At 50.5% G+C, this 108486-nt stretch overlaps 4 protein-coding genes across 4 annotated transcripts; 1 reads left to right on the forward strand and 3 right to left on the reverse strand.

Moving 5' to 3' along the window:
* The first annotated feature begins 18072 nt into the window (after nucleotides 1–18072).
* Nucleotides 18073–48379, forward strand: PSPN (persephin). Its single transcript, XM_055003872.1, has 3 exons — nucleotides 18073–18101; nucleotides 35387–35439; nucleotides 47961–48379. The coding sequence occupies exons 1-3, from the start codon at nucleotides 18073–18075 to the stop codon at nucleotides 48377–48379; spliced, it is 501 nt and encodes a 166-aa protein (XP_054859847.1).
* A 2260-nt stretch (nucleotides 48380–50639) lies between these two features.
* On the reverse strand, nucleotides 50640–55400 carry ALKBH7 (alkB homolog 7). Its single transcript, XM_055003652.1, has 4 exons — nucleotides 55231–55400; nucleotides 53796–53969; nucleotides 52322–52446; nucleotides 50640–51039 (listed from the first exon to the last, which is right to left on the reverse strand). The coding sequence occupies exons 1-4, from the start codon at nucleotides 55384–55386 to the stop codon at nucleotides 50910–50912; spliced, it is 585 nt and encodes a 194-aa protein (XP_054859627.1). The 5' UTR covers nucleotides 55387–55400; the 3' UTR covers nucleotides 50640–50909.
* A 3504-nt stretch (nucleotides 55401–58904) lies between these two features.
* On the reverse strand, nucleotides 58905–82237 carry LOC129346332 (afadin- and alpha-actinin-binding protein-like). Its single transcript, XM_055003680.1, has 14 exons — nucleotides 82216–82237; nucleotides 77977–78058; nucleotides 77325–77500; nucleotides 75209–75418; nucleotides 73481–73591; nucleotides 73061–73196; nucleotides 71740–71815; nucleotides 70496–70646; nucleotides 69959–70043; nucleotides 67439–67587; nucleotides 64897–65070; nucleotides 63640–63757; nucleotides 61428–61617; nucleotides 58905–59431 (listed from the first exon to the last, which is right to left on the reverse strand). The coding sequence occupies exons 2-14, from the start codon at nucleotides 78023–78025 to the stop codon at nucleotides 59305–59307; spliced, it is 1752 nt and encodes a 583-aa protein (XP_054859655.1). The 5' UTR covers nucleotides 78026–78058; nucleotides 82216–82237; the 3' UTR covers nucleotides 58905–59304.
* Nucleotides 82238–84277: 2040 nt separating this feature from the next.
* CLPP (caseinolytic mitochondrial matrix peptidase proteolytic subunit) lies at nucleotides 84278–96815 on the reverse strand. The gene is made up of 7 exons (XM_055003587.1): nucleotides 96752–96815; nucleotides 94123–94221; nucleotides 92607–92678; nucleotides 91235–91331; nucleotides 86245–86432; nucleotides 85316–85421; nucleotides 84278–84758 (listed from the first exon to the last, which is right to left on the reverse strand). Exons 1-7 carry the CDS (start codon nucleotides 96767–96769, stop codon nucleotides 84589–84591), a joined length of 750 nt encoding a protein of 249 aa, XP_054859562.1. The 5' UTR covers nucleotides 96770–96815; the 3' UTR covers nucleotides 84278–84588.
* Between the last annotated feature and the right edge of the window lie 11671 nt (nucleotides 96816–108486).

Below are 108486 nucleotides of genomic sequence, written 5' to 3' on the forward strand. Positions count from 1 at the left end.
CCCCCTCCCTCAGCCTGCCTTTTATATTACCTTTCTGTTCCTCCTATCTTTTGCTTTTTCCGGTCTTCCTCCCTTCCGCCAACCACTACACTGCCTCCTACTGTGGGTTGGTATCCTCAGCAATGTGGATTGTGTGTGTGTGTGGGGGGGGGGGGTCACTTAGCAACTCAAAACGGCCACTGCAATCTCTCGGTGTAGCTTCCCAAGATCTCAGCAACATTCTTTTCTTACAGGTAAACATAGTTTCTATGATTTTAGGGTCAATCTTTCAGTGTTTTCTTTTTTCCTAAAACCTAAGGCTTCCCCCAAGGCTTGTAGAAAAATGCCTGTATATTGTGTGGATTTTTGATATACACAGTTGCATATTTCGGTGTTCCAGAGGGGGGCGAGTTGCAGAAATAGGAGGGGGGTTGAGCCTTATCCAAACACATGCAAGAAAGGGAACTTCTTGCCCCGCCAACCTTCTTTCCTTGGAACGTGCCCTGTTGGGACTTTAGTTCTGTTGCCCACACACACCTGTGCCCGTTTTGACCACCTGTCCTGGAAGTTTGGATGGAAGTGTACAAATGGGCTATGATCTTGGCCAAGCTTTTGAGCAATCCTTGTCCAGTGTGTTTGTCTTATCTCGGAGGCCAAGAAACTCCTGAGTGTCTGTCTCTACAGCTGTGTCCAAATGTAGCTTTGTAAGCATCAGTTGCCACCGCCCTTCTGTTGTGTCATCTCTGTTCCAAGAATTCCTACTTTGGGCCATGAGGGGCTGTGCTGTAGCCCTCGTTTACTCTTCTGACCTTTACAATCCATCATTCAGTTAGTTGTCTCTAGAATGCCAGGCGCGCTATGATTAATTTGCTAAAAATGCTCTGTGTGTTGCCTCTCGAGCATTCTAGCACATCTGTAGGTCGGGCGGGTGGGGGGGCAGGGGAGGAATGACAGTGCGCCTGGGTAATACTCCCCCCCCTCCTACTACCATCACCTTCTATGGTGAATGGCTGCAGGGCAAGGAGATGACTTCACCCAAAACAGTTGAGAAGGGGGGACAGGAGCACCACCACGGGCTGCTGGTTCTTGATCTCTACATGTAGAGTCCTAGGTGCCCACGCCTAAATTATGCATGACTGGCTGTTTTAGGTGGCGCTGTTCTGGTATTCCCCCCGCCAAAAAAGTGCACAATGGGTGTGTATATTCACAAAGGAATTGCACTCAAAGGATCTGCAAAGGACCTCCCTAATATTCAACATGAAAGCCCTTATTTGCATAAGCCACTTGAGCTTCTGTAAGAAAAGTGAGGTCAAGCCTTCCTAAGTCAGTGAGCAACCTGAACCACACTCATCAAGTGCAAGACAGAGGATTAGAGGGGCTAGAAGTCCCAAGAGACTCACACGGTACTTCTTTTCCTTAAGAACAGCATTTTACATTTACTAGCAATAAAGCCAATTGTGGGGAAAATGCAGCAAGCTGTAGAAAACTGAGCTGGCTGTGCTCCACAGTGGACTAAATCAGCCCCAAATGGACCCAATTTGGGCCAAATCAGGCTGCTGCAGAGCCGAGGAGAACAGAGGGGTGGAAAGGCTGGTCGGATCGGCCGGCTGAGGGCCCAGGAGTGTGGGGAGGGGGGGGCGGAAAGGGCTCTGGGGTGCTCCTGCATCTGCAGCCTCCTGATCCGAGGCCTGGGGGCTGGGAGCTCGGGGGCGGAAAGAGTGGCAGAGCTCTCCTGCGCTCTTCTGCCACCTAATCCAACCCAGATTGAGGACATATTCGGAGGCGGGAGAACAGGGAGAACGGAGAGGGCATTTCTGTGCTTTTCTGCCACCCGAACCAGCCCTGATTAAGGCCACATCAGGAAGCTGAAGACCCGGGGGCCGGGGGGAAAGGGCGGCGGAGCACTCCTGCGCCCTTCTGCCACCCAATGCAGCACAGATTCAGGCTGTATTGGAGGCTGCAGACCCGGGGGGGGCCGGGGGTAAAGCGCCGTGGAGCACTTCTGTATTCTTCTGCCACCCAATGCAGCCCAGATTCAGGCCGCATTGGGAGGCTGAAGACCTGGGAGACGGGGGGGAAAGGGCAGCGGAGCGCTCCTGCGCTCTTGGGCCACCCAATATAGCAAAGATTCAGGCCATATTTGGAGGCTGAAGGCACGGGAGCAGGGGAGAAAAGGCAGTGGAGCGCTCCTGCGCTCTTCTGCCACACAATGCAGCCAAGATTCAGGCAGTATTGGGAGGCTGCAGACCCGGGGGCCGGGGGGGAAAGGGCAGCGGAGCACTCCTGCGCCCTTCTACCACCCAATGAAGCCCAGATTCAGGGCATATTCAGAGGCTGAAGACCCGGGGGCCGGGGGGAAAGGGCAGCAGAGTGTTCCTGCGCTCTTCTGCCACCTAATCCAGCACAGATTCAGGCTGTATTGGAGGCTGCAGACCCGTGGGCAGGGCGGAAAGGGCAGCGGAGCACTCCTGCGCCCTTCTGCCACCCAATGAAGCCCAGATTCAGGGCATATTCAGAGGCTGAAGACCCGGAGGCCGGGGGGAAAGGGCAGCGGAGTGTTCCTGCGCTCTTCTGCCACCTAATCCAGCACAGATTCAGGCAGTATTGGGAGGCTGCAGACCCGGGGGCCGGGGGGAAAGGGCAGCGGAGCACTCCTGCGCCCTTCTACCACCCAATGAAGCCCAGATATAGGGCATATTCAGAGGCTGAAGACCCGGAGGCCGGGGGGAAAGGGCAGTGGAGCGCTCCTGCGCTTTAGGGGCACCCAATGCAGCCCAGATTCAGGCCGTATTGGGAGGCTGAAGACCCGGGGGCCGGGGGGAAAGGGCAGCGGAGCACTCCTGCGCCCTTCTGCCACCCAATGCAGCACAGATTCAGGCTGTATTGGAGGCTGCAGACCCGGGGGGGGGGCCGGGGGTAAAGCGCCGTGGAGCACTTCTGTATTCTTCTGCCACCCAATGCAGCCCAGATTCAGGCCGCATTGGGAGGCTGAAGACCTGGGAGACGGGGGGGGAAAGGGCAGCGGAGCGCTCCTGCGCTCTTGGGCCACCCAATATAGCAAAGATTCAGGCCATATTTGGAGGCTGAAGGCACGGGAGCAGGGGAGAAAAGGCAGTGGAGTGCTCCTGCGCTCTTCTGCCACACAATGCAGCCAAGATTCAGGCAGTATTGGGAGGCTGCAGACCCGGGGGCCGGGGGGGAAAGGGCAGCGGAGCACTCCTGCGCCCTTCTACCACCCAATGAAGCCCAGATTCAGGGCATATTCAGAGGCTGAAGACCCGGGGGCCGGGGGGAAAGGGCAGCGGAGCGCTCCTGCGCTTTAGGGGCACCCAATGCAGCCCAGATTCAGGCCGTATTGGGAGGCTGAAGACCCGGAGGCCGGGGGGAAAAGGACAGCGGAGCACTTCTGTGTTCTTCTGCCACCCAATGCAGACCACGTTCAGGCCATATTGGGAGGCTGAAGACCTGGGGGCCGGGAGGAAAGGGCAGTGGAGCGTTCCTGCGCTCTTCTGCCACCTAATCCACCACAGATTCAGGCCGTATTTTGAGGCTGAAGACCCGGGGTCCGGAGGGAAAGGGCAGCGGACCGTTCCTGCGCTCTTCTGTCACCCAATGCAGCCCAGATTCAGGCCGTATTGGGAGGCTGAAGAACCGGGGGCCGGGGTAAAGGATAGTGGAGCGCTTCTGTGCTCTTGGGCCACCCAATGCAGCCCAGATTCAGGCCGTATTGGGAGGCTGAAGACCCGGGGGCCGGGGGGAAAGGGCAGTGGAGCACTTCTGTGTTATTCTGCCACCCAATGAAGCCCAGATTGAGGCCGTATTGGGAGGCTGAAGACCCGGGGGCCGGGGGGAAAGGGCAGTGGAGCGCTCCTGCGCTCTTGGGCCACACAATGCGGCCCAGATTTAGGCCGTATTGGGAGGCTGAAGACCCGGAGGCCGGGGGGAAAGGACAGATGAGCACTTCTGTGTTATTCTGCCACCCAATGAAGCCCAGATTGAGGCCGTATTGGGAGGCTGAAGACCCGGGGGCCGGGGGGAAAGGGCAGTGGAGCACTTCTGTGTTATTCTGCCACCCAATGCAGCCCAGATTCAGGCCGTATTGGGAGGCTGAAGACCCGGGGGCCGGGGGGGAAAGGGCAGCACAGCACTTCTGTGTTCTTCTGCCACCCAATGCAGCCCAGATTCAGGCCGTATTCGGAGGCTGAAGACCCGGGGGCCGGGGGGAAAGGGCAGCGGAGCGCTCCTGTGCTCTTGGGCCACAAAATGCAGTCCAGATTCAGGCCGTATTGGGAGGCTGACGACCCGGGGTCCGGGGGGAAAGGGCAGCGGAGCACTTCTGTGTCCTTCTGCCACCCAATGCAGCCCAGATTCAGGCCGTATTGGGAGGCTGAAGACCCGGGGGCCGGGGAGAAAGGGCAGCGGAGCACTTCTGTGTTCTTCTGCCACCCAATGCAGCCCAGATTCAGGCCGTATTGGGAGGCTGAAGACCCGGGGTCCGGGGGGAAAGGGCAGCGGAGCGCACCTGCGCTCTTGGGCCACACAATGTAGTCCAGATTCAGGCCGTATTCGGAGGCTGCAGATCCGGGGCCTGGGGGAAAGGCAGCGGAGGACTTCTGTGTTCTTTTGCCACCCAATGCAGCCCAGATTCAAGCCGTATTCGGAGGCTGAAGACCCGGGAGCCGGGGGGAAAGGACAGCGGATCACTTCTGTGTACTTCTGCCACCCAATGCAGCCCAGATTCAGGCCGTATTGGAAGGCTGAAGACCCCGGGGGCCGGGGGGAAAGGGCAGCGGAGCACTTCCGTTTTGTTCTGCCACCCAATGCAGCCCAGATTCAGGCCATATTGGAAGGCTGAAGACCCCGGGGGCCGGGGGGAAAGGGCAGCGGAGCACTTCCGTTTTCTTCTGCCACCCAATGCAGCCCAGATTCAGGCCGTATTGGGAGGCTGAAGACCCGGGGGCTGGGGGGAAAGGGCAGTGGAGCAATTCTGTGTTCTTCTGCCACCCAATGCAGCCCAGATTCAGGCCGTATTGGGAGGCTGAAAACCCGGAGGCCAGGGGGTGGGGAAAGGGCAGTGGAGCACTTCTGTGTTCCTCTGCCACCCAATGCAGCCCAGATTCAGGCCGTATTGGGAGGCTGCGGACCCGGGGGCCGGGGGGAAAGGGCAGCTGAGCAATTCTGTGTTCTTTTGCCACCCAATGCAGCCCAGGTTCAGGCCATATTGGGAGGCTGCAGACCCGGAGGCCGAGGGGAAAGGGCAGCGGACCGTTCCTGCACTCTACTGCCACCCAATGAAGCCCAGATTCAGCCCGAATTGGGAGGCTGAAGACCCGAGGTATAGGGGGAATGGGCAGCGGAGCGCTCCTGCGCTCTTGGGCCACACAATGTAACCCAGATTCAGGCCGTATTGGGAGGCTGAAGACCAAGGGGGCCGGGGGGAAATGGCAGCGGAGCTTTCCTGCGCTCTTCTGCCACCCTATGCAGCCCAGATTCAGGCCGTCTTGGGAGGCTGAAGACCCGGGGGCCAGGGGAAAAGGGCAGCAGAGCACTTCTGTATTCTTCTGCCACCCAATGCAGCCCAGATTCAGGCCATATTGGGAGGCTGAAGACCCGGGGGCCGGGGGGAAAGGGCTCCTGCGCTCTTGGGCCATAAAATGCAGCCCAGATTCAGGCCGTATTGGGAGGCTGAAGACCCGGAGGCCGGGGGGAAAGGACAGCGGAGCACTTCTGTGTTCTCATGCCACCCAATGCAGCCCAGATTCAGGCCGTATTGGGAGGCTGAAGACCTGGGGGCCGGGAGGAAAGGACAGCGGAGCACTTCTGTTTTCTTCTGCCACCAAATGCTGCCCAGATTCAGGCCGTATTGGGAGGCTGCAGATCCGGGTCCCGGGGGGAAAGGGCAGCGGAGCACTTCTGTGTTCTTCTGCCACCCAATGCAGCCCAGATTCAAGCCGTATTCGGAGGCTGAAGACCTGGGGGCCGGGAGGAAAGGACAGCGGAGCACTTCTGTGTTCTTCGGCCACCCAATGCAGCCCACATTCGGGCCGTATTGGGAGGCTGCAGATCCGGGGCCCGGGGGGAAAGGGCAGCGGAGAGATTCTGTGTTCTTCTTCCACCCAATGCAGCCCAGATTCAAGCCCTATTCGGAGGCTGAAGACCCTTGGGGCCAGGTGGAAAGCGCCTTGGAACGCTCCTGCGCCCTTCTGCCACCCAATGCAGCACAGATTCAGGACATATTCAGAGGCTGAAGACCCGGGGGCCGGGGGGAAAGGGCCGTAGAGCACTTCTGTGTTCTTCTGCCCCCCCAGTGCAGCCCAGATTCAGGCCGTATTGGGAGGCTGAAGACCCTTGGGGTCGGGTGGAAAGCGCCTTGGAACGCTCCTGCGCCCTTCTGCCACCCAATGCAGCACAGATTCAGGACATATTCAGAGGCTGAAGACCCGGGGGCCGGGGGGGGAAAGGGCAGCGGAGCATTCCTGCGCTCTTCTGCCACCTAATCCAGCACAGATTCAGGCCGTATTGGGAGGCTGAAGACCCGGGGGGCCGAGGGGAAAAGGGCAGTAGAGCACTTCTGTGTTCTTCTGCCACAAATGCTGCGCAGATTCAGGCCCTATTGGGAGGCTGCAGACCCGGGGGCCGGGGGGGAAAGGTCTGTGGAGCACTTCTGTGTTCTTCTGCCCCCCAGTGCAGCCCAGATTCAGGCCGTATTGGGAGGCTGAAGACCCGGGGGCCGAGGGGGGGAAAGGGGAGCGGAGCGTTCCTGCGCTCTTCTGTCACCTAATCCAGCACAGATTCAGGCCGTATTGGGAGGCTGAAGACCCGGGGTCCGGAGGGAAAGGGGAGCGGAGCATTCCTGTGCTCTTCTGTCACCTAATCCAGCACAGATTCAGGCCGTATTGGGAGGCTTAAGACCCGGGGTCCGGGGGGAAAGGGCAGCGGAGCGCACCTGCGCTCTTGGGCCACACAATGTAGTCCAGATTCAGGCCGTATTCGGAGGCTGCAGATCCGGGGCCTGGGGGAAAGGCAGCGGAGGACTTCTGTGTTCTTTTGCCACCCAATGCAGCCCAGATTCAAGCCGTATTCGGAGGCTGAAGACCCGGGGTCCGGGGGGAAAGGGCAGCGGAGCGCACCTGCGCTCTTGGGCCACACAATGTAGTCCAGATTCAGGCCGTATTCGGAGGCTGCAGATCCGGGGCCTGGGGGAAAGGCAGCGGAGGACTTCTGTGTTCTTTTGCCACCCAATGCAGCCCAGATTCAAGCCGTATTCGGAGGCTGAAGACCCGGGAGCCGGGGGGAAAGGACAGAGGATCACTTCTGTGTACTTCTGCCACCCAATGCAGCCCAGGTTCAGGCCGTATTGGAAGGCTGAAGACCCCGGGGGCCGGGGGGGAAAGGGCAGCGGAGCACTTCCGTTTTGTTCTGCCACCCAATGCAGCCCAGATTCAGGCCGTATTGGAAGGCTGAAGACCCCGGGGGCCGGGGGGAAAGGGCAGCGGAGCACTTCCGTTTTCTTCTGCCACCCAATGCAGCCCAGATTCAGGCCGTATTGGGAGGCTGAAGACCCGGGGGCTGGGGGGAAAGGGCAGTGGAGCAATTCTGTGTTCTTCTGCCACCCAATGCAGCCCAGATTCAGGCCGTATTGGGAGGCTGAAAACCCGGAGGCCAGGGGGTGGGGAAAGGGCAGTGGAGCACTTCTGTGTTCCTCTGCCACCCAATGCAGCCCAGATTCAGGCCGTATTGGGAGGCTGCGGACCCGGGGGCCGGGGGGAAAGGGCAGCTGAGCAATTCTGTGTTCTTTTGCCACCCAATGCAGCCCAGGTTCAGGCCATATTGGGAGGCTGCAGACCCGGAGGCCGAGGGGAAAGGGCAGCGGACCGTTCCTGCACTCTACTGCCACCCAATGAAGCCCAGATTCAGCCCGAATTGGGAGGCTGAAGACCCGAGGTATAGGGGGAATGGGCAGCGGAGCGCTCCTGCGCTCTTGGGCCACACAATGTAGCCCAGATTCAGGCCGTATTGGGAGGCTGAAGACCAAGGGGGCCGGGGGGAAATGGCAGCGGAGCTTTCCTGCGCTCTTCTGCCACCCTATGCAGCCCAGATTCAGGCCGTCTTGGGAGGCTGAAGACCCGGGGTCTGGGGGGAAAGGGCAGCGGAACAATTCTGTGTTCTTCTGCCACCCAAGGCAGCCCAGATTCAGGCCGCATTGGGAGGCTGAAGACCCGGGGGCCAGGGGAAAAGGGCAGCAGAGCACTTCTGTATTCTTCTGCCACCCAATGCAGCCCAGATTCAGGCCATATTGGGAGGCTGAAGACCCGGGGGCCGGGGGGGAAAGGGCTCCTGCGCTCTTGGGCCATAAAATGCAGCCCAGATTCAGGCCGTATTGGGAGGCTGAAGACCCGGAGGCCGGGGGGAAAGGACAGCGGAGCACTTCTGTGTTCTCATGCCACCCAATGCAGCCCAGATTCAGGCCGTATTGGGAGGCTGAAGACCTGGGGGCCGGGAGGAAAGGACAGCGGAGCACTTCTGTTTTCTTCTGCCACCAAATGCTGCCCAGATTCAGGCCGTATTGGGAGGCTGCAGATCCGGGTCCCGGGGGGGAAAGGGCAGCGGAGAACTTCTGTGTTCTTCTGCCACCCAATGCAGCCCAGATTCAAGCCGTATTCGGAGGCTGAAGACCTGGGGGCCGGGAGGAAAGGACAGCGGAGCACTTCTGTGTTCTTCGGCCACCCAATGCAGCCCACATTCGGGCCGTATTGGGAGGCTGCAGATCCGGGGCCCGGGGGGGAAAGGGCAGCGGAGAGCTTCTGTGTTCTTCTTCCACCCAATGCAGCCCAGATTCAAGCCCTATTCGGAGGCTGAAGACCCTTGGGGCCGGGTGGAAAGCGCCTTGGAACGCTCCTGCGCCCTTCTGCCACCCAATGCAGCACAGATTCAGGACATATTCAGAGGCTGAAGACCCGGGGGCCGGGGGGAAAGGGCCGTAGAGCACTTCTGTGTTCTTCTGCCCCCCCAGTGCAGCCCAGATTCAGGCCGTATTGGGAGGCTGAAGACCCTTGGGGTCGGGTGGAAAGCGCCTTGGAACGCTCCTGCGCCCTTCTGCCACCCAATGCAGCACAGATTCAGGACATATTCAGAGGCTGAAGACCCGGGGGCCGGGGGGGAAAGGGCAGCGGAGCATTCCTGCGCTCTTCTGCCACCTAATCCAGCACAGATTCAGGCCGTATTGGGAGGCTGAAGACCCGGGGGGCCGAGGGGAAAAGGGCAGTAGAGCACTTCTGTGTTCTTCTGCCACAAATGCTGCGCAGATTCAGGCCCTATTGGGAGGCTGCAGACCCGGGGGCCGGGGGGGAAAGGTCTGTGGAGCACTTCTGTGTTCTTCTGCCCCCCAGTGCAGCCCAGATTCAGGCCGTATTGGGAGGCTGAAGACCCGGGGGCCGAGGGGGGGAAAGGGGAGCGGAGCGTTCCTGCGCTCTTCTGTCACCTAATCCAGCACAGATTCAGGCCGTATTGGGAGGCTGAAGACCCGGGGTCCGGAGGGAAAGGGGAGCGGAGCATTCCTGCGCTCTTCTGTCACCTAATCCAGCACAGATTCAGGCCGTATTGGGAGGCTTAAGACCCGGGGGCCGGGGGGAAAAGGGCAGCGGAGCATTTCTGTGTTCTTCTGCCACCCAATGCAGCCCAGATTCAGGCCGTATTGGGAGGCTGAAGACCCGGGGGCCGGGGGGAAAGGGCCGTAGAGCACTTCTGTGTTCTTCTGCCACCCAATTCAGCCCAGATTCAGGCCGTATTGGGAGGCTGAATACCCTTGGGGCCGGGTGGAAAGGGCAGCGGAGCACTCCTGCGCCCTTCTGCCACCCAATGCAGCACAGATCCAGGCCATATTCGGAGGCTGAAGACCTGGGGGCAGGGCGGAAAGGGAAGTGGAGCGCTCCTGCGATCTTGGGCCACCCAATGCAGCCCAGATTCAGGCCGTATTGGGAGGCTGAAGACCCTGGGGCCGGGGAGGGGGGAAGGGCAGCGGAGCGCTCCTGCGCTCTTCTGCCACCCAATGCAGTCCAGATTCAGGCCATATTGGGAGGCTGAAGACCCGGGGGCCGGGGGCAAAGGGTCGTAGAGCACTTCTGTGTTCTTCTGCCACCCAATTCAGCCCAGATTCAGGCCGTATTGGGAGGCTGAATACCCGGGGGCCGGGGGAAAGGGCAGCGGAGCACTCCTGCGCCCTTCTGCCACCCAATGCAGCACAGATTCAGGACATATTCAGAGGCTGAAGACCCGGGGGCCGGGGGGAAAGGGCCGTAGAGCACTTCTGTGTTCTTCTGCCCCCCAGTGCAGCCCAGATTAAGGCCGTATTGGGAGGCTGAAGACCCTTGGGGCCGGGTGGAAAGCGCCTTGGAACGCTCCTGTGCTTTTCTGCCACCCAATGCAGCCCAGATTCAGGCCATATTCGGAGGCTGAAGACCTGGGGGCAGGGCGGAAAGGGAAGTGGAGCGCTCCTGCGATCTTGGGCCACCCAATGCAGCCCAGATTCAGGCCGTATTGGGAGGCTGAAGACCCTGGGGCCGGGGGGAAAGGGCAGCGGAGCATTTCTGTGTTCTTCTGCCACCCAATTCAGCCCAGATTCAGGCCGTATTTGGAGGGTGAAGACGCTTGGGGCCGGGTGGAAAGCGCCTTGGAACGCTCCTGCGCCCTTCTGCCACCCAATGCAGCACAGATTCAGGACATATTCAGAGGCTGAAGACCCGGGGGCCGGGGGGAAAGGGCCGTAGAGCACTTCTGTGTTCTTCTGCCCCCCCAGTGCAGCCCAGATTCAGGCCGTATTGGGAGGCTGAAGACCCTTGGGGTCGGGTGGAAAGCGCCTTGGAACGCTCCTGCGCTTTTCTGCCACCCAATGCAGCCCAGATTCAGGCCATATTCGGACGCTGAAGACCTGGGGGCAGGGCGGAAAGGGAAGTGGAGCGCTCCTGCGCTCTTCTGTCACCTAATCCAGCAAAGATTCAGGCCGTATTGGGAGGCTGAAGACCCGGGGTCCGGAGGGAAAGGGCAGCGGAGCGTTCCTCCGCTCTTCTGCCACCTAATCCAGCACAGATTCAGGCCGTATTTTGAGGCTGAAGACCCGGGGTCCGGAGGGAAAGGGCAGCGGAGCGTTCCTCCACTCTTCTGCCACCTAATCCAGCACAGATTCAGGCCATATTGGGAGGCTGAAGACCCGGGGGGGGGGGGCCGAGGGGAAAAGGGCAGTGGAGCACTTCTGTGTTCTTCTGCCACCAAATGCTGCCCAGATTCAGGCCGTATTGGGAGGCTGAAGACCCGCGGTCAGGGGGGAAAGGCAGTGGAGCACTTCTGTTTTCTTCTTCCACCAAATGCTGCCCAGATTCAGGCCATATTGGGAGGCTGAAGACCCGGGGGCCGGGGGGAAAGGGCAGCGGAGCATTTCTGTGTTCTTCTGCCACCCAATGCAGCCCAGATTCAGGCCGTATTGGGAGGCTGAAGACCCGGGGGCCGGAGGCAAAGGGTCGTAGAGCACTTCTGTGTTCTTCTGCCACCCAATGCAGCCCAGATTCAGGCCGTATTGGGAGGCTGAAGACCCGGGGGCCGGGGGCAAAGGGTCGTAGAGCACTTCTGTGTTCTTCTGCCACCCAGTTCAGCCCAGATTCAGGCCGTATTGAGAGGCTGAATACCCGGGGGCCGGGGGGAAAGGGCAGCGGAGCACTCCTGCGCCCTTCTGCCACCCAATGCAGCACAGATTCAGGACATATTCAGAGGCTGAAGACCCGGGGGCCGGGGGGAAAGGGCCGTAGAGCACTTATGTGATCTTCTGCCCCCCCAGTGCAGCCCAGATTCAGGCCGTATTGGGAGGCTGAAGACCCTTGGGGCCGGGTGGAAAGCGCCTTGGAACGCTCCTGCGCTTTTCTGCCACCCAATGCAGCCCAGATTCAGGCCATATTCAGAGGCTGAAGACCAGGGGGCAGGGCGGAAAGGGAAGTGGAGCGCTCCTGCGATCTTGGGCCACCCAATGCAGCCCAGATTCAGGCCGTATTGGGAGGCTGAAGACCCTGGGGCCGGGGAGGGGGGAAGGGCAGTGGAGCGCTCCTGCGCTCTTCTGCCACCCAATGCAGTCCAGATTCAGGCCATATTGGGAGGCTGAAGACCCGGGGGCCGGGGAGGGGGGAAGGGCAGTGGAGCGTTCCTGCGCTCTTCTGTCACCTAATCCAGCACAGATTCAGGCCGTATTGGGAGGCTGAAGACCCGGGGTCTGCAGGGAAAGGGCAGCGGAGCGTTCGTCCGCTCTTCTGCCACCTAATCCAGCACAGACTCAGGCCGTATTTTGAGGCTGAAGACCCGGGGTCCGGAGGGAAAGGGCAGCGGAGCGTTCCTCCGCTCTTCTGCCACCTAATCCAGCACAGATTCAGGCCGTATTGGGAGGCTGAAGACCCTGGGGGCCGAGGGGAAAAGGGCACTGGAGCACTTCTGTGTTCTTCTGCCACCAAATGCTGCCCAGATTCAGGCCTTATTGGGAGGCTGAAGACCCGAGGTCAGGGGGGAAAGGCAGTGGAGCACTTCTGTTTTCTTCTTCCACCAAATGCTGCCCAGATTCAGGCCATATTGGGAGGCTGAAGACCCGGGGGCGGGGGGGAAAGGGCAGCGGAGCATTTCTGAGTTCTTCTGCCACCCAATGCAGCCCAGATTCAGGCCGTATTGGAGGCTGAAGACCCGGGGGCCGGGGGGAAAGGGCCATAGAGCACTTCTGTGTTCTTCTGCCCCCCAGTGCAGCCCAGATTCAGGCCGTATTGGGTGGCTGAAGACCCTTGGGGCCGGGTGGAAAGCGCCTTGGAACGCTCCTGCGCCCTTCTGCCACCCAATGCAGCACAGATTCAGGACATATTCAGAGGCTGAAGACCCGGGGGCCGGGGGGAAAGGGCCGTAGAGCACTTCTGTGTTCTTCTGCCCCCCCAGTGCAGCCCAGATTCAGGCCGTATTGGGAGGCTGAAGACCCTTGGGGCCGGGTGGAAAGCGCCTTGGAACGCTCCTGCGCCCTTCTGCCACCCAATGCAGCACAGATTCAGGACATATTCAGAGGCTGAAGACCCGGGGGCCGGGGGGAAAGGGCCGTAGAGCACTTCTGTGTTCTTCTGCCCCCCCAGTGCAGCCCAGATTCAGGCCGTATTGGGAGGCTGAAGACCCTTGGGGCCGGGTGGAAAGCGCCTTGGAACGCTCCTGCGCCCTTGTGCCACCCAATGCAGCACAGATTCAGGACATATTCAGAGGCTGAAGACCCGGGGGCCGGGGGGAAAGGGCCGTAGAGCACTTCTGTGTTCTTCTGCCCCCCCAGTGCAGCCCAGATTCAGGCCATATTGGGAGGCTGAAGACCCTTGGGGTCGGGTGGAAAGCGCCTTGGAACGCTCCTGCGCTTTTCTGCCACCCAATGCAGCCCAGATTCAGGCCATATTTGGAGGCTGAAGAACAGGGGGCAGGGCGGAAAGGGAAGTGGAGCGCTCCTCCGCTCTTCTGCCACCTAATCCAGCACAGATTCAGGCTATATTGGGAGGCTGAAGACCCGGGGGCTGGGGGGAAAGGGCAGCGGAGCATTTCTGTGTTCTTCTGCCACCCAATGCAGCCCAGATTCAGGCCGTATTGGGAGGCTGAATATCCGGGGGGCAGGGGGAAAGGGCAGCGGAGCACTCCTGCGCCCTTCTGCCACCCAATGCAGCACAGATTCAGGACATATTCAGAGGCTGAAGACCCGGGGGCCGGGGGGAAAGGGCCATAGAGCACTTCTGTGTTCTTCTGCCCCCCAGTGCAGCCCAGATTCAGGCCGTATTGGGAGGCTGAAGACCCTTGGGGCCGGGTGGAAAGCGCCTTGGAACGCTCCTGCGCCCTTCTGCCACCCAATGCAGCACAGATTCAGGACATATTCAGAGGCTGAAGACCCGGGGGCCGGGGGGAAAGGGCCATAGAGCACTTCTGTGTTCTTCTGCCCCCCCAGTGCAGCCCAGATTCAGGCCCTATTGGGAGGCTGAAGACCCTTGGGGCCGGGTGGAAAGCGCCTTGGAACGCTCCTGCGCCCTTCTGCCACCCAATGCAGCCCAGATTCAGGCCGTATTGGGAGGCTGAAGACCCGGGGGCCGGGGGGGGGGAAAGGGCAGTGGAGCACTCCTGCGCTTTTCTGCCACCCAATGCAGCCCAGATTCAGGCCATATTCGGAGGCTGAAGACCAGGGGGCAGGGCAGAAAGGGAAGTGGAGCGCTCCTGCGCTCTTCTGTCACCTAATCCAGCACAGATTCAGGCTATATTGGGAGGCTGAAGACCCGGGGTCCGGAGGGAAAGGGCAGCGTAGCGTTCCTCCGCTCTTCTGCCACCTAATCCAGCACAGATTCAGGCCGTATTTTGAGGCTGAAGACCCTTGGGGCCGGGTGGAAAGCGCCTTGGAACGCTCCTGCGCTTTTCTGCCACCCAATGCAGCCCAGATTCAGGCCATATTCGGAGGCTGAAGACCTGGGGGCAGGGCGGAAAGGGAAGTGGAGCACTCCTGCGATCTTGGGCCACCCAATGCAGCCCAGATTCAGGCCGTATTGGGAGGCTGAAGACCCTGGGGCCGGGGGGGGGGGAAGGGCAGTGGAGCGCTCCTGCGCTCTTCTGCCACCCAATGCAGTCCAGATTCAGGCCGTATTCAGAGACTAAAGATCTGGGGGCAGGGCAGAAAGTGCAGTGGAGCGCTTCTGCGTTCTTCTACCTCGCAAAGCAGCCCAGATTCAGGCCGCATTGGGAGGCTGAAGACCCGGGGGGCGGGGGGAACGGGTACTGGAGCACTTCTGTGTTCTTAGGCCCCCCAATGCAGCCTAGATTCAGGCCGTATTGGGAGGCTGAAGACCCGGGGGGCCGGGGGGGAAAGGGCAGCGGAGCATTCCTGCGCTCTTCTGCCACCTAATCCAGCACAGATTCAAGCCGTATTGGGAGGCTGAAGACCCGGGGGGGGGGGGGCCGAGGGGAAAAGGGCAGTGGAGCACTTCTGTGTTCTTCTGCCACCAAATGCTGCCCAGATTTAGGCCGTATTGGGAGGCTGAAGACCCGAGGTCAGGGGGGAAAAGGGCAGTGGAGCACTTCTGTTTTCTTCTTCCACCAAATGCTGCCCAGATTCAGGCCGTATTGGGAGGCTGAAGACCCGAGGTCAGGGGAGAAAGGCAGTGGAGCACTTCTGTTTTCTTCTGCCACCCAATGCAGCCCAGATTCAGGCCATATTGGGAGGCTGAAGACCCGGGGGCCGGGGGGAAAGGGCAGCGGAGCATTTCTGTGTTCTTCTGCCGCCCAATGCAGCCCAGATTCAGGCCGTATTGGGAGGCTGAAGACCCGGGAGCCGGGGGGGGGAAAGGGCCGTAGAGCACTTCTGTGTTCTTCTGCCACCCAATTCAGCCCAGATTCAGGCCGTATTGGGAGGCTGAAGACCCTTGGGGCCGGGTGGAAAGCGCCTTGGAACGCTCCTGCGCCCTTCTGCCACCCAATGCAGCACAGATTCAGGACATATTCAGAGGCTGAAGACCCGGGGGCCGGGGGGAAAGGGCCGTAGAGCACTTCTGTGTTCTTCTGCCCCCCCAGTGCAGCCCAGATTCAGGCCGTATTGGGAGGCTGAAGACCCTTGGGGTCGGGTGGAAAGCGCCTTGGAACGCTCCTGCGCTTTTCTGCCACCCAATGCAGCCCAGATTCAGGCCATATTCGGAGGCTGAAGACCAGGGGGCAGGGCAGAAAGGGAAGTGGAGCGCTCCTGCGCTCTTCTGTCACCTAATCCAGCACAGATTCAGGCTATATTGGGAGGCTGAAGACCCGGGGTCCGGAGGGAAAGGGCAGCGGAGCGTTCCTCCGCTCTTCTGCCACCTAATCCAGCACAGATTCAGGCCGTATTTTGAGGCTGAAGACCCGGGGTCCGGAGGGAAAGGGCAGCGGAGCGTTCCTCCGCTCTTCTGCCACCTAATCCAGCACAGATTCAGGCCGTATTTTGAGGCTGAAGACCCGGGGTCCGGAGGGAAAGGGCAGCGGAGCGTTCCTCCGCTCTTCTGCCACCTAATCCAGCACAGATTCAGGCCGTATTGGGAGGCTGAATACCCGGGGGGCCGAGGGGAAAAGGGCAGTGGAGCACTTCTGTGTTCTTCTGCCACCAAATACTGCCCAGATTCAGGCCGTATTGGGAGGCTGAAGACCCGAGGTCAGGGGGGAAAGGCAGTGGAGCACTTCTGTTTTCTTCTTCCACCAAATGCTGCCCAGATTCAGGCCATATTGGGAGGCTGAAGACCCGGGGGCCGGGGGGAAAGGGCAGCGGAGCATTTCTGTGTTCTTCTGCCACCCAATGCAGCCCAGATTCAGGCCGTATTGGGAGGCTGAATACCCGGGGGCCGGGGGGAAAGGGCAGCGGAGCACTCCTGCGCCCTTCTGCCACCCAATGCAGCACAGATTCAGGACATATTCAGAGGCTGAAGACCCGGGGGCCGGGGGGAAAGGGCCGTAGAGCACTTCTGTGTTCTTCTGCCCCCCCAGTGCAGCCCAGATTCAGGCCGTATTGGGAGGCTGAAGACCCTTGGGGCCGGGTGGAAAGCGCCTTGGAACGCTCCTGCGCCCTTCTGCCACCCAATGCAGCCCAGATTCAGGCCGTATTGGGAGGCTGAAGACCCGGGGGCCGGGGGGGGGGGGAAAGGGCAGTGGAGCACTCCTGCGCTCTTCTGCCACCCAATGCAGCCCAGATTCAGGCCGTATTCAGAGACTAAAGATCTGGGGGCAGGGCAGAAAGTGCAGTGGAGCACTTCTGCGTTCTTCTACCTCGCAAAGCAGCCCAGATTCAGGCCGTATTGGGAGGCTGAAGACCCGGGGGGAGGGGGGAACGGGTACTGGAGCACTTCTGTGTTCTTAGGCCCCCCAATGCAGCCTAGATTCAGGCCGTATTGGGAGGCTGAAGACCCGGGCGGCCGGGGGGAAAGGGCAGCGGAGCGTTCCTGCGCTCTTCTGCCACCTAATCCACCACAGATTCAGGCCGTATTTTGAGGCTGAAGACCCGGGGGCCGAGGGGGGGAAAGGGGAGTGGAGCACTCCTTTGTTCTTCTGCCACCGAATGCAGCCCAGATTCAGGCCGTATTGGGAGGCTGAAGACTCGAGGTCCGGGGGGGAAAGGACAGTGGAGCACTTCTGTTTTCTTCTGCCACCAAATGCTGCCCAGATTCGGGCCGTATTGGGAGGCTGAAGACCCGAGGGCCGTGGGGGGGAAAGGGCAGTGGAGCGCTCCCGCGCTCTTCTGCCACCCAATGCAGCCCAGATTCAGGCCGTAATCGGAGGCTGTACGCCCGGGGGCAGGGCTGTAAGGGCAGTGGAGCGCTCCTGCGCTCTTCTGCCTCGCAATGCAGCCCAGATTCAGGCCGTATTGGTCGGCTGAAGACCCAGGGTCCGGGGGGAAAGGGTAGTGGTGCACTTCTGTGTTCTTCTGCCACCCAATGCAGCCCAGATTCAGGCCGTATTCGGAGGCTTAAGACTCAGGAGCATGGGGGCAGGGCAGAAACGGCGGTGGCGTACTCCTGTGCTCTTTTGCCACCCGATCTAGCCCAGATTCAGGCCATATTGGGAGGCTGAAGACCCAGGGGCCGGGGGGAAAGGGCAGTGGAGCGCTCCTGCGCTCTTGGGCCACCCAATGCAGCCCAGATTCAGGCCGTATTCGGAGGATGAAGACCCGGGAGCATGGGGGCGGGGTGCAATGGAGCTCACCTGTATCTTCAGCTGCCCAATCCACCCCATCCAGGTGACCTAAGGCTCAGGTGCATGGGTGCGGTGGGCCGAAAGAGACAAAGTCGGCCTACTGTGGTGCACAGGAGTACGGAGAGGCAGCAGGGAGCACATCAGGGAGGCGCATTCCCTTGCCTTTCCCCATCAGCCAGGTAAGCGGGGCCAGGGTTGGATGGAGGGGAACAGGACTGACTACTCTACCTTAGGTGGCAGGAAGCCCTGCCACGGTCCTTGGCTGCTCCACCACGCTGGGCCTTCCCATCACCGGCAGCCACCTGCTCGGGGCCTCCTCGGCAAGCCATGTTGCCTGTTGCTGCCCTTTCACCCCCGTGGGGGGGCATGCGAGTGCTCCTGCGTGAGGATAAAAGGTGAGTCATCACCAGTATGTCTTGCCTTTTATACAGGAAGATTTGACGCCAATGCTGGATTAAATGAGTAAATAAAAAAGATGTATGTTTGGGAGACACCTGCTTCTCCGAGCTGCAGGACTATTAGTGTCCCTAGTAGCTCGCCTGTACCGCAGTCTCCTTGCAGCCCAGGTTTTGATATGTGGCAGCAGGGAAAGTTGCACAAAAGACACCTGCTGGAAGGAGACCCAGATGCTGGCTTCCATGATTGTGAATGCCGCGTCCAGAATTTTAGAAAATACAGAGAAGTGATCCCTGACAAGATGCTTAGTGCCCACCAGTAGTTTTTCTGCTGTCCATTTGATTCCTGAATGTTGTGGGGGGGATCCAAAGGGTATTGAATGAGTGAAAACTAAGAAGTTTTGTGTTCCTCCCCACCTGTCATGTATGCCAGCATACCTGCCATTCTTGTATTCTGCATTTTGTACTGGCCATTGCCGTTTGCCAGAGTTATATTCTGTATACTGTGTAGGTCATCTGAGAGTGTCTCAACTGCTAACATAAAATGCAGGAGAGCCAGTGGGGCCTCTCTGTTATCTATTGAAAATATGTACTTTCACTTTTTACAGCACGTGTCCTTGAAGGCAAGCTGCTAGCATTTAACATTGGATATTTTCCTTTGTACTTCATTTAGTCTAAACTATATCCGTTCCCATGTAACTTCTATGGGGTTTTGCACCAGAATGTCAATGGACCCCAAAGGGTGGGAAGTTTCCCTATAGTTAGTAATGCCTTTGTTTGAATTGTCACTTCTGCCAATTGCTACCTTTGTGTGAACATCCTGTACTGTATGGATCTCAATAACGTTACTTCAACTGGAACTCTTGCGTGTTAACTGTGGCGGGCTTGAGGGACCTAACTGCCAGGGACTGACACCACCTGCTGCCTGCTCAAGCAGGTGGATCACAGCATTTTGCTTGGCTGTAGATGAAGACCCACTGATGTCTCTTGGCTTGGCAGTCTCTCCCTGTGGCCATGCCCAAAGCAAACTCTCTTCTTTTTTTGGAAACTGACACCACAGGGCTCATTTCCCAAAACCAAAGTCCCCATCTCCTCCCCCCTCCCCCCCCCCGCACATATGGCATGCATTTTGTGACAGGCCCTCCACTATCGCAGCCATATTAGGGTTGCACCCACTACATTTTCTTAAAATTCTCACAGTGTTTTCAGGCTCAGCAATATAAGGGATTGTGATGCAGAAAATGGCTCCGGTTTGAGGATAACTTTGCAAAAGAAGCATAATCACACTGTAGCATGGTTGGGCCCTGACCTGGATAGCCCAGGTGAGCCTGATCTTGTCAGATTTCAGAAGCTAAGCAGGGTCAGCCTTGGATAGGAGACCTCCAACAAAGACCAGGGTTTCAGGTCTTGCAATGGCAAACCACCTGTTAGGCTATTTTGCTCCTTACTGACTTGGGGACCGGTTAACCAGTAATTTTCTCAGAGTCCTGTGAGATTTTCTCAGGGTTCCATTGTAAATGCAAAAACCTTAAAGGCAGTAATATTTCCTGAGGCAGTCTAGCTTTTCCTGGCTGGACCGTGACTCACTGTTCCTTCAATAAATTTCCTTCTAAGATGTGCCGCCAGTGTGCAGCTAACAACAGATTTAAGACTCCTCGGTCAAAAAAAAATAAATCACAGTCGGTGGAGGGTGCAGTAGAAAAACAGTAGGAAGGCAAACATTGAAGTACTAGTTGCAAAGATGCTTTTTGCAACAGGAAGAACCCAGAGGCACTGACATGCACACACACTCATGGAGCAGGTTAGCCTAAGATCCATGCTCTGCCCACCTCCCCTGACGTTTCTGACAGAGTTAATGGCTGGTGCAGCAGGCACTCTGAGCATCGAGGGTGCAAACCCATCTTCCCTCTCTTTTGGAGTTCCAAAGATAATGAAGTTTCATTTTTCCTTTTGAAAGAAGCCAAAGATATGGGGGTGGGTAGACTGTGAAATGGTGAGGTTAAGGGAAAGGCATGGATTTCCAACAAAAGATTTTTAATTGAGTGAAAAGAATATTTAAAGATTCACAGGGGAAACAATGCATGACCCCAAATATAAAGGCAGTAAAAGAGAAAGAGTGCCACACTGAGGGTTTTTGTTGTTGTGTACTTTCCGTTGGAAGGGAAGGCGGCATGGTATAGCCCGATCTTGTCAGATGGTGGAAGCTAAGCAGAATCAGTACCTAGATGGAGGACAACTGAGGCAGGCTCTGCAGAGAAAGGCAATGGCAAATTGCCTCTGCTTCTTGCTTGCCTTCGCCATAAGTCAGTTGCAACTTGATGGCACATAGGTACATATACTTGCTGTCAATTCAGTTATATGTATGTATTTCAATGGCATTCAGTAGGAACTTGCAGGATTTTCAAGGTAAGTTGTCAACATTTTCTACCCTACCAGAAAAATTGTTCCTTGGATACAGTTGCCTACGTAATTTCACTCGGCATGTCAGTTTCTGGGCAATTAGAACCTCCCAACTTTCCACAACCATTTTCTCCTGTTAGGTGACTTGCCATTTCCCCATAATCCTTCAAGATTCTTGCAGACCAACATGGCTACTCCTATGAAACTACTCCATAATCTAGAGAAGGGAAATTTTGCCACCAGAAAATGGTTAAATCTATCTAGATCAGCATTATCATGACAAAACTACACAGCAGTAACAATTCAAGGTCAATTGGTCTTTATGGTGCTACTAGACCTGAATCTTGCTCTTCTACAACAGTCCAGCTCGGCTACCCACTTGGAACAATGCAAGGTCATGGAACATCCTGATAGCTCACTCCCCATTCTTGGCAATTCTCTTTCAAAAAACATCAGATAGTGTCACCACCACCACCACCCCCAGAAACACAATGGCTTAATTGACATTTGGTAGCCACAACTGAAACCCCGTTGACATTTCCCATTTCCAGAGATCTATAGACAACTAGCATGGGAGACAGGAGCCCTTCTCAGCAACATTGGAGGTGTGCAGCTGTTGACTGAGCCTGACAGTTGAGGAGCAAAATGTAATGCCTTCATTGTGTTTCAGACCACGGAAGGGACTTTGGATCAATTTTCCTTTCCCCCAACCTGAATTGTGGACTATTAAAAACCAGGATCTTCTCTATTGAATTGTCTACAGTTGATGCTTATGCTGCAGATATTAGAAGAGAGTGATCTCTGGAATGGGGCCCCTTAATAGCCTCTTGGCCCCGATCTGGATAGCCCAGGTGAGCCTGATCTCATCAGATCCTGGAAGCTAAGCAAGGTCGGCCTTGGTTAGTTAGTAATTGGATGGGAGACCTCCAGTGAAGACCAGGGTTGCAACTCTGTTAGTCTCTTGCCATGAAAAACTCCACCAGGGGTCACCATACATCAGTTATGACTTGAGGGCAGTCTCTACCACCAATTGCTTCTGGAGAAACTCTGTATGATTTAAAAACAGGTTGACCCTCCACTGAGCTGCCACAGAGTTTGTATTCTGGTTCCTGCCATTTGGCTGAGTGCATTTGACATATAACTGGCTACTGGTACTAGACAGGTAGCCTGACTGGGGGGTTTGGTACATGTGGTTCTAGATCCCCACCTAGCTTCAATGGTGGCTGCATTCTCCCCTTCCTCCTCCCATACCTTCTAGTTTTGCTTCCCACTCTTCCAGTGCCTTGTCCTCATCCATCACTAGCTCAGAAATATCAGGCAAGCCTGAGTGTGATTTATCCTTGGCCAAATCCTTTATACCCTCTACTCCCCGCCGCCTGAAGCAGCCCCAGCATTCTTCCCATTCTTCCTTGCATGCCACCACCCGCTGTGGTCTCTGTTGGCAGACAAGGAGACCTTCAGATCTCCCAGCTAAAAATAGCTACTTAAGATACCACCTGAAGCCTCCCTTTGGGACCAAGCCAAGCTTTTCACATTTGGACAATGTCAATTGCTACCCTTGCTAGCTTGGCAGTTCCCAGGATGCTTTGGAAGGGAAGTGAGAGAACAATTGTCAGCATGTTTGTAGTTGTTCATGCAGCGTTAGCTTACGTAAGCCCCTACTGGGTCTTGCAAAGAGGACAGTAACAATATGAACAGCCACTGAATTGCCTATTATAAACTGAAATTGAAGAGGATTTCACACAGAGAGCCTAGAGCCTTCCTAAGGAAATATTTTATTTATTTATTTAATTCAATTTATACCCCGCCCTCCCCACAGAACATCTCCGTTTTACAGGCCCTGTGAAACTGTAACAGGTCCCGCAGGGCCCGGATCTCCAGCGGGAGAGCATTCCACCAGGCCGGGGCCAGGGCAGAAAAGGCCCTGGCCCTGGCTGAGGCCAGGCAAAGGTCCTTCGGGCCGGGGACCACCAGGAGTTGCTTGTCTGCAGAGCGCAACACCCTGCAGGGGACGTAATGGAAGAGGCGGTCCCGCAGGTATGCAGGTCCCAGTCCGTGAAGGGCTTTAAACACCAAGGGTTAACACCTTGAACCAGATCTGGAACTCCACTGGGAGCCAGTGCAGCTGGCACAGCACAGGATGAACGTGCGCTCGGATTGGCATTCCAGTAAGGACGTGTGCTGCTGCATTCTGGACCAGCTGTAACTTCCGGGTCATGCCAGTCTATGAAGCTGTCTTATAATAACTCAGACTCTTCAAAGTCAGTATTGGCTCCTTAGACTGGCAACCAGCTCTCAAGGCAGAGGCACACATCACCTACCACCTGATCCTTTTAACTGGATTGAGCCTGGGGCCTTCTGTGACACAGCTGCCTCGCAGTTGGTGGTGCAATCGGTATTTATAAAAACATCATAATGTGAATGGTGTTCTTTTGGGGGCACTAGGTACAGGAGTAAATTGGATAGATGAACTGCAAAAATTAAATTTGTCTCTGGACAGGTACCATGTCAAGAAGAACAGTTCTGACCTAAACTTCTCTCTGGTGTGTTAATTTTGTAGGCGCTGGGATTTTTTTGTAACATTATGACATGTAATTATCTTCACGCATTCTGACAAAATCCACTCCTGAGATGTCTGTAGGATACTAGCCTTCTGCAGCCATCAGCTAAGACATAGCCACATTATCAAAACCTACCTTAAAACAAGGACAAAAATTCTTGTGAACATTCCTTTTTTAAAAACGGAACTTGTTCATGCTCAGATGAAATCCCAGCATTTTCTCAGAGAGTAAGACCAATTTCACACTTGTCTCTTAAAGGCCTTTTCAGACTCTCCTCTGAGCAGGTATGAAAAGTCAGGCCCTTCGAAACATACTGGTCAGTTTCTGGAGCTCTTGGTGTCCCTGCAGGAAGGCGGCTTGGCAATTGTGTTTCAACCACCCCTGCTTTGCAATGTGCCACTCTAGGTTTTGGCCTCAAGAGGAGGCAGGCTGCAAAACTGCTCCTTGACCCATCATCCTTTCTCCAGCCTGGTGCTGATTTCTGTTGGGTGGGAATACTAAGTCCCTAGGGATGCTCAAGTGAACCTCATTTCACATGTCCCCCCTCCAACTTTCCATGCAGTCGCTCGCACAGTCACACTTCAATTTACTCCACAAGAATGCATTCAATCTCAGTTCCTCCTCAACTGTATTCCAGTTTCCCATGTACCCGTTCATTGAAATGCAGATCTTGACAGTTTCTCACACCTTAAAGAAATGCAAATTGGCAAGTCAAAGGAGACTACAGTACTTGTTCTCACAGCACAAAACAGAGCTGAATTGGTGCTCTGCCCTCCGGAAACACTTGCAAATGCAATCACACAAAGAGAGTGGCATTCACATGCACCAAGCAAGAACAGCCTGTGTCAGGGCTTGCAGTGGCTGCCACTGGGTGGGGCGCTGGTCTGTCCAGCCCTGATGTCAAAGGGGTGCCAGGGATGCTGCAGGACCCTGCTCTGTGGAAGGAGGGGCAGTATACCTCACCCAGACTTCCTCTCAGTCCACTCGCTGGCCTGCTCAACCTGTGCCACTCACCCCCTTTGATCTCTGCCATCTCCTCCTTCATCAGCTCTCCTCACCTCCGCTCTCGCTCCAACTCCACTCCATCATTTCTACTCAATCCACCCCGCCCTCTGGGTGGGCTTCTCTTTTATCCCTTCAGCCTAGCCATGCTCCACCTGCCAACCACACCCTCCTGCTGCCTTCTAACTATGGCCCTAGCTGGCCTAGGCAGCTGCACCTGTGCTCATTTGGCTGGAAGCCCTGGGCTGATCCACCTGCACCTCGTTGGCTGGCTGTCCAGCCTCCCTGGCTGAGCTGATGTCTGAAGGCAGGCACAGCTGAGCCTCCTTGGCTGGCTGTCCATCTCCTCCCACAGAATGCCTCAGGCTCCACCTGGAGCTGCTTAGCTCCTAGCATCCCCTGGGCTAGGTTACTGCTTTCCAGCTGGGCTGCAGGCTGGGGCGTGGCTCTGAGCTGCAGAGGCTGCTTCTCCTCCCTGGCTGGTAAGGCTTCAGCTTGGCCACTGCTGGCTGCCTGTCCCCCCTGTCTTGGCCCTCCCTGTCTGCTCTAGCCCTTTCTGATTTGCCCCCATCCTCCCTCCCTGGCCCCCTGGACTCCCACTGGAGGGTGGGACTAGCTGGCCTCCACCTGCCCCTTCTAACCCTCTGAGGCTTGGGTGTCTCTTCCCTTCCCCCTGTGGCCAGCTGGTGCTGGGTCTGGCTGTCTGCTGAGGCAACTGGGCCACTGTCTCCCGGGGTCTCCTGTCCTCTTCTCCAGGTAAGTCCAGGGGCTGGGCTGTAGACCCTGGACAGCCTGCACATGAATTGAGAACCACACATACAATCTGCGCTTGAGTGTCCCCATTCTTAGAAATAAGGTGAGGCAAAAGAATGGCACTACAAAAACATGTACAATGCAGGAGAGTGGCGCTGGGGGAAGAGAGGAGTAATGAGGAGTAGAAAACAGGAGTTATAGGGGAAAGGAATTATTATTTTGAGTTTGGCCTCCTTTGTTTCCTCAGGCAGGCTTCATGCACTGTTTATGGGATTCCCAGATTCATCTGGCCAAGCCACTGTTTGGAACAAGATGGATATTTAGCCTGAACCTCTGGTCTTAATAAAAGATTTGTTTCTATCAACAGGAATTAACCATGAAAGCTGCCTGAAGAACTGCTGCTTTCAGTGCCCTCTGTGGGGGTTTCCCCCTCCGACACTCATCTCCCTCCCCTGTCCAGTGTAAGAGGCTACAGATGTAAGTATTTCTTCCACTCCTAACCGATTACACATTCACAGGACTTTGTTGAGCTATAGAGAGGGCAGGGCCTCTAACTGTTAACAATATGAACAATTCTGAACAAATGCTTTGACCGGTGGCAAAGGGCAGCTCTAGGTGATACCTTTTTGCCCTGGCACAGACTGCAGTCACATCATATCCACTCTGGGGAACTGCTTTTTTTTAAAAAGGAGAGCTCAAACAAGTTCAAAACATCCCCATCTTGCCTTCCCTCAATACTGTGTTGTTGCATGAAAATTGTGTGAGGGGAGTTTTTTCACTGATTTTGCAGGTAAACATAGCACGGCAAAATCAGCAAAATAACTCCCCCCACCCCACCCCCACGTGCTATTTTGGCGCAGGAAAAAGGCTTGGAGCAGGGAGGCCGGGGCACTCCCTCCCCTTGAGTTGCCATTCGGAGCTTGTTTGGGCTCTCTCTCCCTTTCTTAAAGAAGCAGTTGTCTTCAGTTGGTGTGTGACTGCAGGGATCAGGTTAAAACCAGTGTGTGCCTGTGTGGAACCACATCGTCTCTTAGTAGGAACAAACTGAATTCTGTATCCAGACAAAACGGAGGTGATGCTGGTTGGGAAGGCTGATATTCTAGAGGGATTGAATCTACTTGTTCTAGACGAAGTGAAGTCAGCTTTCTCAAAGCAGATCAAGAGTTTGGGGTGCTCATAGGCCCTGCCTTGCTCTTTGAAAAGCAGGTTGGCATGGCTGCCTGGAGTGCCTTGTATCAACTGTATCTGGTGTGCCCACTCTCTTGCTGCCTAGACTCTGCTGATCTGGCCATGCTCATTCATGCTTCTATAACCTCATGGATGCATTACTGCAGAAAGCTCAACATGGGGCTGCCCCTGAAGACAACCTGGGAACTACAACAGGGCCAGAATGCAGCAGCTTGGCTATGTTCAGGGGCTAGCAGCCAGGAACTTGTGTTACCCATTTTGAAACAGCTATATTGGATGTCAGTTTTTTTCTGAGTTCAGTTCAGGCTGCTAATCACCAAAATCCCGTCACAATCTGGGATCCACGTATTTGAAAGACCGTATCCTTCCCTACCTCCCAGTGTGCCACCTACAATCCACAGGCAGCCATTTGCTGGCCATCTCACTGCTTAGGGCGGCCCGTCTGGCATCAACCAGAGCCTGGGCCGTTTGGATCATGGCTCCTGCTCTGTGGAATAGGCTCCTACCTTGGAGATATTCAGGAGGGGCTGCAAGGCTTGCTTATTTGTCAGGGCTATTGAGGGGGTGAAAAGGGCAAGCATCTTTCAAGGTGAGGAGGAAAAGATTTTATCTTGGTTTTGATTCAGAAATTTTTAAATCATTTTGTAAGCTGCCTTGAACTATGTGGAAAAGTGGAGTATAACATTATAACAGGAGACACTGGAGTATAAATGGAGTGGCATATAAGTGGAATATAAATACTTTAATAAAAACATAGTAAGTCAGTCAATAAATAATTCTGGAATCTTGGATAAAATCAGGGTCAGGGGATACATTCCTCAACTCTAGTTCCTCCATTCCCCAGCAAACCCTGTGTCCTGTACAACGTGTCAAGGAAGAGGTTTAAAAGATGTCCTTGTCTTGCTGTTTATCTCCCCACCAAAACCTAGCCATTGACCATTTTGGCTTGTACTGTCCTTCCTCTGCCTCCTCCAGGCTCTTTCCTCTCCTGCTAAGTCTCCATCACGACCTGTTGTGGCTCTCTCTAAGCCAAGTGGAAGGAATGCGCTTGGAGAGACCAAGTGTAGACAGCAGAGAGCAACCTCATGTCGGCTGGATGGTGATTTATCCGCTCTGTCACGCCACAGGCAGGCCCTCCTGGTCTTCCAGAGGCTGAAGAAGATGTTCCATACACTGCAGGGCTAAGCCAGCAGCCAGACGGCTGCCCCAAATTCCTCTTCCCCCTTCACTGACCTTTCCTTCGGCATCTCAGGAATGCTGGTACACAGCACAGATGCCGTTGGTCCAGAGGGAAAGAAGTGTTGATTTGGTGTATCCAGTTACTACAATGAAAGCTGGCCAAAGTCATGCACTTGGGTATCTTGTTCTTAAAACAGGCTTTGAGGGGTTCTGGGACAAACTCATCATATCTGCTGGGGGTTCCCGGCTAGGGTTCCCAGGTGCCCACCAGTGGCAAGCAAACTCTTGGAGATTTGCCGCCTCGTCCACAGATTACCCAGCAATCAGCGGGAGGGGGCAAGCTCCCAGAGCTTGCCCACCATCGGCAGACACCTCAAGAGTGTGCACCGTGCACCCTCCCAACTGGCGAGGCGATGTCCCTTCCAGAAGTGACGTTGTTGCACAGCCCACGGGAGCATTCCTGCGCTTCGTTTGGGGCTGATTTGGGCCCCAAATGGCCCGAATCGACCCCGTGAGGAGCAGGGGAGCACTCTCGCGGATGGTGTGGTAACAGTTCACAAAGTAAGTGCCAGGGACTCCACCCTCCCGATGGGAGGTGAGGAGCACCTGGCAACCCTATTCCCAGCCCCAGCCCGCCTCGACCAGGGCCAAGGGGCCTTGTCACGGGCCTGGTGGAACTCTCTGTCTGTGGAAACGAGGGCCCGGCAAGACTTCTTATCTTTTCGCTGGGCCTGTAAGACAGAGATGTTCCGCCAGGCATATGGCAATTGAAGTTAGTGGAACGCCCCCGCCCTTAACCAGCTTCCTGCCCGGATGGGGAAATGGTCCTCCCCGGTCTGTATAACATCTAACAGCTAGCCACTTGCCCCATGGGTTTTGATTATGAGGTACTGTGCAATACGAATGTCGCTGAGTTTTACAAGTTGGAATTGTTTTATCTATTTTGCTATCTTGTTTTTATACCCTGATGTGATCCGCTCTGAGCCTGCTTGCAGCGAGAGCAGAATATGCAATAAATAAATAAATAAATAAAGCACCCAAAGTCTCAGAATTGTGTTTATTCACCTTGATCTTCCTAACCAACCCCTGGCACTGCTGCACCTGGCTCCCCAGGCAGCCACTTCACTGGGCAGGGTGTGTCCTGCATATCAGCTTAGTGCCATGTATGCCTGCCTGCATACCTGCCATTAATGTATTTTGTATTTTGTGCTGATCATAACTGTTTGCTGAGGTTGTATTCTGTACACTGTGTTGATCATCTGAGAGTGTGTAAACTGCTAACATGAAATGTGCTGAGCCAGTGGGGGTTGTCTGTTATCTGGTGAAGGTATTTACTTTAACTTCTACAGTAAGTGTCTTTGGATGCAAGCTGCGGCAGCGAGCAATGTATCTTTTCTCAGAGACGGAGATGATTTCATTCAGTACTATGTTTAGTCTAAACTAGACATGGGCACGAACAACATTACAAACGCAAAAAAGCCACGAACGCAAAAAAGCCACGAAGTTCATCTGTTAGCAAACAAGCCGTTCGTGAGGCACCATTGCAAACGAACAAGCAGTCGTTGCAAGCCTCGTTCGTTGCATTCGTCCGCTGTTCGTGAAGCCAGACAGTCAGGCACCTTCAATCAATTCCCTTGGCAATGGAGGCAGGGAGTGCCTGAACTCTGTCTGCACTCCTTCTTTTGCCCTGGAAACCCCAATCTAAGCCCAGCTTAGCTTGATGGGCAGGTCTTCCTTCCAAGTGTGGAGCTCCAAATTGGTTACAATTGGTTACATGGCAGCAGAGACCAGGGGGGGAGGGAGGGTGAAGGGGTGGTGTTCTGTAGCCATCGGCACTCCAATTTCATCCCTGCAAACCCTGTTAGGCAGTTCTGACAGTCAACCACAGACCTCCTGCTTTTCCCTATGAGACCTCTGCTTATAAAAGGGCACTGTGCTCCAAGTTCTGGCTTTCAGTTTCAGCAGGTAGTGGAGTCGGACAGAGCTGTTGCTAGCCTTTTGGGAGAGAGACAGGGAGTGCATTGGAGGTGGGATTTTTTCTGTGTGTTGTGGGTGGGATAGGGATCTATCCCCTCTGCTTCCAGGGCTGCTGCCAGGCCCTGGGGCCAAGCTCAGTGGGCACATTGGTTGAGGGCTCACATTATTAGTACTAGTGCCTGATCTGGTCAGGTTTCTGGGAGTGCTGGGCTAGGGCCCTAGCCCATCCTTCTGGTTCCAGGGCTGCTGCCTGGCTCTGGGGCCAAGTTCAGTGGGCACCTTGGGTGAGGGCTCACCTTATTAGTACTAGTGCTTGGTCAGGTTTCTGGGAGTGCTGGGCTACGGCCCTAGCCCGTCCTTCTGGTTTCAGGGCTGCTGCCTGGCTCTGGGGCCAAGCTCAGTGGGCACCTCAGCTGAAAGCTCACCTTATTAGTACTAGTGCCTGATCTGGTCAGGTTTCTGGGAGCGCTGGGCTAGGGCCCTAGCCCATCCTTCTGGTTCCAGGGCTGCTGCCTGGCTCTGGGGCCAAACTCAGTGGGCACCTCGGCTGAGGGCTCACAGTGTTGTCTCCTTTTCTTTCCTCCTCCTTGTTTGCTGGTACAATGAGTCTTCGTCCGGGGGCCAAAGGTGGTCGTGGGGGGAAGTGCAAAGATTGTCCCGTTGCCCCGTGGGAAGCAGTACTGGGCAGGGCTCTGGGGCAGTAGAGACTCCTGCTCCCCAAAAATCACCTGTGGGAGCTGTGGTGGAGGCGGAAGAGCTCTTGCTGCTGGGTAAGAGGAACTCTTTAAACTGTTTGAGGAGGAGGAGGGTGAGGGATCCATGGAGGAATGGTTTGAGTTCGATGAAACATCCATCCCATCCTCATCCCAAACTCTTGGTGCTGTCCCTGCCTGCAGTCCACCCCTCACTCCGTTTTCCGTTGCCAGCTCCGCACCACAGCCAGTAACCCTTCGTCCTCCCTCCCCAGGAACAGTTAGTGGGCCATGGTTCAAATTGTCTATATGGAGGCACTTCTGGGCCCTTTCAAGTGGTGTGGTGCCGTGTCTGTGATGGCCTGGTGTGCAGGGGCAATGACCCAAAGCACCTGTCATTGATGGTCCTGACTAGGCACCTGAAGACGTGCCACCCGAGCCTGTGGTCTCCATCCTTGGCCAGCGAAACATCTGGCGGGGGGAGACAGAGGGCTACCAGCTCCTCTGAGATGGGATCAGTTGGAGGGTCACTGGAATCCACCCCAAGCAAGAAGCCTTGGCCTCGAGGGTGCTGCTGGTGGGAGCCGAACGGTCAGGCAGGCCACCCTTGGGGAGGTTGTTCCATCGGTGTCAGGGATACTGCTGTTGAAAAGGGTGAGGTCAAGGGCTCAGGAGGCAGGCATTCGTGTCGTGGCAGAGACGATTGCCCTGCAAGGATTCCCCCTATCTATCGTGGAGGGCGTGGGCTTCCAAAGGCTGCTTCAATACTTTGCCCCATGGTTCTCCATGCCGTCATGGTGCACCATTGGGTGTCAAGTCCTGCCTGCCCTCTACCAGTCTGTGCAAGACATGGTGCTCAGGGAGCTGTCGGCTGCCAAAGGCCATACTGTACACTTCACGGCCAACCTCTGGAGCAGCTGCCATCACAGCTACCTTGGCATCACCACCCACTGGTGGCAACCAGAGGACCTCTGCCACCTCAGGCCAAGAACTGGCCCCCAGAAAAAGGTGCCATGCTTAACACTGGGCTACAGGGTAGTTCTTCTCCAGGCCTGGGGGATGGACAAGGTCCATACTGGGAAGAACATTGCCACCACCGTAAAGGTGGCTCTGAGGGAGTGGATGGCAGGGGAGGAAGGGTTTGTCCGTGGCTTCATGGTGACAGATGCGGGACGCAACATGTTGGCAGCCCTGAAAGAAGCATCCCTCCCGGGCCTGGTGTGCATGACGCACAAGCTGCACCTGGTAATGAGGAATGTGCTCGGGGTGGGGAGCAAGCCAAGGGACAGCTGGGACAAGGGAACCCTGTGGACGCACAATCTGCCGGAGAGCTGCCGCCGCATCGCTTCCCACTTCTCCTGCAGCATCAACTCTTCCCGTGGGCTGTTCCAGAGGCAGGGGGGGACCCCAAGCACCAACTCTTTCAGGACCTGCCCACCCACTTGAACTCCACCTATGGCATATGTCATCTGGTGGAACAGAGGGGCCTGTTGCAGGACATCCTGTCATCGATGGACATTCTGAGGAGCGGACAGGAGCTGAGCTTCAGCTCCATTCCTTGCCCAGATGTCCCAGATGCTGAAACCCTTTAAGGAGGCCACTGAGCTCTTGTGCTCCTACGAGGCCAGCCTGGGTCAGGTCATCCCCCTGATCCATGGGCTCGACCAGTTCCTGGCCAAGGAGCTTGGGCATGAGCAAGAGCTGCTCCCCAGAGTCCGGGACTTTGTGAGGAGGATCCAGGCATGTGTGGCTGAGCACTTGCATCCTCTGCACCACGAGGTGCCGTACCAAATGGCCTCCCTCTGTGATCCCTGGATCAAGGCCAGCATCGCCATGTGGGCGGGTCAGATGCTGCGCTGGAAAAAGGAGCTCTGCACAGCAGTGCTCCATTTCCAGAAAGAGAAGCCCGTCCTGAGGGAACCAGGCAGGGGCGAGGGGCGGGCGGTGGAGAAGGAGGAGCAGAAAGAGGGGTGGGGGAGTTGGGAAGAGAGCCATGCCAGGAAAGACCCACCCAAACAGCCCCACTTGATCTCTGGGTCTTGTCAGCGGGCTGTGTGGTTGGCCGCAGCACAATGGACGCATCACTCACCGTGGAGGACTCAGCGGGGGCTATGGTGCAAGAGTACCTGGCGTAGCCCCCCGAGCCCCCCCCCCCATTCCAACCCCTTGGAGTATTGGGCGAGTAAATCTGCCGTATGGCCTGACCTGCCATCGTGGCAACCAACATCTTGTCCTGCCATTCCACCAGAGTGCAGAGCGAGCAGGTGTTCTACCACCTGGGAGACCTCCTCTGTCCCCGCCGCACACTTCTGCACCCGGAACTGGTGGACATGTTGACCTTCGTGAAGGTCAACCTCAACCTCCTTGGACCTGGACCTATCTGGGCTCTGAGCCTCCCCAAGTCTACTGTGGTTTTCGGCCAAGCTCCTGTGCAGTGGGCTCCAGCACTCCTCGGTTCTCAGGGCTGCTTCCACGGCTGGCAACCCATGGTCCTCCTCTCCCAGACGAGTTCCTGGACGCTCCCTCTTTCAACCTTCCTCTCTTGATGGCAACAATACGACCCTTCCCTACTTGTCCTGCCCATCGCGTCCTCTCACTGACAATTTCCTGGATGGTCCCTATTTCATCCTCGCCCTCTGTGGATGGAACTGGAAGGACCCTTCCCAATGACCTCTCCTGTCCTGCCCATACCATCCTGTCCGTGAAGTCAGGAAGGTGGGTGATGTCAGCTGCCACCGCCGCCTTTGAACCCAGGGGACTACCATGCCATTGCTGCCATCTTTGGGCCTTCCCGGTCCCACTCTGCAATACAGCTGTGACAAACAACTCGTTGTCCTCCTCTCCCCGACAAGGTCCTGGATGTTTCCTCTTTCAACCTCTCCCTCTCCAGAACCGCTCAGATGCCTCCCAACGACCTCTCCCATCCTGCCCACCTCATCCTTTCTGTGAAGGCAGGAAGGTGGGCAATGTCAGCTGCCGCCGCTTTTGACCTCAAGGCACAGCTCTGCTGCTGTTGCTGATGATAGGGTTATACAGCACAGGGCCCCCTATCTATGGGCTCCTGCTTTCCCCTCTGAGCAGGGGGGAATGGGTCCCTCCCACCCTTTCCGTGAAGGCAGGAAGGTGGGTGCTGTGCTGCTGCCGCTGCTTCTTGGCATGAGGGGTGGCTCAAAAGCTTTTGCAGATACGGTTGTGCAGCACGGTGCACCCCCATCCATGGGCACCTTCTGTTGCTGCTGTGCCTGGGGGGAATGGGTCCCACAACTCACTTCCTTTCCACGAAGGCAGGAAGGTGATTTTGGCGGCAGCCTCCAGTTCGACACAAGAGGGGTGGACAAGCCTCTGCTAGAGCAGTCTGTGCAATCCTTCAGGGTGGATGTTGGCATCCTCCGTCCAGGTCATGCTACGCAATGCAGCCAGGAAGCCTCTGTCCTCCTCTCTCTGTCAACTTCCACATTCCCTCTTTCGTCCTCTCCCTATCTGGAACCGCTCCAACCCCTCCCAACGACCTCTCCTCTCCAGAACATCCTTTCTGCGAAGGCAGGAAGGTGGGTGATGTCAGCTGCCACAGCTGAGCACCTCAGTGGGATCCTCGGAGGAGGAGGCCTCACAGCAACTGTTGGGATCTTCCCAGTTCCCCTTCCCTCTTTCGACCTCTCCCTTTCCAGAACACTCCAGCCCCTCCAAATGACATCGTCTCTCTTTCCCATCCTTTCCGCAAAAGCAGGAAGGTGGGTGATGTTAGCCGTGAGCGGCCAGACCCCCCCCCCCAGAAGGGGAGGCAGCCCGCCAATGCCTCCCCCAGCCTGCCAGGCCCGGCGGCCGCACTCATCACCCACTGTCATACCTTGGCAGAAAGTAGCCTCAGGGAGGCCTGGTGAGCAGGCACATAGGGGGTGCCGCTGGCAAGCAGCCAGACCCCCTGCCCCCTAGAGGGGAGGTGGCCCACCAACGCCTCCCCCAGCCCACCAGGCCCAGTGGCCACTGACCTGACCCACCCACTTCCAGCCTTTGTAGCCTCAGGGAGGCCTGGCAGGCAGGCACATGGGAGGTGCCGCCGGTGAGCGGCCAGACCCCCTGCCCCCTAGAGGGGAGGCTGCCCGCCAATGCCTCCCCCAGCCTGCCAGGCCCAGCGGCTGCCAACATCACCCATCTTACTTACTTCCATCCAGAAAGTAACCTCTGGGAGGCATGGCAGGTGGGCACATGGGGGTGCTGCCAGTGAGCGGCCAAAGCCCCCGCCCCCTAGAGTCCACAGTTTGTGCACAGGGCAAAAGACAATTGGTGGCTCCCATTGTGTTGAATGGGAGTTTCCTGGGGGCGTCAGATTTGGGAATGTATAACTCCAAGATTCGTATTGCAATCTTGACCAAACTTGGTTGATGGCGGGGGGGGGGGGGGGAGCCTGCTGAACATTCCCTGTGAATATAGGCTCTCTAAGTCTAGCGGGGGGCATTATGGCCCCAACGAACCACAAACAACAAACATGTTCGTTACTGTTCGTCTGTTCATGTTCATCAGCAGCAACGGACAATGACCAGCGTGTTTGGGGGTTTTTTCGTTCGTGCCCATGTCTAGTCTAAACTAATCAGTTCCCATGTAACTCTTTGGGGTTTTCACGCCAGAATGTTAATGGACCCAAAAGGTGGGGAGTTTCCCTATAATTAACACTATCCCTTTTTAAATAGTCACTTCTGCCAATGCATTCGTATAGATCACTTGGACTGTATAGATCTCTAATAAAAGTTACTTCAACCAATGCACCTGAGTGCTTGCTGTGAGGGACTTGTGGGATCTACCTGCCAAGGACTGACAGAGCTGGTTTGCACAGTGGAAGGGGAAATGCTGCCTTTAGGGTTGATAGATCCAGAGGAGTTAGCCGTGTTAGTCTGCAGTAGCAAAATAGAAGAGTCCTTTAAGACTTACCAACTTTACTGTAGCATAAGCTTTCAAGAATCACATCTGAGAATGATGCATCTGACGAAGAGAACTGTGATTCTCGAAAGCTTATGCTACAGTAAGGTTGGTTAGTCTTAAAGGTGCTACTGGACTCTTTTCTATTTAGGATTGATGTTTCTGATGGGTAGAAAAGCAAGAGTTCAAGTCCTGTAAGCAAATGAAAGACCAACAAGATTTCCAGGGTGTAAGTTTTTGACAGTCAAAGCTCCACTCTTCAGATACACAGCAAGGGGAGCTTTGAGTCTCAAAAGCTTATACTCAGGAAATCTTGTTGGTCTTGAAGGTGCTACTGATAGGTTTGCCAGGTACCCACCAATAGTGGACAGTGTTCCAGCAATTTTTGCCTCTGCGCTCCAGTCATCAGCTGATAGGCAGGAGGAGGCTTGCCATGGAAAATAGGCGCACATGTGCCCATGTCCAATTACATCAGTTCTGGAGTGATGCAAAAACAATGGCATCGTTCCAGGGTTCATTCTTTAACCATTGGCTAAAAACATTGTATTTTTGCTATGTTTGAGGTCGAGTATTACAGGATTGGCCCTGGTGCGGCACTGTCACTTCCTGGTTGTGCCAGAAATGATGTCATCAGCCAGAGCTCTGGCCACGTGCTCACTCGCATGCACACAGGTAAGTATCCCCCACTCATCTGACCTCCTGTCAGTTGCCAAGCGGGGATCTGACAACCTAGCTACCAGCCACAAAACTTGTTCTTTAGGAGTTAAGTTTGCAAGAGGTTTGTTGCATTAGGGCAGAAATGGATTTCCTTTGTGATTAAATAGCAAAGAGTCCAGTAGCACCTTTAAGACTAACCAACTTTATTGTAGCATAAGCTTTCAAGAGCCACAGCTCTCTTCGTCATCTGAGCTTAAGCTACAATAGTCTTAAAGGTGCTACTGGACCCTTTGCTATTTTGCTACTGCAGACTAACACGGCTAACCCCTCTGGATCTTTGTGGTTAAGGAACTCTCTATTAGGACAGAAAATGAGAATAAGCATTCTGGGTGTCTAAGACAGGACGCAGAGAGATACTGAGAGCATATCTTGCCCTCATGGAGAATGGATGAAGGAGGGTGAGAAGGAAATAGCCAGAAGGAAAGAAATCCCTGAAAGAATTAATCTGGGTAAACAAAGAAGTGGCAGTAGAGCAGACAAGAGGAAGGATACAGAGGAACTGACCTCTCTAGCTTGCTAGCTCTACTGATCTCCCCCACAAATATTAATGCATTCTGTACAAATTCGCATTATATATTCCTTCACTTCCAAATGCCATTATTGACCAATCTTGATGTGTAGCAGAATAACCTCATAACCACCCTGCCTCCTTACTGGAAGAATGGGATAGTTGTAGCTAGTTCTAAACAGGGACATAGACCATGCGTCAAAAAATCCACACAGTGAAAATAGACACAAGGCATTTTCCCACAAATGTCAAGGAAGCCCTAGGTTTGCAGAAAATCTGATTCCAAACAGGGTTTTTTGGAGAGAGGGGGTTAAAAACACCAAATAACAAAAGCAAAGTATATATCTTTAATGAATGAATGTCCACCAAGATCTCATCATACTAGTCCTGAGATCTTGGCCATTTTAGAACCTGCTAAGCAATTATGACAATATTGCTTAGCCTTCCAAGTTTCAGTTTCCATCCGGTCCAATCTAGATGTTACTTATACCACATGATCTCCATGGGGACCTTGCAGCCATACTGCACCTGCAAGGTCCCTGGGAAGTCAACCCAGAAGCACCAAAGGGGCTGAATTTGGGTAGGAAGTGAGGTGCAGGACTGTGGTTTGTGGGGGGGGAGTGGGGCTCCTACCTTCCCCTCATGCTGTTTCCCTGACCCAAAATGGGGGCATTATTTGCATGTTCTGGTGGCAATCATGTGGCATGTATAACGTGTAGTTTGGCCTTCAGTCAAAAGTGGGGGGGGGGGGGCGGCACTGGAAATGGAAATGGAAGGGGAGGAGGGAGGAGGGAGGCTGAGGTGGGAAGGCCAGAATAAAACTACTAAGGGTTGTAGAAGAGGAGAGAGGCTGGCAGAAAAGGTAAGCAAGGAAAGCAGGAGATTCTCCCTCAGGGAGAAAGGAAGCTACACGTAGGGTTCCCAGGTGCCTACCAGTGGTGGGTGAACTCCCAGGGGGTTGACTCCTTGCCTGCCAATCCGCCAGCGATTGGTGGGAGGTGGCAAGCCCCCTGGAGGTTGCTAGCCACTTGCAAGCACCCTGGAAGTGATGTCATCACGCCAGCAGCCCGAACACTCCTGCGCTTCATTTGGGGCCAAATCGGCTGCGCACAGAGCACAGGAGCGCTCATGAATCTGGCATGGTGATGTCACCCCAGGAAATAATGTCATCGCACATGCGCACAACAGGAGACACACAGCTGGCACAAGGTAAGTGCCGGCCCCCCCCCCTTCCCGTATGGTAGAGGGACCTGGCAACTCTAGCTACTCATAGGGCGTGTGAGTTGGTGGGAGAAAGAGGGAAGGATACAGGGAATGGGGAGAGACTATGGGGGCTGCCAGGGAAGGGAAAGAGGAAACAGTGTGAGGAGAATAAAAGGGGGGAAGGAGATGCCCTCTGTGAGTCATGGCATCCCTGCTTGTAAGTTTTAGCCTCTTTGAAAATTCTCCATTTTCATGATGCTGCAAAAGCATTGTCCCCAATCCAGCTCTCATCATGCGTTCTTGCACACTTTATAAAAGTGCAGCTGGGAGGTGCGTAGACCCAGCTTGTGGCGTACCTGCAACTGTGCATTTGTTCCATCCTGGTGGCCCGGCAGCATCACGATAATTGTTTGGAGGCAGACTAACTTGTCCCAATAAGTGGCTTCAGGTCGGATGTTAGCTTAGGGTCTGAGTATCTTTTTAAAGTCATGACATGGTTCTCTGGGTTCTGTAACGGGGTTATATTGAAGGAAACATTGTCACAAGTGAGGAAGAAATGAAAATGTTGCCTGGTTGGGGGGGAGTGGCAATTTAAAGGGGAATTATTTGAGGAGTATGAAGGAGGGAAACAAGCCATTGAGGAAATAAATCTTAGAAGGAAATTAATTTGGGGGAAGGGTGAGTCATTATATATGAAGAAAATAAATTTTAGAAGGGTGCCTGGGAGAGACATAAATCTGCAAAGACAAATTGTTTAGCTGCATTGAAATCCAAGAACGTTAACTTAGCTGGTTTGTTGCTTAAGAAAATGAGAAAATTCTCCCTGGATCTGACTCCAAGTCCTTCTAGTCCAGGAGTTTTTCCCTCTGTCTACTTCTAATACCAGCCAGCCTTACGCCTTTGGAAGCTCCCAAAGAGGGCTAGAAAGGGAGGGCTATGTCTGGTTTTGAAAGGCACACTACCTCCCTATATGGAGGTTCCGTTCAACTATCATGACTGACATGTTGCTAAGTCTAGCCTCCATGGATCTGTCTACCCTTTTGAAAGCCATCATAAGAGAAGCAGCCATCACAACACCTAGGGAGAACAAATGCCATTGTTTTGTGAGGCTGCCTAAATCAATCTGGTGCCCTCACCAGTTTGAGTTCCTGAGAATCCTTCTGGTTACCGAAGGGGAGGTGAAATTGACAGATCCTTCAAGGAGGCAAAGATGAAATTAACAAACCCTCTGAGAAACGATCTCCGCCGGCTCTGACTTTTTAAACTACCCTCCATGTATTAAGGTGAAATTGACAGCCTTTGGCTCTGTCTTTTTAAACTACGCTTCCCGGCTAATATTGCATCTCCTTACACTTGAGCATCCCTGTGTAAGAGAGAGATTCTCAGGGCTGCTGCTGGTAGAGTCACTGTCACTGATTACTGGAACAATTCCATGAATCCTGTCTGTGGCTGGGAGATATGGAATGGTACAGTATAGCCCGATTTTGTCAGATGTTGGAAACTAAACAAAGTCAGTACTTGGATGGGCAAATGCCAAGGAAGCCTCTGCAGAGGAAGGCAATGGCAAAGTGCTTCTCACTTGCCTTAAAAGCCCTTTGCTGGGTTACCATAAATTGGTTGCCACTCAATTGCAGGCACATACATACATATCTGTGCCCCGGTGAGGTTTATGGCTAATTTTGTGGGGTCTTATGCTCTTCTTTTTAATAGTGTATGTGACAATTAGGATTCTAAAGGGGCCAGGAACCCCTGTGGGCTGTGTTTCAGTAGGAGCATCTTTCTCTTGAACTTCATTGCTTACATGGGTAGAGCTGGGGGAGGAGAAAGCAATTCCTTATGATAGTTGGTTTAAGTTCAGAGTAAGAATGTGTTAACACCTCCATACCTTAGCAGCTGACTGCAAAGTCCATGGGATGTGAACTTCCCCTTTAATTTTGTTTCCACAGCAACAATACAAGTATCCAGACCATTCATACACCAAGAATACTAAATTAAAGAAACATTTATTCATAATAGAAAATTATTTCATTTTTAGTTCCATATCGTCCATAAAGTTACCCAAAAGCGGGGCTTTTTTTCTGGGGAAAGAGGTGGGGGAACTCTCACCTGGGGCAACTCCTGGGAGGAGGTGGCATGCTTCTCACTACACGTATGTGCATGCTCCTGTGCTCCCATGCTCCATGGCGGGCCGCAATTCAGCCTGGATAAGGCAAAAATCAGCTCGGAATAGGCTGTTCCACCATGGGGGAGCACTCCCCTGCCCGGCAGTAGCCAGATCTGGGCTGTTTCGGGCACAAATTAGGTGAAAATGGGCACAAAATGGCCTGGATCAGCCTGGAACAGGCTGCTGCTGCGCAGGAGAGGACTCCCCCACCTGGCAGTGGCCAAAACCTGGCCATTTATGGCCTGATACGGGCCATTTTGGACCCAAGTTGGGCCAAAATGGGCCCGAAATGGCCCAAATCAATCTAGAACAGGCTGCCGCCGCACAGAGCAGCAAGCCCCCTCCCAGCAGCAGCCCAAACATTGCCGTATTGGGCCCAAAAGGGGCCCAAAATGGCCAGGATTGGGCCCAAAAGGGCCAAAATTGAGCCATTGTGGGGTGGGGAGTGTTCCTGGCAGAGGCCCGATCTTGGCCATTTCGGGCCCGATCCTGGCTGGCTGGGGGCCGAATTGGGCCCAAAATGGCCAAAAGGGGCCCAAAAGGGCCAGAACCAAGCCACTGCCAGGTTAGGGAGTATTCCCCTGCCCAGCAGAGGCCCAATCCTGGCCGTTTCGGGCCCAATCCTGGCCATTTCGGGCCCAAAATGGCCCCGGAATGGCACAGATTGAGCCCAAAATGGCCTGAAATGGGCCACTGCCAGGCGAGGGAACCTTCCCCCGCCTGGCAGCTGCCCAGTCTGGGTCATTTCAGGCCTGATCTGGGCTCAATCAGGCCCCAAATGGCCAAAACAGGCCATTTTAAAAATACCAATGTGACACCAATCACATGGGCATTTTATAGAGGTGCCAGAACACTGTTCTGGGGCGTTATAGTTCAAAAAAAGCCCTGCCCACAAGGGTTCTTTGAACCTTGATTCATCATCAGAGCAGAAAGCTGCAGAAAATTCACTCTGGGTCTTCTTTTTTCCCCTTCAGAATCAAAACTTGACCAATTCTGTATTTTATAATTGGAAGACCCTTTATAAAATAAAAACGTATCTGTTAAAAAATTTCATAAAAACCAAAAATAACAGTATCCTCAATCATAAACCACAGAAAAAATACAGTAACGAAAACTAGAAACAGAAGAGGAAAAGTGCAAATAAAGTATAGCAAACACAGGCGTAAGGACCCTATTTAATATCATGAACACACCTTTATGCGTATACATAAAACTCATACAGGAAACCCTTAATCCTTAAAGATGCATGTCACTACTCTAATTCATGTAAAGCAGTCAGAAAGGAATGATATGCAGCTTGTCCTTTCCCAAAGGACAGTTGATCAAGATGGGTAGCCGTGTTAGTCTGTCTGTAGCAGTAGAAAAGAGCAAGAATCCAGTAGCACCTAAAAGACTAACAAAATTTGTGGCAGGGTATGAGCTTTCGTGAGTAGCTGTGACTCACGAAAGCTCATACTCTACCACAAATTTTGTTAGTCTTATAGGTGCTACTGAACTCTTGGTCTTTTCTACTGCAAAGGAAAGTTGTCTCCCATCCCAAACCTTCCCTGACTTTGCTGCAAAGATTATCAAACCAGGGCTTATTCCACGTGGATATAGTTCCCTATGTAGCTCTCATTGCCGTTGCAAATGCAAAGTGTTCACAGGGTCAACACAGCATCCATATAGCAGATCTCTGTCCTTTTTTTGACACAGACCTATGCAGCTACCATTTGCCCCGACAAAAATCAGTAATTGCTAGATTGCTATATAGCCCTTTTCATTGCAGTGTTATAAGGGAAAAGGTGAAGAGTAGATCATTATAATTATAACATGTCAGTGGAATTGAACCCTTTCACTGTAAAACTTGTTACCAATGGAACATCTATAATGACATTTTTAAATTTTTCAGTAATGTAAGTCCTAATCCTACAAGAGGTTTTGTCTAACCCATAGGCACACGTGACACATCATCCTTTAGTGGCATAGTTTTAAAGGTGTCATAATTTAATCAAATTATGGTCCCTGAGGTATTCAAAACATTTAAATTCCATGACCATAGGCAAAATTGTGTATCTGCCCTTTGGGAAGTTCTCTCCTAGCTCCTGAAGAATCAATGTCCAAATGGAACCAAAGATCCTTTATGTATCCTACATGGAGTGGCATTTCACAGCCTGGATGTTTACATGACACATAATTGACAGCAAACCAGGTCAACTTCTCTTCCAATTATTTTGTTATAATATTTAACAAAGGCTGTCTTGGTGCCCATTGTGCCTGACTGACAACATGCTTAATCATTTTGTCAGGATAATATCTATCAAGGAAGTGTTGTCGAAGCTCATTTTAAAAATATTAGTGTCTCTCTCATGTGATGAATTCCTTTCTAGTCTTAAATTCTGCCCATAGGATAAATTATTACACAGTGGAGCTGAATGAAATGAAGAAAAATGCAAAAGTGAATTCCTGTCAGTTTGACAAAAACTCACAAAGATAAATCGTAACGGTCTTGAAAACCTTCCATATCCATATAAGAAAACATATTATTATTAAAATGACGCGAACAGCGGGATGAACTGTATTAATCCAAGTTCAAAAATGCTTAAACTAAAATCCAAAAGTCTAGTGGTGAAAACATTTTTTTAAATGTCATGTTTATATCACTTATAAAGTTATATCTCACCCCAAAACCAATTAGTCAAAGGAGCATATATCATCTGATCTTCCAAAAAGCCACAAACAACTTAACTATCCCAAGGAGAAAAGGATTGGCTGTTGCAACTTCTCTAATTTGGAAACAGAATTTTTCAGAAACAGCCTGTTAGTCCCTGGCAGTTAGGTCCCCCAAGTTTTCCACAGTTAACACACAGGTGTTCCAGTTGAAGCAACTTTATTAGAGATCCATTCAATACAAGGTGCATAGACAGTGGAAATTGGCAGAAGTGACGTATGTGGGGCTAGCAATGTTAGTTATAGGGAATCTTCCCACCTTTGGACAGAAGACCGTTAAAGGGGGGGGGGGGTTTGTAGTGAGACATTGTTTTAGAACAGATAGTGAGAAAGATGAACTTATCTTTGGTTCTCAGGAGGAGCACACCCTAGCTTAAGCTGGCTATCAAGGACACCGGCTCAGCGAAGCAAGAAAGTGAAAGTAAACGTTTGTAAGATAACCCCTTGGCACAGAGCAATAAAGCAATAAAGAACTTTCCACACTCTCAGAAGCCAGAGGCAGAACCCATATACATTCATGGCAGATATGCAGGGGCCATATATGACGTACTGGGGGAAAAACTCAGCTCAAATCTCCTTACCCTCAACTGATTTGTTGAAAACCAAAGGTAAAGGACCACAAGGGGTGAAACCCAGTGCTAAATTAAATTGGACTAGAGTACCAAAAAGCTTTTGAGCATTTAAAAACTTTGTTCACTTCTGAGCCTGTCCTACGCCACCCCGATGAGAATCGAAAGTTTGTTGTACAGGTAGATGTGAGCGACGTTGCCACGGGGGGAATTATTTTGCAAGCAGATGAGGCAGCTTGGTTGGACTTGGGGTCTTACACAGGGTGGTTTTCTTCCCAACCAGTGTGGCTACACCAGCTCCTTGCTATGGTCCCGCTGCTATTTTTTTGTCCTATCAGAGGTACTTTTGTGAAGCATACAAATCTTTTCAGATCTGGAGCATTACCACTTTCCGAGCAGGAGGCCTGGCTCCATCCATTAGCACGGAGAAAGAAGAACCTCTTTCGGCCAGCCGTCTGGTCAGGTAACTACAGGCTTGGGTTGCTTCTAAGCCAGGGCCACGCCAGCCAGTTTGGCATGTTCCATAAATTCATAAATTATGGAATTGCACCCCCCCTCCACCCCAGCTCCTCTCAAAGGCATTTCCCTACAGCAGGTCTGGGCATAATCAACTCCAGGAATTTCCATTCATGGATTCTGGTCTCTGCTCAAAATTTAACTGTTTCAGATTGGGACGCAAGGACAGTGTTTGGCAGACTCTCAACAACTTCCATTCTGTCTAAATCACAGTCCTGGGGCAGGGATGGCCTGGGATGTTTTCCACTGTGTGATCAGACAGACGTGTCCCAGGATATCTTGTGCAGCCACAGGTGACAATTCTCAGATTGTGTGTAGCTGTGAGCATCCCAAGAGGTGTGCCCTGCTAAGCAGAACAGAGACCTACTGTTTCTTTGGTACACCCTAGAATATTCCCATCCCACCTGCCCACTTCGGTTGTTTGTGCCATTGGCCACAGCCTGCACCTAGCAAACACAGTGGGGTGGATGCCTGCCACCTTCAGGTGCAGCTGTCCATTTTCTATCCTCTCTCCCACCTGGTGGGAGGGGAGGCGTCCCATGAAGCTCTACGGGCAGGGCTGCATCCTGCATCAGTATCTCAGCAAAGCTGCTGTGATTTACGGGCCCCCTCTCAACTGCACCTGTAAGCCATCATGTGGAAAGCCCAACTTACTCCATCAGTAGTAGTCGACAGGGGCAAGGGTTAATTCTTGTCCTCCAGCCTGTGGACCGGCAATCCCCCCCTCCCTCCCACTATTCCAAAGAAGATATAAATAAGAGGAAAGGAGTCCTCTTCCCTATAGAACTTGGCCAGCTAACTGAGGAAGGGATGGGCACAGCCCGGCTCTACTACACCCTCGCTCTTATCCTATTGCTTCAAATTGTTCCGTCCCAGCCTGTGGAAGGCAAAAGGATGCAGAATCCAGGTACCAGGATCAGAGACGTGCTACAGACGCCGCTAGGTATGACAACTCTCTTGGGAAACTGTAAGATGCTGATGTGCAAGAAGTGGACTTTGTCACACGTGTATGTATGCATGCATGTATGTTGTGTGTATGCACATGTATAAGGGGTGATTGTAGGCTAGGGGTGGCTACGGTGCTATTTGGGAAATGAAGAGCCTGGCTTCAGATCTCTGACCCTTTGTCTATTCCCTGGGTGACCCTAAGACACCCCCCCCCCACACACACACACACACAGGATTATCTTGACAGGGCTAACTTGACAGTGCCAAGAAGCTGTTTGGGTGGCAACATTTTGGGGGCACGAATCACCCTATGATCCAAGAGGGGCCCTCCAGGGCCCGTTGCGCAAAGGCTACCCCAGTTTGATTCTCCAGTCAGCCACCGGTGATGCCGGTATACTGTGCAAAGTACCCTTGTTGAGGTGAATATCCAGAAGCGTTTGGCGTAACTGCTGGGGTGGAGCAAGGCTCTCTCGAGGGGAGGCCTAGACAGAGCTTCAAAAATATATGAAGAAACCAGTTCCAAGAGTTGGACAAAGCTCAGTGTGTGCCTTTTTTTCAAGCATGGTGTCAGTCAGGTCAGGGAAGGATCCTGTTGGGTAGGCAGAGAGCAACCGACTGGTGAGATCTGGATCGAACGATCTGCTGAGCCACGGAGCTCACCAGGGAATCTTGAGTCTTCCCTCTCATGCAGGCTAAGCCATCTCATGGAGTTATGGGGTGTTTTGTTGTGGGGATAATAGCATACTTTGTAAACCACTCTGAGTGGGCATTAAGTTGTCCTGAAGGGCGGTATATAAATCGAATATTATTATTATTATAATAAAAGGGGAGGATAATCCTTTGGATGGTGCCTTGGATAGGGTTTCCAGCCTCCAGGTGGTGGCTGGAGATCTCCCAGAATTACAACTGATCTCTAGGTGACAGTGATCAGTTTCCCTGGACTAAATGGCTGCTTTGGAGGGTGGACTCTATGGCATTATACCATTCTGAGGCCCCTCCCCTCCTCAAATTCCACCCTCTCCAGGCTCCACCCCCCAAATCTCCAGGAATTTCCCAACTTTGACCTGGCAACCCTAGCCTTGGATGAATGGCAGGATAACAATGAAATGAAATGAAATAAGGGAGGTGTTTGAAGACAGCAGATTCTGTCCATGACATCTCCACTTAAAAGGATCAGGCAGTAGGAGATGTGAAAGATGACCTGAGAACCTGGAAAGCCACTGCAAGGCAGAATAGGCAGTCCAGACCACATGTGTCCCCTTTCCCTAAATGCCTTTCAAAGGCCCTTTGAAGGCCATCTGCTTTATCAACCACATACTGGAGACTTAGGATAAGGCAGGGGACAGCCTAAAGGGTCAGCTATTGCTCAGGCCCCAGGGGGAAGATCAAGTTGTTCTAAGGACTTCCTGCTTGGAGGGAGAGGGAGCAAGCGATTGGGAGGCGTTGCCAGCGAGAAGCCGGAGACTTTGGCAAGGAGGGACAGAAGAGCTCTCAGGACAAGTGGGGAGGGGCAAGGTTCTCAGGTAGCCTGAAAGGATTGGATGGTGTTGGCAAGAATGGAGTCACAGCTGAAAATTTTGAGTTTAAATTAGAATAGGTAAAGAGATCAGCAATATACGTTTGTATAATTAAATCGTTACTGGAGATGAAGATAGACAGTAAAGATAGAATGGTGGTAGAGAGTGCCCCCAAGTCATAGCTGACTTATGGCGACCCCTGGTGGGGTTTTCCTGGCAAGACTAACTGAGGTGGGTTGCCATTGCCTGCCTCTGCAGCCCTCGTCTTCTTTGGAGGTCTCCCATCCAATTACTAAACAACGCCAACCCTGCTTAACTTCTCATGCTCACCTGGGCTATCCAGGTCAGGGCAAAGGTAGAATAGAAACAGTGAAATAGAAGTGAAAAATCAAGAATATGTAAGGCAGGTCTACACAGATATGTGATCTATATGATTTGAATGATTTTAGTTTAGGTTCCTGTTAAAATATATATGTCTAATTTATGTTTTATGTAGAAAAATGAAGAATTAGATGATAGTAGATGACTTAGGTGATTATATGATTATACTTTTGAGTTTATAAACTGAAATAAAATTTATTTTAAAAAAAAGAATGGAGTCACAGCAGGAAGGCGCTGCTGGGCAGAGATGCCCCCAGTGCAATTTGCCGCCAAGAGCATGTGAATCAGCATGGAGAAAGCAGGCGGGCGCATCACCTCCTTGCGTGAGGGCTCTCACACCCTGCGGACCACTCCTTGGTCAGAGCTTCCAGTTACGGGGGACGGGGGATCACGTCTCCCTCTCCTTTCTTGCTGCCCAACTTCTTTACCACCCCTGTCAGGAGCCAAACTATCTATACTACATATTTTCTCCCATCATCACAGAACCTTGGGAACTGTAGTTTCAGGTGGGCAGCTGTGCTGGTATGCAGCAGAAGGTACCTAGCACCGTAAAGACCAACCAGATTTCCAGGGGAAAAGCTTTAGAGGGTCAGACTTATCTGATGTTAGGGAGCTTTGACTCTTGAAAGCCTGTGTGTGTGTGTAAAATGGAGCCCGGACTTCCTTGAGGTTTCCCATACAATTACTAACCAATGCTGAGCCATAGATGCAAATCCTGGGAATTGTATTTCTGCACGGGGGTGAGTGGGAAAGGGGCCAGGCATTGCCAACAGCCAGTTCTCAGCACTTTTAGCAAAACTGTATCCCCAGGATTCTTTAGAAGAAGCGAGGATAGTTGAGTTGGTATATAATGTACACAGCCTCATAATGTAGAAAGGGCCAAGGTCTTGTGGGTTTGGGGGACAAACTAAGCATTTTTAATGTGTTTGGCACATACAGCAATTTTTTTGCAACAAGTAACTCTATTTATTTATTTATTTATTTATGTCATTTATAGTCTGCCTTTCTCACTGAGACTCAAGGCAAGATTACAGCATGAGATTAGTACAATCAGTATCAAAGACATTTCCATATGCTATGCCATAAGGTAAATAAAAACAAGTTTACAAATATATAGCATTAGCAAGAATCCAATACAGAGTTGAAGAAATGCTGAAACAGAAGTAATTCTAGGACCGACATTAGACAACACAGAACTACCCAGTAGGATCATACTTGAAGCGCAGGCAGCACATACTTAAAGCAACAGACGTAAGGCAACATAGTGGAGTCTATGGTCCCCATCTCGCTAGTCAAGCATCTCTTTGAGACCTCCTCCCTAAAATATAGCCCTCCTAGCTGAGTAAAAATCCCTTTTGTATAATTCACTGTTGCGTTGTTTGCAGAAAGCCAGGAGAGTGGGGGCTCTCCCGGCCTTCTCAGGCAAGCCATTCTACTCTGAGGTAAGAACTGCTGTAGCACTGGTTCGAATCTCACGACTGCCACGAGCTCAGTAGGTGGCCTACCCAAGGCCCCCTACTGAGCTCATGGCAGTCGTGAGATTCAAACCAGTGAGCCACTCCTCTCAGCCCCAGCTCCACAGCTGTATTGTAGGGATAACACCACTAACTTGGTCACCGCTCTGGGTGGGGCACTAATCTGTCTAGAAGAGCGGTATATAAGCGCAGTTGTTGTAGTTGTTATTAAAGAGGGATCAGTTCCCTGAGCGTTACACCACCGATTCACTTTGAGTATTTTTTAATTTGGTAAGCAAAACAACCATCAGGCATGATGCTCCATCACAATGTAAAATGTTCTGAACTGTGAGTTACTAGAGCCTAGGGCGTTTCATAATCTTATGCTGGATGTTAATTAAAAGCTTTTAAAGTGGGTGAAGGCTGTCAGCTGCCATCCTCTGGCTTCAGATGAGCACATCCCCGTAGCAAAAGTCCATTTTTCTGTTCTTCCTGTTCCTGTTGCAGAATCCCGGTCTGCCAAAGGAGCGCCTTTGACCAGCGAAGGTCTTCAGGGCCGCCTTGTCAGCATCCCACCCAGATGGTCCCCCAGCCCGGCCAGGAACCGCCCAAGGCGGCACACGCGGGACAGACCCGAAGAACGGGAGTGCCACCTACAGAGTCTGTTGGTTCGCATCAAGGACCTGGGATTGGGCTACGACTCTGAGGAGACCATCCTCTTCAAGTACTGCAGTGGGAGCTGCCCCAAGGCCCGCAGTAACCACGACCTGACGCTGGCGCTCCTGCTGCAGAAGAGCGAGCTCCCAGCCTTGGGCGAACCCTGTTGCCGGCCCTCACACTACGAGGATGTGGCCTTTCTGGACGACAGCCACCAGTGGCACGAGGTGGAAAAGCTCTCTGCCTCTTCCTGCAGCTGTATGGGGTGATAGTTAACCATTTGGACTTTGTCCCATTGCACCCCTCAGCTTTGAGCAACCAATAGTAGCAGAGGTGGCCTCAAATGGAGTGCCTGCATACCCCCAGCTCGGTCCCTCTGAAAGATCCACAAGCTAGGGAGAGCCAAAAGGGATCTCCACAGACACTGCTGAACCCTATATCCACTGCTCTCTGATCCACTTCAGAGGACAGGATGCTGCTTGTTTGAGGGAATCCCAAAGGGAGTGGCTGGCCGCATGAGGGGGCGCATTGAGCAAGCTGACATACTTATGAATTATCTCTAACTTATTTATTTCTTCCCCTTAATATGGGGATAGACATCCCCCCTCTTATTTATTTGCTTATTTCTCTAGTTAAGAATGCCAGGGAGACGGGTCCCAGACTTGCCTTAAGAAAGAATGACTCATATGTACCTAGTGTTGCTGAGAAAAATAAAGACCGAGACACGATATCCAGCCCTGGGGAAGCTATCCATCACTGGGGAGCAGGCTTCCGGCTAACTGCACAGCGGCAAGGACAAGATCTGTCTACATTGGCCCTGACAGACAGACAGAGTCGTACTGGGACCCAGGCAAGGTTTGGAAGTCATATTTCAAGAGCGCCTCAATTCTCCCTCTACAACTTCTCATTCTTGTCTCAATGCCAAATAAAGAAAATAATTATCGAGTGGCTAAGTCATACCGAAGCACTGTGCGATTTTTAAAACAAATTAAACACAAACTTGAATTCTGAGGGGGGGGGAATGCACTTGGGGAAAGAAAACACAAAAGGTTTTTCAACCATCTCAACACTCAAAATGATGAGTGCAATTTGGATGGCAGCATGGGAAATTTAGAGGAAAAGAGAGAAAGCAAGATTAAGAAGATACAAAAAAACATATAGGGCACAGTTTAAAAGTATATTCTTTATTGCAGATGGGAGTAAAAAATGAGTTGCAGGCTTGAAAAAGTGGCAGTCTTTTTATCGTCCGAGGTGCCCCTCAAATTCTTCCCCCCAACTGACTCAAAGTCCATGAGTACACAGCCCCCACCCCCCAGTCCATAGTACCCTTTCCACGACCCTGTTGGTCTACTGCTGCATGAGATTAGATGCTAGACTAGATCCAGCAGGACGGCTCATCAGTTCTGCAACAATTTTAACCCTTTGCACATTCACCCAAGAGCCAAATCCCCTCTTTGGTTAATGCTGAGCTAGTTTGACTATCATCATCCTTTTCATTTAATGCAAACTCTTAAGCAGCCCCTCCGAAGCTCAAACTTCCTTGTGAAGCCCATTTTGAGGGGTAGCTGCATAACTCAGACAGCTGAAAGTTTATGCCACAGCACCAGACAGGTGAAACTGCCACACTAAAGCACCCAGCGCTGGATTGGAAGAAACGGATGGGGGAATTTTTAGCCATTTCCCTTACCCAATTATAGATTTCCCTATTCTTACTACAAGCCTGAGAAAACAACTCAAGGCATTTAAAAACTTGGTGATCATATAAGTAAAAAGTTTATTTCGAGATAAACCTTAACAAATTGTATGTTGACTGAAAGGTATAAATGTATTCTGTTGACACTCTATGCATTCAGTTACCAAAATTGAGTACATTAAAGTTTATCACAAAATACTTTTTACTTCTATGATCACCAAGTTTTTAAATGCCTTGAGTTGTTTTTTCAGACTTGCATTAAGAATGGGGACATCTATAATTGGTTAAGGAAAACGGTTAAAATTCTCCCCATCGGAAAAAATTCTTTTTCAGAAACTGCTCTGCATATTCAGATATGCAACACTGCATCTAATTCTGACTCTGTTCACACTGGTGAGCCACAAAGAAGCGGCTGTGCAGTTGCCCTTCTTGCCTCACTTCAGTTACAGGAGTGACGCCCCTCTGTTGATCTCACCTGTTATATGGTGAATGCAGTTCAGGAAACAGACAGGGAGCAGGTAAGCCGATGCCTTGACCTGGATAGCCCAGGACAGCTTGATCTCATCAGATCTTAAGAGCTAAGCAGGGTTGACTTTGGTTAGTAATTGGATGGGAGGCCTCCAATCAAGACCAGGGTTGCAGTGCCAGGCAGACCACCTCTGTTAGTCTCTTGCCATGAAAACCCCACCAGGGATTGCCGTAAATCAGCTATGACTTGACAGCACTATCCAATAGGTAAGGCTATGCTGAGCTACCCTTCTCCAGTGACAAAGGCTCTTTCCATTTCAGTGCGCTCTCATTTTATCCCTGGCTCGTTGCAATAAACAGCCACAAAAGAAACAAGGAGATTTTATTTCCAATCCTTGGCCAGGTACAGTCAAGTGCACTTCCCCAATTCTTCCCCAATTCCCACTGTCCCTGCCGGCAATTTATTAAGTGTGAGTAGTAAGTAGAATGCCCCAAACACCGTCCATGAGCTCGAGGAAAATCTCACTTGGCGGCACATTGCAGGCAACCATGTCAGAAGCAGGTCTGCTCTGCTGAGATGAGCCCCCGGCATCCCAGCTGAAGAAAACCGTCCTCCTCTACAGTCCCCGTTTGCAATTCTATGATGAGATTAGCGGCATATTCCGACAGATTATGGAGATCCTTCGTTCTCGGGGGATCTTCTTGCCCTCGAAAAAGGACTCCTCGTCTTTCAGGATCTCATGGGTGAATTCATAGCGAGCAGGCCCCCTGCGTCCAAGAAAAAAATTACACAAAACGCCCACGTGTTAATGTAACCTGGGTGGAATCCTGTCCCAGGCAGGGAAAAGACACCAAGGCCCCAAAGAAACAGGACTTTGCGCCTCATTGCTGAAGCTTGGGCATTACACACACCTGGAGTCTTCTGAAAATCTTTCAAAGGGCCTCCAGGCCTGTTTTCAGACACTGGGTGTCAAACTCACTGTACAATCCACCTTGGATCTCAGTGAGAAAGTGTGTCTTATGTGCCATCATGTCGCCTCCGACCTATGGCGACCCTATGAATGAAAGACCTCCAGAATGTCCTATCATTAACAGACTTGCTCAGATCCTGCAAACTGGAGGACGTGGCTTCGGTGAGAAAGGCAGATTATAAATAAGCAAACGAACAAACAAATAAATAAATAGTATTTGTTATTAAACACTCTGCCTACAGCAACCTGCGTCCCACACCTCTTCAGGTGCAAGACAGATGAAGGCAAACGGATTAGGGGTCTGCTTCATAAATCCCTTCTCACGATGCAAGATTGAGATAAAGAATTCATTGCCACAAAATGTGGAAATAGTCAAAACGATTATTCAAATTTATGGCAGATAAAGCTATCAACTGCTATGAAAAGTGGAAGGCAGTAGGAAAAGAGGGAGACCTAAAACGACATGACTTGACTCAATCAAAGAAGCCTCATCCTTCAGTTTGCAGAACCTGAGCAAGTCTGTTAATGATAGGATGTTTTGGAGATATCTCATTCAGAGTCGCCATAGGTCGGAGGCAACTTGACAGCACATCACACACCCAAAGTTATCAACAACCATGAGTGAGGACTGCTTAAGTGCACCTTCCACATTCAGTGGCAGTCTACCTCTACTGAACAGACACTGGGGAAATGAAATGCCCATCACATTACCAAGACTGGCTTGTGAGTTTTCAAGGCACTTGAGTGGCTGCTGCAAGATGGAAGTAGAATGCTGGGACAGTCTGTGGGTTTTAGAACACCTAATGGGAAAGCTGGGAGTCATATCAGGAGGGGAGTGGATTGAGGGTGGAAAAAATTCATGAAGGGATGTCTACCAATGTTTATTTGCTAGGAAAGAATGGAACTTCCATGTACAAGAACAGTATACCCATGAATAGCAGGTGCTGAGAGACAGCAGAAGGTGGCCGTCACCTTTGTTCCCAGAACACTGGAGTCCTCGAGCATCTGCTGGGTTGTTCCTAGAAACAGGATACGGGACTAGATGGACAGATCCAGTTAAGCAATTCTGGCTTTATTACCTGAGAATATAGAGGGAGCGACGCTCTAGCAGTAGATCCAGCCAGTCCTGTGGATTCCGTTCGCTGACCAGACGCATCACACTCGAGGAAAGCAGGGAGAGGCCCGCAATGGTGCAACCGCAAAACTAGCAGAGGGAAGTCAAAAAGAAGTTACGAGGGACCACGAGGGTGTGGGGCTGGCCATTTCCCAAAGCGGGGTTTGCTCCAGTACCAGACAGAAGCCGAGAGATCGGCACTTCAACCCCTTTGATGGATGATGATGGAAAGTACCCTCAAGTCATGGCTGATTTATGGCGACCCCTGGCGGGGTTTTCATGGCAAGAGACTAACAGAGGTGGTTTGCCACTGCCTGCCTCTGCACCCCTGGTGTTTGCATGTCTCCCATCCAATTACTAACCACTGCTTAGCTTCTGAGATTTGACACGATCAGGCTCACCTGGGCTATCTAAGACAGGGCCCACCCCTTGGAAGCCTATAAGCAGGGAACAAAGGCAGTATTCCTCTCCCACTGTTTCACTTCCATGCAACAGGTATCCACAGGTACACTGCCTCTGAACTTGGAGGTTCCATCTGGCAGTTCAAGCTGTTGACAAACCGATGGTCCTTCACAATAAGCCAGTGTCCATGACCACCTTGTATGGCACCAAATCCCATAAACAAATAATGTGCTATGTGAAGGAGTACTTCCTCCTGTCTGTTCTGCACTGGCTGCCCATCGATTTTATGGAGGTCTAAAATTAGAAGGGGAAAAAATTCTCTCTCTGTTTCCTTCACCCACGTGATCCAGTAGAACTGGCTGGACGGCTCCTGGAGGCAGCAAGAGTGGCACCCACCCACTGGTTTCGTCATGGGGTTTGTGCCCATGGGACACACGTTGCTGGCTGCCACATATAAAGCCATGGAGGCTCCATTCCAGCCACTCGCCCTCCTCCCCAGTTCTCCATCAGTTAAATCCTCCATCACCAGAGGGACCCCAGAAGAACTTACTTGCTTCCTTGCCAAAGAAGTCCCTTAAGAATGCTCAGATCCCGAAGGAAACAGTGACCCCACAGAGCCTTTAGCAGGAGGAAAGGTGGGACGGTACAGGTGGATCTCATCAGATCTTGGAAGCTAAGCAGGGTTGGTCCTTAGGTGGGAGACTAGCAAGGAAGAATGGGTTGCCCTGCAGAGGAAGGCCGTGGCAAACTGCCTTCAAAGCCTCTTGCTGCGGGTTGCCATAAGTTGGTTGTGACTTGGCGGCACGCACAGCCTTTAGTCAACTAAGTTGTTCAATTATAAGCAAATCCAAGCCAGTAAAACGAGGATTAATTTTTTCAGCTAAGGTTTTATTTGACACAGCTTCTGAATTTCATCTTCAGAATCCTGCCCCCCCAAATAGGGTTTCCTCTGGCAACCCTCCCAAGATCCCACCCCCTCCCCACAGCTGCAGAAGAAAATAAAAGGTGTGCTTCACCTTCAAGGTGTGTTGTTTTACCTTGACACTGTCTATGTGGGGCTTTATGTAGCCGGTTTTATCCAAATCCAGGACATGCACCTGTGCCAGCTGCAGCACCTGTGGAGGAAAAGCCGCCTCCCGGACCCTTCGCAGGATCTCCTGGCTCTCCGTGCTCCAGTGTAATTTCTCCGTCTCCCGGTACTTGTGAATAGCCTGGAGCAGGGAGAAAAGACATTATGAATGGACCGAGGGAGGGAGAGAGAGGAGGTCACCCTTTTCAACTCTCAATTATGGGGACGTTGCTGTGCTGGACAGTCACTTTGAGAGAAGGTTTCATACTGAATCCCCCATTGCCCACCCAACTATGCAACATTATCAATGGATGCTTCCAGGCTGCAGGTAAAAAAAAATCAGGACATGAGAACAGCACCCCTCAACCAGACATTTTAATATTATTATTATTTATATCTGCCTTTCTCACCGAGATCCAAGCAGATTACATACTGCATGTGAATGCAATATAATCAATAGTTAAGACATTAGCAGAGCAAAAATACAATATGATCACGAGTTAGGACATTCAGTGAAAACAGAAAGGGTACAGTAGCTGCAAATTTGAAAACTAGCAGGAAGCCGAGCTCACAAACGAAACTTTTCTGAATTAAACCATTAGCCAGTAACATATCTTTACCAAAGTCCCATTACCCATCTGGAATGTATCTACATCAGCAGACACTACCCAATAGCCTAGTCTAGAGTCCCTGTATATTTATGATCTATGCAATCCACAGACCGGAGGCACACATTCCAGGCTATGGCTTCTTTTTAAGGGCCTGGGAGGGAAACAAGGAATTTTATTCTCAGGATAAACCAGCTCTCCTAAACTGAGGCAGCTCTCAGAAGCCATCAGAAGTGCAAAGAAGGAGTGGCCTGAAATCCAAAGTGCGCCCCTCAATTCTGCACACCCGCCCCCCTTTCAAGCTTGCATCTCAACATTTCTAGCTGCATAACCCTGGCTAAGAATCAGGCCCCCAGATTTGTCTTCATGTTGCAGCAGTGGAGCTGCGCCTCGGGCTGTGGGGAAAGCCACCCCGTGCGGCAGCCAGGCGTGCCAGGAAGCAACCCAGAGATGGAGCTGTGACCTGTGCAATGCTTTGATAAGGCAGGCTCCTTTAACAAGGCGTTAAACTGGCTGCCAACCTGGACCTCCCTCCCATCCCGTCCTGACACGCGTCAGCTTCTACCGTGAGAAAGGGCATTGCTCCAGGTTTTGCGCGAGCACCCCTGCAGTCCAGGGGTGGGAAGAGCCCAGACTGGCCCCAAAGGAAGGGTGCACAGTCGGAGGAGGGTCTCCCTGCTCAACAGCCCAACCGGAGAGGGAGCTCCTACACCAGTTTTCACGGAAACGAGCTAACACATGACGCAGGAGGGACGCGTGTCAAGTACGCCGGGAACGGCGAATCCAGGCACCCACCCCGTCCCAGTGCTGCTCCTGGTAGGGACGGCGGCGCAGGTGCGGCTCCACCTCGGCGGCCAGCAGCGCCTCCTCGCCCTCGGCCAGGAAGCCCGGCAGCACCGCCGCGCCGCCCGCCCGCAGCCGCCGCCACAGCGCCCAGCTCGACGCCAGCATGACCCGCGCGCTGCACGCCGGGAGCGCCGCCCGTATTTGCATAGCCCCGCCCATGACTTCCGTGCGCGAGGGGCCACACCCCTTGCAGGCCCCGCGCGGGAGGGGGGAAGACGCGGCGCGACCTCAGCTGCGCTTGCCAACCTCCCGGTGGCTGAGAAAGAGGCAGAATCGGTGAAAACTTTTAAGCTGGACGGCTGCTGGCTTAAACAGTCTGAACGCACGACGGAGATACAGCCCAAGCTGCTGTTTTTCTGCCTTGTGGGTGTTCTGCAGAGACTTCAAAACTGCCCTTGCCCGCACCCCCCCCCCCCCGGCCCTTTGCCAGCTTCCTGGGGAATGGAGCTCTGCGGTATAGTTGCAAGTGCGGGAGATCTCCAGCCGCCACCTGGAGGTAACGAGAGTATCGCGGGAAAAGCTGAGTAAGATGAAGAATCCGTGAAAACGAACTAATCTTCCAGTGAAACCAAAAAACTCTTTTTATATACAACGTTTCCAGTGTATTATATCTCAAGGATGAATAGAGGAGTAAATACTGCAGAACTTCGTTCCCCTGGAGGAAATGGTTGCTTTGAAGGGCGGAGTCTGTGCCATTATGCCCCTCTGAAGTCCTTCCTCTCCCCAAAACCTGCCCTCCCCAGGCTCCACTCCCCCAAATCACCGGTAATTCCCAACCTGGAGTTGGCAACCCTAGAGTGGGGGGGGTGGCTGTGGGCAAGGGCAGTTTTGAAGTCTTTGCAGAGCACCCAGCAGATTGGGCTGTATCTTCTATATGCATTTGGACTGGGTAGGCCAGCAGCCTTCCAGCTTAAAAGTGATTCAGAGCCCGTGGTAGGCAAGCAGGCTGTATTTTCTATACCCTGTGGTGGTGGTGGAGAGTCCCCTCAAGTCATAGCTGAATTATGGCAACCCCTGGAGGAGTTTTCACGGCAAGAGACTAGAAGAGATGGTTTGCCATTGCCTGCCTCTGCAAGTCTGCTCTTCCTTGGAGGTCTCCCACCCAATTACTGACGAAGGCCGACCCTGCTTAGCTTCTGAGATCTGATGAGGTCAGGCTTACCTGGGCTATCCAGGTCAGGGCTTTTATACACCAGCATGTATAAATGGTTAAGTGGTGGCGTTGCAAATCAGCACTACACTTGTTCGTAGGTGGCCTTGGGTAAGCCACTCCTCTCAGCCCCAGTTTTATTGTAGGGGAAAACAACAACAGTGGCTTTTTTCACCCCTAAGTGGGGTACTAATCTGTCCAGAAAGGCACTATATAAACACACTCTTACTGCTGTGCAAGCACCGAGTCATTACTGACTCATGGGGGGGGACATCACAGCACGATATCTTCTTGGCAGACTTGTTCCGGGGTGGTTTGCCATTGCCTTCCCCAGTCATCTACACTTCCCCCCCACCCCAGGAAACTGGGTACTCATTTTACTGACCTCGGAAGGATGGAAGGCTGAGTCAACCTTGAGCCGCCTACCTGAACCCGGCTTCCGCCAGAATCGAACTCAGGTCGTGAGCAGAGCTTGGGCTGCAGTACTACAGCTTACCACTCTGCGCCACAGGGCTCTTTACTGTTATATAAGCAGACTGTTATTATTTGGACTGTGCAAGCTGGACCTCTCCCAGCCTAAAATGATAGAGCTGGTGGCAGGAGGGAGAGAAAGAGAAATGGTTACCTAGTTTATAACAGTGGAAGTTATAGACTATCATTTCTCTTCCCGCCCTGCATTTCTCCTAGTTAGCCCGTAAAGAATGATGTTCTGTACACACATGTTCAGCAACGTTCCCTCTTTGAAACAGACCCTGGAGTTCAGTCCACATTACTTCTTTTGCAGAAACTCTACTTGTGCTTCGAAAGCTCATCTGTCCAATCCCCGCTCCACATTGTCCAAAACTGTCACTGAGTTCTATCCTTCTTTAACCTCAGCTTCTTCGCCAGTCCCATTTCAGTGCCTTGCTTTGCACAAGTCCAGGCCCTTGCCCACATCATCCCTTCTCTGCCCACGCATGCCCTGTGCCCTCCCCCACCAGCACAGGGCACTGGCCCCAACACCTTTGCATGGAAGTCGGTGCCCAAGCAGGGGCTGACTTTTCAAAGGGGCAATGCTTGAGCAAGCCATTTAGTCCAAGCACAGAGAAGAGACAAAGGACTCACTTACTTGCAAAGCCATGCGATTCCTTGGAAGGAGGCAACCCCCAGTGAACGCAACAGGCCTTGGGTGTAAGCAGGCATAGAATATCAAGCTGAACCCCTCTGCTATTTGTTACTCCAGAGGAGGCAGAGGCTTCATGGTGTCCCGGCTCTTGTCTGATTAGTTTTAAAAGATGGAGCCCACTTGTCCCTCCAAGGGCTTCAGCATGGCACATGGGGTTGGGTCCCACCTAAGTGCTCACCATATGTGCCCCGGATGGTACTTCGATCTGCCGATAAACAGCTGCTGGTGGTCCCTGACCTCATGGAGGCTCGCCTAACCTCAACCAGAGCCAGGGCCTTTTCAGTCCTGGCCCCAGCCTGGTGGAATTCTCTGTCTGCTGAGGCTCAGGCTTGTAAGACAGATGTTCTGCCAGGCATATGGTTGAGGTTGGGGCATGGGTGAGCTACTCCTGCCAGTCTCCTGTTGGGGGGGGTATTGTGCCCCTCCCGCCCCAGCTTTTCCACCCATTGATTTATCTTCATTTTTCCATCCCCACTCCCATAGGATGCTTGGCTGGAGTTGGGTAACGTGGGTCTGCCGTGAAGATATTTACTAAACTGCAGGGCTTTTTTCTGGGGAAAGAGGTGGTGGAACTCAGTGCGTTGCCCTCGGAGAAAATGGTCACATGGCCGGTGGCCCTGCCCCCTGATCTCCAGACAGAGGGGAGTTGAGATTGCCCTCCGTGCTGCTTAGCGGCGCGGAGGGCAATCTAAACTCCCCCCTGTCTGGAGATCAGGGGGCGGGGCCACCGGCCATGTGACCATTTTCAAGAGGTTCCGGAATTCCGTTCCACCGCGTTCCTGCTGAAAAAAAGCCCTGCTAAACTGTATGTTTTTATTTATGGTTTTAAGTGTGATTTGTATTCATTGTTGTTTATCTGCTCTGAGCCTATGTAAGCAGGGAGAGCGGAATAGAAGAATCAAATCAAATCTTCCAGGTACTAGCCAAGGTCAGACGTACTTCAGTTGTCAAAACGTTGCTGTGGCAGGCATGGGAGTTCAGTTGTACAAGACGTGTGTATGTTCCATGTTTGCACCGCTCACTGGATCCTAAGCCATGCTCACATGCCACCATTGCACCTGCTGCCACCTTCTGTTTTGGACTCTGACCTAGACCGCATGTGTATCCCCATCTCTCTTGCCCAGAGGAGCTGAGCATAAGCAAGGCGCTACTGCACAGTCTTTCAGAAAATTACTACGTCTGGCACAGCTCCCCTCCCACCACGGGACAGAGTATTAGCTGGGCTGTGATTTAAAGGTCTCAAGCACAAAGCAACACCCTCCCAAAGTTCAGCCAGAAAACCACACATTCTTAAAATAGATGCTTTATTATAAAATATATAGGATCTCAAGGCTCACACTTTGAATCTCATGTATACAGAAAAACAGATGCATTTCGCAGAAACCATTTCCATTGATCCATTCATAAATATGGATAAGAAAGAAGGGCTCGCCTATCTAAACTTTGCCCCATTCTTAAAAAGCAGACGTACAGTAGATGAAACCCATCAGGCTCAGCATTCAGTGGTGCTGCCATTCATTTTTAGAACCTGCAAATCTGTCCTGTGTGCAGCAGGAGCTCTCACTGGAGGAAACAACCTTTACTAGCAGAATAAATCCATAGCACTCCATCCCAAGAGTTTTCTTTCCCTGCACAATAGTGGCAAAATATATTTCGACAAATTGATGGGTATTTTTGAATTCCAGTGACATGGGGGAGCTGGCATCCCTTAGAAGGAATTTTCCGTGGAGTAATCCAGGACACCTTGAAGGTCATAGTTCATAGCCATTTCTGTTTGGCAAGCTGTGTCTTGGCGATTCTCCTTTCTTTGGCTGAAGCACAGGGAAGAAACAGGCCTAGGGAGGAGAGAGAAGACCAAAAGGAGTTCTGCAGAGTCACAAAATATTAAAGAGTCCAGTAGTACCAGTACCAGTAGTACCTTTAAGACTAACCAACTTTATTGTAGCATAAGCTTTTGAGAACCACAGCTCTCTTCGTCTCTCTTGCAACTACAGACTAACATGGCTAACTCCTCTGGGTCTGTAGAGCCACACACTGCTATGTACCTTGTTCTTCCATAAGTCAGCCAACCTAGCGACTATGCCAGGCTCCTGCCCCTCACCCTAAGCTATTAAGAAACCATGAAAGCAGATCCTGTGGATCCAATTCTGCTAGCAGAGGCACTTTGCGGTACATGAGGCTACAAGCGAAAAGTGTTCTACTTGTGAAAGGGATTCTCCTCTGTCTCTCTCTCTCTCTCTCTTACCATAAGCAAGCCACCCCCAAGCCAAGAATAAATTGATCAGCTAATCAAGGGTAAAAATATGAGAGAGCCTCTAAGAATCTTGAACAATGCCCTAAAAAAGCAGATTCCCAGGGGTGGTGCAGAATAGAGTGATAACCCCACTGGTTCCTAAGTGTCATCTATTGCTGTAAGGGCAGGCTGCTCGTGCCATTTGATGCCGGACTCTTGTGCCTTTGACAGTGGTGTTCAGAGCATAGAAGCTCCCTTCTTTTCTTTACAGATCTCAGAGTTGCAGTCATTCAGAAGGAACAATCCCCCTTTCTCCTTCCAGTAGCTGACTTTGGAAAACTGCAGCTAAAGAGACTACAAGCTCAACTGAGCTCTTTGTAGAGAGTTCCAGGGGTGCTCAGATTAGAAGTGAGTGACCACAGGGAAGAGCCAGGTTCAAACTCCACCAACAGTCTGTTGTGAAGCTCCCTGAGCAGGCCTGGTCACCACCTCTCAGCCTAATCCACCTTGCAAGGTTGTTCTGAGGAAGAAACTGGGTGGGGAAGCTAGGGTTGCCAACCTCCAGGTGGGGTCTGAAGGTCTCCCAGAATGACAACTGATTGTCCAGACAACAGAGATCAATTCTCCTGGAGAAATGGCTGCCCTGGACTCTATGGCATGAGCTGCTGTAGCACAGTGGTTAAGCACTCTACTGGTTCAAGTCCCACCATGAGCCATGAGATCAGTAGGTGGCCTTGGGTAAGCCGCTCCTCTCAGCCCCAGCTCCCCAGCTGTATTATGGGGATAATAACAACACTAACTTGTTCATGGCTCTGGGTGGGGCACTAATCTGTCTAGAAGAGCGGTATATAAATGCAGTTGTTATTATTAATTATTGTTATTATCATTATTATTATTACCTGCTGAGTTCCATCTCCTCCCCTAACTCCACCTTCCCTAGGCCGCCCCCCCCCCCCAAATCTCTAGGCATTTCCCAGTCCAGAGCCTGCAGCCCTAGATGCAGAGAAGTTAGCCGTGTTAGTCTGTGGTAGCAAAATCAAAAAGAGTCCAGTAGCACCTTTAAGACTAACCAATTTTATTTTAGCATAAGCTTTCGAGAATCAAGTTCTCTTCGTCAGATGCCTGATACAGAGACTGTATCAGGCATCTGACGAAGAGAACTTGATTCTCGAAAGCTTATGCTAAAATAAAATTGGTTAGTCTTAAAGGTGCTACTGGACTCTTTTTGATTTTGCAGCCCTAGAGGAAGCCGTCCATGCCACCCTGAGTCCCTTGGAGAAGGGTCAACCCTATCCTTCCTCTGCAGTGAGCTGTATCCGTGCCCCCAACATGCAGGCAGCCTCTTCAAACACGAAATGGCACAATGTGGGAGGTAACGGCTGCAGCCCCAGAAGCCTCATGCAGCCCCTCAGGATTGCCTGAACTGAAACCCATCAAGGGAACCCCCAAGAACGCCACGTCTTCAGCCTGTTCGAAAAGGGTCCTCTCACACCTAGTCCCAGGAGGAGGAGAAATCCACCTGAGAAGTATTGCTCGGCACAAATGCCCCCGCCGGCCATGCCCAAAGACACCAGGGAGATCTACAGCCCTTGGCTTACCCATCTGTCGGGAGGCGCGGCTTTTGCCTGTGCGATTCTGCCCTGGCAGGGGTGCTCAGATTAGGACTGAGTGGCCACAGCTGGTTTCTGAAGAGCGCCATTGGGGTGTGGCTTGGAGTGATAATGACCTTGGGATACGGAGTAGAGATGGGCTTGGATCTCCTCCTCAGTCTGTGGAAGTGGTCGTGTTCTTTCAAAAGCAAGGCAAAAAAGAGAAGGTAAAAGGCGAAGGAACCAGAATGAGCCCAGATGCAACCAAGAACCTAAAGCACAGCCGTGCTGGATCAGACCAGAGGTCCAACAGATGTTTCAAAGAATCCCACAAGCAGGGTCTCTTCTACTGTTGGCCCCCTGGCATCTGTTTGCCGGTGGTATACTGCCTTTAAACCTGGAGGCTCTATTTTATAGCATAATAATAATAACATTTGATTTATTTACGGCCCTTCAGGACAACTTAGCGCCCACTCAGAGCGGTTTACGAAGTGTGTTCTTATCCTCACGACAATCACCCTGTGATGCAGGTGGGCCTGAGAGAGCTCTGAGAGAGGTGTGACTGGGCCAAGGTCATCCAGCTGGCTTCAAGTGGGGGAGTGGGGAATCAAACCCGGTTCTCCAGATTAGAGTCCTGCCGCTCTTGACCACTACGCCAAACTGGCTCTCAGTCCAGAGCTTGCAGCCCTAGGGGCACCAGCATCTTTCTTTATGAGTTTACTTACTCTCCTTCCAAAGCCCGCTAAAGCCTGCGGCCATCACCATAACCTTGAGGTAGATAAACTCATGAATTATGTGTGGTTTGAAGAAGTACGATGTCATCTGAATCAATTGTCCCTAAAGTTATAAAGTTAAGAGGGAGGAAAACATCTCCCACAACTCAGAGGACTAGAACCATGACAGTATCAACCTTCCTTTCTTCTAAACCAAAAAAGCCCTCCAAGGGAAAGCTGTTCCTCCTTGGCCATTTGTGCTTTGTATCAACACTATCCATGCCACAAAGTGGAAAGCCACGTGCTGGACCCATCACAGAGAAAGGGACAGGGAAGAGAGGAAGCGTCGCAATGCATTCAGGGATACAGAATGTTGTTCCTCTGTAGGGAAAAAACATGACTCAGAGCGGGACCACAAGTGACGCCTGACACAGGTTGGACACTAGTCAGCTTCCCTCAAGTTTTGATGGGAAATGTAGGCATCCTGGCCTTGCAGCTTGGGTCTCCGACTGCTGTCCAATGGACTTTTCAACTGTCACTTGTCCAAGATTCCGCCAAGCGGCCTACATTTCCCATCAAAACTTGAGGGAAGCTGGCAAGTGTCCAACCTGTGTCAGGTGTCACTTGTGGTCCCGCTCTGAGGTAGAGATGGCTACTAGAACTCAGAAGAACAAAAGAATGGGCATTTGACTAAAACACAGACAGCCAGATCAGAAAATAAAAGGGGGAAAGTTATGTAATTCTGCTGTTCTGTACTGTAGAAACAAACAGAACCAGTTTGATGTAGTAGTTAAGAACAACGGAACTCTAATCTAGAGACCCGGGTTTGATTCCCCACTCCTCCACTTGCAGCCAGTTGCATGACCTTGGATCAGTCACAGCTCTCTCAGAGCTCTCTCAGCCCCACCCACCTTATAGGGTGACTGTTGTGAGTGGGTGTTAAGTTGTCCTGAAGGGCGGTATATAAATTGAATGCTGTTGTTGTTATTGTTATTATTATTATAATAAACAAAGGATTTGCAGATTTTTTTGCACTCCACCTTTCTCTCCAATGGGGGCCCAAAGTGGCTACGTTGTTCTCTCCTCCATTTTATCCTCACAACTCTGTGAGAGAGTGAAACTGGCCCAAGGGTCACCCAGCAAGCCTCCAGGGCAGAGTGGGGATTTGAACCCGGGTCTCCTTGATCTTATCTGACATTCTAACCACTACTCCACACACCCCTTGATCACTAGCCCCAAAGGCAACCATTAGAAATGCCTTCCGCACATGAATGCTGTGTTTTGAAAGGGTTGCCATTTTTCAGTTTCTACAGCAACCCAATATGTGCTGTTCCTGGAATTCCCATCAGTACTCCTGTGTGAGACTTCACTCCCCCTTCAAGCAGGCATAAGAGGGACCCCCAAATTACAGACCCCTCAGACTGCTCACTCAGCTTCCCACAGACATGGGAAGGACCATGATTTGATGGCAATCCCGAAGATCCACTTCTTCCCTTGAATCAACATACCTCTGGCAGCAACCGGGGCAGAAAACCTCCGCTTGGGGTCTTGGACTTCCAGCCTCGGCAACGAACACAAGAACTCTTGCTTCAAGAGGACGGCCTTCTCTTCCTCAAACTGCTTCTTCTGTTCAAGGGAAACGTTTTTCCAAAATCCCACTGAGCTATTCAGAAACTACTAAGATAACCTTCTTCTCCATGGCCTTGTTCTTTCCAAAGGGGTATATTTGTCTGGTCTACACCACTTTATACTCCAATGCTACTACTAGAAAAACAAGTTAAGGCAGCCACAAAAAATGCTTTCTACAACCTCATTTTAGCCTGGAAGATGGTTTCTTACCTCGACATGGCTGACCTGGCCACCTGGATCCATGCTATGGTAACATTAAGACTAGACTACTATAATGTGCTATACAGAGGTTTCCCATCTAAGTTAACTAGAAGACTCCAATTGCTGCAAAACACTGTGGCACAACTATTATCAGGAGCGAGCAGGAGCATGAACATCACTCCCATTCTGCAGTCACTCCACTGCTTATGTTCTGTTTCAGCATTTCTTCAACTCTGTATTGGATTCTTACTAATGCTATGTTTTTGTAAAGTTGTGTTTATTTACCCTACAGTATTGTTTATGAAATTGCCCTTGATACTGACTGTACTACTCTCACACTGTGTAGTACAGTGAGAGCCTTGCATCTCAGTACGAAAGGTGGACCATAAATGACATAAATGAAAATAAATAAATAATAAATTCCCACCACAGTGAGAAGAAATTACAGCAAGGGTTCCCAACGTGGTGCCCGTGGGCGCTTATGGTGCCCACTGACACCTTTCCCAGTACCTGCCAAGTGCTTCTGGAAAGCAAGCAGGACTAGGTGGGGCTTTTGAACAGCAGGGCTTCTGATTGGCTGTGCAGATTAAAAGGAGTTCTGTTAAACAGAGCTTCTGTCCAAAATGTTTAAGAGTTACATTTAAAGCCAAGACCCCTGACAGTTTGTGGCTGGCTCTGCCTCCTGCGGCAGCCATTTTGTGACGGTGCCTTCCACCTTGTGTCAGAATTCCAAAGGCTTAAGAAGATGCTTCTTAAAGACAGCTCCACTATGAGGTAAGAGGTGGTAGAGGCAAAATAAGTTCTTGACCATGGTGCAAGCTTTCATCGGCATGGGTAGGACAGAAGCCCCTGAAGACGACACCTCAGCACTTTGGCTGCCGCTCAGCCCCGTAGCCAAGGACAAAGTCTCAGGAGATGCTGTCAAAGCCACCTACCTCCCACCCCAGCCGAATGGCCGCCTCTGTGAAGTTCTTCCGCTCCTCCTCAAATGCCAGCCGCTGCTCCTCAAAGGCTTCTCGCGCTTCCTGCAACTGCTGCTGTTCTTCCAAGAAGTAGGAGCCCTTCAGGTGAGCCGGAAGCTCTGTGTTGATGGAAGCAGCCAGTTGCTCCTGGAAGCAGAAGCCCTGTCACTTGGGATGGTGGTAGAAATGAGGCAATCACACTGCCTATTACTTACCTGCATGCCCAGGGCCCAGGTATGGGCCTTCTGCTACAAACTTGTATTGGTTTAATACCACATTGACTGTCAAACCATCCTTGGAGTGGTTGGTCTGCAGTAGAAGTGCAAGATTTGAGTCTGGTAGTACTTTAAAGACCAGCAAGATTTCCAGGGTATAGGCTTTTGAGAGTCAAAGCCTTGTATCTGATGAAGGGAGGTTTGACTCTTGAAAGCTTATACCCTAAAAATCTTATACCCTGGAACTCTTGTTTGCCTTAAAAGGTACTACTGGACTCTAATCTTGCTCGCCTTTTGGGAAGGGTGCTATGAATTCTATTAAAGGCCCCCCATTTCAACCTTCCGCCCCCTCCAAATGATACCTGTCGGACCAAAGCAGATGCAATGCTTGGAACAATCTGCAAATAGATTTCTCCAGTATTTTAAGAAGTCACTGTTTTGGGACATGGCTTTCCAGAGGGAAATATGGCAGCGGGGTGACGGTGGGGGCCAAACAGTGGAAACCAGCAGCCCAACAGCTCCAGTTTGGAGACGGGGCAGAGCCCAGCTGCCAGCTGCCTCTGAAGCTACATCAGAGATTCCACACACGTCCTCTAATTTGGGCCCTTGGCAGTAAGAAGGGAAGTGCTGCAGAGACACGCCCTTAAGCAGTTCAGCCGCTAGAGGGAACTCCTGCTGAACCCAAGTCAATAAAGTGAAATGAAAGCAAGCTTCTCTGATTTTTACGGAGGAAAATTGGTATGCCTGAGAACCGCCCACCCCCCGCCCGTCCCCCTCCACCACCCATATAAATTCTCCAACACCACAGATTCAAGTTTCTTCCCAGTCTGCTACCTCCTGCTTCCAGATGCAGTTAGTCTGTTCACTCAAGGCAGAATCATTGCACTAAAAGAGTTGGGAGGGGGTCCCTCTCCACACAAAACCCCCCCGAGCCGATTCGGGGCATTTTGTGGCCCCAAGCGAGGAACCTGCCAGGCAGGATCACAAGGGGATACCAGTCACTACTAACGATGGCCAGGAGTGAGCTAAGCCCCTAGGGGTGCATGAGCCCCCATGCTGCCTGGGGACACCTTGACCATGAGCACAATAGGGTGGAAAGGACGTTAAAGGGCAACTAAGCAATTAAGGAGCAACACCCACGTTCCAAAATCATTTGATGGGGTTTGTATTTGAATGGAGTGATTGCAGAAGCCGAATGATAATTGCCAGTGAATGACAATGCCAGGCGTGATTGAATAGGGTGGGGTATGCAGAGGGGTAATGGGTGTGAAGGAATCAGCATTGGTAATGAGACAAGAAGTCCAGGTTTCGATTCAATCCAGGTGGATGCATTATCCTGAGCTTTACTATCAGTTGCAATTCAGCAGTGTCTCTAATCTCCCTTTGAAATTCCTCGGCAGGAGAACTGCTACTTTTAGATCAGCAACTGAATGTCCTGGAAGGTTGAAATGTTCCCCCCCATTGGTTTTTGAATGTTTTGGTTCCTGATGTCAGGCCTATATCCATTAATTCTTTGTCGAAGGGACTCTACATTGGACAAACTGGCAAGTCCCTAAAAATAGCGGTTCCACCTGGACTGAATCGAGCCTGCCTTTGTCATTCACTGGCTATTATCATTTGGCTTCTGTAATCACTCCACTCTCCAAGATATAAGGACAGAGGGACTCACATTCTAGCTGTATCTGAAGAAGTGAGCTGTGGCTCACAAAAGCTCATACCCTACCACTAATCTGGTAGTCTTAGAGGTGCTACTGTTCTCTTGCTCTTTTCCATCTTAAAGTTTGCAAGCAATGCCTGGGGATGTCTTGGAAGTTCAAGAAGATGAAGCACTGAGTGGCTGGGGGGGGCGGGGGGGCAGGGGGGAGAACAACTTCTCACTCCTCCTCATGGTGAGTGGCGTGGAACAAACAGGTCTCAGCACAAACATAGGGTTACAAAGGGCCATGCCTCTGATTTTGTGCAGAGGAGCTAGCCGTGTTAGTCTGTAGTAGCAAAATCAAAAAGAGTCCAGTAGCACCTTTAAGACTAACCAACTTTATTGTAGCATAAGCTTTCGAGAACCACAGCTCTCTTAGTCAGATGCATGGAGGGCAAGAAGAAACTGGTCAGATATATAGGTGGAGAGGGGAGGGCGGAGTAGATGCAAACAGTAGCTTCTGATATGGAGACCAGTTTGCTTCTGTTAAGGAAGTCAGTTACTTCTCATAATGATATAACCATTCATAGTCTCTATTCAATCCCAGTTTGACTGAGTCAAATTTACATATGAATTCCAATTCAGCAGCAACGGTTTCCTTTACCTGGAAACACCGCTGCTGCAGGGCAATCAGTGCTTTGCTGTGCTCAATCTCCTCCTTCAGCTTCATTATCTCCTTGTCATGGTCGGTGACGCTGATGACAGGGTCTTGTTCATCCCCTTCAGATGTATGGGAACTGGAGGCCCTCATAGCTGGAAAGGGGTATGTAGAAGAGTTTAGTTGCGTTGGCCCCAAAGATGTCCCCAGATACACATCTGGGGACATCCCATTCAACGCGCAATCCAGCGGAAGCGCTTCTTTGGAACAAGGCCCACCGCGGTGTGGTAACGAGTTCTGGGTTAGTCATCAGATCTACCTCCATTCACCATCTCCAAGATGGAAATAGCACCAACCTACCTCATGGGGTTGTTGTAAGGATTGTAAAAAATGCTGGCATATGGGGACTGGAACAGTTTTAAAACACAGTTATAATAAAAGTGCATATGTCAACAGCCATATGGGCATCAGGAGGTTGACGGTATTCTTACATATAACAGTAATTTCACTGGATGTGGTTAAACCACAACCGTGGCTTTGCTTCATAGTATTACTGGTCAGTCAGAGGGGTTCAAACAACAATGCTGATCTAAGGAGGTGCCTTTGTTTTCAATGAAGCCAGCGTTGTGCAGTGGTTAGAGCACTGGATTCAGTCCCGAGAATCTTCAGGTTCGAATCCCCTCTCTGCCAAAGATGCTTGCTGCGTGACCTTGGCTCAGCTACTCTCTCAGCCTAACCTACCTCTTAAGTTTGTTGTGATGATAAAAGGAGAACAATGTCAGCTGTTTTGGATCCCAAATGGGGAGAAACGCAGAGTATAAATGACATAAAGAAATACACTCTCAACTTGCAGGATGACAAGTCAAGCTGCTTTGGAACTCTGATCTGTCCAGGATAAAAGTCAATGTCCTTAAGTAAACAAATCAAACTTTTGCCATTCAGACATCTCGTCAAAAGTGGAACTCGAGGCACTTGAAGGCTTTTATACTTCAGCCACAAGAGGGCTTCCCTGCATCTTAAGTCTGAGGGCAGCCCACACCGCTGGTTGAGAACACTTGCTTAGAGCTCCTCCTAACTCCAGGCCTGTTACTTACTTATCTAAGGGGTCCGTTTATGAGCTGAGCCAAGAACAAGGAGAACATAAGTAGCAACTTTCTAGGTCAGAGCAAACATTTCATTGCAGATGCCTTACTAGGGAACTTCCTAGAGGCATTCCCTGCTCACCCCCAAAGCCAGTATTCAGAGACATTGGCCGTTTATCTATGATGACCAAAAGCTATCAAAAAGAGGCCCCCGCTGACATTTAAGCCTTTTCAGGCTACCGTGGGGCCATCACAAGCAGCTCTTGTGGTAGCCTATGACAGAAAACAACAAGGAGTCTTGTGGTTCTTTAAAAACTAACATTAATTGTAGCTTTTGTTACAACCCACTTCCAGTCCATGAAATAAATCCTCGTGACAGACTTTGGACCATTTACGAGATCTGTGCTGGTGGCAAGTCCCCCTAAGTTAGCTTAAACCCTGTAACAGGAGAGAAATGCTTTCTCTCTAATGGTAGTACGGAGGCATTAAACCTACTGCTAATTCAGTGATTGCTTGCGGGAAGCAATCTTTTGAAGCCCCTTGATTGAAAAAAATGGCAACTTAGGTCCACAGAAGTCTGTGCTGGACACTGAAATGTTCTCCTGCTGGTTTTCTGGACATGGTTCCTCACCACCAACACATCAGATGTGTGTCCAGTTATTCTTTTGCAAGGGGACCAACCCATTTGTCCTCTGCAGGTCATTGGTGGCACATGACAGCATATAATGGCTGAGATCTGCTGGCAATTTCTGCAGTTTTGTCCACTCAGTGTGATTTTGCCTCTTCTCTCCTGCTGCAGCCAGAAATATCTCCCAGGGCAACCCCAAAAAAGAACAACAAACTGGAATCCCTCAGCAGAATGGAAGAAACTGGTGGAAATTGTCCTCCTTACCCCATTGGCAGAAATCTTTCCTGTGATCCTTGCACATGAATTCCTGACAGACTGACCAAGCTTAGATGCTGTAAGAGTTTGCTGAAGTATGCAAAACAATTTGAACTGATTTACACTGTGCTGTACTTTGCAGAATGTACTTTGCACAATTTGAACTGACTTGCAACATCAGTGCAACATCAGTTGAACAATTTGAACTGATGTTCAAATTGATGTTTGCAGAATGTGCTTTGCAAAATTTGAACTGACTTACACTGTGCTGTACTTTGCAGTTTTGCATAAAAGTGTCAGTCTATACACTTTTGCCTTTTAATTCCACAGGGGAAAAAATTCCCTCTGCATTGGTGTATGTTCATATAAATAAACCTGATCAGGATTGACTTCTAATCCCAATCAAGTGGGTTGTAGCTGACAAAATCTTCTGCTACAATAAGGATTCCAGTCTTTGTACCACAAGTATCCTTTTGGGTCTTGTGGCAGTGAATTCCACATACAAATAACCTAGACACAGTTGTGTCAGTGGGGATGAACTCACAGATGCTAGAGTGGTACCTTGCCTACTGTGGGTCTCCATCCTGTGTCTGAATCTGGACCATTGCTCCTGGAAGATCTCACACGGAAAGTGTTGCTCTGTGCCCTAAAATTTAGAACAGTGGATAAGCACTAGAGATGGACATAAACCGAAATACAAACCAACATTCGTCACGAACCAGGCCAGTTTGTGGTTTGCAAACTGGCAGTTCGTCAGAGCTCATTTCTGACAAACTGCCACGAACTTTAGGCCAGTTCGTTTGGTTAGTTTTTCGGTTCATCACTGCAGACAGCCTGGCACCGATCAATCAGTTTCCTAGGCCATGGGGGGGGGGTTGCTTTCTGCAGACCTTCTGCTGCCCCAGAAGTGATGTTTTCATGAACCAAATGAACTGGTTCACAAACTGGGGCAAGTTCGTGAAAGTTTGTGGTTCATGAAATGTGACGAACCATGAACCTCACAGTTTGGTATTTTCCCAGTTTGTGCCTATCTCTAGGACAGTCGAGCAGAAGTGGAAGATGCTGACTCCTCTAGGCAGCACTCTGCAGCATTCTTACCTGGATAATATCTCCATCAGTGCCCGTCAGGTGCTGCATGTCTTGGCCCACTTGGAGGAGCAACTGCTTCAGCTTGGCATTTTCCTCTGCCAGGCCCTGTTCCCGCTGTTCTTGCCTGGCCAACTGGATACGGTAGAGTTCCTCCTCCTTCCTGGCAAGCAGAAAAACCAACACACTTCTGCCTACAGCTGAAAGACCTTGGGTCATAACAGCCTCACACAGATAGACCATCTTATGACTATTCAGCCACCACTTAAGCATCCCTAGGTAGCTATGCCTGGAAAGTTACAGCTTAGTGGAGGTGCTGGGGCTTAGTGGAAGAGCCTCTGCTTGGCATGCAGAAGGTCACAGGTTCAATTCTCAGCATCTCCAGTTAAAAGGACAAGGCAGCAGGTGAACTGGAAGACCTCTGCCTGAGACCCTGGAAAGACGCTGCCTTGATGGACCAAGGGTCTGATTCAGAATAAGGCAGCTTCTTATGTTACCATGTGGTTCCCCTCGCCCATAGCACAATTGCTCCTGCACTCGTCCTGTTCAGTGCTCAGACATCATCTGCTGCCCCCACTCCCCACCCCAAATCGGCCAAGGCACGCCCAGAGCACTCTGTCCAAGTGCAGAAGAACCAAAATTCAACTTCCAAAGGCTATTCAGGGGGAGGAGGGTGTGTTTTAAAAGAGCCAGAGAGGCTTCTAGATAATGTTCTCGGGGGCCACAGATTTGCACCCAGCAGAACTACACAAAATGAGAAAAACAGACAAATCCACTCAATCTGCTTGATTCAGACTGATCTGCAAATTCAGTTGGTTGATTATTTCTTTTCACATTAAGGCCTTGGGCGCATCCGTCTCTGCAAGGGCCACAGATATACCTCTCAGGGAATCTGTCTTTGCTGTCTTTGCAAGGGCCACTCTATGGATGCTTGGATCCAGCAACAATATTCACAGGTAGCGGAGGGATCTTTAACCTGTGAGGGACTCCTGCTTACGATCAGCTCAGAGAGGCAAGGCCACGGGTTCAGTGTCCACAGTCACCCAAGCAGGAGCATCAGAAGAGAAGACGGCATCGTGCCTGGGGCGTGGGGCAGAGCAGCCCAGACACAGCGAAAGCCCCATGAATGGAAGAGGGACAGGCGAACCAAGCAGTGGCCCGATACAAGCCAGCTCGTTCAATCACTTCTCACCATCCGCCCACCCTGTTTCCCTGGTCATGCTTCCTGAAGCACAGACAGAACCGCATCCACTTACTTGCCAAGAGATTTCCCTGTTTTCCAGGTTGACCTCTTACCATCAGGCCGGGGCAAGGCATTGAGGATCTCAATAGCTAGGGACAACAAAGTAAATGCTTCAGAGAACCAATGTGCCACTCTGCCTCCCCCAACCATGTGGCAGGATTTAAAAACGTGGGAGTTTCAAAGATCAGCATCATTACCCTAGAAAAGGATTTCCTCTCAGGGAATCTACGAAGCCCATTGCTGTTGTGATCGTTCTGACACTCCTACCACAAGAGCACGGGCTACATGTGACCACCTCAGTACACACAATTGCCATTTTGTATGGATATTTACATGATTTCTACTCCATCTTTCCCCTCTATGGGGGCCCAAAGCAGCTTATATTGTTCTCCTCACAACCCTGTGCAGTAGGTTAGGTTGACAATATGTGACAAGCCCCTCAGTGAGCTTCCATGGCAGTTGGAATTGAACCTGGGTCCTTAAATTACTAGTCTGACATTTGAACCATTATACCACACTGGCTGTCTAATAGGGCAACACAAATACATTCCAGCCTTGGTATGCACAATGAGAAAACCTGATTTTTGCAGGATATATGTTTGCATCGAGCAAAGCTGGAATATGTGTGTATTACCTGATTCAGACAAAATGGCAATCAAACATACTGAGACTTCACAAAAAGTACTGTCCAAGTCTGCATAGAATCATAGGGTTGGAAGGGACCTCTAGGGTCATCTAGTCCAACCCCCTGCAAAATGCAGGAAATTCCCAAATACCGCACCCCCCAACACAGTGACTCTTACTCCATGCCCAGAAGATGGCAAAACTCCTTCAGGATCCCTAGCCAAACTGGCCTGGGGAAATTTGCTACCTGACCCTAAGGTTGCGATTGGCCTTACCTTGGGCATGTAAGAAGGGGCCGTGAGAACTAAGCACTCATGTAACCCTCCCTGCGCTCCCTCTCATGATCTGCTTAGCTTCACATAGGAGGAGCACTGGAAATGCAATGCCTGAAAAGGGTTTCACTGAACCTAGAAAAATCAAGAATCTTAGTTGTGTCATGAAAGACAGGTTGAAGTCTTAAGAGAGACTCCAGTGGCTTCCACCCCAAGGATTTGGACATTTCTCGTCATCAGCAGAGAAATCCACTCTCCTTTTCAGGGACTGAACTTTCCTTTTGCAGCTCAAATAAATAAAACTGCATTCAACGTTATCACATCTGAATCCAAATTGCTCTGCAGAAAGATGTTAAAATTCCCACTTCCCATTAACGCCCGTTGCAGGAGGAGAGTTTAAGTGCGCAAGCCCAGACTGTCTTTCTTCCCCGCACACACTTCCTCTCTTGTCCTTCTTCTCCGTCACCAGCTGGCTCATCTTCTCCTTCAGCCGGTTCACCTCTTGCTCCTTCCTCTTCATTTCATGCAGGTGCTGGGCTGCTCGGCTCGACAGGGCATTCAAGAGCTTGGTGATCTACAGGAAGTGCAGATGAACAGGTTTGCAGCAGCCAAGGCCCCATTGCAACTCCATGGCCTGAACAAACTGAGCACCCCAAACTCAGAGCTCTACCGAGAAGCAACCCAGCTGGATCTCGGATCTCACTTTTCCTGGAGTCTACCACATTGTACGTGCAGCTCCTGTTGATTTCTAAGAGACTCAGGCAAGAGCAGCTCCTACAGCTGAGGTGCCCACACTGAGGTCCCATTTGGATTTTCCACCTCCGGCACCGACTCCTCTTTCTTCCTTGGCCCACTCACTTCATCCTTCTCTCCTTTCAGCAAGCTATTCAGCTGCTTGTTCTTGCTCTGCAGTTGCTGCTCCTTATTCTGCACAGCCGTGATTTCCTTCTCGCAAGCTTCTACTTGGTCCTGCTGGTTCAGGGGGCAGGACGAAGAGAGAAGGGAAAAAATGAGAGAGGCAGCCGCTACAGGTGAGCAATAGTGCAGAATCCGCACAAGGATCATGAAGCAGGGTGTTCCGCATGCCTTAGGTCTGCCCAGAACTGCACCAGGGAATGAGGTATGTGTGATGGTGGAGAGTGGACTGATTCTCTAATTTACCAAGAAGGTTCCTGGTGAGCCACAAGAGGCCAGCAAGAGGTGTCAAGTGGCCTCTGAGGTGTAGGCAGCGCTGCTAACCTTGGGGCAAGGTCTTTGTTCCCTCCTAGAGCTTAAAGCACCCTGACCTGAATAGCCCAGGTGAGCATGACCTTGTCAGATCTCAGAAGCTAAGCAGGGTCGGACTTGGTTAGTAATTGGATGGGAGACCTCCAAGGAGGAGGCAGAGGCAAGCAATGGCAAAGGTTGCAGAGGCAAGCAATGGCAAACCACCTCTGTTAGTCTCTTGCCTTGAAAACCCCACCAGGGGTCGCCATAAGTCAACTCTGATTGGAGGGCACTCTCTACTCCAGGGCTTAAAGCAGCCCTAAGGAATGACCAGGAAAATGGGCTAGGAGAGGGAGGAGATAAAACAGCCCCAGGGCTTCCCAACAAGCACTCTCTGCAGCTGCATTACAGGCCAGGGATCTAGTTACGGCCCCTGAGCCCCACACACAGAACAGCCCAAAACTCTCCATTTGCAACATCAGCCTGGGGCACTTGATCAGTGATGCTGCCGCACGGTATTTCATGTAAGAATCTGATTCATCAACTCCCAAGTTGAGCACTAGGAAACAAGCTGCCAAATGTTATTCTATTCGGTTTTATTGTATTTTTGATACTGTTGTGATCCGTTCTGAGCCCGCTTGCAGGGAGAGGGAAATAGAAATTTAAATAAATAAACAAGCCTGTGGGGCCAAGCAAGTGCCCACAGCCCTACACCCTACAGCTCTGCACGCAATAAAGCCCCCTCTGCCCCCCGCAGTTGGATACACCTGGCCTTCTGGCAGTTGTAAGGCTCTCATTCCCACTCAGGGACCTCAGAGAGTGTCGCAGGAAAATCCTAGGCTTCCCTTTCTCCAGAAAGGAAAAAAACCCGAACCCTATTTAAAGCTGCTTTGTGTTCCAGAGATGAAATCATTTTTTAGCATATGGATTGTTTCAAAAACCAAGCGTGCCATTTGAACAGAGACAGCCTAAGGGAGGAGAGGGAGGAGATAAAACAGCCCCAGGGTTTCCCAACAAGCACTCTCTGCAGCTGCATTACAGGCCTATAATCCTCATATCCCTCTCTGGACCTTGGAGGGTTAAGAAGGGTTAAGGTTAAGAAGGAGGCCTGATTCTGCAGCAGATAGCTTGCACTTGGCAAATGAAAGGTTTGTCAATTTTCATTTGCTGTTTCAAATAAACAAGGTTTCATTTATGACCTTGAGAGGCAGCAGTGTTTCCATACACAATCCAGGAGTTCGTTGATCCCATGAAGTATTAAAAGGATTTTTGCACTGTACAAAAGTTGTCCTTGAATGGGAATGCCTTGATACAAGAAGCGCTCTCACACAGATTTGGTGACCCAGTGTGGAAACTGATGGTGGAGGGGGAGGCTCTTACCTTGAGTTTTGCTTGCCGCGTCCGCAAGTAGTCTAGCTCCCCAGCCCGCCGGATCTCCTCTGCCTCCATGTCCCCCAGCTTGGCAGAAACACTTTGGTAGAGATTCAGCAGCCCACAGGTACCGTTCACCAGCGCCTGCAGGCTGAAGCCATGCTCAGCATCTGTCCCGGATCCATCATAGAGGGCAGGCAGCCCCAGGGCCCCTAGTTCCTGTGCAGAGATGGAAACTGGGTAAAGGAAGAGTCAGTGAACCAGTTCATTTGGTTCATGAAAACATCACTTCTGGGGCAGCAGAAGGTCTGCAGAAAGCAAACCCCCCCCCCCCATGGCCTAGGAAACTGATTGATCGGTGCCAGGCTGTCTGTAGTGATGAACCGAAAAACTAACCAAACGAACTGGCCTAAAGTTCGTGGCAGTTTGTCAGAAATGAGCTCTGACGAACTGCCAGTTTGCAAACCACAAACTGGCCTGGTTCGTGACGAATGTTGGTTTGTATTTCGGTTTATGTCCATCTCTAGTGCTTATCCACTGTTCTAAATTTTAGGGCACAGAGCAACACTTTCCGTGTGAGATCTTCCAGGAGCAATGGTCCAGATTCAGACACAGGATGGAGACCCACAGTAGGCAAGGTACTACTCTAGCATCTGTGAGTTCATCCCCACTGACACAACTGTGTCTAGGTTATTTGTATGTGGAATTCACTGCCACAAGACCCAAAAGGATACTTGTGGTACAAAGACTGGAATCCTTATTGTAGCAGAAGATTTTGTCAGCTACAACCCACTTGATTGAGATTAGAAGTCAATCCTGATCAGGTTTATTTATATGAACATACACCAATGCAGAGGGAATTTTTTCCCCTGTGGAATTAAAAGGCAAAAGTGTATAGACTGACACTTTTATGCAAAACTGCAAAGTACAGCACAGTGTAAATCAGTTCAAATTGTGCAAAGCACATTCTGCAAACATCAATTTGAACATCAGTTCAAATTGTTCAACTGATGTTGCACTGATGTTGCAAGTCAGTTCAAATTGTGCAAAGCCCAGTATTCACTGAATGCCACTGGCTCCCCAACAGCCCCTGTCCTCTTGCCTATTAGATAGCCCCCTGCTCTACCTGTTCCTCCATCCAAGCATCTCCACTGACTTTTAGCCAGGGCTTCTTAAAGTGCCTCGTCCCCACCATACCCCAGGAGTGTCCTTCTGCAGACACACTTGGCTAGGACACAGGCAAGTCTCCACTCCAGCTCTTACAGCTGGGTCCTCCTAGCCAGACTGAGTTCGTTCTCAGTTTCACTAAAGCTGTGGATGGTGTTAAAAACGTGATGGCGCCTGCAAGCACAGTTTCACTAGAGAAGCTTAACAGAGTTTGGCCCCGCATGGCAGGGAGGACATATGGAAGGGGCACCATCTGACCAAAGTAATGACTGCGGAAGAATTACACAGTTTTAAAGATGACAATGAAGAGACTGAAATTGTTCAAGATTTTCTATTCCTTGGCTCAATCATCAACCAAAAGGGAGACTGCAGTGAAGAAATCAGAAGAAGATTGAGACTCGGAAGAGCGGCTGTGAGGGAGCTAGAGAAGATCCTTAAAGATAGAGATGTCTCTCAGGGGACCAAGAACAAGATAATCCAAACGATGGTATTCCCCATTACTATGTATGGATGTGAAAGATGGGACAGTGAAGAAAACTGACAGGAAGAAAATTGATTCATTTGAAATGTGGTGCTGGAGGAGAGTTTTGCGGATACCATGGATGGCCCAAAAAACAAATATCAAATCAAGCCTGAATTCTCCCTGGAAGCTAAAATGACAAAACTGAGGCTATCGTACTTTGGTCGCATCATGAGAAGACAAGATTCTCTGGAAAAGTCAATAATGCTAGGAAAAGTGGAAGGCAGCAGGAAAAGAGGAAGACCTAAAACGAGATGGTTTGACTCAATCAAAGAAGCCAGTTTGGAGGATCTGAGCAAGTCTGTTAATGTTAGGACATTTTGGAGGTCTTTCATTCATAGCGTTGCCATAGGTCAGAGGCAACATGGCGGCACATAACACACACACCCCTCAGCAGGAAAAGCCCCCCACCCCGTCTTGCTCAAGCCTCGTGTGTACCTTGTGGAGGTAGGCAATGCACTGGTCCAGGTTGTCACTCCAGTAGAAGATGCCATTCATGTCACCAAGCCCAGCTGGTAGCTCCAAAGAGTCCTTGAGCAGAGACGGCCCCCTCCAGATGGCAGGAGACTGGCCGTGGTCAGAAACATAATCGGCAAGGAAGCTGGCCGGAACCTCTGCAAGGAAGGAAGGAAGGAGGCGTAGGATACCAGAAGGTCCAACCATGAGAAGAGGTGCAAAGTGTCAAATGGGTTGAAGCAAAAGGAGATGCCAGCCATGCTGGACTTTGGCAAAGCAAGGAAAAGAAAAGGTCCTGAGGGGCACTGAAAGCCCATTTCGACAAACAGCACCTCGTTTTTTGACTTCTCTGGCATGCAACTGGGACAACAAAGCCTAGCTATGAAGCAGCCATAAACCCAGCCCCTTTCAGTGACTGCAGCTGCAAACCATAGTAACGGTGGAGACAGATCCAAGATGGCTGGCTTATGTACCCTGGCCCCTTAAGACAAAGCGGTCTGCAGGGAGAGGGCCAGCACCTCAGACCACTCAACACCTCCTTTCCAGGAGAAAAGAGGCAGATGCAAACGGGGCTAGAAACTCTGGCGAACATTTCAGGCCAAGCTGCTTCGCCCAGTGGCTATTCTCCCGTCACCTGCAAATGGCTCAGCTCCTGGGGTAGCTGGGATAGTCCAGGAATTCATTCCTCTGCTGACCAGGGATGCGTGCACTCAAGTCTGAAAGCAAGGAAAGAAACTTAATACTCGCTTGTTCTTCAGAGATTCAACAGGATCCCCAAATCAGCAAGGAAACAAACCAGCTGTCAGATAGGCTTTCAGCATATCTGCCACGCATCATGCCTCATATGTATTTTGCGTCAGTGCCTCTGAGTACGTGCAGAGTAGAACCAGAGTTGTGTAGTCTTGCTGCTAATTGCTTATCTTCCAGGCAAGGTGTTTTGGTTACGAGTTCCAGCATAAGCCTGAGAAAGTGACCTTGGATTTACTACAGAGACTGAACTAAGCTCCTCTCTCTCCCTCCTTTATTCCCAGACGATGTGCGCCAAAACTCCTAATTGCCTCTCCTTCCTGCTGGGGGATGGGGAGGAGACACTGACCTATAATTGATCTCGCTCTACTGCCTTTAGGCATTCCAGTCAATCCCCTTGTTACAGCATCTTGATACTGGTATTTACTCTAATGCAGTGAAGTGTTTGGGAGAAGCACCTGGCAAGACCTGACACCACCCCCAGCCCCGTCCTGACACCCAAAACCCCTTTGACTCATTTTCAACTCAAGCACTAATTACTCCAGTTCAGCACTAGAAGTACCCCTTTTTAAAATCTATAACCAACTCTGCATTGACTTGCCAGATAGAGAGTCAGTGCAGTGTAGTGCACACAGATCTGGGACAGCCAGGTTCGACCCCCCGTTTGCTACGGAAACTGAATGGGTGACCTTGGGCCAGTCACACTCTTTCAGCCTAACCTACCTCACAGGGTTGTTGATAAAACAGAGGTGAGTCGAACAAGGTAAACTGCTTTCAGGCCCCTTTGGGGGAGAAAGGTGGGGTATAAATAAATGAGATAATCTGACTAGCACAAAGCTAAGAATATTGTTCTTTGCTGACATTTTGTAGATTTCTAAAACCTTTGTACATTGGTGAAGAGTAGAATGAAAAATGAACCTTTGGATGCACACATCTGAGCATAACAGGATTTTTAAGGATCAATGAATTCTTTGATAGGCTGTTCTCTCATGCCACTCTCTGCCACACCACACAACTCATTACTGGCTTAGAAAATGAGTCCCACTCCCTTCGGGATCCAAATCCTAACACATCTGCACCCAAATTGGCTTTCCGTTCAACACCAAACGTTGCCAGAGTTGCCAGCTTTTGATTTAAGAACTTCTACTCTCTCCTTTTCAGGCCAGCAGGGGAGAGACCCATTAAAGGCATATCTCCAAGTGTCTACTACTCTTCTGCCACTGCTCATAACAGTTGTATGTTAAGCCATGAAGATACTAGCTGGTGTGGCTGTCAAGCCTAAAGAAGTCTCTCAAAGCCTTACAAACCGCAGCTTTACAAACTGGAAGCTGCTCAGGGAAGGGGTTTGTATTCCCCTTCCCTCACTGCTCAGTGAAGTGCCCGGGTGTGAGGACTGAAGCCCCTTCTACACTGGGGACATAACTCCTCACTATCCCAGAAGTCAAGCCGAAAGGCATGGAATCGGATAGTCTGGGCCCTTTCGTGATGAGTGCTGGTGCTTTCGTCACCGATGACGGCATCGGTGATGTCACAGTGCCAGCCCTTCCTTCTTTCTTTCCTTCGCATGCATTGCTGGAATGCTGGATCAATCTATTTCCTGGATTTCTCCTTCTCAACCCACTGGTGCATCGATCCTACACTGGATTAAAAAAAAATTAAAAATGAGTGGAAAGGAAAATGGAGAGAAAAGAGGGGAGGGGGGAATGGAAAGGAGGAGGAAGGAGGAGCTGGATAGACAACAGCGGCCAATCACAGTGAAATGGGCTGGGTGGGAGGCAGAAGAGGGTGGAACACTAAAAGGTGTGCACTGGGAAACAGCTGACTGGAAAACGGAGTTTTAAAACAAGGCAGGATATAAGTATAAGTACTCCCAGGAAATCCGTGGAAAAGACATATAGTTGCCGGAGTGACTACTCATGGTGGCAAATCTGGTGCAGATGGTCACGAAAATCTTTGGCAGATTTAGGCAAATACCTTTTCAAAACAGGCTATGCCCATGCAAATTAGGAGTTCTTGATTCATTATCTAATATTATTTTAGAGTGTCCTCTCCTTGCCTTACAACGTAAACCATTCTTGACGGAATATCTGCAGCACAGAGCTCTTACCGAAGGAAAAACCTTAATTTATCTTTTGGAAGATGTTAATCCTCAAATTACTACACGTGTCACAAAATTTTTAGCAGACGCTTACAAAATTAAGTCCAAGCACACCACTGTATCTTAACTGCTGGACACCTATTCATTCCTGTCATTGACCATTATTCTATTTGACTCTTTTATGCTCTTGTTTTTATCATTTATCAGATTTTTGTGTCTATTTCTGATTGTAGATCATCACTGCTTTTATGCCAATAATGGTATTGATTGACTGACTGATTGATTGATTGAACTAGGAATTTGATTATGAGCCAGTCTGGTGTAGTGGTTAATAGCAGCAGGACTCTAATTTAGAGGACTGGGTTTAATTCCTCTCTCCTCCATTTGAAGCCAGCTGGGTGATCTTGGGTCAGTCACGGCTCTCTCAGAGCTCTCTCAGCCCCACCCACTTCACAGAGTGTTTTGTTTCGAGGATAATAATAACACAATTTGTAAACCGCTCTGAGTGGGCATTAAGTTATCCTGAAGGGTGGTATAGAAATCAAATGCTGTTATTGTTGTTATTGGTTATTACTGTAGTTGTTATTAAGTATTCTTCCTATCTACTAATACATGTCCCTGGTTGGAGTATCTACCTTCATTTCTGAATATTTCAGGCAAGTTCAATTTTATTGTTATTACAGAAGCAGTGAGATTGTTTCAGGGAAATACGGCTCTGGTACAGGATTTTAATAAGTACTCAGATTTTTAAAACTCACACAGTTTCATTTATTAAGGGAAATCCTATGTGCATATAGAGCAGCAGAAGAGCAAGATTTGAATGCAGTAGCACCGTAAAGCTCTCCTCAAAGAGAGGTCACGAAAAAAGCTGCAGTATGGGAACTGAACTGGCAAAACTGACCCATGCGGAAAGGGATTGAGTCTGAGTAGGAAGAAACATGCCAAGGATTTATTCTCCTCACCAGTCTTCATGGTTCCCTTAACTTGTCAATAATAGCATCTGAAAATATTTGTTATAATAGCTACCCAACTGGGTAGGAGTTCACCTGGTGAAACTTTCCTCATTGTTATAACTGCATCAGGGAGGAGAAAACCCTTTTGCTGCTGGATTTCTCCTTGCAAGGCATTACTTTCTCATGAAGGCAAACCCTTCTTATTCCCAGTCTAGAAACCCATGATGAGAGTTTCAGGTAGGTAGCCATGTTGCTGTGCAGTAGCATAGGATTTGAGTCCACTGAGACCAAACAAGATTTCCAGGGAATGAGCTTTCTCAAAGCTCCCTTTTTCAGATACATTAAGAAGTGGAAGCATGTAAGGTTTTTTCCAGCCAGAAGGTGGGAGGGTTATTTAAAGTAAGGGGTAGAAGGTATAATAATACTGTAATGAGCTTGATAGAGTCGGGGTGTGAAAAGCAGAAAATCAGCATCTCTGGTGAGAGAAGGGCCCTGACCTGGATAGCCCTGGTGAGCCTGATCTCATCAGATCTCAGAAGCCAAGCAGGAGCCAATGAAGACCAGGGTTGCAGAAGCAGGCAATGACAAACCACCTTGCTATGAAAACCCCACCAGGGGCCGCCATAGGTCAGCTATGATTTGAGGTCACTCTCCACCACGGTGAGAGAAGAACCAAATATTTATTTATGGCTCTCTTGTTTGTTGGTGGACTTCGAGGTCCCCGTGCAGGTCTTCTGGCCACTACTGGGTTTCTACGGCAGGAGTAAGGCTTTGTGTTCCTGGGAAAGTAATGCCTCACAAGGAGAAATCCAGCAGCAAAAGATCTTTCCCCTCCTGTGAGGCAGTTGTTTGTAAGGCTGCAAAACCTCAGGAGATGCAGCTCCAAAGAGCTCCAGGAAGGCAGGGCAGGGGGCCGGCAGCAGCACTCCACTTAAAGCAGGCGACAGCCAAGCCCCTTCCTTTAGCCACCCTCTAGGGCAGGCTTCTTTCTCCAGCGTGCATTTTAAAAGCCCTCCCCATTTACGTTATTGATAGTTCGCCTTTATTACTGAGGCTCACGGCGGATTACACATACCTCTAATTCAATAAGGAAAAAAGCAGAGGAAAGCCGAGAAGGACAACGCGGTTTCAATCCTGCTCTTGGAGGAGGCCGGGAGAACCAGTCGGAATCCTGCCCCTCCGGTTCAACCGCGCTGGGAACCCGACTCGCAGCCTCATCCACACGTTCTAAAACTCTCCACCCCGCGCCCTGGAGCGCACAGCCCTAAACGCGTTTTTAAAGTTCCCTCGTCGCTCGCCATTGGACATTGCTGCTCTCGGGGCATGTCGGGATTTGTAGTTTCCTGCTGATTGCAGTTCCACGCTTACGAGCTATTGTCTATTTACAACCCCACCACCACACACACACACACACACACGCATACACCCGTTGCTGTGTGAACAGGGCACAGCTTGAAGCAAGCGTGTGTAGCCTGCCTGTAGTTTACCCTTTTCCCACCACCCCTGGTCCCAAACCCTACTGTCCTTTGTATAAAAGCGGCTCTTCTCTGCAGGTTGACTTTGGACCCTGTTCCGCTTCAGGAGACAGTATTTAGACACTCCCTGCCTCCAAGGTTCAGAGCTTCTGCAGCTACCTCTATGGCAACTATATACTGTCAGAATAAAAGAGACTCCAGTAGTAGCACCTATAAAACTAACAAAATTTGTGGTAGGGTGTGAGCTTTTGTGAGTCATAGCTCACTTCTTCACATACCAGATACCATCTGAAGAAGTGAGCTGTGATTCACAAAAGCTCATAACTTCCACAAATTTTGTTAGTCTTATTGGTGCTATTGGACTCTTGCTCTTTTCTACTGCTACAGACAAACATGTCAGCTACTAATCTTGATCTATATACTGTCAGAGTTTCAGGGCTGCAATCCAGGGAAGTTCCCGCAGAAAGAGCAATGGAAATAGGTGGGGGGGGGGGGGTAAAGATACCATCTGCAAATCTTTGCAGGATCCAGAAATACTTGGTGGACTAGGACCAGCATACCTGCGGGACCGCCTCTCGCCATATGTTCCCTGGAGAGCCCTTCATTTGGCAGACCAACATCTACTGGTGGTCCCCGGCCCCAGGGAGGTTTGTCTCATCTCGCCTCGACCAGGGCCAGGGCCTTTTCGACCCTGGCACCAACCTAGTGGAACTCTGTAGAGACTCGGACCTGGCAGGATTTACTATCTTGCCTCCGGGCCTGCAAGATGGAGTTGCAGGTGGTTTATGGTGTATGGTATATGGTGGTTTAGGTGAGCATCCTCCTTCTCCAATCGGCCTCCCTCCCTGGTCAGTCAGCTTGCCACCCCCCTCCCACCCCCCACCCCAGGTTCTTGTACATAGAGGGGTTGTGCAATAAGAATGCCGCGATGTTTTTACTGAAGTGTTTTAAGTACTATGCTGCCTGTTTTATATTTCTACTGTGATCTGCTCCAAGCCTGGTTTTCATGGAGAGCGGAATACAAATGTAAAAAAATAAATAAATGTCAGCGAGTATTTTTTCCTTGTAAAGAGCTCAGACTGTGTGTTAAAATTCTCAGCCAGGGCATCTGGCTGCTTGTGCTTGGATAGACCACAAACTCTGGTCTGGGGTAAGGCTGGGTGCGTGCTCACACAATTCCATCATTGCCTCAGACCAGTGACGTCAGAAGGAAAGGGCAGGGCTTGAGTGGCAATGAAGGAGGGGAGGGCTGGGGAAGTCAAAGCCCTCTCACGTGCATGCTGATCCTCCTCACAGATCCTCGCAAGGCGAGGGTGGCTACCAAGGTGGAGAAATCACGACTGATAAACACAAGTTACATTTTGACTGTAGCAGCAGCGAACTCTCCAGATGCAGGCTGCATTTGCACAGATGAATTGTGGGAACAACATATTGGCCCTTGTACAGGATGCGTCAGGACAGCTGGATTATGGCACGGGCTGGCTAGGATGCTGTTTAATACCAAGTATTTGGCATGGCTAATATTTGCCAGTGTTCTGCAACTCTCCCACTTCTCTGCACATTTATGAGATTTATGTGCTGCATGCACAGAAGGCAAGAGGTTGCCAGCGCTGCTGTCGAAGGTGTTTCAGAAAGAAGGCAGGGGGAAACAGAACACACACGTCAAAGAGGTCAACGTTTAATTTAAAACCATCCCTATGGAAACAGTGCTGTAATTAGGGGAGGTGGTGGTGGGAGGTACTTTTCTACTGGGGAAAAAGAAGTGTCAGAGCCCGCAGGGCAAGAGACCAGCTCCTAAGGACACAGCTGGCCAGCTGTTCTCTCTGCCCGTATGAAGAGCCGGTCCACTAAAGAGAGTCATATCCTGAGGCGATCTGAGGAATCCAAACAGCCGGGCTGAAGGCAGGCATCATCCTCACAAAAGCAGGCTGGCAATAAATCCCCTCAGACGCAACGCTGAAGCCGTGGGTCCCTCAGGGTTCTGCCGAAGAAGAGGAGGGAGTGGGCGTAGGGGGTGCCTCTTTATGCACCAGTTCTGGTTCATCTTCTCCATCGTGCGGAGGATGGACAAGCACCTTGTCCAAGATGCCAAACTCCTGGGCTTCTACAGGACTCATATATCGATCCCTCTCCATAGCAGACTCTGTGAGAGTAAGAAGCCATTGTCCATCATGCTTGGGTGAAAGCAACAGTGAGTGAAAAATAATTTTACTCGGCTGCTGGTACACCCCAAGATAGGCTTTCATTCCAGGCCCACGGGCTACAGAGCAAAGTCCCACTGGACTTTACTCCCAAGTAAAAAAATTTGGGATTGTGCTCGTTGTTTATGGCTGGGAGTGGGGAAGAGACTAGCTCCCATATTTGGAGTCCTGGAGGCAACTGGGCAAGCAGCATAAGCTGAGATAAAATGAGGGCTCAAAGAAAGCAGTGAGCTTCCATGGGAGAGTGAGGATTAGAGCCCAGGCTTCCCAGATCCGAGTCCAACCACTATACATCACTGCCTCCTATTTATTCCACCACAGTGGAAGGAGGCAGGGGAGATGGTCTTTGAGGAACCCACAGATACAAGCAGGAGAACCTGACGGGAGTCCAGCTTTCCACACCCATTGATTGCCTGGCCCAAGGGGCTGCCCTGGCAGCTACGCCCATGGCCTTCTTGCAGTGGGGTGCGTGTCCGTCTGAGGGGCCTGTGCAGCTTACCAATCACCTCCAGGGTCTGCTTTGTGTGTTTGGCGTAGAGGCCATTGATCTGTTTCTTCAGCTTCAGGATTTCCTCGGCCTGGATGGCAATGTCTGTCGCCTGGCCCTGGAAGGGTAAGTGGAGGGGTGGATAGAAATTTACTTACTTATTTATTTACCCCAGCAATACCCCAGTATTCTCCCCAAAAGTAGCTTACCACTTTATCCTCACTCCCATTTTGTACTCACAACCACCCTGTATGGTAGGTTAGGCTGAGTGTGTGTGACTGGCCCAAGGTTACCCAACACAGGATTCGAATCTGTCTCTCCTCATCTGACACTCTAACCACCACACTATGATGGCTCCTAACCTATGACTGAATGCAAAGGAAGGTGGGGGCAGCTCTCCCTCCCCCATTCATGAGCAGGATTCGGGTCCAGCGGCACCTTAAAGACCACCTAGATTTCCAGGGGGTGAGCTTTCAAGGGTCAGAGCTCCCTGGGAGCTCCCCAAATCTTGCAGTTCTACAGTAGACCAACACAGCTCCCCACCTGAAACTACCCCCATTCATAGCCATTCAGTCTGCTCAGATCCGCACTGAAGTGGAATGAAGGCTCAGTGAGTGGTGTGGGGGCGGGGTGAGAGGGGGCTCAGAAAAACAACGGAGACCGTAATGGAGCTGCTGTAGCACAGGGGTTAAGTGGTTGGGCTGCGAATCAGCACTCTACTGGTTCAAATCCATGAGCTCAGTAGACGGCCTTGAATAAGCCCCTCCTCTCAGCCCCAGCTCCCCAGCTGGATTGTGGGGATAATAATAACACTAACTTGTCCACCACTCTGCGTGAGGCACTAATCTGTCTAGAAGAGTGGTATATAAGGGCAGTTCTTGTTCTTGTTATTATTATTATTATCCCTCAGCATCCACAACGCACAAGGTTGCAAAACTCACCCGTGCCCCTCCCGAGGGCTGGTGGATCATGATGCGTGAGTTCGGCAGGGAGTGACGCATCCCCGGTGACCCAGCCGCCAGCAGCAGAGAGCCCATGCTGGCCGCCTGGCCCACACACCATGTGCAGATGGGGTTCAGGATATACTGCATAGTGTCGTAAATAGCCAGCCCTGATGTCACTGTGCCACCTGCAGAGGAAGAAAAGGGAAGCAAATATGGGTCTGCAGCACAAGGAGGCACAGCCAAGCCTTCCCATGCTATTGAAAAAAAAAACCAGGTGCTGCCAGCCTTCATCCAAGAGCCAAAATGTGATTGAGCTGATAGGAAGGGTGAGTGGGGGGCCCCTCCAAGACCCCCATAGCACCATTCTGCAATAAAACGGTTAGTTACTGTCATGGGAGTCTGGTGTTGTGGCCTTCCTACACCCCAGGAAGCAGGAAATAAAAAGAATGGATCTGGGAGATGGACTCTCTCTTTTCTCTAAGAGAAAAGGCCAAAGCTGGCAAGGGAGTGCCCAGGAATATGCCACAGAGCTTTAGACAAATCATGAGCTGCCTAGAGGGAACAAGGTAAGGTCAGATGCTCTCAAATAAAGAAACCCAGGTCACCCACCGACAGACCGACAAAATGAAGGATGTCAACACACAATAATAAAACTTTGTCCTATAGAAATGTTTGCTGCAGGCTACCGCAACAGCCTTTGGAACAAAAAAGTCTTTTTAAAAAGAAAGAAGAACAGAGAGAACAGCAATATTGATGGTTTACAGTAAAAAAAAAACAGAGCCTCAAAGACTGTTATCACCATAGCTAGTAGGTGTTGAGGGGCTGGATGCCTAATGCAAGCGATCAGCCAGGAAGCGACATCAGCACAATTCCAACACACATTCCAGTAAAACAATGCCACAGTATTCAACAAAAGAAATCTGTATATCCTTATCTAGCAAAACAACTTTCTCAGTGTCCTTTTCCCAAGGAAAATACTCCTCAGAGAAAGAAAATAAAAGGTCTTGAGAAAGTTGCATTATTAGTTAAAGATGTAAGAATGCACACCCTTAAAAAAATAGAGCACTTGATGAGCCAGCATGATGAGCAGTTAGAAGGCTGGATTAGGGACAAAGGGAACAAAGTTCAAACCACGAACCACCTTTGAAGTTCACAGGGCAACCTTAGGCCAGCCGCATTCACTCTCTCTCAGCCTAATGATAATAATAATGACAACATTCAATTTATATACCACCCTTCAGGACAACTTAACACCCACTCAGAATGGTTTACAAAGTGTGTTATTATTATCTCCAAAACAATCACGCTGTGAGGTGAGTGGGGCTGAGAGAGCTCTGAGAGAGCTGTGACTGACCCAAGGTCACCCAGCTGGCTACAAGGGGAAGAGTAGGGAATCAAATCTGGTTCTCCAGATTAGTCCTGCCGCTCTTCACCACTACACCAAACTGGCTCTCAAACCTACCACATAGGGTTGTTGTAGGGATACAGGGGCTTCCTACTCCTTAGTCATACTCGGAGGCCATGTTTTGGATGACCCCGCCATCTGAGACCAGACAGGGAGTTCCCTGAGAAAGGACCTTCTTGGTCATGCCACTGAAACTCTGGAACTTATTTCCCAGGGAGATTTGTCTATCTCCCTCTATTATCTTCCACCAGTGGGTGAAACTTTTTTGTTTGTTTCGGTGTTCCCTCACTAACTCTTACTGCCCTCCTCCCTGTCTGTGTGTTTATATGTTTTATTTAATTGTTTTAAATATTATATATATATTCTTTAATATTTTAAGTTTTTTAATCTTTGCTGTCTTGGGGGACCCTGAACTGGGTGGAAAGGCAGCACAGAATAACTATAAACAAACATGGGGGAAGGAGAACAGGGTATGCTATTCTGAGCTGCCCCTTAGGTTGGCAAAACCTGCAACCAGGCTCCAAAGAACCACATTTCAGAGAGACAGTCCAGTTGTCAAACTTTTTACATACAGGGAACCTTTTCCTCATCAGCTTGTCTATGGAGCCTTTGCCGTGGAACCCCTTCCTGTCGCTGCCTATTCCCTCAGTTCCCTCAGGATTTGGCCAGGCCTGTAGGGTCTCACAGAGGCCTCCATGCAGCCTGCACGCCATTGTTCACTTCCTCACTTACACAGCTCCGATGGTCTTCTAAAGACCCCTAGGTTGCCCAGGAGATAGCTTGGTAGCCACTGGCACAGATCTTACAAAATGCACGACTATCCCAAAAGAACGAGAGCCAGTGGGGTTACAGTGTCAGATTAGGATCTGGAAGATCCCGATTTGAATCCCTTCTCTGTGACGGAAGCTTGACAGATGACCTTGGGCCAGTCACTCCCCCTCAGCCTACCCTACTTTACAAGGTTGTTGTGAGGATAGCACGGAGAACAACGTAAACCACTTTGGTTCCCCACTGAGGGCAAAGGCGGTGTATAAATGAAGTAAACAAATAAATAAATGAAAAGTTGCTCTCCAAGTCCGGGTGGTTATTTGATCTCCACCATCAGTGAATGCTGAAGCGTCTGAAAGATCCTTATTCTGACAGGCAAAAGGTCAGGCAGGAGAGATCGCCATGCCGACCGAGCCCAGGGATTAAGCAACAACACCCCTGCAAGGAAGAGCAGTGCTAACCATCCCAGAAATAGCTGACAGAAAAAACAAACTTGGGGATCGTGGCCGAATCGTGCCCTCCTGACTGCAAAGCAGGCAACAGAGAAGGGACGATGATGGGGAAGGGATACGAAAAATGCCCCAGGAGTCAGGTCACACCTGCTACAGACTCTCCTTGTGTCTGCAGTTTACTCTGCATTCATGGCATCTTGATATCATTACCCAGCAGCCGTCTATGCCGTGAGAGACGGAAGAGAAGCAGCCATAGGGCAGATGCCCAGCTAGGTCATGACAGACTTTTCTTGCTGCAAGGGGCACGTTACCCGAGGCAATCTTTTTTCCATGGAGGAGCCCCTATATTAATTTTTCAAATCCTGAGGAACACCTGCCTATGAAAATGTTTACAGGCTAGCAAAAGTTGATGGCAGGGAATAAAGTTCAACTGTTGCTCCATGTATTTGTTGCTCTGTATGTGTGTATTTATACTGTATTTGTATACTAAATACAGTTCTATACAAAAATATTTAAAAATCCTACAAAATATCCATAATCCACAATGAACATAATAAAACAATCTACAAGAAATATAATCAAATTGAAAACAATTTTTAGATATTTATTGTGTAGAACTGTATTTAGTACTTTATTTAGTACTGTATTTAGTACTGTATTTATACTTTATTTATATACAAGCAACAAAGCCCGTTGTGGGGAAAAATAGAGCAGACTACAGAAAGGGGAGGGTGGGCGGGCAGGCATTTCCTCCTCCTGTCACTGATCCCAGCCGGATGAAGGCAGGGTGGGTGGACATTGCCTCCTGCTCTGCATCCGATCCCGGCCAGGTGAAGTGAAGTTGGGCATTGCCACCTGCTCCACTCCTGATTCCAGCTGGGTGAAGGTGAGGGGGGGAGCACTGCCACCTGCTCCCTCCTGATCCCAACTGGGTGAAGAAGGAACAGGCATTGCCTTACTCTGCGCCTGATTCCGGTTGAGTGAATTGGGGGGAGGGAGGCATTGCCACCTGCTCCGTGTCTGATTCTAGCAAGTTGAACGGCGGGGAGGGTGGGCATTGCCTCCTGCTCTGCACCTGATCCAGGCCAGGTGAAGTTGGGGGTGGGCATTACCTCCTGCTCTGTGCCTGATCCAAGCTGAGTGGGAGATCGGCATTGACTCCTGCTCCTCGCCTTACCCTGGCCAGTTGAAGGGGGGAAGGCATTGCCACCTGCTCCACTTCTGAACTCGGCTGGGTGAAGGGGGGGGAAGGCATTTCCTCCTGCTCCACGGCTGTGAAGAAGGGTGGGCAATGCCACCTGCTCTGCTCCTGATCCCAGCTGGGTGATGGCGGGGGGCTGTCATTGCCACCTACTCCACTCCTGATCCCAGCTGAGTGAAGGTGAAAGGCGAGTACTGCCACCTGCTCCCCTCCAGATCCCAGCCTGGGCTTCCCGACGTGGCACACTCTCTGGAGGTCTCGCTGCTTCATCTGGGCTTCCCTCCACAGCAGCGCCCTCTGGTGGCACACCAGGATAGGAAGTGAGTTGTCTTGAATACGCTTAACCTTTTATATAGTACGATTAGCACTCAGCACTTATTTCATTCATAAAACTCTATATATCGATTACTCCCAGTGTGGGTTTCCATCTTGTTTTTGGTTTGCTGTACTGGGAGAGCTTCTTTGTCAGTTGTCTGTATATGTGTGTGTCAGCTTACATCGTAAGAAAAAAAATGAAGCATTTTTTCCTGTCCTTTTTGTATTATCTAATGGGTTTTTTCCCCAAAATGTCAAAGTATCAACTCAAAATATACTTAAACATCAAAATAAAGTTCATATCCCAAGGCAATATAAGGTTTACTTTCAGTGTGATATCTGGGCTTGTTTATTTTTGCACCAATGTTGAATTCTTGGCCGATTTCTTGTGGAACCCCACATGAAGTTGTCGAATGTCAGCCCTAGAATTGCTTACATTGTTTCAGCATTTCTTCAGCTCTGTTTTAGATTCCTGCTAATACTGTGTTTTTGTAAACTTGTGTTTATTTACCCAAGGGCTTTGTTTATGGAAATGTCCTTGAAACTGACTGTACTAATCTCACACTGTGTAATCCGCCTTGAGTCTCAGGGAGAAAGGCGGGCTGTAAATGACATAAATAAAATAAAATGATGTCCTACAGAACTCTAGTTGGGAAACACAGGCCTGGGGGAACAGAGGAGGCGATCACTGCCTCTTCTGTGGCCATAGAAAAGAAAACCCTGCAGGGTATGCCACAGACACAAAAGACACACGAAAGCCGACGTGGCTAAGAAACAGCCCCCGCTCCTTGGAGACAGAAGGGAACCCGGAGAAGAGCTTGTCCTGTACTTCTCACTCCCACTTACCTGGGCTGTTAATATACATGTGGATGGGCTTCTTGTTGCTTTCCGACTGCAGGAAAAGCAGCTGGGCGATAACCAAACTGGCCACGTTGTCATCAATCTGGAGACAAAAGATACGAGACAGGCCAGGTCTGTCAAAATACCCGCTGGGGTCACCAGCAATGCCCATTTCCCAGCCCTCTTTCTTCCTAGGCAAGAAGCATCTTCCCATCACAACAGCCAGTGTGGTGTAGTGGTTAGAGTGTCAGACTGGGGTCTGAGAGACCCAGGTTTGAATTCCCACTCTGCCATGGAAGCGCGTAGGGTGACCTTGGGCCAGTCACACCCATGCAGCCTAACATACCTCAAAAGGAGAGCCAGTTTGGTGTAGTGGTTAAGAGTGACAGGACTCCAATCTAGAGACCCGGGTTTGATTCCCCAGTCCTCTGCTTGAAGCCAGCTGGGCGACTTTGGGTCAGCCACAGCTCTCTCAGAGTTCTCTCAGCCCCACCCACCTCACAAGATGTTTGTTGTGGGGATAATAATAATACACTTTCTAAACTGCTCTGAGTGGGCATTAAGTGATCCTGAAGGGTGGTATATATATCGAATATTATATATATATATATCGAATATTATTATTATTATTAGGTGACCTTAGGTCAGTCACAGCTCCCTCAGAGCTCTCTCAGCCACACCCACCTCACAGGGTGATTAGCATGAGGACAATAACAACACACTTTGTAAACTGCTCTGTGTGGGTGTTAAGTTGTCCTATAAATCAAATGTTGTTGTTGTTATTGTGTTGTTGTGCATAAAATGGAGGAGAAGAGAATGAAGTAAGCCACTTTGAGTCCCCATTGGGGAGAAATGTGGGGTATAAATGAAACCCCTAGCATATCAACCACACATCCATTCCTTTTTGCTCCTGGATCAAGAACGCAAATTGCTGGCATGTGAGAAGTTTGACCTGCCGTTGAACTGTGATGCTCTTGGTCCCCTTGCCCAACTCTTCCTCTTTTAGCCTCAGATGTTTCTTGACAGTCAAGAGGCTAAAATTCAGTAACTGACACACTGGTCCATCTAGCCCCGGACTGGCTACTCATTTAGGCAGTGGCTTGTCTGGGCCCCAGGCCCTGCCCCTGAAAATCTTTTTGCTGGCCAGGCTGCAGAGTGAAACTGAGACCTTCACGCATAAGGGCGTGAGCATAGCTTCTGAGCTCTGACCCCTCAGCTCTCCACTTCTTGAAGGAGGGAACAAGTTCCAAATAAACAAATCAATACTGACTAAACATAGGAAACTGCTTCAGAGCAAAGAGTGGACCAAGAGACACAACAAACGCCCTTTTTGCGAAGTGGTAGAAGAATCCATTACTTGAAGGGCCAGCACACTCACCGGGCCCATCACACAAACAATGCGCTCCCTCAGGAGGCGAGAGTAGATGTCATAGGCGCGCTCCCCCCGGCCCTGAAAGAGACAGATGGTCCAGTCAGTATAAGCACTCCCATACCTCATACCTCAGGCCTCACTGGCTGAGAGAGGTTGCCCCACCCCAGAGAGAAGGGCCCACAGATCTCCCCCAAATATAAGAAACAGCTTATGTTATAGGAGCTCAGTTCAGGTTGGAGGCCAAGTCCTAAGGCTGCTATTGGCCCAAGGCAGGTTTAGGAGAGCAGCAGGAGCTGCATCGAGGGAAGGGCTTGGAAGAGGACAAACAGGCAGGACAATGCTTTTGGGGAGGCAGCGCAAAGCTCCACTACCCCAGCTGCCCCATCAATTTCCTTGAGTTAGTCAGGTCAGCCCTGAGGTAGGACTGAGGAGTTTTTTTAGGTCAAGGACGGGCAGCTGCCAGACAAGGAGCATTAGGCGGCCTCCAGCTTAGTTGTCAATGCCAAGGAATATCTTCCACCCCCAGCCCACTGATTATGCAGCTGGACTACCTTCCCCCAGGCACACAGACCCACAAACCGTCTGGAAGTGGGCCTTTGGCTGGGATCTCCTGGCACAGCTCAGCAGTTTTCTCTTATTTGTTTGTGTCTTGGAGCATGCATGGAGGCAAGCCATTGTATCGCCCAAGAAGAGAATGCCGGCAGTGTCTGCATTTCGGCTCACACTGGGCCTAGGGCTAAAGAACCCTTCTATGGGTCTCAGCTCAGAGGAGTCCATAGATGGAGCCACCATGGCTGACCCACCCAGCCCTTGGTCCATTCTAAATATGGCCACCAGGAATCATTAGCTGGCCTCACAGCATGGGTTCCTATACTTTTGGAAGGGACACTGACATCTGAACTTACTTTATTTGGGGGGTGGGGAATGGAGAGTGCCCTCCAGTCAAAGCTGACTTTTGGCTAACCCTGGTAGGATTCTCATGGCAAAAGACTAACAGAGGTGGTTTGCCATTGCCTGCTTCTGCAACTCTGGCCTTCGTTGGAAGTCTCCCATCCAATTACTAACCAAGGCCGACCCTGCTTAGCTTCTGAGATCTGATGAGATCAGGCTCACCAGGTCAGGGTCTATTTTGGGGGGCCCACTTGCAGAATAACTCCATTCTGCTTTCCCCAACCCAAATAAAAAGTCGGAATCTCACATCAGTTAACCCTGAAAAGTTTCTATTTAATTTTTCATGTCATTAAAAAATTGTATTTCATGACCATTTTGCCTATTATGCAAAGCTGAACACAAATTTGCCATCAAGCCTCTTTTCTCAGGTCACCCTTCCCCCCTTGTCCCTCATGGCCTAGCAGCTACAGTGGCAAGAGGGATGCAACTCACTTGGGGGCCCTGACCCTGTTTTAGGCAGCTTGCAACTCCAAGTGTTAAAACAGTCTCCAGTTCCTGACCGACTCCAGGTCTTCTTGAGACACAGCAGGAGGTACACGCCACCATACCATACCCCATCCACTCCACTTACCGTCTGTTCCACTACAATGGGAATAAGAGGAATGTGGCTTCTGGGAGAGAAATGGACGTTTCGAGCCACATACAGGTGACAACCCAGCCGAACAGGGTGCTGCAGAGAGAGAGAGAGAGAGAGAGAAGACTCATTGCTTCTGCCAGGAACCACCCCCCGGAGGGCTCTATTCTACCCCCTGCTGACGCACAGCTGACCAACCCTCTCCAGTGTGCCTCTCTCATGGCTGCTAAATGAAGCTGCTGCAACCACCCATTCTATTGCCAAGCAAACTCCAGCAGCTGACTGGCTCTTCTGTTGCTAGCAAGCATCAGAGACCAAGTGCACTTTTGCTATACTCGCCCCTCCTCCACACACTTTACCTACTTTGCTGCAGTCATAACCACAATTTCCATACATGCTCAGAGGAGAGGCAAGGGTTCTATTCTGCACTAGTCATGAGTGCACAAAGCTAGAGGCCATTTTTCCAGAGAAGGGGAGTGATCTACAATTTCCTAATAATCAATACTTAGCATTTAGCAGGCAAGTAGCCCTGTTGGTCTTCAGTTGAAAAGCAAGATTTGAGTTCAGTAGCACCTTCTAGATCAACAAGATTTCTAGGGCAGAAGGTTCAGAAAGTTAAAGCAACCTTTGTCAGATACCTGATGATGCTTTGATTCTCAAAAGCTTATGCTCTGGAAACCTTGTTAGTCTTTAAGGTGCTACTGAACACGGATCTTGCTCTAGCAATTATCATTTATTTTTGGAGTGCTTGAAATACTTTGCTCACATTGCCTTGCAAGATAGGCTAGCATTCTTCCTACATTGCAGATGAGAGTTCAGGAGCTGAAGGTTAAAAGTAACACCTTCCCGTGCCATGAACTGACCTCTGAGTCAATTCATGGCCAAAGTGTGCTTTGTGTTACTGATGTCCCTTATTCAAGGCTAAACTCTCAAAAGTGAGCACCTCTCTAACCTGCTTCAGTCTGCCTGGAAAGTTTGCACTGTCCCAGAGGTGTACTGCAAGATCCTTCACAACATTCAAGAATACCCAGCTGTCAAAATACCCGCTGGGGTCACCAGCAGCTCCCATTTCCCAGCCCTCTTTCTTCCTAGGCAAGGAGCATCTTCCCATCACAACAGTCAGTGTGGTGTAGTGGTTAGAGTGTCAGACTGGGGTCTGAGAGACCCAGGTTTGAATTCCCACTCTGCCATGGAAGCGCGTAGGGTGACCTTGGGCCAGTCACACCCACGCAGCCTAACGTACCTCAAAAGGAGAGCCAGTTTGGTGTAGTGGTTAAGAGCGTGGGACTCTAATCTGGAGAGCCGGGTTTGATTCCCCACTCCTCCACTTGAAGCCAGCTGGGTGACCTTGGGCTAGTCACAGCTCTCTGGAGCGCTCTCAGCCCCACCCACCTCACAGGGTGTTTGTTGTGGGGATAACAACAACATACTTTGTAAACCGCTCTGAGTGGGTGTTGCCCTGAAGGGCGGTATATAAATTAAATGTTATTATTATTATTAGTGGTTAGAGTGTCGGACCAGGCTCTGGGAGACAGAGGTTTGAATCCCCACTGCCACGGAAGCTCACTGGGTGATTCTGGAACAGTCACACCCTCTCAGGCTAACCTACCTCACAAGGGCAAGATCTGGGTTCAATAGAAGCGGTAAAGACCAACTAGATTTCCACTATATGAGCTTTCGAGAGTCTTATACGTGCTACTGGACTCTTGCTCTTTTCCACTGCTACAGACAGACTAACATGGCTACCCATCTTGATCCGGAAATTTGGTTGATCTTTTAAGGTGCTACTGGACCTGAATCTTGCTCTTCTGCTACAGACCAACACAGCAAGCCTCCTGTAACTACCTCTCAGGGTTGTTGTGAAGATAGAGGAGAATGAAGTAAGCTGCTTTGAGTTCCCAGTGGGAGAGAGGAGAGGTATAAATGAATAAATAAAACTATCCTGTCAGGCACTCAGACCAAGAGCTCACCCCCTCCTCCTTCATTATTTGCAAATTCGCCATCCCAGCTTGATCCCCCTAACCCACACAGAGGTGAAGGGAGCAAAATCGGGGGGGGGGGACACGAGTGCTGCAATGGGGCTTCATAAAAATGTACTGGGCACTTGCTCTATACAGCTTCCCTATAAGAGAAGTCTTAATATTTGGAGTTTAGGGAAAAAAGCAAGCGAAGGAAGGTCTAGAAAATCAGGAACACAGTGAAGAAAGAGGATAGAAACAATTCTGTTGTGATACTCGAATCTGAAGTCACTCGAAGAAACAGACGGGCAATAGATTGCGGATCAGACTCTGTCACACAGTGCATAACGAAATACAAAAGCTGCTACAGCTCTCTCTAGGAGTAAGGCAAATGCATGGCTCTCTGCAAAGATATTAGCTTAAAATGGAACCTCCAAGTGCAGAGGCAGTGTATCCCCGGACACCACTTGCTGGGAGGCTGGCCTTTGCTTCCCCGCCCTGTTTTGGGGGTTTGGTGGGGCTAGACTAGGGGGGCCCGAGTCTCATCCAGCAGAGCCCTCCTTGCTTTCTATGTACAGCCTGCCTCGGGTGTTTTGGAGCCTGTGCAAACCCCGCTGCCAAACACCAACACGCACATTCTCCCAGGCACACGTGCACTTGCCCCTCACCACTAGCCTTTGCAACATCCTGGCACCCGGAAGGTTCGTCTGGTCTCCTACCCACGTGGGTTCAGAGTGCATGGGTCACATGGCTCAGGAGGAGGCGGGGAAAGGACTGTAACAAAGGCGCCGCTATGCATGCTGGGAACTGTAGTCCCAATAAATTGGTTAGTCTTAAAGGTGCTACTGGACTCTTTTTGATTTTGCTACTACAGACTAACACGGCTAACTCCTCTGGATCTAAGAACTTTTCTGTTATTTAGCATTAACAACAACAACTGCGATTATAAGTGTCCTGCAGCCTTTTGCACATGGAATTAACGTGGCTCTTCTGAACCTGGAATACTCCAAGGATCACACATTATGTCAGGCCCCTCTCTCCTAAGGTTGCCAACTCTGGTTTGGGAAATTTCTGGAGATTTGAGGGGTAGATCCTAGGGAGGGTGGGATTTGAGGAGGGCAGGGAGCTCAGTGGGATACAATGGGAGAGATTTCACCCTCCAAAGCAAACATTTTATCCAGGATAATTAGATCCTGTAGTCTGGAAATCAGCCGTAATTCCAGGAGATCTCTGGGCCCCACCTGGAGGTTGGCAACTGTACTTAACTGGTAACTTTCTAGCCTCATCTTTCATCTCAAGAAAAAAGTATTCCTTGGGGCTCTAATTTCACTCACACTCTTTTGGAAGAAAGGCTCTGTGAACTTAGTAGGCATACTTCTCAAAAGGCAAATTAGAGACAGCGTTTAACCAGAGTCAGGTACCACAAAACACAGCAAAATCCAACAGGAGTCCAGTAGTGGCACCTTGAAGGTTAACAGTTTACTCCAGTGTCAGTTTTGGTGAGTCAGAGCTCACTTGGCTAATCAGACGCACAAAGTGTCCACCCACCATGCGGATATATTTATACTGAAAGCTGCAAAGAACTGAAAAGCGGGGAGATGGGGGTAACAAAGAGAGACCAGTTTTAAAAAGGGGCCAATCCAAAGAATAATAAATAGGGTTGTCAACTGACGAGGGGGGAAATGTCCTGTCCCTTCAGTAGTGGCTTAAGGGGATGTTCTCTACCTTCATGATAAGCTTCATCTACTCATTTCTGCACCTCGAGCTTTTATTAAAAGGACAGGACATTTTTCTCTGGGCTTCTTAGCAATCCCATTGCTGCTCCCTCCCTATGCAAATGAACATATGCAATGCATGTACACAAATGGCATAAAGTTGCAATCTTAGGTCATTTCTGCTCTAATGACTTGGCCTGGCTTGGTTGTTTTTTTTCTTAATGGATAATTGACATATTGTGTAGCACCACATAAACTACTGATTAAGGGGAAAAAACCAAATGCCTGTCGCACGTGCGTGCGTGCATGCAAGAGAGAGAGAGAGAGAGAGAGGAAAGTAAGTGGCTGGGGCGGGGGAGGTGGTGCTGAAAAACACTTCCCCTTTTGGGGGTCCAGTAGCACCTTAAAGACCAACTAGATTTCCAGGGTATGAGCTTTCCCTTCCATAGAAATCTAGTTGGTCTTTAAGGTGTTACTGGACCCGGATCTTGCCCTGTGAAAGTGTAACACGCCACTTGGCCCTGAGAGAGGTGGATTTTGTCACCAAGATTTGGATAGCACGAGTGGAACACAGACCATAAGAACAGTGCACAACCACGAAGGGCTTACATTAGAGTAGAGGCAAAATGGATCAAGGTGAATACTGAATATCTTTCCCAAGCTGTAGGGGAAACCTGAGGTACAGAACTTAGAGCTGCCATCTTTCTGCCTGGCACAATTGTAAAGCTTTTTCAAAGCTGCCAAGGACATTTTACAGAGGAACCTTATTAACCTGTGGAGAAGCCCCACCACCACTATCCGGGAAGACAGCCACAGTTCAGTACCTTATTCCTCTTCTAATTCCTTTCCTCAGTTTTTGAGACCCAAGGCCAGAAATTACTGGAAGCTGCAAAACCAAGATAGCAGAAGTTACATTTGTCATGAAATCTGCTCTATAGCAACGAAGTAACCTTTCCCAGAGAAGGAGCCTCACAGTGCCTGCCTATTCTTCTGTGTGCTTTCTCAGGGTTCAGAAGTCGTTATGCTCCAAAACTTGGGAAGAGGGGAAGGGCCAGTCCTCCAACATTTCACCAAGGAAAATGTGTTTTTAAAAATCTGTCAACATCCCCATTTTCCCACCATGATTCAGTGCCCAAGATGCTCTCCCTTTTTTGCAAAATGCATTGCCATCGGTTCTGCTTATTCTGGTGTTTAGTGTATTCATAAGATTTGGCTCACAGCTTGTCCTGGCCTGACTTCTGGAACAGGAGGGGTTAGTAAACTGACCACTGTAGCTCCCTTTTTGGAAAGAGTCTCCCAGGGATGAGGCTGCAGTGACAGACCAACTGCAGCTCATATATGAACACATAAAAACTGCTTGATTTTGAGGCAAGCTACAATAATATATAATAATAACAATCAATTTATATACCGCCCTTCAGGACAACTTAACACCCACTCAGAGCGGTTTACAACGTATGTCATTATTATCCCCACAACACTCACCCTGTGATGTGGGTGGGGCTGAGAGAGCTCTGGAAGAGCTGTGACTGACCTAAAGTCACCCAGCAGGCTTCAAGCAGAGGAGTGGGGAATCAAACCTGGCTTTCCAGATTAGTCCTACTGCTTTTAGCCACTACACCAAACTAGCTCAAACAAGAAATACCAGAAGGGTAGAAGAGGAGGCGGAGTGGCTTTGTATGTGAGGAGAGGGCTTGATTGTCAAGAAGTTATGGAGAATGGGACGGACAGCTCGGCAGAAAGCATATGGGTAGAAATAAGGGGAGGAAGGACAAAGGGTATTGTTGTTGGAGTCCGCTACAGACCACCCGACCAGCGAGAAGAAATGGATGCTGCCCTCTTTGAACAGATTGGTAGAGTATCCAGACATCAGAACCTTGTAATTATGGGTGACTTCAAATTCCCCGATGTGTGCTGGGAGACAGGCTCAGCAAAGCATCATGAATCACGCAATTTCCTGACCTGCCTGGCCGAAAACTTACTTTTTCAAAAGGTGGAGGAAGCTACAAAGGGCTCAGCCATACTAGACTTGATATTAACCAACAGGGAAGAATTGGTAGATGAGATGAAGGTGGTGGGGACCTTAGGAGGAAGTGACCATGTCCTCCTTGAATTCCAGTTGCTGTGGGGAGCCAAGGAAGTTCGTAGCCAGACTCGTAGGTTAGATTTTCGTAGGGCCAACTTTGATGAACTCAGAGGCTTGATGAGAGTCATTCCGTGGGGGAGTGTGCTGGAAGGGAAAGGAGCAAGTGAAGGGTGGGCCCTTCTCAAACACGAGCTTTTGCAAGCTCAAGCCCTCACTATCCCAGCAAGACGGAAACATGGTAAGGGCTCCAGGAAACCAATGTGGATGTACAGAGAGCTCCAGAATAAGCTAAGAGAGAAAAAGGAAATGTTCAGGAAATGGAGAGAAGGACAGGCCTCTAAAGAGGAGTATATGAGGGTACTGCAGATCAGCCATCAGAGAGGCCAAAGCTCAGTACGAGCTGGGTCTGGCCAGGAGGGCTCGCTACAATAAGAAAAACTTCTACAGATATGTGAGAAGCAAACTCAAGGTAAAAGAGGCAATTGGACCACTGTTGGGAGTAGATGGAGAAACTCTGGTGCAGGACAGAGAAAAAGCAGACAGGCTTAATGACTTTTTTGCCTCTGTTTTCTCCCTGAAGAACTCAGGCACATCTAGAGATAGTAGAAAATGTGGCAGGACACCTGAGTGGCTAATTGACATTGACAGAGAGGTTGGGGAGAGGCATCTGGCGGCACTGGATGAATACAAATCCCCTGGGCCAGATGGGGTGCACCCAAGAATGCTCAAAGAACTTTCTAGAGAACTTGCAGAGCCTCTGTCCATCATCTTCAAGGCCTCCTGGAGGACTGGGGATGTGCCACAAGATTGGAGATGAGCTAATGTTATCCTAATCTTTAAGAAAGGGAAGAAGGATGACCCGGGAAACTACAGGCCGGTCAGTCTGACTTCTGTTGCTGGGAAGATATTAGAACAGATTTTAAAGGGATCCATCTGTAAGCATCTGAAGGACCGCTCAGTGATCCAGGGAAGTCAGCATGGTTTTGTCCCTAACAGATCTTGCCAGACCAACCTGGTTTCCTTCTTTGATCGAGTGACCAGGTTACTGGATCGGGGGAACTCTGTTGACATGATTTATCTGGATTTCAGTAAAGCTTTTGATAAGGTCCCCCATGACATTCTGATGGGCAAAGTGGAAGACTGTGGACTGGACTATAGGACAGTTCGGTGGATAGGGAACTGGTTAGAGGACCGCACCCAGAGAGTGGTGGTCAACGGCATTTCATCAGATTGGAGCGAGATGTCCAGTGGGGTGCCACAGGGCTCGGTTTTGGGCCCGGTACTTTTCAATATTTTTATCAATGATCTGGATGAAGGGGTAAATGGGCTACTAATTAAATTTGCTGATGATACCAAATTGGGAGGAGTAGCAAACACCCAAGAAGATAGAATTAAAATTCAACAAGACCTGAATACTCTGGAGAAGTGGGCAGCTGTGAATAGGATGCAATTCAACAAAGACAAGTGCACAATATTACATCTGGGCCACTGTCAGGCTCAGGCATGCCCCGCCCCTCACGTGTTTCTTTCTGCCGTGTTGGCGCTCACTTGCCTCCTGCTTGACTTCTGCTTCTAGGCCTTTGGGTCTACTCCACCACTGTTGGCCCACTAGCCTCTCTTAGCTGCAGGGATATTGTCTCCTGAAGGTCTCAGAAGCAGGATGATTGGGCCCTGAGTACTTCCCAGGGGCCCCTCTACAACCCTGAGTAGACTGACCTCCACTCCAGGAACAAACCCCCCACTCCCCCACTTGTTGGTGGACCTCCCTTTTATCCCCTCACCCTTCCCAGGCACCACCTCCTAGCCCCACCCCCAACAGCTTAGCTGCTGCCCTGGCTGCCTTAGGTAGCCACAGCTGTGCCTGTTTTGCCCCCAGCCTCTCCTGGCCCTTTTCCATCCCCTCTAGTCTGTTTGCTGGGCTGTAGTTCTTCCCGTGCCTGCCACTGGGTTGGGGTGCGGCCCTATGCCACCAGTGCTGCCCATGATATGCTGCCTGTGGTGGCATGGGCTGGCTGTCTCTGCCCCCTGTGCCCTCTTCCTCCAGCTAGGCTGGGCTGCTCTAAGGGCCTGGCTGGGAAGCAGGCAGTGGCTAGGGCCCAGGAGCTGCTGTCTAGCCTGCCTCCTGCCAACGAGAGCTTGTCAGCACCTGGGCCATCTAGCCTGCCTCCTGCTGATGAGGGCTTGTCAACACCTGGGCCCTCGTTGGCGTTCCAGTTCTCTGTTGGTGCCTTTGCTGCCTGTCTTCCCCTTGCTGCTGCTTGTTTCCTCCTTGTCGGGTGAGTGCCAAGGGTGGCAAGGCTGGACGGTGGGGCTGCCAGTCTGGGTTCTGGGTGTGGCTCTGGGAGGGTCCCCAAGTCCGGCCTGGTCGCCGGACAGCCACAAAAATGGGAAGCACAAAGACTGGATGGGGGATACACTTCTGGGCAGTAGTATATGTGAAAGGGATCTTGGGGTAAGAGTGGACCGTAAACTAAATATGAGCAGTCAGTGTGATGCGGTGGCAAAAAAGGCTAATTCAATCCTGGGTTGTATCAAAGGGGCCATAGCATCGCAGGAGGTCATAGCCCCTCTCTATACTGCCTTGGTCAGGCCACACCTGGAGTATTGTGTGCAGTTCTGGAGGCCTCCCTTCAAAAAGGATGTGGCCAAAATCGAGAGGGTGCAGAGGAGAGCGACGAGGATGATCAGGGGTCTGGAGACTGAGCCCTACGAGGAAAGGCTGAGGGCCTTGGGAATGTTTAGTTTGGAGAAGAGGAGGTTGAGGGGGGACATGATTGCTGACTTTAAGTATTTGAAAGGCTGTCATTTGGAGGAGGGCAAAGAGCTGTTCCAGTTGGCAGCAGAGGGTAGGACGCGAAGCAATGGGCTAAAAACTACATGCACAAAGGTACCGGCTGGATATTAGGAAGAACTTTTTCACGGTCAGAGTAGTTCAAAAGTGGAATCAACTGCCTAGGGAGGTGGTGAGCTCCCCTTCACTGGCAGTTTTGAAGAAGAGGCTAAATGAATATTTGTCAGAGATGCTTTGGGCTCACCTTGCACTGGGCAGGGGGTTGGACTAGATGGTCTGTATGGCCCCTTCCAACTCTATGATTCAATGAAATACCAAATCTGATAACAATGTGTAGACAAAAATAGTGGGAAAAACTGAGAGAGCTGTGACTGACCCAAGGTCACCCAGCTGGCTTCAAGTGGAGGAGTGGGGAATCAAACCCGGTTCTCCAGATTAGAGTCCCATGCTCTTAATCTACACCAAACTGGCTCTTGGTTTGTTTAGCATATCATCTTTTGTGACTGGCTGACTCAGGGAAAGAAAGTTTTATCCAAATGCTGTGGTCCTTCCCACAAAGGTTTCCCCGCAGTTTGGGTGCTGATTGGCAGCGGTTCTTTCTCCGAGCTTCCTCACAACATAATTTTCTGTTTGTTGTCTTTCCGTGGTTTCTTCAACTTTCCTGTTTTCTGAGAATCTGGAAACCACCAAAAGACAACAGACAGTGATACTCTGAGGAACCTCAGAGAAAGAACTGAGGCAGTTCAGCACTCAAACTGTGGGGAAACCTTTGTGTGAAAGACCCTGCTGTTCTTCCCTGGAGAAGACATGAAGACCAGGATTTCTGGCTTCCAAGTAGGGCTGGGAGTTCTCCCAACATTACAATTCATCTCCAGGTTACAGAGGCCAATTCCTCTGGAGAAAATGGCTGCTTTGGAGGGTGAATTCTATGGCATTATACCCTGCTGATATCCTCTTTCCTCCCCAAACCCCTCTCCTAAGCTCCACCCCCCCCCCCCCCCAACTCCTGGAATTGGCAACCCTAATTAAGATACTGCAGTAGAACTAGAACACAGATGCTGAACTGGGGAAAGTACGAGTGTTGAAATGGTTTGAAAATTATGTTTTCTCTCTAATTAGGTTGCATCTTTTTGATTTTAATTCATGTTTTCATGTACACATCTCAACAGAAAATTCAAAACTGCTGCTTGATGTGCAGAAATTAGCAGCCTTTCCATCCTGTGCCACTAGGGGCATTTTGAAGCTTTTAAAAATCTGTAATTGCTATATCACACTATGGTGCAGCGAGGTAAGCTGCAGTACTGCAGCTCAAGCTCTGCTCACAACCTGAGTTCGATCCTGGCAGAAGCCGGGCTCAAGGTTGACTCAGCCTTCCATCCTTCTGAGGTCGGTAAAATGAGTGCCCAGTTTCCTGAGGGTAAAGTGTGCGTAGATGACTGGGGAAGGCAATGGCAAACCACCCCATAACAAAAAGTCTGCCAAGAAGATGTCGTGATGCGATGTCCCCCCATGGGTCAGTAATGACTCGGTGCTTGCCCAGCAATTACAGATTTTTAAAAACCTTTACTTTTTTACCTTTACCCCATTCCTAGATTTGCGGGGGCTTGAATTAGGACTTTGACATACAGGGACGTGTCCTTGAAGGGATGCTATTTGCACTGTTCGGGAGACCTGCAGGTACCTTATTAGTACCCTGGAGTTTTCAGTGAAGCAAAGGACTCCTCGGTGCAGTTTCACATCAGGAAAACAGGGTGGGTGGAATGTTTTTAAGCCTTCTTTCTCCACACAACACAGCTTCAATGTGGCCCCTGTCTGGAGATTAAATTCCCAAGCACTGACCTCCCGCCAGTGTATGTCTGATTGAAAAGGGACCAGAGCAGATACAGCACTTGGTAATGCATGAATTAGTGTAGCCGGTCCTGGCCAACTGTGCTGGAGTAGAATGAAAGGGGTGGCCCTAGCCAAAGGAGGTGGGGCAGGTAATAGAAGGGACAATTTGCCTAACACTCTCTTTTCCCCTAAGGTCATAGATCCAGAGGAGTTAGCCGTGTTAGTCTGTAGTAGCAAAATCAAAAAGAGTCCAGTAGCACCTTTAAGACTAACCAATTTTATTATAGCATAAGCTTTCGAGAATCAAGTTCTCTTCGTCAGATGCCTGATCAAAACTGGGCAGATACAGAAGAGGAGGGGGAAAGAGAGCAAAGGAATGTTTTGATAGCCTCCATGCTAATTGCATTCTGCCTTCTTGTGATTTATGCCCCCTCCCCTTTTTTCTCTCTCTTTCCCCCTCCTCTTCTGTATCTGCCCAGTTTTGATCAGGCATCTGACGAAGAGAACTTGATTCTCGAAAGCTTATGCTATAATAAAATTGGTTAGTCTTAAAGGTGCTACTGGACTCTTTTTGATTTTCCCCTAAGGTGTCAGTTGTGTAAATTATCACACGGTGGTATCTTACTCCTCTCTGGCTTCATCACATTAATCCCAACAACCAACCTCTATGCTGGAGACACTGGGATCAGATTGGCAGTTACAGTCATTGTTGGTGGCAATGCCACAAATTAAAGTCCTTTTGGATATTGATTACTTCTCATATCAAATCCATTACTTGTTATACTGCTCCACTACAGCCCAAATTAATCCTTCCAGACCTCTGTGAGGATCCATCGATTCCCGCCCCAAGAAAATCGCTAATTTTTGTCATGCTCTCAACAGCTAAGGCTCTAACTGCCACATCTTGGAAGCATGATAAACTATCATCCATATCATTGTGGCATAAGAAGCTATGGGAATTGTTCATTATGGATAAAATCTCAGATCACTGCAGACAACCCATCATATCAATCTACATTTCTGGAACAGTGGCTTCCTTTGCTAGAATCCTACTATATAAAAGGCTAAGCATATTCAAGACAACTCACTTTCTACCCTCCAGAGAATGTGCCACGACAGGAAGCCCAGGCTGGAATCAGGCGCAGAGCAGGTGGCAATGCCCACCCTCTGCCTTCACCCAGCTGGGATCACAAACGGAGCAGGTGGCAATGCCTGCCTGCTGCTCTCACCCAGCTGGAAGCAGGAGTGGAGCAGGTGGCAATGCCCAGCCCCCCCCTTCACCCAGCTGGGATCAGGAGTGGAGCATGTGGAAATGCCCATCCCTTCTTTACCCAGCTCGGATCAGGAGCAAAGCAAGTGGCAATGCCCACTTCCCCTTCACCCGGCTGTGATCAGGAGGGGAGAAGGTGGCAATGCCCACTCACCCTTTACCCAGCTGGGATCAGGAGTAAAGCAGGTGGCAATGCCTGCCCTCCACCTTCACCCAGCTGGGATCAGGAGTGCAGCAGGTGGCAATGCCCACCCTCCGCCTTCACTCAGCTGGGATCAGGAGCAAAGCAGGTGGTAGTGCCTGCTGCCTGTCTTCACTCAGCTGGGATCAGGAACAGAGATGGGGGAATGCCCATCCCTTCTTCACCCAGCTCAGATGAGGAGCAAGGCACGTGGCAATGCCCGCTCCCCCCTTCACCCAGCCAAGATCAGGAGTGGAGCAGGTGGCAATGCCTGCCCCCATCTTCACTCAGCCAGGATCAGAAGCGGAGCAGGTGGCAATGCCTGTGCCCTTCACCCGGCCATGATCAACAGTGGAGTATGAGGCAATGTCCCCCTACCTTCATCCATCCAGGCTCAGTGACGGAGGAGGAGGTAATTCCCGCCCTCCCGCCCGCCCTCCCTTTTCTTGAGCCCGTTGTATTTCCCCCCCCCCCACAATGGGCTTTGTTGCTAGTTCAGAATAATCACGGTCTTCTGACTCATAGGTTAACAGCTACTTAGCATTTTCTTAGAAAGTCATTGTATGTTACTCCTGTTCTATACTAGTGGTTATATCTTCATTCAATGAGCAATTGATCCGTGGTGTATTTGTCATATCCAATTCATGATTCTTTTATTGTTTATTATATGGTTATTTCAGGGAAAAAATCTGTAATTTTTTTTAAAAACCTGTAAATTAATGTGGCTTTACTTCTGCAGAAGCATGAGGGACATCTGGAACCCTGAGGAGACCTTCCTCTCCCCATTCGAACATGGCCGAGTCATGAGGGCGGATGGCATTTCATACAGCCAGCCACTTCGGCCCCACCCAGCCCCACTTCCCTCTCCTTCTGGGCAGTGCTGTTTGTTCAGCCGGAGATTAGGCACTGTTTACAATCCCAGGTTCCCAGCCTCTTTTGTTCCTGAGGCATTTTGTCTCCGGCTGAAAAGGAACAAAAGAGCCAGTGCAGAGTAACTGTGGGCAGCAAAGAGTCCAGAAAGACGGTGGCTGCTGCTGTGGATTGAATGCCGGGCTAAAGCACTAACATTCACAGAGCTGCCATGGGGAGGGGGGGTCATGAAATGGGGTGCTTGCCCATCCTACCCTATCAATTTCAGCATGTGTGAGTGCCTGTGTTTGGGCTCCTTGACACCCACAAGTTGGGAGTTTAGATGGCTCTGATAGGGTTGCCTAGTCCCTTGGAGGCCAACCCGGTGAATGGGGGGGGTCTTTGGGGTAACTTACCTTTGGAAGCTCTTCCTTGTTGTGCTCTGAAGCTCCTTGGCACATTCCCCGTGCTTTTGCCCCAACCAGCCAGGTGAACAGTGGCGGGGGGCAGAGGCTGGGAGCGGGGGATCCCCCACTCCCCCCAGGGGGCTGGTAACCCTAGGCCATGTGCAGAGGTGACCGCCTACTCCTCCTCTTCCAAAGGATTACTTTGTTTAGACATTCACTTGGTTCATGTGCCAAGCACTGCAGCTAGGAGACTCTGACCATTAGCTGTGATCCCACCGCCCTGCTAAGCATTCATTACCTGCTTTTAGAAGCACTTTTGAAACCTCTAGATTGGACTTGGATAAGAACAAGGTTTGGATTGTTGATACATCTTTATTTGTTGTTGTTTTCAGGCCAGTTTTCTGGCCTCCCCCTGCCCACTTGCCATTTTGTTTGTTGTCCACCTTGGTGAATAGCAGTGCCAACAGGCTCCGTCCCCCAGACTGGCTCTGAGCTTTGCCCCTGGACCCCAATATCTCTGTCTCCAGGCATGGTCCAGAGAGCAGAATTTGCATGGCCCAAATGGATGCTTTCCCATAAGCAGTGTTAACTGGCCGTTACTCAAGGATTTCCTACTCTGAATTTGCTCATGCTCTGTGGGAAGAATAGAGACTATAGCACATATAGTATTCAATTGTCCATTGAGAACGGAAGCTAAGAAGTTTCTTTTGCCTTTATTTTCTTTAATTCTAGAGTCTAGTAAGACAAATGAATCTCAAAGCTAAACTATACAGGACGAATTACACAAGGATGCTCAGTTGAATGGAGATGCATGAATGGAGCCATGAAGCATAGTTTGAATTTCACTTCTCTCTACAGAGCCAGCAAAGATAGCACCTTAGAGGGTTTGTTAATAATTGACAGAGCCTTTGGGGAGGCAAACAGGAAATTAACAAACCCTCTAAGGAGTGATCTTTGCTGGCTCTGTAGAGAGAAGTGAAATTCAAACTATGCTTCCCAGCTAACATTGCATCTCCCTTCACTTGAGCGTCTTCATGTAATTTGTCTCGTATAGTTTAGCTCTAAGATAGATTCTTTCAGATTTTGATTGTAATGTTACTTTTTGTATGGTGAAGTTTTTTGCAACCCTATATTGAGTGAATTTTTGTTCTGTTGTAGCCCATGTGGCTTTTAACAGTATAAGTAAAGTGCAAACTGGCAATTCTAACTGAGAACCTGGGTCTCGTTCTTTGGTCCTTTCTGCTTCCAATTTCAGCCCAAGTGACAGATCACAA

The sequence above is a fragment of the Eublepharis macularius genome, chromosome 19 (genome assembly GCF_028583425.1).
Source record: "Eublepharis macularius isolate TG4126 chromosome 19, MPM_Emac_v1.0, whole genome shotgun sequence".
Lineage (NCBI taxonomy): Eukaryota > Metazoa > Chordata > Lepidosauria > Squamata > Eublepharidae > Eublepharis > Eublepharis macularius.

What these genes read in the sequence shown, in the direction of transcription:
- PSPN (XM_055003872.1), top strand. Translation starts at nt 18,073, where the DNA reads ATGCGAGTGCTCCTGCGTGAGGATAAAAG. An exon ending in CTCCTGCGTGAGGATAAAAG is followed by an intron (nt 18,102 to 35,386) that starts GTGAGTCATCAC and finishes TGGTTGTGCCAG; the next exon opens with AAATGATGTCATCAGCCAGA. An exon ending in GCTCACTCGCATGCACACAG is followed by an intron (nt 35,440 to 47,960) that starts GTAAGTATCCCC and finishes TTCCTGTTGCAG; the next exon opens with AATCCCGGTCTGCCAAAGGA.
- ALKBH7 (XM_055003652.1), bottom strand. Translation starts at nt 55,386, where the DNA reads ATGCTGGCGTCGAGCTGGGCGCTGTGGCGGCGGCTGCGGGCGGGCGGC. An exon ending in AGGAGCAGCACTGGGACGGG is followed by an intron (nt 53,970 to 55,230) that starts GTGGGTGCCTGG and finishes TCCCTGCTCCAG; the next exon opens with GCTATTCACAAGTACCGGGA. An exon ending in CGCTCCCTCTATATTCTCAG is followed by an intron (nt 51,040 to 52,321) that starts GTAATAAAGCCA and finishes TCTTGGACGCAG; the next exon opens with GGGGCCTGCTCGCTATGAAT.
- LOC129346332 (XM_055003680.1), bottom strand. Translation starts at nt 78,025, where the DNA reads ATGAATTCCTGGACTATCCCAGCTACCCCAGGAGCTGAGCCATTTGCA. An exon ending in CTGATGGAGATATTATCCAG is followed by an intron (nt 70,044 to 70,495) that starts GTAAGAATGCTG and finishes TCTAAATTTTAG; the next exon opens with GGCACAGAGCAACACTTTCC. An exon ending in CCATTCGGCTGGGGTGGGAG is followed by an intron (nt 63,758 to 64,896) that starts GTAGGTGGCTTT and finishes TCCCTTGAACAG; the next exon opens with AAGAAGCAGTTTGAGGAAGA.
- CLPP (XM_055003587.1), bottom strand. An exon ending in TTGTTTGTGTGATGGGCCCG is followed by an intron (nt 91,332 to 92,606) that starts GTGAGTGTGCTG and finishes TTTTGTCTCCAG; the next exon opens with ATTGATGACAACGTGGCCAG. An exon ending in CATGTATATTAACAGCCCAG is followed by an intron (nt 86,433 to 91,234) that starts GTAAGTGGGAGT and finishes CTTCCTCTGCAG; the next exon opens with GTGGCACAGTGACATCAGGG.